This window comes from Aquarana catesbeiana, linkage group LG01 (genome assembly GCF_042186555.1).
Source record: "Aquarana catesbeiana isolate 2022-GZ linkage group LG01, ASM4218655v1, whole genome shotgun sequence".
Classification (NCBI taxonomy): domain Eukaryota; kingdom Metazoa; phylum Chordata; class Amphibia; order Anura; family Ranidae; genus Aquarana; species Aquarana catesbeiana.
This window is the reverse complement of record NC_133324.1, coordinates 976,600,510-976,744,688: the sequence shown is the minus strand read 5'-3', so window position 1 is coordinate 976,744,688 and position 144,179 is coordinate 976,600,510. Positions and strand designations below refer to the sequence as shown.

Genomic DNA, 144,179 nt, shown 5'->3' with positions numbered 1-144,179 from the left:
GCGTGTTCGAGCGAACTTTTTTCCTGTTCGCATGTTCTGGTGCGAACCGAACAGGGGGGTGTTCGGCTCATCCCTACTCCCTGGAGTCTTTTCAGCCACTGGAGAGAAGACAGGGTGACTGGGCTCACTCCGTCATGCTTTTGGGGAATTGGGGTGACCGCCCAGCATCCCTGGGGTGTACAAGTGGAAACTGAAGTCCCATCCACTGATATCATCTCAAGCTGCAGTTGTGAGGTGCAGATTGCATTCTCTCCTTGGTTCTTGATCTGCTGCTCGGGAGTGACCACCCCCTCCTCACCCTGGGCTCCAGAACTGCCGCAGGTGGGGGGCAGAGGTCTTGGACCCTCTGTCCGGTGGCCATCGCTTCATCTGGGGAAGTCTCTGGTAACAGATACTGCTGTTGGTGCTGGGCAGAGCACACTGAAGTTTGGCCCCAATACCAGCTCTTCTGCTGGAGGCTCACCAGGTTGTTCTTCTTCAGCAGAACAGTCTATCAAATCCCCTGTCTCTATAACTGGTGTCTGGGGGTAGAAGTTCACAATCTCATGTCCATGGAACCCAGAAGATGCTATCAGTGCTGGGCAGAGGTTAGCAGAACTCTGCCCTGTTGTCAGCACTTCAGCTTTGGGGATGGCAATCTCCAGTTTTTCCACTGCCGATTCTTCAGCCAGGTTTTCGGAGTTGTCAACTGGTATTTCCTGATAGTCCCAGGCAAAGGGTGCCCCACCCTGCTGCTGCGCAGAGTCTAGTAGCTGTCTGTAGGCGATCTCCAGCTCCCATTCCTGAACGGCCAGAAACTCCAAATCTTCCTGTGCCCAGTGCCCTTACGAGACATTCAGTCTTCGCTCTCTGTGCTCCATTATTTCCTCCAAATGCCACTCCCGGTCATTTACAAAGTCAGGGTCCCTGGACAGCCTTCAGTACAACAATCCCAGGCCATCATAGTCAAAGCCTTCCATGGGGCTGTCATCTGCTGACCACGGGCAATCTTGGGCTACATACCACTGGAGGGCTCTGTAGCTCTCGTCCAACCGCATCTCTGCCCGGATCAGCCTGCTTAACTCAGCTGTCCACTCCTTCTTCGGTTGTTCCCCCAATAACAACATTCATACTTCATACTGCGACCAGTACCTTACATGGATGGGGGGGAGAACTTTTCCCTGGTGTCGCTGCTCACGAGCTAGCGCTTCCTTCCAGAGTTTGCATCGGATAGAATCAGACCATCCCAGCAGGACCTGCTCTGATACTGGTCCTCTATGCTGTATCTCCATCTTTCGCAACCTCCTTCTGAATTCCTCTTCCATGGCGGCTGGTATCTGTACCTCTCCTCTTCTTTCAGTTGGTGCTGCTGTGACTTCTTCTGTTGCAGCACCTCTTTGCTGTAGCCAATCTGCATCCACAGCCACTATAACTAGGTCTATGATCTCCACTGTAGGGTTAGGACCATAATTTGCCAGTCTTATTTTAACAACCCAATCAAACCATGCCTCTTTGGTTGTCCTGTCTGTTATGCTGGGCCTTTCAGTTATGTTGGGTCTTTCAGCTCTATCCATTTCCACTAGTTCTGCCATGATGTCCCTCTTCTTACGGTTATTGGCCGGTAGGCCCCGGTTCTCCAGTAAGTCCTTGAGGGAAGAGAGCTTTAGCCGTTCATATTGTGCTTCCATTGGCCTGTGTCCTCTTGTAGCTGTCCTTCTGGGCTGTGGGAATGATACCGCTGTTTGCTACCAGTTGTAAAAACACCCCGAGTATGAAAGGGGTTAAAGTCATTTAGGACATTCCATACCCAAACACAAAGACAGCAACCGAACACTTCCATCAGCCGAACAGGAACCCATACAAATAATTCTCCGCCCCAAATACGAGACAAGATGCTCTGTCTTGAGGTTCAAGCAGGAATCAACTCATTTATTATCACACATGGATACAACAGATAAAATAACTCAGAAACTCTTTCCCCCCACCCTTGGAAAACAGGGCGGGTTAGACTGTCCAATGACAATGGACAAACAGGTCAGGTGTGTTCAAACTTTTCCTCAGTAAACAGGGGGCTGCTGGAGGAATCCCCCCTCCCTCCATAGAGAGAAACATCCCATAATATCCAGAGCAGACACAATAGAACATTGGAATACAGCCACACCCTAACCTAGCACAGCAAATAGTACACAATAGCATGAGACAACACACAATATATACACACAACATTGTGAAGCAGTCACTATCTATAATATGGCACATACGGGGTTCCCAGAGTTCTGTGTTTAGGGGGGGCATAGACTTGAATCCAAAGTAACATTACTTCCAGGGTCCCCCGGCATACAGCTCACAATGAGCACCATTCCCCCAAATGCCAGGGCCCATAATCGGTCGGCAAGAGGCTTGCATTCAGTCTCATCCAAAAGCCTCTGTTCCGGCTAGGTCTGTCATATGTATATATATATATATATATATCAAATACACTGCCACTAACTAACTAACCTGCATGCCTAATCTAGCTCAATCTCTCTATCTCCGTCCACTATAACACACTATACGGGCACCGTGTAAGCAGCCTTATATAGTGTGGGGTGTGGACTTAGTCCCCCAGAGCCATGATTGGCCAAAGGAACCCTGCCTTTAGCCAGTTATGGCTCTGGCTTAGGAGCGTGCTGTGATTGGCCAAAGCATGCAGGTCAGGTGTATTCTTTGGCAATCATCATACAGCAATGCACTGCGCTCTTGCAGTGGATTATGGGGTGCTCAAATTTGCTGCGAACGCAACATAAAATTCACTGTTCAGCGAACAGTTAAACACCCCATGTTCGAGTCGAACTGGATGCTCATCCCTACTCATGACCTCTCTTCTTAAGTGTGTGATGTGTATTCTGCTTCAGAGGACATATGAATGTAAGATCCTCTGGATGATAATAACATATAATTATTGTTAAAAGAACCGAGTAATCTGTATGGAAAATTCTAAATAAAAAGATAAAGTATAATAAGTAAAGCTGCCGGCACCAGAAGTCCTAAATACAAAACTCAAATCAGTGAAAAACATGGGATGGGTGCAGCGCTAAATGTGTTAAACCAAAAGTGAAAAAACAAAAAACGGAATAAAATTATATTTCAAATATTCAGTAGTGGTGAAAATGTGAAATTGTGAATGGGAAACTAAGGTCCCTATATCTCAAAATAGGGAAGCTACAAAAGCAGTGAAATAAATCAAATCATGTGGAAAAATAAAAAGTGGTATGAGTAAAAATACAAAAGAACCAAATAATATAAGTGACAATAGTGAACTGTATGAATCACAAATATTATAATGAGGTGTCACAAACTTTGAGGCATTACACACCAAAAAGTGATCCCAAAATTTGTACAAAGAATCACTCATATGAATTGTTCAGTTGCAAAAACAAAGAAATCTTAAAATAAAATGTTCTACGATTAGTCCCAAATTAATGTGACAGTGAATGAAGAGTATCCATGCAGGTGTAAAGACACAATATAAACACGATGCCGTGAAGAAAAAAGTAAGGGCCCTTCCTCCAAACAGGCTTTGCATCCAGAGTGAGTATGTAGTCTCCTTACCCGCAGAAATTACCGCAATAGTGGTCTCACCAAGCTCAGGGAATTCGGTCTCCCAAAAACCTATGTGGATGTCCCAATCTGCTGGATCCTTGTCACTCAAAAACAGACACCGAGAAGGGTCTCCTTCCTCCCTCCAGCCATGTGATAAGGGCATAGAGGAGAGGAAGAACGGGCAGCCTTCCCTCACTGCACAGCGCGGCTCTCTATTGCCTCCTGCAGGCTGGAGCCTCAAAGTTTGTGACATCTCTTTATAATAGAAAAAGCAAGTGAACAAATATCTGCGCTAAAAAACTAAAAAAGAGCAATAACAGCAGCCAACATAGTTTGTAGATTTCATCAAACACAAATGTATAAAGTCAAAATGCAGCGCTTAAGTGAAACGAATATACAAATAAATGTGATAGTCCATAAAAATCCCTTCCAGCTGTCCCTGCCATTCTTACCTTCTCTCGCGCCATCAGATCCTCACGATCGGCCACGACATAAGATGATGGGACAAGTTTCACCAGCACACATGAACCTCTTGCCTTAGGGGAATTACCTTATAAGCTGTAGATCCATATTAATACCAAACTACAGTTGAAAAACACTTGTGGGCTACCTAGTTATCTCGATACCAAAGCTGGCAAGATCCAGAGCTATTGTTAAAATTATAATTAATTTTACCCTCTAGAAATGTTCTGTTAAGTTATATTGACAGGTGCCTGTTTGGATTTTACTAGTCTGCCAAAACTCCTTACACCAATATGAACGTCACATATAGCATGTACCGCCGTCATCGCTGGGGCACTAATACCCGACCATGTGTCCTGTTCTCTTTCTTAGCTAGTTGGGATGCTTTTCATCGTTACCTCTGCTAAAATTTAATAAACAAAAAATATAAATTAACGAAGATACTCCTCTACTCTTTGTGATTGATCCGCTTCTTGCAGTGGCTGGCGTGGTCTCATCCCTCAAGCTTCTTTACAATGACGCAGTCACCTGGTTGGAAAGAATGTAAACTGGTTATTGTGTCAGGGTCCAGGATGGACTCGTGAACCCTGTGGTGGACCTTTTGAAGTTCATGGTACAGTGATTGCACCTACCCCATCAGCTGAGAATGTAGGTGACAGCTAATGAGGAAAGTACAATTCTGTTTTTGGTTGACATCCAAACAAACCTCATATGAAAATAACCCAGACATCGGGACTGTGGTCACTGCATAACCTGTGTGTGGCTTACCATCTGGGGTGTAATACCTGGAACCAGTGACAAAAAGGTTCTTAGTATCTGGGATGGGAGCCTACTTCACCAGACTGCTGCTTGCTGATTCAAATTCTATCAAAGAAAGACAGTCTTGGCACAAACTTGGTTAGAATTAGAGCGGTTAGTATTGTTGGTTTGAAAATGTGTCATTCTCACCACTATCATCCCCCCTTTTCTTCCTCCTCATTACAAACTGGAGGAAGACATGCAAGGTTTAGAATGGTGCAGAATAAAACAGTGAAATAGCCTATGATACTTTTACCTTCTTATACACCTGTACACACACTTTCAGAAACTCTTTGGACCTGAAAAGATACTTATAAACAAAAGTTATTACTCTATCCTTCAAAGAATGGTAAACAATACAACATTCATGTACATTGGTAAATTGTCACTGGCATTCCTCAAAACCGATAATAACTAAACCCTTTGTAAGTCTTACTTTCACGTTTTTACTTAAAATACAACAGCCGCGACACGCAAGAGGGCTGTCGCAGTAGGTTCAAACATGTTACTACATACAAACATTGAAAAGAGACAAACATTTGGATACAAATGTGGGGGAGATATTTCATAGTTCCCAAAAAACGAAAATGAAAAAAAATTAAAACGACCAGATGGAATGCTGCCTTCACTCTTTTAGCGATAGAAAAAGAATACAAATTGAAAAGCACGAGAGCATTTGGAAATCTTTGCATGGACCAGCCACACAAAGTTCAAAAACAGGCCTGTGTATTTTTAATTGCACAAACGTGTACTACGCATCCATCAACTCACTCAACATTACAGATTTCTGAAGCCGCAGTCGCGCTACATCAACTCCAGAGGGATACCCAAAATAGTATCCTTGGACCACCTATGTCAATCTTTCTGGGGTTTAATGGCCTTTTCCTCAGAACTAGACTCCATGCTCTTGTGCATCCGTCTGACTGTGGAAAGTCTTGCATTCCTATCCTTGCACGGACTGCCATTGCCATGGCAATTCAAATTGGCTTATCATCTTACCCCTGCGTCCAGGGAAAACACTTGCACCCATTTCGGAGACCACCGCCCGATGTCTTCTTACACAGTGGATTGACGAACTACAACCACTATTAGTCACTCAACTAGAAACACTAAAACGAGGCATCAACTCTATGGCTTGTTGTCCCAACACTTTTGGCACAGAACTACAGAGTACCACTCTTTTAACAACCAACTATTAACTATGCCAAATGATTCCCCAACAACCATAGATCACCCCCCGAATTATGTCTCTACCCCTCACAGTGTATGCATACACAAGTGCATTGCGCTGTACGACCGTACACTGCATCGTCAGACGAATCTACACAGAGCACTTTTGCCTGCTTCTTTTACTAAACACTGTGGCTTCTCTCTGTACCTAGATATTACACCAATAACGTGGATGCCTCCTGTTTGCTGTCTACCCAAAACTGTATTACAGTATAAAACTAAAAAGACAGCTGGGAGATATTTAAAACACTTTCAAACGCCAGTATTTTCCCATTGTCCTTCCAAGCACAAATCTCATTTGCTTGTGTGATACTCCAAGCCCCCCCAACTTCCTGTGGGTACATAAAATGCTGAGAAGAACTTCCTGTTGCATGCCCAGCTCTAAAACCCCTCAAACTGGTTTATTTACATATCAATGTACAGGAAAAGGGAGGGGAGGGTAAGCCTAGTATCATATATTGCAGGCTATACAATACAACCCTCAGCTAAAGACACAAAAACGCAAAACAAATAAAAATTAAACACAATTCACTTAAAAGGAAAACAAAATGGTGCCTAGAAGCCAGATGGTAGCTTATAGCACATGGCTTTGCACACACAAAGGAGTCTAGAAACAAGATGGCAGCTTATACCACATGGCTTTGCACACACAAAGGAATACAAAATAGAGTCTAGAAACAAGATGGCAGCTTATACCACATGGCTTTGCACACACAAAGGAAAATTGGAGCAGCTTCCCCTGTAGGAAGGCCCACAGGTCTTTAAAATGGCTGCCGATCCACATGGTGACTACAACAAAAGCCAGACCACAACATGGTGCATTTTCCCGCACCAAAAAAAAAATTTCTCCCCACAAAATTACACATTTGAGATACTAAATGAACACTTTGACAAAATTTAAAAAAGTGTAATGCCCCGTACACACGGTCGGATTTTCCGATGGAAAATGTCCGATCGGAGCGTGTTGTTGGACATTCCGACCGTGTGTGGGCTCCATCAGACTGTTTGAAATAGTTTAATACAGCGCACTCTCTTCTTCTTTATAATGTGAGAAGAATGAAGTAGTTTTGCTGCTCATATTCACACAGACTTCTCACAAATTGTGATTCCCTCAATATATTTAGATTTGTCACATCTGACCAATTTTTTTTTTGTTGGTTTTTAAATATTTCTTTTTTTTTTTTGGTCAAGGCATTTTTTTTTTTTGTGTTTGTATTTTTTCCAAGGCTGGTCTTTTCTTTTGTTTGTTTTTTTGTGTTTTACTCCATAATATTTTTGTGTGTGTTTTGTGTATCAATTTACCACAACACCATTGATATCTTGTATTATTTAATCTCAAGGAGGTTGCTTGGTGTTGGTATCTCTTGTTAATTTCACATTGTATATTCAAAATGTACCTGCCTCCTCACAAACTGTCATTTTTGAAGGAAAACACACATAGGCGAGTATAATTGAAACAAAATTTCCTTTATTAAGGGCTCACAACTAAACAAAGAGGGAGGCAACACTGAAGAAACAGCTGAAATTGGTGAAGCCTTTGGCCCCCAGGACAGACATCAACTATTTGCAAGCAAAATTGGTGGCCTGAGGAGTCCATATCTAAGGGAGTGCAGTCTGGTCCAGAAGTCCCAGAGATCATGAAAGCAGCAGATGACATGTATGTCCCTAGGCTGTGGTCATACAAGAGACTGCATCTTTTGTCAGACCAGACTGAACCCAGGTCATCACTCTCTGATCTTCCTTCCACGCTTCCATCCATGCTGTGGCTGTGGTGGTGGAGTTGTGGCAGCAGGAGGAGGAGGAGGAGGAGGGGCCAACTCACTCAGGTGGGTATTGGGTGTTATTTCGCCACTCACCCCCTTACTTAGAACTTTATACAGAAGGTCCTCACACAGCTTGCATTGACCCTCCTGCATGCCCTTCAGTTTGGTGGCAGCCATGCAGGCATAGGCCTCTTCAGGAGTGGGTAAGGCTCTGAGGGACAAAGAAGCCTCCTGAATGAGCCTGAGCGCTGAATCCTGCATATGAGTCCCCTTCCTCGGTCTTTTGTATGGAAGGCAGAGGGGAGGAACCTTGCGATTCTGTCAAGCTGTGACTGGTCCCAGGCTTCTCCTGGCTGCCACTTAGTCCCGCCTCCTCCTGGCTGCCACTAACCCCCCACCTCCTCCTGGCTGCCACATTCCACAGCCTCCTCCTGTGTACCACATTCCACAGCCTCCTCCTCGCTGAGGTCTTCCTGTGTATGAAAAAGGGACATCGTTTTAAGTTTTTTCTTCATCAATCACACACAATTTTCATCTCATGACTGTTGCAAATTGAATGTTATCAAATATAACAGATTATCATTCTGAACCCAGCATTTTTCTTTCTTGTCCAAATTTTTTGTGCCCACTACTGTCTATTGATATGTAAAACACTTTATTAAATCACCAATTAGTAATAAATAATAACATCTAGTAAACATCATTTATTTAGTGACCAGAAATCTGAAGAACAATGCTATACCTGGCTCAAGCTGGGCTCCTCCACTTCTTCCTGGGTGGAAGTCCCAGGTTGGACATCGGAAGCCTCAGCTGGGGTGGAAGATAGAGTGGAAGGAAGAGTAGAGAGGGATTCCCTGACTCCAGTCTGGTCTGACAGAAATCTCTCATAGTACCACAGCCTGGGGACATAAATGTCATCTGCTCCAGCTCCGGATCTCTGGGAATCCGTGACCTTGACCGTGCTCCTCAGGCCACCAATTTTGTTTTTTAAATAGGGGATGGTTGCTGTGGGGACCACCGGCTTCACCAACTCCAGCAGTTTCTCCAGCGCTGCCTGCCTCTTTTGTTTATTGTTGTAATGTGGATGTCTCACCTGCCACAGACAGGGCAGCTCCCTGTATTTGTCTATGAACAGGGGAAGGAAATTGTGGTCATTGAAGCCATCAATTTTCTCTGCAAGACACAACACAAGACAAACACTAATGTCAGGCGAAACTCTCCTAATATAGTTACAATATAGGCCTCAATTTAGAAGCAGTATAGGCCCAAGTTTAGATCTTACCTTCGTTTTCACAATCGGCGCCTCCGATACTCCTTCCTCTGCTCACAGATCATACGTACTACGCACGCGTGTTACACTTTATAGTCACTGAGCATGCGTGTAACTCCGCCCGCCCCTGACTTTCTTTCTAGTCTCTTCTCCACCCCTTCTCATTCTGCGCAGTGGGGAAGAGCACATGGCGGAGTCAGAGCAGGTGCGTGCTAATTACAGCAACGAGGAGGAGGAAAGCCTGGAGCCAGAAATGTCCCGATCCCGAAAGAGACGATTTAAGACATCAAATATGTCCTTTGGGGAGATGTTGGAGATGGTGGACATTCTGAAGAGGGCGACTATGACGGGAAGTATGGACCTTACCCCAACCCCAATGTCTGAAAGGCCAAGATCATGGCGAAAGTAGTCAAGAGTCTGCACCAGAATTTCGGGGTACGACGATCGAAAGATCAGCTCAGGAAGCGGTGGTCGGACCTGAAATTAAGAGAGCATGAGCAGTACAGAAAGATCCGGAGAGTGCTGCAAAAAAGTAAGTAGTTGTGCTGTGTTCCTATTCTTTATGTTTATTATGTTCGTGCTGCTCCATGTGCTTTTCTTAACTGTTATCCAGTTTAAAATGGCAACTTTCATGTTCATGGGCACATTATTCGTTCGTATCATAGTTTGTTTGGCCATATGCATTTGCCAGCATTTTTAGGGCCTACTTGTGTAAAAAGAATTGGGTTGTGTAGATGGGTTTGTTACTAGAATGAAATGCCAACTACATTCTGTGTAAGGAGAGGACAGTCAGCAGCAGTTTACACATCTGAACGCTGGAGCACTAGTGTGGGACACAAAAACACCCTTTTTATTAGGGGGGCCCACACAGGTGCTCCAGTGTCTACTATAAGGGGGTCTCCATCTGTGAAGCTTGTACAAGACAGGTAAGTATTCAAGCTTGACAAAGAACAATAAAAATGCCACATCTTGGAACTCTGCCAAAACAGACAATTGTACCCCACTTCCAAACAATGTTTCATGTTCCTATTTCTGCCATCAAATATCTGTGTGCTAAGTATACTTATTTTTTGGTACATAGGGGATAAAAGACTCGGAGGACACCCCTCATCCGAGGAGACCACAGACCCCCCACCTCTGGAAGAAGGGGAAATCCACCGAAGACCAGCAGAGCAGGAGGAGGAAGACGTGGTGGAAATTGTCACCAAAACAGGTGAGTGTCTACGACCACAGGCTCAGGTAAGAGATGGATGCCGCCATATTTATAATACATGGTGTTTTTTTGTTTCTATCTTTTTAGGAGATCGTGATGTTGTGGATCCAGATCCTTTCACCAGTGAAAGTGCACAGATCCTGATCGGGAGATCATGGGGCGTAATAGGGACTTGGAAAACATTGTGAAAAGCATCAATGATGTTCAGCAAAAAATTAAGAACATCATTGATGTTTAGGGAGAGTTTAAAACCCCTCAAAATGCCTTGGGTTTTTGTTGTGCCAAATTTTTTTGTATTTTTTATGTCAATTTGTAGCAAAGCCAAATTTGGAAGAGGCACACAGTGTGTCAACATGTGCTATCTGCCATCACGGGAGATCAATGGACGCATTTTGGGGGTGCAACCCCTTCCTCAATAATAAAGTAGCTGTGAGGAAGGGGTTGCACCCCCAAAACACGTCCCTTGATCCCCCGGGATGGCAGCTAGCACATGTTGACATTGGAAATTTGTGTGCATCTTCCAAATTTGGGTTTTCTAGTGGTGACTTCACCCCACCTGAATGCAATATCAAAAACAGTTTGTAAATACTCATGTCTGATATTGCCTTCAAGTTCTAACAAATGTGAACTTTGTAAATTCTAAATTTGTGTCTTTCTTGTGGGTTTTACACATGCCTGTTTTATCTTAAATGGACATTTCTACTTTTTCTAATGTGACCCCAAAAATTGTTAAACAACAAACATGTTGGTTTGTTTTGAAAACCTTTTAGAAATGCACATGTTATTGTGCTGTTATTAAAAAGATTGTTAATCAAGATTGTGTGGATTATTGTCTCAACACTCCAACACTTTTGTGGTGCTCTAATTGGTGTTTTCTGTGACAATGGGAGTTATTTCCTAAGGGAAAATACACTTTGCACTACAAGTGCAGTTTCAGTGCAGTTTCAAGTGCACTTGTAGTGCAAAGTGCCTTTGCCTTTAGTAAATAACAGCCAACAGTGCTTTGTAATGTTACACAATCACGCCATTTTCAGGACTCAGCACATTTCTGTCAGGGTCAGCTAAAAAAAACACAAGCAGTAAATGTCACCAAAGATTTGAGGTCTTTTTTTTTTAATTTTAAAAAGGTTTTACACATTGTCTGGCATGTTCATAGCCCCCCTACCTGCAAAGAATTCAAGGTATCTTAGCCGGACATCACGGGCACTCAGGGGGGGCAAGCCAGGACGGCCACTTTCAAGAGCCATCAGGGTTGATTCATGTTGAATTCCGGCCTCAGGCCCAACTGAGCCAGCATAGTTGGCAGAATGTTGCCGTAAAAAGTTGTGTAGAACACAGCACGCCAGGATGATGTGATTCAGTTTGTACTCTGCCATATGTATGAGTGTAAGAAATAGGCAGAACCGGCTGGCCATGATTCCAAACGTGTTCTCCACCACTCTTCTGGCTCTGGCCAGCTGGTAATTAAAAACCCTCTGGTCCAGGGTGAGGGTCCTCATCGGGAATGGCCGCATAAGATGGTCCCCCAGCGCAAAAGCTTCATCCGCAACAAAGACAAATGGGAGTCCTTCCACATTGTCTTCTGGAGGTGGCAAGTCCAAGCTGCCATTCTGGAGATGCCTGTAGAACTCGGTCTGGGCGATGACTCCACCATCGGACATCCGGCCATTCTTCCCCACGTCCACATACAGAAATTCATAAGTAGCCGACACCACCGCCAACATCACAATACTATTGAACCCCTTATAATTATAATAGTACGACCCCGAGTTGGGTGGTGGGACGATGTGGACGTGTTTCCCATCAATTTCCCCTCCGCAGTTAGGAAAGTCCCACCGCTGGGCAAAGTGGGAGGCCACGGTCTGCCATTCCTGTGGCAAGGAAGGAAACTGTGGAGTCAAAACCAACAAAAAAAATTAGTCTTTGTGCACAAAAACAGGAAAAGCAGATTAGACACAAACATTGTTGGCCAACATCAAGATAACATCTATTAGAGGAAATTTTTAAAAACCAAAGTATAAGGTCCAACTATCAGATTCCCCCTCCCCTCTCTCCTGGGGCATTTTTAACATTATAGGTGGGGGGGCCTCTGGGACAGGTAACCCTCTCCACTTCATTGAGAGATGAATGCCTAAATAATGGGTATTACTTTGGCCAGCCCCTCCTTAGTTACACTATTGACAGCCCACTGGACAGGTAAGAAGTGTCATAATACAAAGATATAAATACACACTGTACACATTTTAGCACATTTGGACATTCTGCTATTACCTATCAAGATAATAATAGTATACAGAAACTTGAAATAGTACCATTTGAAAGTATACAGGCAGGCCCTTGCACTACATGCTTTGGGGAATTCATCCATAAATCTGACCACTAAAGAGATGGGTATAGTGTGTATGGGTTTGGCAAAGTCAGCAGATAGATGATTGAGGATAGATAAAGAATTGGTATCAGCTGACTTAGCAGTTGGGGGGAGGGAGGGTTCCAAATGATTTGGGGACCCCCCAAAAAAAGACTCTGGAACTCTGCATGAATTTTAAGCACCAATCACATTTCCTAAAATTTTAGGGGGTGTTTGGGGTAAAGCACTACTATGGAGCTGATAAAATACATTGTTAAGTGACTACATGAGGTGAATATAGGGGCAGGAGACCATGCTGGGGAGGTAAGTGAAGGCAAATATGTATGAAGGAGCAAAAAAATAATTACATAAAAATCCAGCATGCATGAGGACAAAGGGGACATTCACAGCATATTCCAATCATGGTAATTAGGGAATGAGGAAAGAAATACAATATATTATCAAACATTATATACAATAAAATGTGATGTTAAAGGATAAAAAAACTTACATTAATATACTCCTTCTGCAGGACCTGGATGATGGCAGAACAGGTCTCTGGGATAATAATCCCCAGAGCCTGGGGGGAGATGCCTGTCGAGAACTTGAGGTCCTGCAGGCTTCTCCCCGTCGCCAAGTACCACAGGGTTGCGACGAGCCTCTGCTCCGGAGTGATGGCTTGCCTCATGCAGGTATCCTGCCTGCTGATATAGGGGGTCAGCAAAGCCAACAAACAGTGAAATACGGGGTCCGTCATCCGGAGAAAGTTCCTGAAATCATCAGGATTATTCTCACGGATCTCACGGAGCAAAGGCATAGGAGAGAACTGGTCACGCTGAAGCAACCAATTCTTGGTCCATGAACTCCTCCCCACCCTGTTCATGGACTGGACTCGTGTCAAGGTCAGGACCCCAACACCAAGCCCCCGCACAGCACAAACTCTACGAGGAGTATGTATACGCAACATGGCTAGAAAACGGTCGGCTGCTCAGAACGAAGTAACAGAACGCACTGAAGAACAGCAAGGCCTGTGAAGAGCGACCTGAAAAACAGTAACGAACGAACAAGAACACAATGACAAGTCAATGGTACTCACTGCACACACTGAAGAGCAGATACAAACCCACAAGCACAAACTGAACAGCAGAAAATGATCTGAAAACCACAAGTCTGAAAAAGCATGAATCGTCTCTCACCAAACTTTTACTAACACGAGATTAGCAAAAGGAGCCCAAAGGGTGCCGCGCTTGGTTCTGAACTGGCCTTTTTTAGTCTCATCGTACGTGGTGTACGTCACCGCGTTCTTGGCGAGCGGAAATTCCGACAACTTTGTGCGACCCTGTGTACACAAAACAAGTTTGAGCCAACATCCGTCGGAAAAAATCCATGGATTTTGTTGTCGGAATGTCCGATCAATGTCCGATCGTGTGTACGGGGCATTAGAGTTATGAAAAAGCACAACTTAGGAACACATGCTATCCAATGAAACAACCAAGCCACATAACCCACAATTACATGGCTGAAACATACCCTCTCTTCTCAAAATCAGTTCACATCAGCTTTCACAGGAACAAGACATTGAGAAATACAGACTGTGAATGCTTGCATGTTCTTTTCATCTCAAAACAAAACCTTTATATTGTCCACAGGGAGCAGCCAACATTTCACCATTGTAAAATGCTTGGCCGCCCCTCCCCCCAGGCCGCATGCCTACTTGAAAATGCAGCAGCCATCTTCAACAAAGTCTGTGTCTTGAGACAATTAAACACTCTACAAAAGTCACGAAATCTACTTGTCCCATACATAAGTAATAATTACAATTCATCCATTTCTCACATGCATTACTTGTTACACAGCATTAGTCTCCTTACACAAATATTTAAGATACAAATCACACACACACACACGCAGGCACACACCAGATATACGATCAAACTTCCAGCATTATTTCAAAAGACGAAAAATTAGTTCTTTTTGCGAAGCAGACCCTCCCCAACAAATCTTAATGATCCGATTGTGAAGGAGGTTCTGTTCACTCCTAAGAAACTGGCTCGCCATTCTGTTATCGAAATTTGGCTGCACACAGAGCACACAGCCAAATCTCCTGTTTCTAATAATAATAAAAATTTCGTCTAATGATATAAATGCATCTCACCCTCTGATCGTATGCCATCCTCTGGTGTAGCCCTCCTCTGGTGTGTGCCCCTTCCCCACAAACAGACATCAACACATCCTTACGTTCTCAGCTCCAGCATCCCACTGCCCGTGAGACACCCCTCCCAAGCAATCTCCTGGCTCTTTATTAACATAACAGGAAGTCCCAAAACTCGAGGGTTGGGCTTCCAACAGCTAAACACCTCTTTCAAAGCTTGTGACCTCACAGGAAATGAACACAGGATGTGAATGACCATATAAGGATTTAACAACACAACCAAATACAACCAAATGATGATGACTAGAGTTCCTCGTGCATGGGAGATTATCTGCAGGTGTACGTCATGGCACCCCAAATATGTTGATCAGGCATACCGGGGTGACACAAGCAAACAACCGCAAAAACGATAATGTCTTTGCAGAGCGAACACACCCCCACCAGACGATCGTTCTGTGCATTGCACAGGGGCCCTTTGCTGGCGGACATGTCTTCTCTCCGCAAACACCTCTCTCCAAACACCAGGAGGTTTTCCACTACCTAACAGGTCTCAACCAGCGTCAGTCTGCCCCAGTCAGCTCTTTAGAGCGGCTGCGAGAGAACAGACACTGGGAGACTCTTATGACAATACATTAATATAACATTTTCCACAACAAAGGGCAATTGAGCAGCTTTCTTAGCTTCTCTCTCTGCTAATGCATTGCCAAGAGCTGCAGGATCATCAGAAGTGGTATGTGCCTTACATTTGATAACAAAACCTTGGCTCATGTATTGCTTCCAAAAGATCAGTGATTAGTGATGCATGAGATATGGCCTTTCCATCTGCAGCAACGAAGCCTCGTCTCTGCCAAATGCTTGCAAAATCATGTATTGCACCATGTGAGTATTTTGAATCAGTGTAAATGTTGACATCTTGTCCTTTAAAAATGTGACATGCAACATCTGGTAAGTGCAACAAGCTCCGCAACCTGGGCTGAATTAAATTGTAGGGGCTTAGCCTCAATTACTATGTCTGGGAGCTGAACAATGGCATGCCCTGACAAGTATGTTTTATCACTTGGCCTTGAGCAGCAACCATCAACAAAAATGTCCACAAAACCTGGCTGTGGATCCTGCATCATGTCTGCTCTCGGTGTTCTGCTCTGGTACACACGGTCCTGTTTCCGGCCGACCGACACTACTACGCCGCTCCACTCAGCAAGATGTTCCCTGGCCCTCAGGTGGAGGTGGCTCTGACAGGCTTCTCTGGTTCCTTCCCAGCTCTACCTCACCGTCTGTCCAGCTCACTGAGTTGCAGCAGGATCGCTGATCAGGTCGCTTCGCAAGGGGTGTAGGCCGTGCTCCCCTGGAGACCTCCACACAGATCCTCACAGGCAGGCCATGCTTTCCCAAGAGACCCAAGATGGCCGTGCCGAGTTGTTTTATAGAATTCCCAGAATGCAGTTCAGTCTCTTGATGCTCATGGGAGGTCACTAAGCATTGTGGGTAGGTCAAGTTAATGTCCAGAGTAAAAAAACAAATCACTTCTTGTCATCTTCTTCAATAAAGAAATAAAATGCAGTTCATTCTATATTTTGACCGCTAGATGGTGCTATATACTAAGCTATAACACTGCTCATAGGATAACATAGCATTAGATTATGGAGCAAAATTGTGGCCGCTACACTTGTATCTCAAGGGCGTTTCCAGATGAATAGCATTGATAGTCAGACTGTTTTAGAACAAAGTGTGAGTTTATTGTCACCCAGTTGGCATCATAAATGCAATGTAAAAAGTATAATAGTTCAGTTTAGTGTGGGTAAAAATATATGAAATAGAATAAATAGTTATAAAACTGTAATAAGATTATGAAAGCATGTGTGCTTCATGGCTGCTGCCTTCTGTCTTCCATGCTGTCTTGTGTAACCAAGAAGAAGCAGGAAATGATGTTATGAGACTTCTGGGAGCATTCAGCTGTTCCCACTTGTCAAAGTGTCTTTTTGTAAATATGTCTGTGTCATCTCTCTTAGTGGGTGTGTGTGTCTGTCCGCCCTTCAATATGAAAGCTTTGGACTTATAGGTTACATGTGAACGTCATAACCTCACAAAAACTTAGAACCTTGTATGGCACACATTCATTTCTGCTAACTTCAGCAATGTGCTATACAAAAGGAGATACTAACTCAGAGAGTCATATCAAGCTTGATTGATAAGCCCACATGTAACACTCCATACTTGAAGTAATGTGCTGATCATGTAATGTCATATAAACAAACTTCTACTAACATGAACACATATTACCAAACTTTAACTACATTAAGTAACTATATACTAATACCTATTAACATGACTGAGACTGCACTAAACTAACTTAACAGGATATAAACAAATACCGTATGTATTATTCTTCTGGCTACGTAGATACGTGTCTATTTTTGTCTTCTCATGACATTCTATACCAAGATATGTCATACTCATACACCAGAAACTTCTAGCAATACTCAGCTTTAGATGATGAATCATATCAAATCAATTAATCAAGGTCATTCACACATACTATATTTATTATGTTTAATCATAAAACCAAATATGTTTTGCAAGCTTGCCATGAATATAATATAACACCTATATGTGCCAAATTATGAATTTGGAATAATATTCTAACAATCCCCCTGAATTATGATTAATCATATTACGTTTAATTTAATACATTCAAAATCATTCATATCACATATACACATCTTTGTATCAAATGATCGGACACAACATTCCTCAGAACTGAAGCAGCTAGAAATAACTCTCCTTCTAATTGCTTTTCTCTTTACTTTAACTCCCCTTAGAACTATCTATTCAAAATCTTTAATGGTGTAGAATTGAAAAATGTATAACATAATGATGACTAATATCAATAATTATTAATAATAATGAATATATTAATAATAATAATAATAATAATAATAATAATAATAATAATAATAATAATAATAATAATAATAATAATAATTATTATTATTATTATTATTATTATTATTATTATTATAATGAGAAAAAGGATGTAATAATATATTTCCATATTTGTGCTCAAATAATATTTTAGCTCTTTGGAAATATACTTTACACTCTAAAACTTGTCATAATGTTCCATTGTTCTTTCAAGAGTGATATGTTTCTTCATTTATGAACAAAATATGTTCTAATAACTAGAATGATTGTGCAGTTGTAAACTAAAACTATTCAATATATGAATAAAGAAAAATAAAGAAAAATAATAATGATAATCCTAACTTAATACGAACATTAATATCAGAATAATTGGTTAATCAAAAAACGTATATGTGGACAAATGTTTCAGTCCTAAATTATTTATCTATGGTAGATAGATAAAGTTTCTTCTGATTCACTTTTTTCTTCAAGAAATGTCTTTAAAATGCCTTCTTTAAGTTCTGTTAGGTTAGAAAAACCTTGTTGAATAAGATAAAACAGTCATAAAAATGAAGTATAAATCTTTTGTCCAATATTCTTCCCTAGAGGATTCCTTCTTTAACCTTGAATTTCCTGATATTCTCTTTGCTCTTCATAGGAGTTTGTTATCCTCCATATTTATTTGATTTTAGATGCCAGATCCGTGAAAGAGATGCAGTATCATTAACCACTTCATTACCGGCGTATTGTAAAATGACATCCACAGATGGGATCTCCCATCCAGGGTGGACGTCATATGACAGCCTGGGCTTCCCGGCCGTCTAGGGGGCGCCGCATTGCTCGGGACCCGGTGCGTGTGCCCGGCGGCCGCAATGTCGGCCGGGCACCCGCGATTGCCGGTTAACCGGGCAGGACCGTGGATCTGTGTGTGTAAACACACAGATCTACGTCCTGTCATTTGACAGGAGACCGATCTGTGTTCCCAGTACAGAGGAACACCGATCGGTCTCCTCCCCTTGTGCATCCCCTGCCCCTACAGTTAGAATCACTCCCCTAGGAAACATTTAACCCCTCGTCTCCCCCTAGTGGTTAACCCCTTCCCTGCCTGTCACATTTATACAGTAATCAATGCAATTTTATAGCATTGATCGCTGTATAAATGTGAATGGTGCCAAAAATGTGTCAAAAGTGTCCGATGTGTCCGCCATAATGTCGCAGTCACGAAAAAAAATCGCGATCGCCGCTATTACTAGTAAAAAAAAAAAATAATAATTTTTTTTTAAAAATGCCATAAATCTATCCCGTATTTTGTAGACGCTATAATTTTTGCGCAAACCAATCAATATACGCTTATTGCGATTTTTTTACCAAAAATATGTAGTAGAATATGTATCGGCTGAAACTGAGGAAAAAAATTTTTTTTTTTTTTTTTAAATTGGGATATTTATTATAGCAAAAAGTAAAAAATATTGTGTTTTTTTTAAATTGTCGCTCTTCTTTTGTTTATAGCGCAACAAATAAAAACCGCAGAGGCGATCAAATACTACCAAAAGAAAGCTCTATTTGTTGGGAAAAAAGGACGTCAATTTTGTTTGGGTACAACGTCGCACGACCGCGCAATTGTTGTTTAAAGTGCGACAGCGCTGAAAACTAAAAATTGGTCTGGGAAGGAAGGGGGTAAAAATGCCCTGTATTGAAGCAGTTAATTAGGCAGAAAATATTTACATTAAATTTGTGTAACTTTTTTTACAATAAATGTTAAAACATTATGTGACAATAACTTTGTGAATTTGTAAAACATATGTATTATGAAGTTTAGGTATGACAGGACGCAACACCTCTTTTTGGTCATGATACAAATCCTTGTTTTCACAAACAAAGACAGGTTTTAAATTACCCAGAGATGAAAATGGACTATGCCTTAATCTCTAAGACCCCTTTCACACTGCCAGCATTTTTCAGGCGCTACAGCGCTAAAAAAATACGCCTGTATAGCGCCTGAAAAAAGCGTCTCCATTCACTCCAGTGGCTCCGAGGGCTTTCACACTGGATCGGTGCACTGGCAGAGCGTCACAAAAAGTCCTGCCAGCAGCTTCTTTAGAGCAGTGAAGGAGAGGTGAACTCACCGCTTCTCTACCGCTGCTCCCCATTGAAATCAATGGGGCAGCGCTGCGATACCACCGGCAAAATGCCGCTCCGGCGGCGTTTTGTGGGAGGATTTAACCCCTTTTCGGCCACTAGCGGGGGGTTAAAACCAACCCACTAGCGGCTGAATAGCACCGCTAAAATGCTGGTAAAGCGGTGCTAAAATAGCACCGCTTTACCGCTGATGCCACCAGCGGCTCAGTGAGAAAGCCGTGTAAAAGATTAGAAATATGTGTAACTGTATTCTGTGTTGAAGCTCTTATTCTAGTGTTAGACTGTTCTGCAGTAACAAGTACTGGTTCAATGTCTTTCTCAGTTCTTATGCTGGAAACCTGAGATAAAGACTTCTCAGATACAGCTGTATAAACATGAGCTGGAGTACATTCCTGAAGATGTCTTCCTTTTACATCTATCTGAATGTGTTTGGATGATAAAGCTCTGAACCATAGAGGATATGTTTTCCGACATTCTCTAAAACTATCTTTCTCAAAAATACCTTTTAATGAGCAGTCAGGTGTCTGTACAATGATTTTGTTTGATTTCACTATGCTCTCTGTAGCTTTAATTGCATAGTAAACACTTAACAGTTGCTTTACACCTGACTCAAAAGTTTTTTCCAAAAATGATAAAACTGTGGAGAAATAGGCAATTATTTTCTCCTTACCTTTTTGTAATTGAGACAACGTTACAGAGATGGCATTCTCAAATACATGAGTTGTGAAAACAAAAGATGCTTCAGAACAAACCTCTATAGTATTTAATGCTGGAGCATTCTGCACATTTTTTTAACACTTCACAAGCATTTTTTTCATTTGGACCCCTTTGGTCAACTATATTACCTTTATTCCTCAAAAAGATTATATAGTGGATTAACTTTTTCTGCGAAACAGTGTACAAACTCTTTGCAATGATTTATGTTATGCAAAAATTGATGCAATGCCTTATGAGTTGTTGGAGTTGGGATTGCAGTGATATCTCTAACTGTTTCTTTTGCAACAATTGTCTCTTTCCTTGACTAATTAGCATGTGAAAGTATTCACCTGACTTTTCACCAGCTGAACCTTCGCTGTGTTTAATTTTAGACCTTCAGCTTGTAACATCATAAACAACTCAGACAAAAGAGCCATATGTTCATCAATATTCTGAATACACAGCAAAATCGTATCCACATGCTGACAAATGCAGTCTGGCCTAGAAAATTTTGAAAGTATTTTTGCTATAGTTTCATGAACTACACCATCACCAATACCTAGGCCAGGTATTAATCGAGTGAACGTATAAGTCTCTTTTCTGTAATGTGAATGTGAGATTGTACTGACAACTTTTCGTTAAAGAGATGGAAAAATGACTATTAGCGATTTCTAGTACAGAGAACACTTTGTCCTCGGCATTCAGATTTAGCTTTATGTTAGATTTATCAGGAAGAACTGGGTTATTTGTGATGTGTTTATTCAATGTTTTTGATAGGCCAAATACAGTTATTTACCACTGATTTAGCTTTTTTTACAATTCCAAGTTGTACAAACTCTTGAATAATGGGAGAAAGTGGACCAATTGATTCTATTGGTAACTCATACTGACTAATTCCCTGTACACACGACCGGTTTTCCCATTGGAATAAACTCTGAAGGTTTTTCTGACGGAAATCCGCTCAAGCTGTCTTGCATACACACGGTCACACTAAATTCTGACTGTACAGAGCGCAGTGACGTACAACACGTATGACGGCACTATAAAAAGGAAGTTAAATAGCCAGTACACCACCCTTTGGGCTCCTTCTGCTAATTTCGTGTTTATCTCGTGTTAGTAGAAGTTTGGTGAGAGACAATTCATGCTTTTCAGACTTGTGCTTTTCAGATCGTTTTACTGTTGTTTAGTTTGTAATTGTGGGGTTTGTATCTGTTCTTCAGTGCGTGTAGTCAGTTCGTATCTGTTTTCCAGTGCGTTCTTGTCCGCACGTTTCTGATTTTCAGCTCGCTCTTCACAGGCCTTGCTGTTCTTCAGTGCGTTCTGTTAGTTCGTTCTGAGCAGCCGACCGTTTTGAAACCATGTTGCGGGTACGTATTCTTCGTAGAGTTCATGCTGTGTGGGGGCTTGGTGTTGGGGTTTTTACTTGGACCCAAGCCCAGTCCATGAACAGGGTGGGGAGGAGTTTATGGACCAAGAATTGGTTACTCCAGCGTGACTAATTCTCTCATATGCCTTTGCTGCGTGAGATCCAGGAGAATAACCCTGATGATTTCAGGAACTTTCTCCGGATGATGGACCCCGTTTTTGACCATCTGTTGGCTTTGCTGTCCTCTTCTATTATGAAGTAGGACAGATGCATGAGGCAAGCCATCACTCCCGAACAAAAGCTATTCGCCACGTTGCGGTACTTGGCGACAGGGAGAAGTCTACAGGACCTCAAGTTCTCTAGAGGCATCTACCCCCAGGCTTTGGGGATCATTATTCCAGCGACCTGTTCTGCCATCATTCAGGTCCTGCAGAAGGACTATATTAGGATAAGTTTTCTCCTTTAACATCACATTCTATGTATTTAATGTATGCTAATGTATTGTATTTCTTTTATCATTCCCTAATTACCATGATTGTAATAGGTTGTGAATGTCCCCTTTGTTCTCATGCATGCTGGAAGCTTTTATAATGCTCCTTTTTTGTCCTTCATGCATATTTCCCTTCACTAACCTCCCCAGCATGCTATCCTGGGCCCATATACACCTATAGCCTAGTCACTTAACAATGTATTTTGTCAGCTCCATTGTAGTGCTTTACCCTAAACACCCCCTAAAATGTGTCCAAATGTTATCATTGTCCTTAAATTCAGGCAGTGTGCCAGAGGCTTTTTTTTTTTTGGGTCCCAAACTCAGCTCAAGCCCCCCCTAAAATTTTTACAATGGGCCATCAGAGTGGGTGAGGAATCTGATAAGTGGGCCTCATATATTTGTCTTTAAATACTCCTTAAAATAAATGTTATACTGATGTTGGGCAAGAATGTTTTTGTGTAATCTGCTTGCAATGTTATGTGCAAAAGTACTAATATTTTTTTTCTGGTTTGACTCCACAGTTTCCTTCAACGCCACAGGAATGGCAGACTGTGGCCTCCCATTTTGCCGACCGTTGGGACTTTCCCAACTGTGGAGGGGCTATAGATGGGAAGCACGTCTACATCGTGCCACCACCCCTTTCGGGGTCTTACTATTACAATTATAAGGGTTTTAATAGTATAGTGGTGGTATCGGCACAACATGAGTTCCTCTATGTGGACATGGGGAAGAATGGCCAGATGTCAGATGGAGGAGTCTTCGCCCAGATGGAGTTTTCCCGATGTCTCCAGACTGGTGGCCTGGCATTGCCACCTGCTGTGGACAACGTTGAAGAACTCCTATTTGTCTTTATTGCTGATGAAGCATTCGGTCTGGGCAAGCACCTGATGAGGCCATTCCCCCAGAAGACCCTTACTCCTGAGAGGAGGGTTTTTAACTACCGGCTGGCCAAAGCCTGAGAAGTCGTTGAGAATGCCTTTGGTATAATGGCCAGTCAGTTCCGCCTGTTTCTGACAGCAATATATATGACGGACTACAAAATTAACCACATCATATTATCCTGCTGCATATTGCACAATTTTTTATGGAAAAATGCCCAAAATTATCTTGCCTCAGTTGGGCCTGAGGCCAGACTTTCTGCTAATCCCCTGATGGGCCTGGATACTGGCCGTCCTGGCTTGGCAACCCAAAGCACCCGTGAAGTTCGCCAGAAATATGTCAATTATTTTATGGGTAGGGGGGCCATTGCTATGCCAGACAATGCCTAAATTATTTTTTAATAAAAAAAAAAATTATCTGATAAAATCTTGAATTTTCTTTATTGTTTATGTTTCTTTTTAGCTGTCTCCTAGGTTCTCCTAGTGCACTTGTAGTGCCAAGTGGATTTTCCTTTAGTAAATAAGCCCCATTGTCACTGTAAATACAAAATTACTTCCAAAACTGGTGTTGAGCATTGAAAGAAGAAGCCACACGTTGTTGATTAGCAAACTTTTTACTCTGTGCACATTCCTATGGGTGTTCTAAAATTTTTGTGTAAAATAAAACATGGTTATTTTTTCTCAAGTTTTTTACAATATTTTTTTTTTTTGTATAAACAGACATGTTTCAAAACATAACATACACAACTCTGGAACTTACAAAGTTCAACGTAGAAAAACTGAAGGCAATATCAGACATTATAGTATGTCCAAAATGTGTTGATCTTGCCTTCATCAGATGGGGTGTCCATCTGATGAAGGCCAAATTTTGAAGATGCACACAATTTGGGAGTCAAAATGGGTATTTCCCTCCTTATCCCATGCCTAATGTCAACATGTGCTATCTCCCATCATGGGGGATCAATGGATGTGTTTTGGGGGTGCAACCCCTTCCTCTCACCTACTTGAGTTACGAGGAAGGGGTTGTACCCACAAAATGCGTACATTGATATCCCCTGATGGCAGATAGCACATGTTGACACATCGTGTGCATCTTCAACATTTGGCTTTTAAAATGTACAAAAAATATTTTCGTTTACTCCAAAAAAAGTTAAAATGGTAGCATTTTGAAGATATGTAGATTCTCCTCAACACATCAATCATCTTCTTCATTTGTTGTTCAAGAACATTGAGTTTATTCCTTATGATGTCTATTTCACGATTCCACATCATAATGTCCTGGATTAGGATTTGTGCACTTGCACTTGTGAAATGTTGAGCTTGCTCTTCCACAACCAGCACATCACCTAAAAATTTTTGTAAAAACATATATTATAAATATGCAAGCATACATATATTACCTGAAGCTGGGGTGTCAGACACTGACCTGTTGTGGTGACAATTTTGCCCACTTCCTCCACCTCCCCTTCCTCCAGATCCTCGGGGTGTGGTGTTGTGCTGAGTTCCCCTTCTTTCTGAGGTGTGGGGTTCCTAGTGCCCTCTGATTGGTGTCCTTCGAGTCTTTTCTCTCCTATGAGAATGAAGCAAAAGGTATACTTAGCACACAGATATTTGAGTCCAGAAAAAGGAATATGACACATTGCTGGGAAGTGGGGTACAATTGTCTGTTTTGGCAGAGTTCCAAGCCGAAGACATGATTTTGTTACTTTACCAAAGCTGGAATGCTTATCTTTTTGTGACAATTTTCACACATGGAGACACACCAAGTATCCACTGGAGTACCTGTGTGGGACATCCTAAAAAGTTTCTTCTGGTGTCCCACACTAGTGCTCCTGAGTCCAGATGTGTAAACAGCTGCTGAGTGTCCTCTCCTTACATTACACTGAATGAAGCTTGCATTTCATTCTAGTTACAAACACATCTAGACAGCAATGTACAAAACTTCTTTTTAGACAAATAGGCATGACCAAATGTATTTAACCTATATCTGCCCAAAACATTGTATTTAATGAGCGAACAATGTTTACTACGACCGATTACTGTGCCCACGAACATGAAAGTCGCCATTTTAAACTGTACAAGAGTAAAGAAAAGCACATGGCGCAGCATGCAAGTAATAATAAGAACGTCAGAGGCGGGCGACGTGGGCGGAGTTTCACGCATGCTCAGTGTATATCAAGCTAACACGCATGTGTCGTACCTACATTCTGTGTGCGGAGGAAGGAGGAACAGAAGTGGCGAGCATCCTAAACGAAGGTAAAATTTTAACTTGGGGCATCAGTGGCCTATACTGCTTCAAGATTGAGGCCCATATTGGGATAAGATTATGAGAGTTTAGGCTGACATTAGTGTTTTTGTCTTGTGTATTGTCTTACAGCAAATATGAATCACTTTAAGGACCCAGTATTCATGGCCAGTTTCATAGACAGGTACAGGGAGATGAGGAATTTGTGGGAGGTGAAACACAGCTTATATTATAATAAACAAGCTAGGAAGTCAACGCTGGAGAAACTTCTGGAATTTGTGAAGACTCGGGTCCCCGATGCAACCATCGTGTTCTTGGAAAAGAAAATTGGGATCTTGAAGAACATGTATGAGAAGGAGCATAATAAGATCCAGAAATCACTCAGATCAGGAGCAGCAGCAGCGCAAGTGTATGTGCCCAAGCTGTGATACTTCAACAAACTGTGGTTTCTGGATGACCAGCTTGAAGCCAGGGAATCACTTTCTACCCTTCCCTGCAGCCTTCCCTCCACCATAGCAGAGGCTGACGAGGAACAACCTGGGCATTACATCCTGGAAGAAGTGGATGTGCCCAGCTGGAGCCAGGTATATTATTTTTATACATATTTATTGTCCTAATATTAATGATGTTAACTAGATGTTATAATTGATAACAAATTATTGATTTAAAAAAAGTGATTTACATATCAATAGACAGTAGTGCCCAAAATTGTTTGGGACAAGAATGTAAAATGCTGGGGTCATAATGATAGTCTTTTCTATTTATTAACATTCAATTTGCAAGTCATGAGCTGTAAATTGTGTGCGATTGATGAACCAAAAGCTAAAACTATGTCCCTTTTTTATATACAGTATGAGCTCAGCCAGGAGGAGGGTCTGGAAAGTGGCAGGCAGGAGGATGCCATGCCCAGTGTCAGCCAGGAGGAGGGCAGGCCCGGTGTCAGCCAGGAGGTGGGCGAGCCCACTGGCCTCACCCAATCACAAGTGCCTCCCCTCCGCCTTACAACAAAAAGGCCCAGGAAGAGGATGATCACGGAGGAGGCAGCACTGGCCCTCGTTAGGGGAGCAAGTGATGTCCTCAGAAGCCCCCCGATGCTGAAGAGGCCTATGGCTGCTATCTAACCACTAGATTGCAGAAATTGGAGGAGGGCCAACTCCTCCTCTGTGAGGGAATTTTAGCTTAGGCCTTTCAGAAGGGGTTGAGGGGCCAGCTGACTGAGAACAGCCATGTATGTGAGCTTGCCCATCCTCCTCCTGCCACAAGTCCACCACCAAGGAAGTCCAAGGAAGGCTGCAGGGAAGCGTGGAGGGAAGGCTGCAGTGAAGAGAAGAAAGTGATGGCCTGGGTTCAGTCTGGTCTGACAGAAGACACAGGCTGGTGTAGTACCACATCCTGGGGACATAGATATCATCGGGTGCTGGTCCTGATCTCTGGGAGTCCTGGACCAGATTGGGCTCCAAATTATATGGACTCCTCAAGCTAACAATTTTATTTTCCACAGACTTGATGTGTGCCCTGGAGGCCAAAAGGCTTCGCAAATTCAAAAAGTTTCTCCAGCATTGCCTTCTTTATTTTGTTATCCAGAATAAATGGATAAATAAATGGATAAATAAATAGATATTTTATTTTCTGAAAATACTTGACTTGACTACAAAAAGGACAGTTTGTTTGTAAGTAGGCAGGTACATTTCAAAAAGACAATGTCAAATTAACAAGGGACACCAACCATCCTCCTTGAGGTTAAAAAATACAGCCCTGGGTGGGCTGGGCGGAACTATACAGCGTCATTGCATCACTTCAGGTTTCGAGTCGTGGATCGCAGATCGCTCCGGTTTCCTGTTTTCAAACACTGTTTATGCTTTTAATGATTTTTATTAAATGTGAGTACCCATCAGTATTATTAATAAATGTTTGTATATTTGTACGGTATCACCCTATGGAGTCTTTTTCCTCTCTACATGTGGGCAACATCTAAGAGGTTAACAGTGAGGAGACCACTTACATCGCAGACAAGGAGGCACTTGGAGAACACAGGACAGGATGTTTCCTCCCACTTCACAGGCTGCACAGTGGCTCATACTGTGAAGGTGAAATACCTCCTTGTAGGGTGAATAATAGCGGTGAGGGCGTTTCTTATGGGGCACTGTTTTCCAAGAATCATAGAACAGTTTGAAGGAGCACATTGTCACTTTATTGGACTTTTTTTGATACACCAGGGTTTAAGGACCATATATGCATATTTCTGAACCCTGTTTCACAGCAATAATACACACCAGTCATATATGTTGGATTTTTTTGCACAGAAATGTCACTTTGAATTGCAGGTTTTGCACAGGATTGTGTTTATTTTATTTTCGTTTGAACATAACAATATGCATTATACATAAGCGGTTAGGAAGTTTACACAGTAGGATTTTTTTGTGGATTTTTGTGAATATACAAATATTTATTTTCTGCACTTTTATTGTCACTATTTGTATTAAATGCACCCGTGACACACACCCCTCAAGTATTTAGAGGTTGTAGGTCACCTCTTAATAAGAGCAGCGCCTATCCCCTCTTTTTCACATTTCTTCAAAATAGAGGCAGCAGCTTCTCATTTTTCATTTTCACCATAAGCGCGGGGGTCTAATCTTTTCACTATGGCCTGGACCTGGTGATCGCTCCTGACGAATGATATCCTTCCCCTGTATGTGTAACTGTAAACACTGACAGGGGAAGTGATGTCATCTCTCCTCATGTCGGGCTTTTCGTTCCAGATCGAGAGGAGAGAGCATCAAACAGTGAGTTGCACCAACACTACACTGACACCAGGTCATGTTGGCACACAATTCACCCCCCGATCACACCCCCAGTTAACCCCTTCACCACCTGTCACTGTGTCATCCAGTACAGCGTTCAGATTTTTTTTTGATCGCTGTACTAATTTCATTAGTGACACTAATCCGTGTTAGGCTAAGATAGGTATAGGGACCCCCTAACCCCCCAATAAAGGTTTAACCTCTTGATTACCCCGTCACCTGAGATCACAGTATAAGTGAAAACAAGTGTGAACAAATATCTGCGCTAACTAGAAAGGAAGGTTAGCAACCAGCATAGTTTGTTGATTCATCAAATGCATATAAAAATCAAAATGCAGCGCTAAATAAAAACCAAATAATCAAATGATTATAATAGTCCATTGAAACTATTTTGAAGAGTAGAAATGATGTGAAGCCTCCACCAAACTTCAGTGTGCATAAAGAAAGCACACCACACCCACGTGCTGCCAATCTGCTTACCAGAAAAAAATGAAAAGCATGCGATGTAATCATATGATGCCAAGGCTCAACTGAGACTCCGAATGACACACTCCATCACAGAAGGCCAGAAAATGGGAGACGCCAGGTAGTCACATAACATCAGGACATCAAGGTTCACATGGGAAGATGGATGGATTATGCAGTCCTGAGCAGGATAACCCAGTAAGAAGAGAGCAATAATAATGAAACCCGTATAGGTAAAAAAAATAGGCATTTATTGTAGTCTACTTACAAGTATATGGTATACATCATCACAGAAAGAAAAAGGTCCGCGGCTCACAGCGTGCTTGCATCGGCCAGCCTGACATGTTTCATCCTATGTGGATATCATCAGAGGCGGTACAGTATAAGTGTCACGGGTGATGCAGTTTAGCTAGATTTTTTTATAGTGTCATTTTACCCAATAAAGGTTTAACTCCCTGATTACCTGGTGGGCGATCAAAGTTAGGTTTTAGCATCAGATAGGGTCTGCGTTGCCCCAGGCAGCGTCAGATTAGTGCAGTACCGCTAACACCCAGGCATGCACCATATGCCTCCCTTTTTAGTATAGTGTCTGAACGGATCAATATGTAATCTGATCAGATCTATACTAGCGTCCCCAACAGTTTAGGGTTCCCAAAAATGCAGTGTTAGTGGGATAAGCCCACATACCTGCTAGCACCTGCGTTTAGCCCCTCAGTCCAGCCCAGCCCACCCAAGTGCAGCATAAATCGATCACTGTCACTTACAAAACACTACACATATAACTGCAGCGTTCGCAGAGTCAGGCCTGATCCCTGCGATCGCTAACAGTTTTTTTGGTAGCGCTTGAATCAGTCGCTAACAGTCAGGAGCTTCTTTTTTACCTGCGAGTCTCACTACTGTACCAGTAAATTTAGAGACCTAAATGTCAAATCGAAGGTACAGCAGTGAAGAGGCCTACACGTTTCTGAGCATGACAGATAAAGAGTGAAGAGGAAGTCACTCATCTCTCAGATTCAGGCTCAGAATACCAACCTGTAGACAGCAGTGGCACCCTGACAGATAGCTCTGATGATGGAGTTGTGGTCCCTGCCAAGGTCAGGCATACCAGACCCCGATCTTCTTCTGCTGTTGTTGAGGTGCAAGAACCGCAGGGCTCTCGTATGGCGCAGAGCCAGTACTAGTGCCGCTATTCCTTCTGGTGAACTGGCAAGTACCAGCGGCCTAGTACATCCTAGACATACATCCAGCACTGCAGTAACACTTGGTGACGTGGCGAGTCCCATAAGTGCAGTTCAAGCTGGCGAGGTGGCAAGCACAAGTAGTGTCCCGCTGCCACCAAGAAGACAGACAGGCCCATTGAGCCCATAGTGCCCTTCCTGCTGCATTCGCCAATCCTAATTGGGAACCCACCACTTCGGCAGCATCGTACTTCCCCCATTCACTGGCCAACCCGGATTTCAGGTGGAAAGTTGATTTTACATCACTTGATTTTTATTCACTGTTTTTCACTGAAGATCTCTATAGATCTATTGTGGACCAAAGCAATTTATATAAACACTGTGTTACAAATGAGCTATAAATAGACTAAATTGTCACACTAGACAGCGCTAATGTTGAGCAGTTACCAACTAAAACATGCGGCCAACAACACATGCATAGGAAAATCCTGTAAAAGAAAGTCCCTTAGGAGAAAGTCCCTTGTAAAGAACTGTGATGTAAAGTTCAGGGTGTAGTTCAAAAATATTAATCAGGTGATCATGAAAACATTCCTCAGCGTGCACCTTCCACCGATCACTACAAATTCCACCCAGTGCGATCACTCTCCCCCTAGGGGGTTAAACTCACCAGAATTGGGAAGTAATAGAGCATTCAGAATATTAATCCTTGCCAGCAACTTGTTGTTAACATCACTCATGAAGGGTCACGGATTTTCAGGGCTCATAATAAGTCAAAAAGCAGAAAGAGAAGTGCACATGGCATGATCCTGTTTATTGACTGTATACCCTTCCACATATAAAAACAGCAACCCCCCTTCAATAAATACACGTACATCAATTATCTTAAAAACGAGCAATCAATCAAGCAAGCAGGTAGTGAGAGTGTGTAAACTTCACCATAAGATGCCAGCGCCGCTACACAGGAGACGTTGATCACTTCCTGGTTGTGCAGTTGGCTCAGGTGGAGCGCACACGTCACTTCCTACGTCGCGTAAGCCACGCCCTGACGCATTTCATCATATCCTGACTTCGACAGAGGGCGTGGCTACACAACGCACTATTCGGCTTAAATATCCCTTGCAATTGGATCCTTTAAAGGATTTCCAACAAGTAATAGACTTTAACACTCGTATTAAGAAAAAGCTTGAAAAGATTGACAGAGATACACAGAAGAAGGAGGCCAAGAAGTTTCATAGGGACCTGAATGATTTTAGGTCCAGTTCTGTGTATCTCTGGCAACAATCTAAAATACCCGCCAATGTGGCAGGCAACTCTGCTGGGACATCTGCAGATGGCCCATGCAATCGTGTAAATAAAGCTTCTAGTATGGGTATTCACGCTGGCGTTAACAAGAGAGATGAGAGGCCTAACCGCCCTGCTGATATCTGTATCACCCCTAGTGGGGGAAATGCTGGTTATGGAAGGAACAATGATGGGAGGAATGGATCTAATCAACCATATTGCTATACACCTTCCACTAACCATTATCAGGTCCCTATCTATAATAGATTTGACCCTTTGAGAGGGAATGGAGAGAGAACTGGCTACCAATCTCCCCGTCCTTTTTTAGGGAGGGGGAGAGGCTGGCAGAAACGGGGTCGGGGAAATTCTCACCGAAGGGGGAGACCTCCTGGACAGGGACTGCCGAGACAGGATTACCATGAATCACAGTGGAGGGAACAGCCGCGGCGAGAGGGAGCACCCCTATTACCCCAACCAGTGGAGAGAAGAGACGTCACGTATGACGAAACATGTAGGGCGTGGCCTCGCAGTGCTAGCCATCACGTGTTCGAATAATTTGTTTGCACGGGCGTTCTGCCTTTGAATATGCCGGCTTTTTTAATGAATTTTTTACTTGAGTTTTACATGATCTCTTGTGGTATGTTTTAACCAATAAATACCTTAAAAACGATATCACACTATTGGAGTATTTTCTCCGTTTTGCCCCCCTCTCCTGTTCATGGACTTTTGGCATTCCTGAGTCCCCCCTTTGAGGTTCGAATAGTTGGATCATCCCGGCCATACGGAAGTCGGCGGCACACGCTGCCAGGACCAGGAGATTAACAACTTGTCCCTGCAGAGGGTGAAATCTGCAAGCTCATAAGACCTTGCCACAGGGGAGGTCCAACACTTGGGGTAAGCGCACATCTACTACTTCTCTTATCGTTGTCACTGTATACCTGAACAGAAGTATTTTGGCTTAGCAATCCTTGGCTTGTGATGATGAAACACATGGAGCGGACTTTTTAGCTTGATTTCATGAGATTCACATTATTATGGACTGATCACAGACGGCCTCTGCCTATGATTATTGACTGTATTTTGGGATAAGATGTTTATGCACTCACTGTCATCACATGTATGGTGTTTTCTTAGCACTTTATTTAATTGTTTTCATTTTTGCTAGCGCAATTAAGTTTATTTTTATAGTGGAGAGAAGAGCAAGGGGGTGTAGAGCAGGAAGAAGGGCCCAAAAAAAGAAGGAGAGGGCAGGATTAGGAGGCATTTTTAATTTAAGTAATGTGATTTTATCTCATAAAGAAACTAACATCTTACATCTAGGTCTGAAATGTGGCCTGAAAAGGCCCATCAACAAGTTTGATGTTTTTATTGATGTACATAAGTACATGAGGAAAGTAAATATTAAGAAGTATTTTCTAAACAAGGATCCTCGACCGACCGCTATGAACATCTCAGGGCCTGTGGATAGTGGACTTAGGAATAAGTCCCTCTTTAACCCCCTCAACAGCGCTAACCAACACATTGAGGTGTTTAAAGGGTTAGTGATGCGCGATTTAGAGCAGCTTGTGCCAAAAAAGAATGTTAATCCCCAGCATATTATGGATGGGATCTCCTTGCTAGAAAAAAGGAAGGAGATAGTCATCAGGCCGGCTGACAAGGGGGGGGGGTAGTTATTTTGAATAAAGACTTCTATTTGAACCAGCTTACTGAGATGTTAAATGATGATGAAACATATGTGAAATTATCAAAGGACCCTACTGTACAATATGAAAAGGATCTTAGGAATTTAGTTGAAATGGGTTATTCAATGGGGGTTTTGTCTAACAGAGAAAGAAGGTATCTTGTGCAGAGTGATAGCAGAATCCCCACGATTTACACCTTGCCTAAGATACACAAGGATCTGAACAAACCTCCAGGGAGACCGATAGTCAATGGGATTGGTTCCATCACGTCTCGGATGGGCCAATACCTTGACCGCTTTCTTCAGGAAAGTGTTGTACATACCATGGCGTATCTGAGGGATACTAAGAGTCTCCTACAGATCCTACAACAGGTGAATTTAACAGGGAAGCAAGAATTGTATTTGGTAACAGCGGATGTGGTGTCTCTCTATTCAATCATACAACATGATGATGCCCTCCTAGCCCTTAACTGGGCTTTCTGCCAGCGGGATGATCTGCCACATAACCAAAAAGTTTTTATCAGAAATGCGCTAGACTTCTGTCTGAGCCATAATTTTTTTTGGTTTTATGGTCAATTTTTCTCCCAGCTTAGAGGCGTTGCTATGGGGGCAAAATTTGCCCCAAGTATAGCAAATTTGTTTATGGGGGAATGGGAGGATAAAACAATATTTTCTACCGCCCGTACCCAACTTTTGCTATACAAGAGATATATCAATGACCTGTTTTTCATTTGGGAAGGGTCTAGTGATAGCTTACAGGAATTCTTGAACGAACTTAATTCCAACAACAATAACATCAGATTGACCAGCGATTTCAGTCAGAGCGACATTCATTTTTTGGATGTGAACATTTTCAGACAAGGGGATAGACTGGGGACTAAAGTTCACTTCAAGCCCACAGACTCTAACAGCTACCTACCTATTAACAGTGGGCATCACCCTAAGTGGTTAAAAAACATACCCAAGGGACAATTCACTAGGGTGAAAAGGAATTGTTCAGAGGATGTTGATTTTTTGATGCAGGTCCAAATTGTTAAAAAAAAGTTTGTGGAAAAGGGATATGTGGAGGAGGTATTGGACTCCACTATTCAGGAGTTGGCTATGCGACCCAGAGATTCCTTTTTAGAAGATCCACCAAGGGTCCAAAACACTGATAACTATGAGTGGAGCTTTATTTCGGGTTTTCACTCCCAGTATAGGGAGGTGGAAGACATCTTTAATGCCCATTGGCATGTATTTTGTATGGATAAAACACTGTGCCCAGTCTTACCTTGTAGGCCCAAATTTATTTACAGAAGATCCCACAGCTTTGCGGACAGGATAGTGCAGAAAGTGTTGGACCCCCCGTCCAGACCATTGACCTTCTGGGACAAAAAAGGGTTCTTCAGCTGCAGGAGATGCCGTGCATGCAGGGAAGTGGACAGACCAATGAGGGCTTTGGAAAGCTTTACGTCCACTTCAAATGGTAGAGAATTCTCCATTAATGAATTCATTACGTGTAACACGGCCTTCGTTGTTTACGCTATGCAATGTCCCTGCGGCCTTATTTATATAGGACGCACTAAAAGGCTGTTGAGGGTCAGAATCGCAGAACACATAGCAAACATAAAAATTGGTTTCAAAGACCACAATGTATCACTCCATTTCAAGTTAAAACATAACCAAGACCCATCGGGTCTCAAATTTTGGGGTGTGGATCATTTGAAGCCAAAAAGGAGGGGTTCTAACTTGGTTCGAGATCTGTCTAGAAGAGAGACCCAGTGGATCTTCTTGGCGGATACTTTATCGCCAAGGGGATTAAATGTTGATCTCGATATCAACTGCTTCATAAGCGATTACTAATATCTGCGATTAAGGGTCTGTCTCATTTGTTCATTACCAGCTGCTCTTTTTGTAGTCTGATGTCACTCCTTTGATTTTATTTTTTATTTTACGTTTGGCATTTATGCCTCTACCACATCCTTGTTTTCCTTGTAGTAGTGCCTTTTGTATCTTTTTAATTGACCTTATCATATCAATTGGATATGGATAAATCTGGTTTTTATATCTATATGCAATTTTTTCAGTCCCCTTCGTTTTTTCTTTTAATTATATCTTTTGTTTAAAGTTGAGGTATTGAGATTAGCATTTAGTTGCGTGGCCTCAATATTTTTTGTGAGAGGATACTATGCAGCAGTGATAATGTGATGTGCATCAGTGCTCTCCTCTTTTATTTATTGAGATATCTCACTGTTTTTTAACTATGTGCATGTGTGCAGCAGTGCAGCATTTTTGTGAGTACAAATGTTTGTCTACGGCTTAGTACTTATATCAATAAGAACGTGATGAGCAATGGTATCCTTAAACTGTACACATTAATTTGAAGTAAGTTCTTTTTTAGATCTGCTAGCATAATGGTAAAGCGCGCCAGGCTAGAATGTAACCCATGGTGCGTTTTACGGGTAGTATCTATTGCTGTGTAGCGACAGCGTATAGTGATGTGTATATGTTAGGATTGGCTCATGTGACTGACAGGGATGTAAATTCACTTATTCCAAGTTTGTTTATATCGAATGTATTTTCCATTTAATTTTATGCCTGTATAATATGTGCAGAGTCTTTTTGTCCCTTCTCCCCTCCTGTTACAAGCCGTCAGTGTGGACTGGGGCTGGTGACGTGCACCTGCCGGCACCCGTGTTGCGCTGTGATTGGCTAGGCGGGCTGTAAAGGGATATTTAAGCCGAATAGTGCGTTGTGCGTTGTGTAGCCACGCCCTCTGTCGAAGTCAGGATATGACGAAACGCGTCAGAGCGTGGCTTACGCGACGTAGGAAGTGACGTGTGCGCTCCACCTGAGCCAACTGCACAGGCAGGAAGTGATCAACATCTCCTGTGTAGCGGCGCTGGCATCTTATGGTGAAGTTTACACACTCTCACTATCTGCTTGCTTGCTTGATTGCTCGTTTTTAAGATAATTGATGTACGTGTATTTATTGAAGGGGGGTTGCTGTTTTTATATGTGGAAGGGTATACAGTCAATAAACAGGATCACGCTATGTGCACTTCTCTTTCTGCTTTTTGACTTATTATGAGCCCTGAAAATCCGTGACCCTTCATGAGTGATGTTAACAACAAGTTGCTGGCAAGGATTAATATTCTGAATGCTCTATTACTTCCCAATTCTGGTGAGTTTAATCCCCTAGGGGGAGAGTGATCGCACTGGGTGGAATTCGTAGTGATCGGTGGAAGGTGCATGCTGAGGAATGTTTTCATGATCACCTGATTAATATTTTTGAACTACACCCTGAACTTTACATCACAGTTCTTTACAAGGGACTTTCTCCTAAGGGACTTTCTTTTACAGGATTTTCCTATGCATGTGTTGTTGGCCGCATGTTTTAGTTGATAACTGCTCAACATTAGCGCTGTCTAGTGTGACAATTTAGTCTATTTATAGCTCATTTGTAACACAGTGTTCATATTTATGTATTTTGTTTGAGACGGCTGCTTCTTTCCCTGACTTCCTCTCTGCATAGCTGCAAAGTGGATTCTATTCATATATATGCATTTATGAACGTTCATGAGTATCTGCATAGTTGCAAAGTGATGTTTATTCATATATATGCATTTATGAATGTTCATTAGTATCTGTTTATACTTATCTGCATTTGGGATCAGCATAGTGACCTGGCGCTGAGTGGTGTTTCTGCAGGCCTGGTGAAACACCTTTAGTTTTATAAAGCAATTTATATGGTGGTGAATTCATCGCCGCTAATCCCCAGCTGACCCTTGCCAGAGTATGGAGACCAATTACGGTCTCGGAATTTAAGACCTTCCTGGGCCTATCCCTCCTCATGGGCAGACCTAAAAAGAGTGAGTTGAGGTCATATCGGTCCACTGACCCAATTCACCATATGCCCGTGTTCTCTGCCTCCATGCCCAGGACAAAACACGAGCAGACCTTGCTGTTCATGCATTTCAATGATAATGAACTCTGTAGTCCTAGGGGTGACCCTGAATTTGATCAGCTCTACAAAATTTGGCCCCTCACAAACCACTTCAACCAATGTTTTGCAGACTTGTTTACTCCCCATCAAGTTGTCTGCGTTGATGAGTCCCTGATTAAGTTTTCTGGCCGCTTGTTATTCAAACATTATCTTCCCAGCAAGCGTGCCAGATACGGGGTCAAAATGTATAAGCTCTGTGACAGGGCCACAGGCTATACATGTAGTTTTATGGTTTACGAGGGAAGAGATAGTTACAACTGCCCTGACTACATAGGGAGTGCGGAAAGATTGTGTGGGACTTGGCGTCACCCCTATTCGGAAAGGGGTACCACTTGTATGTGGACAACACGAGCATGCCACTTTTTAGTCACTTGTTTGATCATCAAATTAGCACATGTGGCAGTGCGATCTAATCGCCGGGGCTTACCCTAGCGGCTTGTAGATTCCGGTCTTAGGCTGGGGTAGAGAGCCTGCTTGAGATGTAATAACTTGCTCACTGTGAAGTGGAGGGATAATAAGGTTTTCTTTCTGTCCTCCCTTGATGCAGACACAGAGGTCCAAATTTCTACGTCGACTGTTGTTGTGGAGAAACCCCTCTGTGTCCATGAATATAACCTTAACATGGGAAGGGTGGACCTCAACGACCAGCTGTTGGCGCCGTACCCAATTGCTCATAAGGCCAGACGCTGGTACAAAAAAAAGTGTCTGTATATTTATTACAAGTGGCTCTGCTGAATACTTTCGTGTTATACAGAGCTTCAGGACAAACTGGATCCTTCCTTAAATTCCAGGAAGAGATCAGAGCCCTTCTGTTTCCAGACGGTGTGGTGGCCCAACTTCCCAGTCCAAATGCAGTAAGCCGGCTGCATGAGAGGCATTTTCCGCATGTCCTCTCTGGTACCCCTACCCAAAGAAACCCATAAAGAAGATGTCGTCTCTGTAGAAAGCACCCGCTTTTATTGTCCTGACCAACCTTGTCTTTGCATTGGTGATTGTTTTGAATGCTACCACACACTACTTGAGTATTAGCAGGAGGGTACAGCACCACACAGTCCTAGGCACACTAACACAGGGTCTCAAAAGATATGATGGCCATCACATTTTAAGAGACCCTAATCTGCAACATTCAGTTTACAGTTTTTATGAAAGTCGAAAAAAAAATTAAAAGAAACCCACAAACAAAAAATAAAAAATTTCAAAATATTTGTGGCTGTACTTTTCTTCTCTCTCTATTGTTCTCTTTATGTTCACACTCTACTGTCCGCTCACTATTGTTCTATATCCATCGTTCTGTTTTATTTTTACGATGTTTTATTGTATTTGCTTTGCAGGTATGGTAAGTTATACTGTAATGTTTATTTCATTGTTAACCATCATTTGCTTAGCAGGTACACCATTCAGCTGCAGCACAGGTTTATTTATTCTGACAGCAACAGCGTTTGCTCCCACGATAGATAAAGCCGTGACTCCAGTGCTGTTGGAAGCGATTTCACCACCACAGTAAAAAAAAAAAAGTGCATGTATGCCCATCATTAGAAGTGGGTGGATGAAGGACAGTATTCTAATGGTGGGCATACCCACCAATAAATCTTTTTTTCCCCCATTCAGCCCACAGGCTGCATGAAAAAAAAAAAACAAAAAAAAAGAAGAACATTACAATGTATGCCCAACAACGTATGTTGCTGAACTTTGAGTGGTTATAGCAGAATGATTCCTGCGGGTTTAGGCATCACCTTCCTTGGTATCATTCATTTCACCCAGCAGTCGGCTTTCATGTAAAAACAATCCTAGTGGTTAGCCTCTAGACTGCTTTTCTATGCAGTGGGAGGGAATGCCCCACCCCCCACCATCTTCCATGGCTTTCCTCGGGCTCTCCTGTCCCAACAGGGAACCCGAGTGTGCAGCCAGTGGTTCCGCCAGCTGATCAGAGACCAGAATGGCTCCAATCATCTCTATGGCCTAAGAAACCAGAAGCTACGAGCATTTCATGACTTGACTGGTTTTGCCAGATATAAACAGCACCATTGGGAAATTGGCAAAGCATTTTATCACACCGATCTTGGTGTGGTCAGATGCTTTGAGGGCAGAGGAGAGATCTAGGGTCTAATAGACCAATTTTTTTTTCTTACCTGTCACTACCTATTGCTATCATAGGGGATATTTACATTCCCTGAGATAAAAAAAAAAAAAAAAAAAAAAAAAAAGTACAAAAGGCAAACGCAAGCGTCGGTCTGGTGTCATATGTAAATAGCAATTGCACCATGCATGTGAGGTATCACCGTGAAGGTCAGATCGAGGGCAGTAATTTTTGCAGCAGACCTTCTCTGCAAGTCTAAAAAATGGTAACCTGTAAAGGCTTTTAAAAATGTATGTAGTTTGTCGCCGCTGCACATTTGTGCGCAATTTTAAAGCATGTCATGTTTGGTATCCATGTACTCTGCATAAGATCATATTTTTTATTTCAAACATTTGGGCAATATAGTGTGTTTTAGTGCATATAAAAACGAAAAAAACAAAAAAAGTGTGTTTTTTCAAAAAAATTGCATTTGAAAAATCACTGCGCAAATACTGTGTGAAAAAAAAATGCAACACCCACCATTTTAATCTGTAGGGCCTTTGCTTTAAAAAATATATAATGTTTGGGGGTTCAAAGTAATTTTCTTACAAAAAAATGTTTCATGTAAACAAAAAAAGTGTCAGAAAGGGCTTTGTCTTCAAGTGGTTAGAAGAGTTGGTGATGTGTGACATAAGCTTCTAAATGTTGTGCATAAAATTCCAGGACAGTTCAAAACCCTCCCAAATGATCCTTTTTGGAAAGTAGACACCCCAAGCTATTTGCTGAGAGGCATGTCGAGTCCATAGAATATTTTATATTTTATCACAAGTTTTGGGAAAATTACACTTTTTTTGCTGCACAAAGTTGTCACTAAATATTGTTCAAACATGGCATGGTTATATGTGGGATTACACCCCAACATACATTCAGCTGCTTCTCCTGAGTACGGGGATACCACATGTGTGGGACTTTTTGGGAGCCTAGCCACGTACGGGACCCCGAAAACCAATCACCGCCTCCAGGATTTCTAAGGGTGAAAATGTTTGATTTCACTTCTTACTACCCATCACCGTTTTGAAGGCCATAAAATGCCAAGATAGCACAACCCTCCCTCAAATGACATGTTGGAAAGTAGACACCCCAAGCTATTTGCTGAGAGGCATGTTGAGTCCATGGAATATTTTATATTTTGCCACAAGTTGCGGGAAAATTACACTTTTTTTTTTTCCACAAAGTTGTCACTAAGTGATATATTGTTCAAACATGGCATAGTTATATGTGGAATTACACCCCACAATACATTCCGTTGCTTCTCCCGAGTATGAGGATACCACATGTGGGACTTTTGGGGTGCCGTACGCAGCTAGGCTCCCAAAAATCCAATCACTGCCTTCAGGATTTCTAAAAGCCGTAAAATTTTGATTTTACTCCTTACTACCACCACCCCCCAAGGTATTTGCTAAGAGTCACGGTGAGTATTTTGCAGATCACATTTATTTTTGAAAATTAAGAAGGAAAAGAAAAATGTATTTTGTTTTTTTTCAAAACTTTGTGACAAAAAGTGAGATCTGCAAAATACTAAACATGCCTCTCAGCAGATAACTTGGGGTGACTACTTTCCAAAATGGGATAATTGGGGGAGGGGGTTGGGGAGTTGTGCTATCTTGGCATTTCATGGCCTCTGAAACCGATAGGCAGAGAGGAGTGAAATCAAAAATGTACACCCTTAGAAAGCCTTAAGGCTGTGATTGGTTCTCGGGGTCCCGTACGTGGTTAGACTGCCAAAAAGTCTCACACATGAGGTACTCAGGAGCAGCATCAGAAAGCATTTTGGGCTGTAATTCCACATATAACCATGGCATGTGTGAGCAATATATCATTTAGTGACAATTGAATTGACAATTTTGTCACAAGTGATTGAAAAATGACAAAATTATACACAATGGGCTCAACACGCCTCAGCAATTTCCTTGGGGTGTCTACTTTCCAAAATGGGGTCATTTGGGGGGGGGGGGGTTTGTACTGCCCTGCCATTTTAGCACCTCAAGAAATGATAGGTAGTCAAACTAAAAGCTGCGTAAATTCCAGAAAATGTACCCTATCGCAGAGGCAATCAAATACCATCAAAAGAAAGCTCTATTTGTGGGGAAAAAAAGGACACAAATTTAGTTTGAGTACAATATTGCATGACAGCAATTACCAGTTAAAGCAGCGCTGTGCCAAATTGTAAAAAGTGCTCTGGTCCTTGAGCTGCCAAATCCTCCTAAAATTAACATTTTCGTTTTTAAGCTGTGTGTCAAGCTCATAACACAAATACAGCCAAGGTTTTTTTTTTTTTTTTTTTTCTTTTTTTTTTTTTTCCATCTAGTCCCAAAAGATGCATTCTAGGGCACCAAAACTATTGGCACAGTTAAAGTTTTTGAGGCTGTTGCAAAACCCTTTCAGTTCAAACAAAAAAGGCATTCACAGCCAAACATTACTATAACAGCACTCACTCTCAATAGGAATTCCTATCCAGTTCACAAAGGCAAACACTGAATTTGATCAAAGGTGTACATTTTATTACCAGATAAAATGTGTGATTTTGAGATATAAAAAAATATGTTTAGATAACAAATATTGGAACCCTTTACCAAAGACTCTTTCGCAGTAAAAGATTAAAATAGGTGGATATGCATGATAACCCCCAACCACCAGAGTCAGAACCCAAGATGTCCATCTTACAATTACATACAGAAAATATATATTATAGTGGTAGTTGCTCACATTCAAACATTCATACAAACTTTGCAGATTTTTATTTATTTATTTTAGCTCTCATAGTCAATATCCTCATATTTTTAAAGGAGGATTCCATTGCTGAATCTCTTTGAGAATGCCTTTAGTTTAGCTTCAAAAACAGCGCTTGGAAAGTAAGGTAAAAGCTGCGGTTACAAGTGAGGTACACCAATACAGAAAAGAAATATAGAAAAACCGTGCTAAAACAGGATATTCAAAATGAATGAAAATATACAGTCTTATACAAAGGAATGTCCAACCATCACATGGTGAATAGCGTGAATATTCATATGTTAGGTGAAAATGCAAACAGAACAGATCTATGTGGTGAAATGCTTACCAGAAAGTAAGCCAAACAGGCGAGTGGCTTAAAACCCAGCCTGGGCCTTTAAGAAAAACGATCCCAATGGAACAGGATGGGTCACACTCGTACCGTGTATTCAGATCCGCGAAGGGATTACCCAAAAAAAAAAAAAAAAAAAAAAAAAAAAAAAAATTTAAAAAACAGCGCAATACTGACAAAAATGTGAAATCAAAAAAAAAAAAAAAAAAAGGAAAAATGTGCAACACTCAACAAAAACAAAATCATATATACTCAAACATCCAGTGATGAGAACACACATAGGATCGTTAAGTGAGTGACATGCAATAAGGTGTAGTTTAGGTTAACAGTCCTCTATAAACATTTGAGCCAAGTTTCCGGCATTTTCATTCGTCCTTGCCCGTTAAGTCTGTGACATCTCCCTCTTGTTACTCCTCCAAACACATTGTTGTATTTTGACTTTGATCTGGTCCAGGTTGCTCTCCACATTTTTCTTTGCAATGTCTAGCAATTCATTCATCATAGAGCTGTCATAGTGATGAACACGTGTGGCATACTTCTTGCTTAGGGTCCCTATTTTTTCAGCATCTGAAAGAAACATGTGCATCAATTTGTAATATAAAAAAAAAAAAAAAAAAAAAAAAAAAAAAAAAAAACCACCTGTCTGGAGCTACTCTGTTACTTTGTTTGCATTAATAAGCATGATTAACCACTGTTCAGTCTCATTTGTAAAACTACCTATGCTTTACTTACAACTTCTTTCTCAGTTCTGGATTCATTTACTCCAGTCGGAACATCCGACATGCTGTAACAACTGCATTTTCCTCTTTATTAAAATTTTCAGTAAAATTAACAAAGTATTATTGAAATAAAAAAAAAAAAAAACCCACACAACACCGAATCAATGAGATTTTTATAAAATTACTTCTCCGGTATCTTTCAAACAGGCCTGCGTGTAGTTTGACTTTTTTTACAAAATATTTATAGTTTATTCTCAAATCAAAAATGTCTGTGCTTTAGTTCAGGTCAAAAGACAACAAAAATTGTTATGTTGCACTAGTAACCATGATGGCAATGCGTTTCAGGAGCATGCCCTCCTTTTATCAAGACTTGAAAAAGGGGGCTATGCCCAGAAACACGTTGTCATGGTTTCCTATAAGACCCCAAGCTGTTCTCTGTGGCGGCCGGCAGCTTTTTGTTTGTTCCGTCGTAGCCACATGCTAGCTGCAAGCTGCGTATGCGCTCTGATTGAGCTTAAGCCGGTCATACATCTCCTGCCCATGTACAGAGGAGACCATTCTGTGCACTCGGTTATCCAGATGGAGAGCCTGCAGTGACAGGTATGGGAGTGCAGGCTGTTCTATCCTGGATTGTTGTTGATGACTGGCACGTGGAATGCCAACTTGTACACAAAAGGACTTCCATACTTCAAAAATGTATAACTTCCGAATAGAGCCCAGGTAAAATCCTCCTGTATTTTTTTCCTGTTTCTTTCTACTCACAGAGGGCTCAGGCAGTGTTGGGGTGAGTGACACGTCATACCCTTACTATCCTCAGATACACACAGCAGCTGGCAGTTCACCTCTTTTGCAGCAGAGTAGGGAGGAAGACCATGGCAGCACCCTATACCCAGTACCAGCAATAAAAAAAAAAAAAAAAAATCACCCCTAGTGTTTTGGCACACCATGTTCCACCTCTGATAGCCTCCACAGAAAGGTCTGGAAATTGTTCTCGATTCACAGGAAAGGTGGCATAGACCCTTGTATGACAGCATAGGGGCACCAATGTCTAAGGTAGCAAAGCCCAGATTTAGGGATGGAATCTTAAGGGCCAAGTGGGTACCCCATTATGAAAGCAGCAATTTCAGCCCTGGCTGCCTGTGTTGACCCTGGGGACTGATATCAGGGAGAGAACCTGGGTGTCACAATCTCAAGATCTGAGCAGAGAGAGACCTCAAATGTAGCTTCAGATATCTGAGTGATGAAAATTTTTTCTAACAATTTACGGTCATGGAACTGGAGGGGGGGGGGGGTCTTGTCAGTTAAAGGTGCTGCTACCTGGTGCCTGTCTACTTACTGGAGTTCATAAAAGATTTTAACAAGTAAAACCATTAAGGTTGGATCACGTGGAAGTGTTAAAAGGAAGGTCTCCCCCCTCCTCTCATAGGACCATACCTACACCAATGAATGCATCCTGGCTGGTGAAAATCTTATGTTGGACAGCCAGTGTCTGCACAATAAAATTTTGTAGACTTGAATGTGACTTACCTGTAGAGCAAGAACAGGGTCCCATTCAAGTTCATTAGTAAGTGCTGACAGCCCAATATAACATTTTTTCTGGTTGAGATGCAGACATCAATAGTAGTGGCAACCATTGGAGTAGGCAAGTACAGATCTACGGGGGGGGGAATCTAGCTATGTGTGTGGGGAGGGGTTACATTTTCTACTAGCCTGATTGGAGAGGCCACTGCCCCAATCGGGGAATGCTTTGCATTCATTGCAAGAATGCCTCTGAAATGGTGAATGTGCCAAGTGGCCAATCTTGATTTCACAATGCAAAGGGCGGCCTCTCGGCACAGGGCCCAGAAGCTAGTGGCAACATAATAGCAGCGGTGTCTACTACAGTGGCTTCCAGTTTCTAGGAGGGACCCCACAGGTATACAGATTTACATTGGTCCAAGCTGGAACTAAGTAGGAATATCCATACCTGGAATGCAGCCTATAGCACCCACCAAGCTCATAATACAGAGAGTGAGACAACTCAACGAACACACAAGACGCATTACGGGACTTCTCTGTAAACTCACCTCCACAAGTCTGGGTGTTGAAGAGAGGAAAGTGCATCACATCGGGCGTCTCATTTCCATCTCCGAAGATGTAGCAGCTTTTAGTTGGAGGGCACTCATAACTTTCTTCAGTGTTCTTTGGGAAAGGAATCCAGTGAGCCTTGCAGTATTCGGCTGTTTTTTTCACCGTCTAGTTAAAGAGAAAAAAAAATAAAAAATATATGTTAAAAGTGTGCCCATTGTTCTCCAATAGTGAGAATAGAACAAGCCCGGGTTCAGTTTGTTAACGTTAATCAAATCATGCTCACGATTCAGTAAACCCCAAATTTTGAGATGAATCATATTGATCTCCTATTGATTGGCCATCAGCTCTGACCAGATGTTAAAATTGGTTTCAAGGATGCCCACAGTAAAGTTCTGCTGTGGCACAGTGTATTTGAATGTCATTTAACCACTTGCTGATAGCATGACGACATCGTACGGCGGCAGAGTGGCCCTCCAGGGCCGGATCACCTACCTAGTATGTGATCCATCAGTTCTGGGTAGAGGGGCACGCTCATACTGGCTGCGATTAGGAACAGCACAATCTGATCATCGGGTGCTGGGGCCAATGGATGTCTGCCGGCATCCGCTAATCGGCAAGGAGAAGCACAGGGCGGAGCGCTGCCTATGTAAACAGTGCCGAGCTCCGTCCTGTCAGCAGGGATGTGATGGATTTCATTTCCCTGCAAAGCACATCCCTTAGTGAAAGCAGCATATTGTACACAAACACTGGATAGGCACACATTTAACCCTTTGATCGCCCAGAGGTTTAACCCCTTCCCAGCAGTGTCATTAGTATACGGTTTTAGTGTCACTGATCCCCACAAAGTGTCAGATTGTCCACTGCAATATCCTAGTCTCGCTATAAGTCGTTGGATCACCGCCATTACTAGTTAAAAAAAAAAAAAAAAAAAAAAAACACCACACACACTATATACTGTATCGCATAGTTTGTAGATGCTAGAACGTAAACCAATATATGCAAATTTTTTTTTTTTTTACCAAAAATATATAACTGAATACATATTGACTTAAATTTATGAAGAAATGTGATTTTTTATTGGATGTTTTATAACAAATTAAATAATTGTTTTTCCAAATTTTTGGTAATTTTTCGTTCTATTAGCGCAAAAATAAAAAAACCCAGTGGTGATCTAATACCACCAAAAGAAAGCTCTATTTGTGGGAAAAAGTATATGAAATTATATTTGGGTACAGCGTTACACGGCCGCGCAATTGTCAGTTAAAGTAATGCAGTGCTGTATCGCAAAACATGGACTGGGCATGAAAGGGAGGGGGGTAAACCTTCCGGAGGGTAAGTGATTAAAGAAAAAAAAAAAAAAAAAAAAAAAAAAAAAAAAAAAAAAAAAAGATTTGAGCTCTTTTTAATAGGTCGCTGCACTTTTCAATAAGCCAACAATGAAATTTCATTTCCTGAAAATTTTACTTTTTTTCCTTTGTAATGTGCGGAAAGTGCTGCAGCAGCTCTGACCTTTTACAGAGACAGACCCCTTCATTAGGCAGGATTAGGATACCCTTCCAGGCATGTTATGTAAAGAAAATTACACATTTTAAAGTCTAACTTTAAGCATAAAAAAAAAACAAAATAACTGAATGGATTTTTTAAAAATAGTTTTTGCATTGGTACATGAAACATGTGCCCACCGCCCAATACTAGTTATGTGACACTCCCTTGCCCATTAACCCATAAAATTGGCACTTTTAGCTTTGCTCCCATCGATTTCAGTGGGGTTTGGGTTCGGCATTCAAATGTCTTTGAAGTTCTCTGAACACTTGAACCAAACCCAGGGCAGCTCAGCACTAATCATTTCATGACTTGTGTTTTTTTTCAAATCAGTTCTATATCTGATGTTGGTGAGTTGCAGCAAATGACTGAAATGTTGTTACCTCGAATGGATCTCCTTGACTGAAGTCAAAAGACAAAATCAGATCTACTTTGCGATAAGGAGGTAACACCAACGGGTACGGAGCATTGATTTCCAATCCAGCATCCACCAGACTGATTTGCTTTTTACGAAAGAGGGGGCAGTTTTCTGGGATTTTAGCTGGGAAATAAATCAAAGAAAATATTAACCCGCAAAATAAAAAAAAAAAAACAAAAAAAAAAAAAAAGTCAAAAACTTTGTGAGCATGCTGTTAATTTAGACACACACACACACACACACACACACACACACACACTTTCAGAAAAAAAAATATTTGAAATTTATTTTAGAGTACATTCAGAGGTCTGTCCATTTTTTGTTAACTGGCAATGAATTTGTCACTTTCTAGAGCAAGGATGGAAAAAAAATAAATTGCAGAGTCACCCAAATATGCATACCAGACCCTTTGAGTCTGGTATGGATTTTAAGGGGTACCTTGTGCCAAAACAAAAAAAATTAAAGGAGAGAATGACAACCTCAGCTTGGGCTCCCACAAGGCCAACCATGCAGCCTGGCTTTTTAGTGAAGCAGGGGAACAAGTGTGTGCCCCTCCTGCATACCAGGCCATCTCCCCCCACCCTAAAAAAGGCCCTCATTTGAAAATCCATCAATCACTATGCCTGCCAAATTACCAAAATTAACATGGTGCACCAAGACAAATCCTGATGGTACCATTTGCCAAATGACACCAACCCAAGCTCTCAGCTATATAAAGGAACACTCAGGGATAGTGGTGGCATTGGCTATATTTGGGCAATTATATCACAGCTATCCCCATCCCTTTACTTACATGGTCGGAAATTCCTGGCCATGCAAGTCAATGGTGCCCATGGTGACATCAGCTGTTGCTAGGAATGCTTCCTTAGCAACCATTGACAGTCAAACTGTAAAATATGCAATTGGTAGAAATATTTCTATAAAACGATGATCAGCTTTTGCCAAACTGTTGGCCAATGGGTAAATGTTTAGGTGTTTATCAATCACTGAAAAGCCCATTTGGTCCGACCTGTTGGTTCATCCCTAGTCTCTAGATATGATGAGTGGGCAGGACAGGATCCCGACAATGTGATCACAGTAACAGCCAATTACAGTGCTGAGGTTATCAAGACGTTCATCTGGCCCTCCCCTTGACTTAAGACCTAGTTAGTTAAAGGACAGGGTGGGTAGGAAGGTGTAAACAATGTAATGTTCTGGAGGTGCAATAACTCCCCTTATTTTCCTGGAAAATGTCTCGATAATACTTTTTCCCGAAGCCAACATGGCAGCATACATATTATTGCGCACCACCCTTATCGCCTCCCACAGGACTGGTATAAATCTATAAAAAAGACCCACCACATTCTTTTTTGTCCTCAAGGTCTACATCTTCAGACCATTATACTTGTCAGAATGAGTCTAGTCCCTTACCTGCCAATGATAGACGGTGTCCACCTGGGTTCAGCCTCTTCCATGAAGAGTCGCACATCTTAGGTTGCTAAATGTACCAACATAGGAGCCCCTTCTGGTGGCGTTTTGGGGCTGATGAGTTTTTTTCAACTAAAAATGCTATGCCTCAGGTAGCGCTCCTCGTGGTCATGATTTGGTGTTAAGAGCGGTCTACATTTTTCTTTCCCTGTTAATTTTTCCTTTTTTCCCCCCCACACATAATTTCTTTACATTCCTTAAAGTGCTTGTAAAGGTTCAGTTTAAAAAAAAAAAAAAAAAAAAAACACACAACAAATGTCATACTTGCCTCCACTGTGCAGTTGGTTTTGCACAGAGTGGCGCTGATCCTCTTCTGGGGTCCCTCAGCTGCGCTCCCGGCTTCTCCAGTGGACACCCATGCAGGTATGCTCCCCTGTCCTGCTTCTATTCACACAAAAAGTAGGACTCGGCCCCGCCCTCCGTGTCATTGGATTTGGATAGATTGATAGCAGCACAGCCATTGGCTCCTGCTGCTGTCAATCAGGACACGAGACACCGTCTGGAGCTGGTGTTCTCGTTCCAGTCATGGGAATTACGGGGCTTGGGTAAGTATGAGGGCTCTGCTGCAGAACATGCAGTTTTTCACCTTAATGCATAGAATGCATTAAGGTGAAAAGCTGAGGGTTCACAGCCCCTTTAAGGCTTCCTATTATCTAAGATGATTATTTTTAATCTCTGATGATGGGCATATGCACGCTTGCTAATGTAATGGACTGTTTGGTGCGCTGTAGCATCTGGGAAAGATTTGCACATGTGCAGTACCCAGGGATCATCTGGCTTCTGTCTTGGAAGTAGTTGCTGATGATTCATACCATGTTTAGTGCATGAATTCCCTTCAGCTGCCTTCTAAGTATGAGAAAAGATGCCCTGAAGGAGAGTAGTAACTCTCGAGGATATATTTATTTCATGCATCCTTGGCAGGGGGTCTCTTGGGTAGGAGGATTTGGTTCTATTGGGTTCTTGCATTTTTCCTGTTTCCTAGTATTTTTTTTTGGAACTCTATACTTCTTGCTCTTAGCAAACAGGTTTATAGCCTTTGCAGAGGGAAGGAACTTCAGTCCACTAAACTCAGAATTTGCTCAGTTAATATCCTTTCTGCAAATGAGAGCAGAGTTGGGTTTTTATCTCAATTCTTTGAAGGTGCAGGTTTCCATCATCCAGCCCTTACTAAAAGATGGGCATGCAATCTGCTAGTTGAATGATTTATGAAGACCGTCCTTAACCTGCGCCCTTCAAGATGAACAGTGCCTCCCCAATGGAATTTCACACTGGTGCTGAAGTTCCTGTTACATGCTCCGTTTGCTTTAACAGAAGATATTTTTTTAAGGGGCATTACTATTAAAAAAGTTTTTTTTTTAGTCGACATCACTTTGGGAGGTAGGGTCTCAAAGTTACAAGAACTTGGGGCAATGGCGCTACGCATTCTATTCTTTCCAGATGGTGGTGCTCAATCCTCTACAACAACAGGTGTCTTAATGCTTTCTCCTAATTATTGGAAGCTATGGCAGAACCAATTTGACACAGAGCCTTCTCTGCATGGGCTTGGTGTGTCTAGGGTTCTAAAAATCTACCTGCAAACCAAATCCTCTTCTAGTGTTTCAGAAACTCTGTTTTGCCATTTTGCAGGTTTAAAAAAGGAAAGGAAGCCCCACCAAGGACTTTATCACCCTGGTTTGTCATCCAGAAAGCAAATATAGTGGCTGGGCATGAGCCTCATTCAACCAGATCCATCTTGAAATTCTGCATAGTGCAGGCAAGGGTGTCCATGTCTATGCAGGGTGACAAATTGGTCATTGTAGCACACCTTTCCAAAGCAGTTAGGGTGGATCCAGAGGCTCTCACAGAGGTAGACTTCAGCCGGAAGATCATACGGACTTCTGTGTCCAATGTTAAAAAAAAAAAAAAAAAAGTATCATTGAACATATTCCTTCTCCCTCTTCAGCTCCTTATCAAATGTATACTGCAATGTTGGTACCAGGAAAATGAATGCTTACCATAATTTTCCTTTCCTGGCACCAATCCATGGCAGCATACAAACCCTCCCATAAATCTTGTTATTCCAGGGAACATGGTGGGTCGTCTTTTTATAGACTTGTTCTGCTCCTGTGGGTGGAGATAGGGGCAGACCTTTTATATGTATGAAAGGTCCATGGACTAACGCCAAGAAAGGAAATTTACAGCAAGTATTTAATACACTTTTCCATTTTGTTTGTTTTGGGTAGAGAAGGGTTTTCTCTTGCCGGTTGTGTCTCTTAATTTTCCGTTTTAGAGAGACAACAGTAAGTCAAGAAAAATTACCTTCTAGGCCACTGTGCCCATTGGCAAATGTCCCCTTCTGTGTTGGGGACAACTATAAAATTTTGGGATTTTGATCACTTCCTCTTCTAGCAAGAATGGTTGACAGAATAGCAAGTGAATCTCCCCAGTGATTACACAGATGTCAATAAAAACCTAAGCAGTATGAATACATCCTTACTCTTTCCCCAGCTAGAGAGAACATTTGGGCTAAAAAGTATGAAAGCATTCAAAGTGACTGTCAGCCATCAAATTTCTGTAATAGACAATTTCATAGATGTTGGCAGGTTATTCTTTTATTACAGGTTTTTATTATAGCGCTGACACCTTACACAGCAACTTTTCATATAGTACAAGCACATCAGCCCCCTCCATCAAGGAGCTTTCAATCCAAGACCTCTAACTCACACTATGGCCCATTTAGACAGGAGCCAATTAATCTGCCAGTGTGTTTTTGGAGTGTGAGGAAACCAACAGGGAGAACATGCAAACTTCATGCAGTTAGTGCCATTGTTGGGATTCAAACCAACAACACTGTGCTGATCTTAGCCACTGTGTTTATACCTAGCCACTATGCTGTCCTCTGACCTTGCTGCAGTTGGATACTGAAAGGTTGGGGGGGGGGTGGGTATATACCATATAGAATTATATCTGGTTATCAGTCCAAGTAATAACAAAATGCTGATTAAGGCTGGCCAGACATGGTTGGAATCTTGGACGGTGCAGCAGGAACCGGACGAGATTCCAAACGTTAATGGGCAGGCTGAATGTACCAAATTGACCGACCAACCAACTTTGGTACAACTGGGCTAGCCTGCCAGATTCTCTTACGATTATTGCTAGCAGCTGCTTTAATTGTTAGCAACAACCGTCTTCTCCCAATGTGGCTTCCCCGCCCGCACCAGGAGAAGAATAGTTCTGCAGAAGGGATTCCTGTTGTCAGCAGCATTTCTGATGGGGGAATCATGCAAAATTTCTTTCCTGCAAACCGTGGTTGCAGGAAAGAAATTTGCACCATGTATGGCCAGCCTTTGAGAACGTTTCTTTGTTGCAATGTCATACATATGCTCACCTTTGCATTTGTAGAGGAAATTGTTTGTCGTTCCCCATTTCCACTCCGCAAAGCAAGATGTGAGGTTCTTCACCACTTTGCCATGATTATAGACTTCTAGAGAAGAGAAATATGTTTTTTTTTTTCCTGGAAGCAACCCGTGACCAGGCAAGACTAAACGTGTATGGTATTAACTTTGTGCAAATGACACATGCTCCACATGTATATGTATCCCTCAAATACTTTACTGGGTAACGCCATCTTTCCCCACATTTGTAAAATGGAGAGAATGTCCAATATTTAATGAAAAATGGAAAAATAGTGCATGTACTTTAATCTTAAAGTATTGGTGTTGATAAATATAATCTGATTACCAGGCAGGAGGCATTTACACCCCAGAGATGCCCCCAGTCTCATTGGTTTGTAATGTAACAAAAATAGAAATTGAAGGGTCACATCACTGCCAAGAGGTCCAGGTAGACTTTTATTGACTAAAGTCCTGAGTGACAATCCAAAGAGTAGCCAATGCATTTTGGAGGTCCAAAAAATGCCATAAGGGACATTTCCATATCAATTCAATATCCCCTCTTCAGGCATTTCAGGGGCCAAAAAAAGATTTTCTGCTGCATTATCAATGGTTTAACCTGGCCCCCTGAAAATGTTCCAAACAGTAAATCACAGATCTATTTTGTATCAGCTTAGAGTCCAAACTCCTAAGCCCCAATTAAGGGGGATGCATTTGTCCCCTGAATTGCATTGGATTTGTTCTGCTATCAATTGCAACATTAAATACATCAGACTCTTGGACTTGATGTATTTCCATTTTAACACACAATTTTGAAGTTTGGCTTGGTGAGTCAATGGTGTTCTGGTATATTACAGACTTAATCATACATTCTAGGAGGAATACAGCTGGGGGAGTCAATGGCGGAGAAGAACCTGAGTGTTCTGGTAGATCAAACTTAATAGCATGCAATGCCAGGCTGCAGTTTCAAAAACTAGCAAAATCCTCTTGTTTAAAAAAGGTATAGACTGGAAAGAGCGCGCCAGACATCTGTACAAATCATTAGCAAGACCTCAATTGGAATATGACATTTAGTTTTGGGATATAAGAGAACTGGAGAAAGTGCAAAGAGCAACCAAACTGATAAGAGGTATGGAGGAGAGATTTGGGGAACTGAATTTATTCTCTCTCTCAAGAAGGAGGTTAAGATCACCATGTATAAATACATAAGGGGAATATGATCTCCATGTATAAATACATAAGGGGGAATATGATCTCCATGTATAAATACATAAGGGGGGAATAGGATCTCCATCTATAAATACATAAGGGGGGATAGGATCTCCATCTATAAATACATAAGGGGGTATATGATCTCCATGTATAAATACATAAGGGGAATATGATCTCCATGTATAAATACATAAGGGGGAATATGATCTCCATGTATAAATACATAAGGGGAATATGATCTCCATGTATAAATACATAAGGGGGAATATGATCTCCATCTATAAATACATAAGGGGGGATAGGATCTCCATCTATAAATACATAAGGGGGGATAGGATCTCCATCTATAAATACATAAGGGGGGATAGGATCTCCATCTATAAATACATAAGGGGGGATAGGATCTCCATCTATAAATACATAAGGGGGGATAGGATCTCCATCTATAAATACATAAGGGGGGATAGGATCTCCATCTATAAATACATAAGGGGGGATAGGATCTCCATCTATAAATACATAAGGGGGGATAGGATCTCCATGTATAAATACATAAGGGGGGATAGGATCTCCATCTATAAATACATAAGGGGGGATAGGATCTCCATGTATAAATACATAAGGGGGGATAGGATCTCCATGTATAAATACATAAGGGGGGATAGGATCGCCATCTATAAATACATAAGGGGGGATAGGATCTCCATCTATAAATACATAAGGGGGGATATGATCTCCATGTATAAATACATAAGGGGGATATGATCTCCATCTATAAATACATAAGGGGGGATATGATCTCCATGAATAAATACATAAGGGGGACATGATCACCATGAATATAAACTCCATTTCGATTTTTCTCACTCCTTTTAGATTGGAAGCTGTACTAAATGTTTTTAGCACATTTTCATGTCAAAAGTACAGATGTTAAACATGTTTGAGAAAAATCCATCCAGTAGCAAACCATGTCATAAGCATACTATAGTACACAGTATATACTGATTACATAGATATACTGTAGGGTGTGATATTGGAGATGTGGGTTATATATGTGATCCATGGTATTACATTTGATGTATACACCTGAACCGGGAATTTAGGAATCTGCTGTGTTATTTCTGGATAGAACAAGATGACATCAGTATCACCATATCTTATAAATCGGACCCCCCACATTACATAGCTTGCTTATATTCAGACCAGGAATTTTTTACGATCGCTATGATAAAAGTAAAACAAGATGTCATTATCATCACCCCAAACATAAGTACAGAAGAAAATCACTTTATGTAAAATATTTGGAGGGGGTGGGGGCAGCAATCAAGCCACTGCCACACCCCCCCGGGTCGGTTGGTCACCAGCCCCGCACTTACCCCATCTGGGTTGCAGGCTCTCTGGGCAGCGGCTTCACCCTGTGTCTCTTCCCTCTTCCTCATCGGCCAATAGGATCGCTTCTCCTCTTGGCCAATCATGTCTCAGGATCCCCTTCCTGAGTTGGGATTGGCCGGGGTGGAGATTCAGAAAGACAATAGCAAATATTAATTCACTATTGTCACACAACTGGATGGGCTTACCCTTTTTTTGAAGCCAATTAGAGCCTCAAGCTCTAATCATGTGCTGCCAAAAAACAAAAAACACCCATTGGAATCAATGCATCCAGCATGTAGATTAGGCACCGGGTTCATGGATTAAGGGGGTGGCACCCATGTGCCCTGTATGGATGGGCCGCCATTGCTTGAATGGCCACCTAAAACTGGAGCGCCATCTGGGATCAGCGCTCTCTAGTATCCTCCAAGCCTTTAGAGACCCTTTCACTCAGCGGTACTACAGGCAGCAGTGATAAATTGGCACAACCACCCGCCACCAACCCGGTCCTGTACAACCCAAATGGCCTGACAGATTTCTCCCCTGGCTCCAGTAGGGAAGATGCACAAGATGGTGGGGAGGACACCACATGAATCCCTGGAAGGACTTCTTGTCCTTAGGATGTTTCTGTACATCGGACAGGAGCGTGGATATCATGGCCATGGCTGCAGCTGCCGTCATGATCCCGATAGCTTTTATTTTTCTACAGTTGACAATTCTGTGTAAAGTAAACGTGATTAAGTGGCTATACAGCCACCCCATCACTTCTACAGGTGGCAAAAAAAAGGGGGTCCTTCACCACCCACCCATCGCCCGCTAATGTGAATGGTCGCATTGGATGCACTAGACAGAGGAACTTTCACTTTTCTTCCCCCGACATCAGAAACTGGAAGCAATAAAGGATTTATCTACTTCCATTTTTAAGTTGTAAAGCAGCTGATGGAATTGATTGTTATTTGATCTGATGCTTTGGAGGGCAGAGGAGAGACAATTAAAGTTTCAGCCTCTTTTTTTTAATATCAGCCGGGGTAGGAAGTAAACATGTGCAATTTGTTTCAAATTCGTTTAACGAATTGCAACAAATTTTGTTAATTCGGAAATATAACGAAAACCCGTTTTCCGAATATTCATGAATTTAAATATGATAGAAAATTAAAAAGTTTGTAAATTTTTAAATGCAAAAATCTGAACTAATAAAAACGTAACCATTACTGGGTGCGCATGCGCGAGAGCTCCGATATGGCTGCTTGAGCCGTGAGCTCCGCACCACCCCGGACCGACGAGCTGCACAATTAGCGCTACAGCCCATGGGGAAGCATACCACCTGCCTGAACGGGTTTGGGAACCTTGGGGAAGCACTCCGAGATATCCGGTCCCTCAGCACGACGGGACCTTGGCCCGCAATTCAACTCGGCGGGGGAGGACGGGTGTACCAAGATGGCCGCCAACACTGAATCTATCCAGCCTCATGCGGCCTTACAAGCCAGGGCACCAGAAAACCGGCCAGTACTTACCCCAGCTAATCTGACTTCCACCCAAGCGGCCCAGATCACCCCCAGCATGTCCCAGGCAGCCCCTCAGCCTCCACAAGCCCCAGGCCCCCTCCCCGGCATCCACGGAGTCCTTGATCGGCATGCACATGGAGGAATATGCACTATCCCCGTCCGTGCCTTCTCAACTACACCCTTCTGCTAATCTGTCCCCTGGCTTTTCAGTCAGGATCACCACCACACTACAGGAAGACATTTTTGCTAAATTCTCTTTTAGAGAGAGGACTGGCCAACACAGCAACAAAAATCACCAACACTATTAAGTCGGATCACTGTAGCTTGGGATCCAGAATAGAGGCCATGGAGGACAAAACTGAGAGTACAGTCTGCAGAACCAACCAGAATGCAGACCATCCAGGAACAACGACCTTGAAAATAGGTCCAGAAGGTACAAATTTTAGAATTAGAGGCCTTCCGGAATCCTTCACCGATATCCCCCTCATGGTATGGGACATTATCTCAGAGCTCATCCCAAATATCCCGCCGCACCGTCTAGAACTAGACAGAGCGCATAGGGATCTAGGACCCCCCCAGAAAAGATGGAACTCCCAGAGATATAGTAAAACCACACTTTTTTGCTGTTGAGGAGGTCATGCGCCAATGCCTGAAGCCTAAACTACAGCACTAGGGGCACCAGATGCAGATTTTCACAGATTTGGCTCCATCCACCATCCACAGAAGATCTCTCAAACCACTAGCTTAATGGGACATTAAGGACCGCTGTACCTTTGCTGTGAAGTTCACAATTCATGGGAAAACTCACTCCTTTTCCAACCTTCCTGAAGGTGAAAGACTGTTCTTGTCCCTGAAATTTATCTCTCAGGAGGCACCCATGGACTTCTACACATCGGGGTCATCCAAACGTCCCCCTCCTGCCAGTCCCGTCTCCCCCCTTTGGAACAAGGGTCCCTCTAAGAAGTGCAAGGACGGAAGACCATCGTCAGAGGTTGTCTAGATCTCACGCCAATGCCCTCTCACGGGCACCTCCTTTTGGGACAGTAGTCCCTTCTGTTGATGGAGCTGGAGCTCCAACCCCAAATTTTGGAGAGGTTCGGTCGCCAGTTTCGTGACATACTTTGTTTCTAATGGTCCCTCTATCACAAGTTCCCACTGTCCAGAGAGGAGAGACTTCAGTGACTTCCTGCCCAACTGCACTCCAGACATTTCAGAAGCATGATTTCGGTACCCTCTCCCTTCCAGTCGAGGTTTCGGATCCGAAGGGAACTGTTACACCTGGGAGACGAGGGTTCTTCCCCCTCAAGGACTGTTCTATGGAAATTGGACCAGATAGGTCCAAATCTCTAGGGGGCCTATTTCCTTCATTTTATCAAAGAACCCTTACTCCCACATCATATTGTTAGGGCCTAGTCCTTTTCCCCTTGTCACCCCTGGCCTCTCCGACCTCCCTCCCCTGCTAGGTGGGGAGGGGGGAGGTTGGATGGGACATGGGGGCGCCGGGTGAGTTGGCTTCTATAATGGACACACCATGGTCGGACCACTCTTTGGTCCTCCTCTCCCTGAGATATACACTTACTTGGAAACTGGGTTCATACTGGCGACTGAATGAGTCGCTACTCAGTGACCCAATCCATACCAAGGTGATAGACGCCAAAGAATATTTTCGTTTAAATGACGTAGACAACATCTCCCCCGAGACCCTTTGGGCAGCCCACAAGGCTTCCATCCGAGGTGATAGACATCCAAAAATCGGAAAAATCCCTTGTAGCCTTAAAAGCCGAACACAAAAAACAGCCATCTAAGGTTTCAACAAACCGTCTAGACGCGATTAGACTGGAGCTCAATCTAGCATTAACAGCTAAAGCAGAGAAACATCTGCTGGAGCGGTGACAAACATTACTGCCAAAAAGAAAATAGGACCGATGTTAGCTGCCAAGCCAACTCCCAAATACCACTCTCATACTTTCCCCAAACTTTGTATAGCAGGACAGCCTCCAACAGCCAACCCAAACAAAATCATGACTGCCTTCCACAAATTTTTCCTCTAAACTTTACAATTCTACCCAAACAGAGAGGCCCCTTGACCAACTCTTTCTTTTAGAACCTCCAGTTGCCCTCCATTTCCCTGGAACACAAAGACTTAATGTAAGAAGCCTTCTCAGCGGAGGAGATGAGGGAGGTTATCAAAGGTCTTAAGACTGGCTCAGCTCCAGGTCCTGACGGTCTATCAGTCCCCTATTACAAGACATTCGGAGAAATTTTGGCCCCCCACATGGCAAAATGATTTAATTCAAAAAGCTTAGGCTCCCCTCAAGATCCACACTTGAACACTGCGTTCATCTCAGTAATCCCCAAACCAAACAAAAACTATGAGGAAGTTGAAAAATTCAGACCCATCTCCCTAATACTGACCTGAAAATTTTGACCAAAATTCTCGCCGTCTAGCATCCTTTATTAAATTTTATATTCACAAAGACCAGGTGGGTTTTATTCCGGGCAGGCAAGGGCCAGACCAAATTAGGAGAGCGGTCGACATAGTCTCCCTTCTCCAATCCAATTGGGAAGGGGGCCCCCAAACAAGAAGGAATGATCCTATCACTGGACTTACATAAGGCCTTTGATTCAATCGAATGGCCTTCTCCATTTTCCCTACTGGAGAAGTGGGGTTTTGGGACCAGATTTTTGGAGGTCCTTAGATCCCTTTACTCCACCTCGAAGGCGGTGATCCGCCTACAAGGCCAGTATTCCAACCCCTAAATATAGCGAGAGGCACTAGACAGGGCTGTCCTCTCTCCCCTCTAATTTTTGCCATGGTGATCAAAACACTGGCAATAGCAATACGTTCCAATCCCAGTCCACAAACGCAGTCTATTTGCGGACGATATGTTCCCTTTCATCACGTCCCTGATCACCTCCCTCCCAAACCTTTGCAAACTCCTGAAGGAGTTCTCAACTATATCAGGGTTACAGGTCAACTACTCTAAGTCCTATGCCCTAAACATCTCCCTCAAGACATAGTAGTAGCACTTCAAAGTGCCTTTGACTTTAAGTGGAGTGACTACTCCATTGATCACCTAGGGATTAAACTCACAGCTAAAATTGAACAATTATACACTGCTAACTTCCCTCACACATACCGTAAGCTTGAAGCCGACTTGGGAAACTGGACAAAGGGGGAGGTATCCTGGCTTGGGAGAATCCACGCTATAAAAATGACACTACCACCAAGACTCCTCTACCTCTTCAAGGCCCTTCCAATAAACATTAAGGATCACTTGACTTCATTCCAAAGAAAAGTCACCAAATTCATATGGGGGGGGGGGGGTAGAGGACATAGAATCCAGCAAAGATCCCTGTTCCTACCCAGACCACAGGGGTGTCTGGGGCTCCCCCAGCTATTCTGGTATTTTCAAGCTGCCAGGTTGTCCCAGCTCTCCTCAGTCTACTCCAGGGCTGAGAAACCAGACTGGATTCAAATAGAAAGGCAGGTTGCTCCATCCTACACCCTAGACTTCCTACTATGGGTTCCCCTAAGAAATCGTCCCCCAATCCTATCCCCTACTCTGTCAATGAAAATCTGGGACACTAAGAAACAACCCTGCATTAACTTCGAGCACCTGCCCCCTAGCGCACATTTTCAATAACTCTGACTTTACTCCGGGCCTAGACATTAAAGCTTTTAAATGGTGGTTGGACGAGGGGCTGTATCGAATCGGACACTTCTTCACATCCAAGGGCCCCATTTCCCTGGAATTGTGTGAATCAACTAGAGATCCAGAATTCAGAACGTTATAGATTTTACCAATTAAGCCACTTCCTTCACCATATTTGGGTGGGGAAGACCTCACCCCCCAGATTCACACTGTACGAATTATGGTGTTGGCAGTCCACAGAACAGAGGGGTGGAATCTCCATTATCTATCAGTCACTGTCCCACCAATCCTTAAAGACCCCATACATGCTCGCTTGGGGGAGCGAACTATCCCTCAACTGGGAGAAATGGAGGGTCTCCTTTAATAGATTCTTCAAGGGCATTAAGCATGTCTCCCTAATTGAATCCAGCCTCAAGGTCATTACTAGATGGTACCTTACCCCAAACAGACTGGCCAAAATGTTCCCTTCAGCAGACCCCCCGTGCTTCGAGGGTGTCAACTATCAGGCTCCATAGCCCACATATGGTGGGAATGCCCTAGATTAAGGCCCTACTGGAGCAAGATTTTCTCCCTGATTCGAAAAGTTAGAAAAGTTCAGATCCCGAAAACCCCAGCTATAGCCCTCCTTAATGCAAATTTACCCAAAACACACGCGCAAATTAATACACTTCATCCTCCTTGGTGCCAAGCTCACCATTGCCAAAGCTTGGAAACAATCCAAGGTTTCCTTCAAGGCTGCTACACATAAAATATCTTGGATCATGTCCTAAGAGAAACTCCCCAGCATTCTCCACAACACCAAAACGCAATTTGAAGCTACCTGGGAACCATGGGCCCAGTATATGGGCATTTCCCTAATACCAAGAGTTCAACCGTAAAGTTCTTCGGTTCACCGGGGGACGCGTGGTCCTCTCCCATTGATAGGTTCTCTATTCTTTCCCTCTCTCCTCCACCACCACCTCTTTTTCTCATCTCTTCCCTCTGTACACCCCCCTTGGTACACGGCGAGTCCCTCCGACATCAGTGCAATAAGTCCTGCATTGGAGGGACTTACCCTTTGGGGCTAGTAAATCAGGTCATAGCAACCTTATTATTTATGCTAGATTCCAGGCCTGTCTGGCGAAGTTTTGAAACTGGGGGCTCGTAGAGATTCGGCCGGGCACAACATGATCCCTTTTGGGGTGCTGGCGGAACCTCTCCTTGCCCCTTCCCATTTTTGTCCTCAGGCCGGGCAGATACTATACAATTGGAAGAGTTTTATTGGCTTCTAAGGCACCTGTCAATCTGTTAGATGTTTGCCCGATACATGCTTTTGGCATATTTTGCACCCCCCACAGGGGACTGTAATGTAATGTTTTGCTTTACTTTATCTTATATTGTTTTATATTTTTGGAAATCCAATAAAATATTTTGAAAAAAAAAAAAAAAAAAAAAAAAAAAAACTTAAACCATTACTATTAAATTTATAGGTATTGGAATTTCCTTTCAAATTTAGCCATTAGTGAGCATAACGAATATGAATTTATCCAAAGTTACGAATTATCCAAAATAACGACTGCTGTATCTAAACAAATGGAATGGAATGGAATGGAATGAATAATAAATAAGACCAATTTAATTATCGAAAAAAGTCTGAGAGGTGCCACATCCACATATCTAAATCAAAAAGAAGAAGAATCCCCTAACTGGACTTTAAAGGCATTAGGATTCCATAATAAGTAGAAAGTTATAAGTAAAACAAAAAATTACTGCACAAGATACAGAATGTTAGCAACAATGCATACATGTTCTGATAGTCACCATATCAATTGACAATATTGCTGTGTAGTTCACCCTACGCATTGCAGAGTTTTTAAAATCTCCTTCAGGGGTACGTGAAAGTCAATCATATGTCTAATATATTAACAGTTTAGGCATATGATCTTGATAGCCATAAGTTTAAATAACGAAATACAATGTTGTTAATGAGTACAGATGACATATGTATTTACATACATTTCTAAAACTGTCATATGCATGAACATTCCAAGATTAACCGCTTCCCGACCGGCCGCCGCAGCTATACTGGGGCAGGTTGGCTCCCCTGCGTGAGCCATTGTAGCTATACGTCGGGCCGGGATAACAGGTGCGCGCCCACTGCACAGCAGGGGGGGGCCAATGCTCATGGCCTACGGTCGCGATGACCGCCTGCCAAGAGCGATCGTGAGCAGGAGACACAGAACAGGGATGAGTATGTAAACACACACTTTCCTGTTTGAGAAGTGACAGATCGTGTGTTCCTACTAGCTAGGAGCCACGATCCGTCACTTCCTCTAGTCAGTCCCCTTCCCTTTCACTTAGAAACACCTCCCAGGGAACACAGTTAACCCCTCCACTGCCATTTTTTACAGTAATCAATGAATTTGTATAGCATTGATCGCTGTATTAATGCCAATGGTCCCAAAAACGTGTCAAAAATTGTCTGTGTCCTCCATAATGTCGCAGTCATGATTTAAAAAAAAAAAAAAAAAAATTATATATATAGGGGATATATATTATAGCAAAAAGTACAAAATATCGTGTTTTCAAAATTGTTACATTTTTTTGTTTATAGCACAAAAAAAAACAAAAAACTCAGAGATGATCAAATACCACCAAATGAAAGCTCTATTTGTGGGGAAAAAAAAAGGACGTCAATTTTGTTTGGGTGCAACGTCGCACGACCGCGCAATTGTCAGTGAAAGCGACGCAGTGCTGTATCGCAAAAAGTACTCTGGTCAGGAAGGGGTAAATTCTTCCTGGGGCTGAAGTGGTTAAAAACAGCTCAATTTTCCGGTTTTTAATATTCTCAGAATGTTCATGCATATGACAGTTTCAGAAATGTAAGTACATATGTCATCTGTACTCATTACCAACATTGTATTTCGTTATTTATCCTTATGGCTATCAAGATTATATGCCTAAACTGTTTATAGATTATGGACATATGATTGACTCTCACGTACCCCTGAAGAAGGCGATTGAAAACTCCGTAACATGTAGGGTGAACTACAAAGCAATATTGTCAATTGATATGGTGACTATTAGAACGTATATGCATTGTTGCTAACGTTCTGCATTTTTATTCTGCATCTTATGCAGTAATTTTGTTGTTAACCACTTAAGCCCCAGACCATTTGGCTGACAAAAGACCAGAGCACTTTGAGATTCGGCACTGCGTCGCTTTAACTGACAAATGCGGTCGTGCAACGTCGACGTGGCTCCCAAACAAAATTGATGTCTTTTTCCCCATAGAGCTTTCTTTTGGTGGTATTTGATCACCTCTGCGGTTTATTTTTTGCGCTATAAACAAAAAAAATAAATAAAATAGTGACAATTTTGAAAAAACTATTTTTCTATAATAAATATCCCCAAAAAATATATTAAAAAAAGTTTTCCTCGGTTTAGACCAATATGTATTCTACATATGTTTGGAAAAAAAAATTGCAATAAGCGTTTGATTGGTTTGCACAAAAGTTATAGAGTCTACAAAATAGGAGATAGCTTTATTGGCATTTTTATTAATTTTTTAGTAATAGTAATGCCAGGGATCAGCGATTTTTATCGTGACTGCGACATTATGGCAGACAGATTGGACACTTTTGGCACTATTTTGGGACCATTCATATTTTGACAGCGATCAGTGCGATTAAAAATGCATTGATTACTGTGTAAATGTGACCGGCAGTGAAGGGGTTAACCACTAGGGGGCATTGAAGGGGTTAAGTGTGTCCTAGGGAGTGATTCCAACTGTGGGCCCATGGGACCCGCGATCACACTCACGGAGCTCGCTGCGGGCACAAGCCGTTTCTTAAAGGGCATCGTACAGGTACATTAATCTGCCTGTACGTGCCCTTCTGCCGACGTATTGTACCGGTTGGCAAGCTGTCAATAAAATGTATACTTTACTTATTAAGGAATCCTAGTGCCTTTAAAGTCCAGTTAGGGGATTATTCTTCTTTCGATTTAATAAATAAAAAAAAAAAAAACTTTATTTGTTCCATTCTGTTAGATGAGGCATCCCTTATTTAGGATAATTTGTAACTTTGAATAAATTTGTATTTGTTACGTTCAATAACAGCCAAACTTGAAAGGGAATTCCAATACCTATAAATTTAATAGTTTAGTTATTCTTTTGAATTTTGGCATTTTTCGTATTGCGGACACACAGACAGACACAGATCATCTGTACAAATCATTAGCAAGACCTCATTTGGAAAATGACATTTAGTTTTGGGATATCAGAGAACTGGAGAAAGTGCAAAGAAGGACAACCAAACTGATAAGAGGTATGGAGGAGAGATTTGAGGAACTGAATTTATTCTCTCTCAAGGAGAATAAGGGGGATATGATCTACATGTATAAATACATAAGGGGGGATATGATCACCATGTATAATACATAAGGGGGGGGGGATATGATCACCATGAATTTCGCTCTCCTTTTTAGATTGGAAGCTGGACCTGCCTAACCCTCTTATAATGAATTGTATTGAAACAATGTGGTTTCCCTTTACTGTACATTGTCTGCAGCTTGTGCAAGGCTTTACAATCAATCTTTTATAGTAACATGAATATGAATAGCTGAGGGGTTTTAGTAGATTTTCATGCCAAAAGTAGAGATGTTAAACATGTTTGAGAAAAAATTAATCCAGTAGCAAAACCATGTCATAAGCATACTATAGTACACAGTATATACTGATTACATAGATATACTGTAGGGTGTGATATTGGAGATGTGGGTTATATATGTGATCCATGGTATTACATTTGATGTATACACCTGAACCGGGAATTTAGGAATCTGCTGTGTTATTTCTGGATAGAACAAGATGACACCTATCACCATATCTTATAAATCGGACCCCCCACATTACATACCTTGTATATAGTCAGACCAGGATTTTTTTGCGATCGCTGTGATAAAGTAAAACAAGATGTCATTATTATCACCTCAAACATAAAACAGAAGAAAATCACTTTTGCAGAAGTGCATTTCTGTATTGCTGGAACACTTATTAAATTTCACATGAAGAATGATGCAATTTTGGGGGCGTGACTTGAATGCAGTGACGGATGCCGTAAATTTTTTTTTGGAGGGGGGGTGGGGCGGCAATCAAGCCATCCCCGCAACCCCCCCGGGTCGGTTTGGTCACCAGCCCCACACTTACCCCATCTAGGTCGCAGGCTCACTCTGGGTGTTGGCTTCACCCTGTGTCTCCTTCGTCCAAGCCTTTAGAGACCCTTTCACTCAGCGGTACTCTGACTACAGGCAGCAGTGATGATAAATTGGCACAACCACCCGCCACCAACCCGGTCCTGTACAACCCAAGTGGCCTGACAGATACCTCCCCTGGCTCCAGCAGGGAAGATGCACAAGATGGTGGGGAGAACATTGTGGACGACATCCCTCCTTTCTCTGCACCTTCCAACTCCAATTTGGACCCACAAAGGGAAGCCCCATAATAGAAGGGACCTACAACCTCTTCTACAAAAGACACACACACACCTTAAGGACAAGAAGTCCTTCCGTGTATCGGTACATCAAACGGGAGCGTGGATATCATGGCCATGGCTGCAGCTGCCGTCCCAATCCCGATAGCTTTTTTTATTTTTTTTTCTACAGTTGACAATTCTGTGTGAAGTAAACATGATTAAGTGGCTATACAGTCACCTTCAGGCCCCCCCCAACCACTCCCCACTAATGTGACCAGTCGCATTGGATGCACTAGACAGACTTCCATTTTTCCTCCCCCTCTGTGACATCAGAAACTGGAAGCAATAAAGGATTTAGTTACTTCCATTTTTAGGTTGTAAAGCAGCTGATGGAATTGATCGTTATTTAATCTGCTGCTTTGGAGGGCAGAGGAGAGACAATTAAAGTTTCAGCCTCTTTTATATCAATCAGCCGGGGTAGGAGGTAGACATGTGCAATTTGTTTCAAATTCGTTTAACTAATTGCAACAAATTTGTTAATTCGGAAATGTAACGAAAACCAGTTTTCCGAATATTAGCAAATTTGAATATTTTAGAAAATGCAAAAGTTCATAAAATTTAAAAAAAAATTCAAAAACCTGAAAATTCAAAAATCTGAATAAAAACTTAATTAGCAACTATTAAATGTATAGGTATTGGAATTTTCTTTCAAATTTAGCTGTTAAGTGAGCATAACGAATACGAATTTATCTACAGTTAAGAATTATCCAAAATAATGAATGCTGTATCTAAACAAATGGAACGGAATGAATAATAAATTAGACTTTCCGATAATTAAATTTGTCTGAGAGGTGCCACATCCACATATCTAAATCGAAATAATAATAATCCCCTAACTGAACTTTATAGGCTCTAGGATGCCATAAGTAGAAAAGTATAAATAAAACAAAATTACTGCATAAGATACAGAATAAAAATGCAGAATGTTAGCAACAATGCATATATGATCTGATAGTCACCGTATCGATTGACAATATTGCTGTGTAGTTCACCCTACACATTGCGGAGTTTTCAAAATCTCCTTCTTCAGGGGTACGTTGAAGAGTCAATCATATATCTATAATATATTATTAACAGTTTAGGCATATGATCTTGATAGCCATAAGTTTAAATAACGAAATACAGTGTTGGTAATGAGTACAGATTACATACGTACATATATTTCTAAAACTGTCATATGCATGAACATTCCGAGAATATTAACCGCTTCCCGACCAGCCGCTGCAGTTATACTGCGGTAGGTTGGCTCCCCTGCTCGAGCCATCGTAGCTATGCGTCGTGCCCGGATAATAGGTGCATGCCTGCTGCACAGCAGGGGGGGGTTAATGCTCATGACCACTGGCCACGATGGATCGTGAGCAGGAGACACAGAACAGGGATGAGTGTATGTAAACAAACACTTCCCTGTTCTGAGAGGAGTGACAAATTGTGTGTTCCTACTAGCTAGGAACCACGATCTGCAACTTCCTCTAGTCCAGGGATGTCCAAACTACGGCACTCCAGCTGTTGCGGAACTACACTTCCCATGAGGCATTGTAAAACTCTGACATTCACAGACATGACTAGGCATGATGGGGGTTGTAGTTCCTTAACAACTGGAGGGCCATAGTTTGGACACCACTACTCTAGTCAGTCCCCTTCCCTTTCAGTTAGAATCACTTCCCAAGGAACACAGTTAACCCCTTCACTGCCAGTGACATATTTACAGTAATAAATGAATTTGTATAGCATTGATGGCTGTATTCATGCCAATGGCCCCAAAAGCGTGTCAAAAATTGTCCGATGTGTCCTCCATAATATTGCAGTCATGGAAAAAAATAAATAAATAAAATTTGCAGATTACTGCCATTACTAGTAAAAAAGAAAAAGAAAGAAAGAAAGCTATAAATCTATCCCCTATTTTGTAGACACTATAACTTTTGCGCAAACCAATCAATGTAAGCTTATTGCGATTTTTTTTTTTTTTACCAAAAATATGAATACATATCGGCCTAAACTGAGAAAAAAAATTGACTTAAAAAAAAAAAAAAAAAAAAGCGATATATTATAGCAAAAAGGTACAAAATAGTGTTTTTTCCCCAAAATTGTCGCTCTTTTTTTGTTTATAGTGCAAAAAATAAAAAAACCGCAGAGGTGATCAAATACCACCAAATGAAAGCTCTATTTGTGGGAAAAAGGACGTCAATTTTGTTTGGGTGCAACGTCGCACGACCGCGCAATTGTCAGTTAAAGCGACGCAGTGCCGTATCGCAAAAAGTACTCTGGTCAGCAAGGGTTTAAATTCTTCCAGGGCTGAAGTGGTTAAAAACAGCTCAATTTTCTTTTTAATATTCTCGGAATGTTCATGCATATGACAGTTTCAGAAATATATGTAAGTACATATGTCATCTGTACTCATTACCAACATTGTATTTCGTTATTTATCCTTATGGCTATCAAGATTATATGCCTAACCTGTTTGTTAATATATTATGGACATATGATTGACTCTCATGTACCCCTGAAGAAGGCAATTGAAAACTCCGTAATGCGTAGGGTGAACTACACAGTAATATTGTCAATTGATATGGTGACTATCAGAACATATATGCATTGTTGCCAACGTTCCACATTTTTATTCTACATCTTATGCAGTAATTTTGTTATCAACCACTTAAGCTCCGGACCATTTGGCTGGCAAAAGACCAGAGCACTTTGAAATTCGGCACTGCGTCACTTTAACTGACAATTGCGTGGTCGTGCAATGTCAACGTGGCTCCCAAACAAAATTGATGTCTTTTTTTCCCCACAAATAGAGCTTTCTTTTGGTGGTATTTGATCACCTCTGCGGCTATTTTTTGCGCTATAAACAAAAAAAAGCGACAATTTTGAAAAAACGCAATTTTAATTTTTTTCTACAATATCCCCAAAAAAAAAATATATATAAAAAAATGTTTTCCTCGGTTTAGGCCCATATGTATTCTTCTACATATGTTTGGAAAAAATAAATAAAACCGCAATAAGCATTTGGTTTGCACAAAAGTTATAGCGTCTACAAAATAGGGGATAGTTTTATGGCATTTTTTAGTAATGATTTTTTTTTTTTTTTTTTACTAGTAATGAAGGGGGATCAGTGATTTTTATCATGACAGACATTATAGAGGACAGATCGGACACTTTTGGCGCTATTTTGGGACCACTCACATTTATAGAGTGATCAGTGCGATTAAAAATGCATTGATTACTGTGTAAATGTGACTGGCAGTGAAGAAGTTAACCACTAGGAGGCAGTGAAGGGGTTAAGTGTGTCCTAGGGAGTGATTCTAATTGTGGGGGGAGGGGCTATGTGTGACACGACACTGATCTCCGCTCCCAATTACTGGGAGCTGTGATCAGTGTCCTCTCACTCAGCAGAACAGGGAAATGCTTGTTTATATCAGCATTTCCCCGTTCTTCCTCTCCGTGAGACGATTGCAGGTATCCCCACGGACATCAAGCCCGAGGGACCCGCGATCACACTCACGGAGCTCGCTGCAGGCGAAAGCCGCTTCTTAAAGGGCAACATACAGGTAAGTGCCGACGTATATCGCCATGAGCCGGTTGGCAAGCGGATAATAAAATTTATACTTTTCTACTTATTATGGAATCATAGTGCCTTTAAAGTCCAGTTAGGGGATTATTCTTCTTTCGAATAAATAAAAAAGTATTATTAATTAGTTCCATTCGTTTAGATGAAGCATTCCTTATTTAGTATAATTTGTAACTTTGAATAAATTTGTATTCGTTACGTTCAATAACAGCCAAACTTGAAAGGGAATTCCAATACCTACAAATTTAATAGTTTAGTTCTTTTGAATTTTCGGATTTTTTTCTTATTTTCAGATTTTACAAATCGCGATCATAATGTAGGACCCAAAAAAATAAAATCAAAACATGTCTAGTGGGAGGGACCAGGAAAAGGCAAAACTATAGGCAGATTAAACGATCCTCAAGCCACATATAGCTTATCCACTGAAGGACCGTCCTAAAGCATATTTACGGCTACAGGACGGCCCTCCTGTGCAGAATCATGTATATGTATGCGATTCTGCACTCCACAGCAGAAGCTGATCTGCGGATGCCGGGGATTGGATGTCTGCCGATCGTCAGACAGACACAGAACAGATTTCTGCCCATGTAAACAAACAGCGCTCTGTTCTGATAGGGGGAATTATGGATTTTATTTCCCTGCAAAACAGAAGAAAATCCATCACTTTTCTTAGTAAAAGCAGCACATTGTACACAAAAACACTGATTAGGCACACAGTTAACCCTTTGATCGTCCCTGATGTTTAACCCCTTCCCAGGCAGTGTCAGTGCATATTTTTTAGCACTGATCCCTGTATTAGTGTTATGAAATTATACTCAGGGGGAGGAATACATTTATTATGGATAATCAGAATATATTAAATGTTAATGAGGTTAAACAATTGTTATTTGAAAAGAAAAAAAAAAAAAATAGTTTTATCATCACTTGTGAAGTTGCTTCAACTGACTATGTGCAGATGTAAAATGACTCCTCTGTCCAGTTGTGAACACTGAGCATGCTACACACATCTAATAAAACATCAAAGTGCAAACTCTCCCATCCCCCCTTACATCATCTGGCAATTCCTAAAGCTGGCTACACACATTGTACAACTTTTCTTTACCAAAACCAGACAATATGGAGGTCAAACAAACACTTTCAAATTGTATGCAATCAGGCAGGACTTTGCACTAAAATAGATAAATCTAATGTTAAAAAAAAAAAAAAAAAAAATACATACACACACATATACACGAGTTGCTGTGTAAATACAAAAGCTGTAGAAGATATGGTTGTCAAAAACACCTTCACAGCATTTATAAACCTTGCTCATACATGATCCATAGATACAAAGTAACATTGTTTATATACATACTTTGTATCTCTATAGTGTGCAAACATTGTCTATCAATATTGCTCAAACAGGAGAGAGACGACGATACAGAGTAACAGTTTGCAAACATTGTTTAGGCGGGAGCTAAAGATTCAAAATGACAAGGTTGATGAAGATTGATCACACGGGAGATAGAGAGATACAAAGTAATACTATTTATAAATGTTACTTTATATCTCTCCATCTCCGGTCTGATCAATGTTTATAAACAACGTTACTTTGTATCTCTCTATCTCCTGTCTGAACAGAATTAGTAACCAGTTTTTTTTTTTTTTTTTTTTTTAAACAGAAGTAACCTCTAGAGCAGCTGTATTTACACAGCAAGTCTGGCTTTGATGAATCATATCTGAGAATTGCTGTGGAGTAGAAGGGGGAATGTAGCAGAAGGACTGAACATTCTACAAGCATCCTGTGCACTAGGATGTGTTTTTGGGGAATGTGTGTAGGAAGTCCTAAACTAAAACTAAGCTAGAAGTGCATATATTCACATTGGTTTGCTTACTATAAAACATAGTCCAGGTACATTTAAATTAACCAAACAAAAAGCCTCCTATGTGCTAAGAAATTTGTGTGAAAAAAAAAAAAAAAAAAAAAAAAAAAAACACAAAATAGCAAAATGTTACTAAAATTGTTCCAGGGATAATACCCTTTAATACATCACAAGAGTATATTTGGTGTAGCCTTATCTGATTGCCATTTATTGATGATCTAGAATTACATTCCATCCCCCATATCACTGCCCCGGGTTAGCACTGTGCTGAGATCTCTCTGCGATAGGTCTCTATATTCATAAGCTGCAATAGATCTACACACCTCCATTCCCACTAATGGCCCCATTATTTTAAATTCCATCCACAGAGTCACCCCCCACCATTACATACCCAAGTCACCCCCCCACCATTACATACCCAAGTCACCCCCCCACCATTACATACCCAAGTCACCCCCCCCCCCACCATTACATACCTGGTTTTGGCAATATCGGGACATATGGCACTTCTGTAAAGTGAAACACAGATAACATTTACAGAATGAAGGACTACACAAGCACACAACATAAAATTGCAGTTACTGAAGATTACTATTTAGTTAGTGATCAATCCATTGTATCCATCCATCTAGCAAAGTTAATGGTAACCAAGCATGGTATACAAGTTCCTATCAATCAACAAACATTCCAAGTCAAAAGTTCCCACTTATTTATTTCCTTGGAACACAATTGGGTTTTCAATCCCAGGATTTCCTTGCCTCCTAATATTCTTACAAGCTGAACTCTGCTAAAACAAAGACAACTCCCCTTTCAGTGAAGGATGCCCTGAGGATACTACTACCCACACCCAACCATTAGCATCCATTGCATTACCAATGCAAAGTTACCCGAATGTCTGAAGGCCATCAGATGATAAAATTATTAAAAAGACAGTCTCAAGGGTAGTCACTATACTCTATTTGAGGTAAGGGCCCTGGGTGCTCTCCCACAAAAGATATCCATACACATCTAAAAGATAAATAAAGTCAGGAAATAGTCTAAACTACATTCTTCTAGTAATAGTTTCTACTACACCTTGAGACTGAGCTACCTCAAAATGTACCAATAAAAAAAAAAATGTTCTTGTGGCTTATCTCTGCTGCAGGGCTTACGAGCAGGGCAGGACTTAGGGTGGTGGGGGCCCCTGGGCTTGAGTCACTTTCGGGCCCCACCTTCTATACATATGCACAGCTCTATAAAACAGAAATAGAAGGGGGCGTGGCCTAACTCTGGACCAAGATGGATGCTTAGACCGGGCTCTCCAGCACACAGGAGCAGCTAAAATAAGCATCTGGATCCCACAGCGCATACCTAACCATGGTAAAGGGTGACCGGAGCTCCCCATCTACCCGGGAACCGCAGGACGCAAACCAGCAACAGGTTAGCAACATCCCAGCGATGTTCCGAACGGCGCAGGGTGAAGGCCTCAAAGCCGCGGCCTCGCCTAAACATCCAGTCCTGCTCGGCGGCTCCAGCCCTGCCGCGGACGGCGCGATCGGCCCCTACAACCCTGAAATACAACCGGGTCCCCCAGCACAACATCAACCTCAAGCCCTATGCCTAGCAGACTTACAAGCAGTGGCCCTGGACATAAAAGCAACTCTAGCAGCAGCAGTCACAGACCTAAAGACTGAAATACAGTCTGTAGCAGCAAGAATGGGTTCAGTAGAGCAGGCCACAGCACGCCATGCAGAAGCTATCAAACAAGTACAGAAAAATTCAGACATGCATCTTTCTCATATCATTGAGATTCACCGTCACTTGGAGGACCTCGATAACAGGGGAAGAAGACATAAAACATTAGAATAAGAGGAGTCCCAGAATTAGCAGATCAAAACCCAATAGAACAGACTGCTGCAGCAATCTTTAATGATCTGCTAGACAGACCCCCTGACTCTCCCATTGATTTTGAAAGAATTCACAGAGCCCTCAGACCAAGAGGAAGAGACACTGATCCTCCAAGAGATATTATTTGCTGCTTGGTAAACTTCCCTCTGAAAGAAGCTATTCTAAAAAAAGCAAGGGAAAAAAACAGAGTCCTATTCAATGGAAATGAAATCAAGCTATTCCAAGACCTGTCAAATATTACACTACAGCAACGCAGAGCTTTGCGGCCAATTCTTGATCAATTACGTACCAGAGGAATACCGTATAGATGGAAATTTCCATTCTGTCTATCAGCATCATGGAGAGGGGACACAGCACTACTGCGCACACCCGACGATCTTCAATCCTTCTGTGACACATTAAATATCCCTTCAATCGATGTCCCAGAATGGTACAATTCATTCATGATAAACGACTCTTGGATTGAAGTAACCAACAACCATACTCCCAGAGCCCAAAGGAACCGAGATCACCGTCGCAGATCGCCATCAGCTCAACATAACAGAAGAAGACTAAACCAAGGAAGCCCTGGAATTTCACCACCCAGACGCAGGGACCGCATGGATCATCAGGATCATATGGACACCTGAACTTTATCTGTCTATAGACGTGATGTCTATTACCCTCTGCCCAAATAGGCATCTTCAACTAAGCTATAATAATATGGGGATACAACCCCCAGAGGAAACAGAAACAAGAAGATTAACAGACTTGTATCCAAACACAGAGATCCAAGTTTTCAGTTAAGAGAAAAAAAAAAAAAGGGAAAAAAAGAGAAAAGAAAAAAGGTTGACTGTTAACTTTTATTTATCCCCAGTTTTTTCTTTTTCTCCTACCCATTTACATTTATGATACATACCTAAGTCAAGGCAAGTATACCATCCTCTAAAAATACTCGAAAATGTAAAACTACTTTGGGGAAAAACATTATTTTGATGGTATGTTCAATAAGATATGATCTATGGAAAATGATAGTAAATATTGTAATTTATGCTACCACTCTGATACTCGGGTAATCTGAGATGAAGGGAAAATATATAAATAAATGAATAAATAAATAAAAAAATAAATAAATAAAAAAAAAAATAAAATAAAATAAAACAAATAAACAATCAATACTCACCAACTCGGTTGCCCAGTATCAGACATTTTAGATACTCCAAAATTGCAATGTCTACATACACTGGTCACCCCTAATAAACAAAATTCTAAATGAACATAATCAAAGTTTGATTTGAAATACCCTCTATTATAAAAAGAAGGAGAGTTTTTTAGTAGCTTGTGACTTATATTCACAGATCCAAGCTAAAGTTACATCTAGTTTGTTCAAACACAGCTTACGTTAATATTACTTCGTTCCGCTGTTCAATTAAATCTAGTGCAGAGGAAACGTATCACGGTGGATTATATTAAAGGCCTTCAAAAATCCAAGGTCCATGTTATTTAATTCTAAGGCACTCAACCACTGCCCCAAAGAACACATAAGGGAAGGTGCTATATAACTCATTGATAACACCCTCAATCAAGCAGAGGTATCAAACATAATAAAACAACAAGCATCTCATTAAGCCACCGTGGTGCCTTTCATTTGTATCTAATGAAAATAGAAATAAAAAAAAAAAAAAAAAAAAAAAAAAGTTACAGGTATTAGACACACTCAATAGAAGATTTAACAGTTACCTAATTCAGTATGGTATAATTTCTTGATAACCTATGACCTTTATCTAACCCCCCTTTTTCTTCTTAACTTTTTCTTTGTTTTATTTGTACATCTCATTCTCCATTAATAGAATATGCACTGTTCTTCTTGAATTTACAATATGTTATTGAATACAAGGGCTCCCTCTAGCGGCCAAAAGACATAATTGTAACAGCTGATCTCAACAATTTCTGACCTGAAGAATTCTACTCATAATATGGCATAGATTTATGTGTTACCCAATAAACACACAAAAGTTCAACACACCCTAGCCCACAAAGTATATTAAACCTTATTTATCGTAATATAGGTATATTTTATGAAATTTAATAAAATATAGCAGATCCCCGAATTATTAAAACATTATATTATGCTAGCTGCTCCGAAGTGCTTGAAAACAGTAACAAGTAAGAAAGGATTGTTTTATCTCATACTGCATATTAAAAAGAAAAAAAAAAAAAAAGAAAAAGAGAAGCAGTATAAGAATTCATCTTGCCTTACTTAGACCTCGAACCCACACAAAGGGTAAGAAATTTTTCTGCTCTTTGACCTTTCCGGATCCTTTTTTTTTTTTTTTTTTTTTTTTTTTTTTTTTAGGGTAGACTAACTGGTCTAGCCTACCTCCGGAACATATACCCCTTCCATCTATAGTTGGGGCTTTCCCCCCCCTTTTTTTTTTTTTTCTTCCTTTCCCTCCCTTCCCCAAACTTAAATAATCTTTCTAGACTAACGTAAAGACGAACAGATATAATAACCAGATCCTCCATAACATAGATCAGTATCACAATTCCAACATCTTTGAATCCAGTTTTTCGAAAAACTACCTCCAAAATGCCTATCCAAAATCAACAGAAAATTTCTTCAACAATAAAATTACTCTCAATAAATGCGAAAGGACTCAACATACCGGAAAAAAGAACCAAATTTTTTAATGAATTCCATAAACAGAAAGCAAATATCATTTGCATACAAGAAACCCACTTTAAATCTGACAAAATTCCAAAAATACAAGACAAAAGATTTCCAACAGCTTTTCACGCCACCAATCCAGAAGGGAAAACTAAAGGAGTGTCAATTTTGATATCTAAACAAACTCCAATTCAGATCCATGATACAATGCTTGATCCAGGGGGAAGATACATATTTTTGAAGGGTAAGATAGGGCCACATCCCATAACCATAGCAAATGTTTACGCCCCCAACTCAAAACAGGTGGCTTTCTTCCGCAAGATAAAAGACCTGTTAACGACTTTCAAATCAGGCATTCTTATCCTTGGGGGAGATTTCAACACTCCCTTAAACCCCCTCATTGACACTTCAAATGGTACATCGAGCCTTCCCTATAAAGCACTGAAACAAATCAAAATTCAATTTAAGGAACTAATGCTGCACGACGCCTGGAGAACTCTAAACCCTCAAACCAAAGATTTCACCTATTTCTCCTCTGTCCATCAAAAATACTCTAGAATAGACTATTTTTTTCTCTCACAACCTGACCTCGACTTACTGACCCATTCCACAATCGAAACTATGACTCTTTCTGATCATCACCCGATAACTTTGACACTGACCTTTCCGGAAAAAAAGACGATTACTAAAACCTGGAGACTTAACACCACCATACTAAAAGATCCCATAGATGTATTACATTTTAATAATACACTAAAAGAATATTTCTCACAAAATGAAAATGATGAGACTTCTGTAATCACACAATGGGAGGCGCACAAATGCGTAATTAGAGGAGAATTTATCAAAAAACTAGCCAATTTAAAGAAAGAACAACAATCCAAAATAAAATCACTGATAGAACAAATCCACAAATTAGAAATAGCACACAAAAGAACTGTTGCACTCTCAACATTTGAGGAGTTAACAAAAGCACGAACATCACTATCAGAAGAAATTAACATGAAAACCAAAAGACAATATATCCTAAGACATAAGATATATTATGAACAAGGAAATAAGAGTGGGAAATTATTGGCAAAAGCAGTTCAAAATAAGAAAGTTGCTTCCACTATACATCAAATAAGAGATAAACAAGGTACACCACACTCGTCGAATGAGGAGATTGCTAAACAGTTCGAAAATTATTATCAATCCCTATACAACATCCCTTCCAATCCTAGATGCCCACATAACACAGACAAGAGAACAAAACTCATTCAAGACTTCCTAGAGAAATACAGTCCCCCTCAAATAGCAGGAAACATAGCTCAAGAGCTTGAAGCCCCTATATCAGGCCCAGAGTTCGATAGAGCTATAAAGGATATGAAAATAGGCAAAGCCCCAGGACCAGATGGACTACCCCTACAATATTACAAGACATTCACCAATATACTGAAACCAAGATTTCTAAAAACCTTCCAATCACTACATACTGAACAACAGCCCCCAAAACAATTACTAGAAGCTCACATAACTGTAATTCCCAAAGAAGGAAAAGATTCTAATTTAGTCACTAATTACAGACCAATTTCATTGATCAATGTAGACGTAAAAATATATGCTAAAATACTAGCTAACAGACTCTTACCCCTATTAACCTCCCTTATCTCTTTGGATCAGGTGGGATTTATTCCAGGGAGAGAGGGACGCGACAATACAATCAAAGCACTAAACATAAATCATTGGTTAACAACCAATAAGAAACAGGGATTTTTTCTCTCCCTGGATGCTGAAAAGGCGTTCGACAGAGTGGCCTGGGACTTCATTGACGCAGTATTAAAACATATAGGAATTATGCCTCTAATGAGATCATACATTAGAGCATTATACTCAAATCCAACAGCACGAGTTCGTGTCAACGGCCACCTGTCGAACGCCTTCCACTTACGAAATGGTACTAGACAGGGATGCCCTCTATCTCCACTTTTGTTCGTCCTCACACTAGAACCGTTACTAAATAAAATCAGATCAAATCCAGACATTAAGGGAATAGAAATCCAAAATCACACATATAAAGTCGCAGCTTTTGCGGATGATATGCTCCTTTTCCTCTCAGAACCGCACATCTCTATACCCAATCTTATACAAGATCTAGAACACTTTCAACTACTATCAAATCTAAAAATTAATCACTCCAAATCTAATGCCCTCAATATCTCTCTAGCCCCAAGTTCAGTAGAAATTAGCCAAAAAAACTTCTCCTTCTCATGGGCCAAACACAGTATTACATACCTCGGAATTGAAATTCCTACAAATCTAAATAATCTCTTTAAACTTAATTTCACCCCTATCCTAAAAGAAACGCATGATGATTTAAAAAGATGGAACTCACTAAACGTATCGTGGTTTGGACGTGCTTCCCTAATAAAAATGACAATTCTGCCCCGATTTCTATACGTGATGCAAACAATTCCCATTAGACTACCAACGACATTCTTTGAATCCTTTCGCAAAGCCTGTTCTACCTTCATATGGAAAGGCAAGTCTCCCAGAATCAAATTCACTAGATTAAATCTACCCAAAAATAAGGGAGGAATTGCATTACCTGACCTAAAGAAGTATTACCAGGCTGCCCTCTTAGCTCGAATAGTAGATTGGAACATCCATAACACAGTGAAAGACTGGGTATCTCTAGAACAAAAACAATTCTCCCAACAGCTTAAATCTCTTCCATGAATTCATCCAAAAAAAATCACTCAAAAGATATCAAAACTCACCCCCTAATAGGCCCCACATTAGAAACCTTTCGAAACACCTTTAAAAGATTAAACTCCTCTCCTTGGCTTAGCCCCCTCACACCGCTTAGAAATAACCCAGACTTCCCTCCGGGGCTAGAACAAAATTTCCTCGCAAATTCATGGCCGCATAAAGAAATTCTAGTCAGTGACTTTTTTCAAAATAAGAGACTCCTATCTAGAGAAGAAATAAACAAAAACAACAACCCTAACCAAATTTCACAGTGGAACTATTTGCAAATCAGACATTTTTTGACCAGAAATGAGACAGCCCAATCATGGACTAGACAACTCACGAAGTTAGAGGAACTATGCACAAGAAAAACCCCACAAAGACATATTATATCTACTCTCTACAATTCACTTTTTGGGGACAAAACTGAGTTCTCCAGTGCGTCGTGCCAAACATGGGAACAAGAGCTTGATTTATCTCTTTCAGAAGAGGATTGGGAAACAATATACATGCATGCTCATAAAGGATCTCTTAATGTAGCCACCCAGGAGTGCGGCTTCAAAATAATTACCAGGTGGTACAGAACTCCCACCCTACTACACAAAATTTCTCCAAGCATTTCGGACAGATGCTGGAGATGCAAACAAGAAGAAGGCTCTATGCTCCATATCTGGTGGTCATGCCCTCTATTACAAAACTTTTGGAAAATGGTTCATGAAACCATTACCTCACTCACTTCAGAGAACATAAGTTTTAATCCAGCACAATACCTCCTTCACTACAATTCAATCCCCAAAAAACAATATTTAAAATCTTTACCCATGTTCATGATAAATGCAGCAAGACACTGTATCCCATGCCACTGGCGCTCAAACTCTATTCCATCGAAAAAAGAATGGTTCCGGAGAATAAACAATATAGAAAAGATAGAAGAACTTATAAGTATTTCCCAGGAGAAGATTTCTAAATTTACATCAATATGGTACAACTGGATTGAATTCAAAAATTCTCAGTCTTACAAAGCTATTATTAATTAATTAATAAAAGGATTCCTTCACCAAAACAAGACATACATAGAAAAACCAAAGAGAGTACTAGACTACTATAATAAATAAATAGTCTTTATTCACCCCTTCCCCCCCCCCCTTTTTTTTCTTTTTTTTTTTTTTTTATTTATTATTATTTTTCTACTGCCTTTCCATACCTCTCCATACTCATATAATGAGTTAATTCACCTTAATACTCATTAAGCAACTAAGTTTAAATATGTAATATGTATATGCTTTAAATATAGTTATTAATACTGTCCAAATCATCTTGATATTACTATTGATTGTGTAATCCACTTTAACCCAAATGTTACTCAGATGACTATGTGACTTTGCTATACTTCATTTATATGACAAAGTTGTATTACATTTATTTGTTCAATCAATAAAAACTTTATGAAACAAAAAAAACAGAAATAGAAAAGGACAAGGTGCGCCAGACTCAGTGCAGTATTAAAGAACTTCTGTTTAATTGGACAAGACAAAACAGCCAAATGGCTACTCACAAAAGTAGATAATATAAGCATATAAGTGGGGGATACTGTACTGGTATTCGCCCTGGGTCCACGATTAATAAAATAAAAATGGATAAAATGATAATTACCGTATTTATCGGCATATAACACGCACCCCAAGTTTAGGAGGGAATTTTAAAGGGAAAAACATTTAAATGCCCATCAATGCAGCCTTATCAGTGTCCATCTGCAGCCTTGCTCCAGTGTCATTGCAGCCTTTCAGTTTAAAAATGGCGCCGCCGAGATACAGAGTCGGATGTCCTGTGTATCTCGGTGGCTTTCGAAACGGGTGGGGCCCCCTATTGGCCGGGGCCCATGGGCTTGAGCCCAGTCAAGCCCAATGGTAAGTCCGGCCCTGCTTACGAGTGCCCCTCTCTCTCTCCCTTCATAACTCCCACCCTCCCTCCCTAACATTCTGTCCAACCCATCTCCCTCTCTCTCACCTTCTCTCCCTCACCCCCCTCCCTCCTCACCCCTCGGTCCAATCCATCTTCCCCCCTCTCCCTCCTCACCACTCGGTCCAACCCATCTCCCCCTCTCTCCCTCCTCACCTTTCTGTCAAACTCATCTCCCTCCCCCAGTGTAAGGACTTTTGTGAAGACTCCCAGAGCAGTTGGACAACTCTAAAGCTGCAGCTCTTGTGGGATGTTATTCTGTAGAGGTCAGGATCAACCAAAAGTGGTTCAAGGAAGAAACACCAGTGAACTGGCGACAGGGTCATGGGCGGCCAAGACTCATTGATGGAGGGGGAGGGACTGTCGCATTGATTGATGGTGACATTAATTGATGGATGTGGGGAGGGAAGGCTCATTGAGCAGACCAGTCAGGGTGCCCATGATTACCTGTGTTCACAGCCAAAAAAACACCTACAATGGGCACATGAGCATCAGAACTGGACCACAGAGCAAAGAAAGAAGGTGGCCTGGTCTGATGAATTCAAGAATGGTTTGAGGAACAAAGTTCAAAGTGTTGACTTGGCCTCCAAATTCTCCAGATCTCAGTCCAATTGAGCATCTGTGGGATGTGCTGGAAAGAAAAAAAACACAGTCTGCTGCATGGAGGCCTCACCACCCAACTTACAGAAATTAAAAGGATCTACTACTGATGACTTAGTGCCAGACACCATTACATAACTTCAGAGGTCTTGTGGAGTCAATGCCTTGATGCGTTATGGCGGGTGGGTATTAGTTTTGTGGGGTGAATGGTTTGGCCCGAGCATGAGTTGGGGCTGAATATTGGCTGTTAACATTGTTGTGGAAATTTTATGAAGATTTAATATGTATTGTCATAATGTCTCCCAGTGTTAGTTCTCCCGCAGCCCGTTCTAAAGAGCTGACTGGGGCAGACCGACACTGGTTGAAATCAGTTTGGTAGTGGAAAACTCCTTGGGGATGTAGAAGTGTTTGCAGAGTGGTGATATGTCAACCAGCGAAGGGCCCATGTGCAATGCACATAACGATCGTCTTTGAGGATGTGTTCGCTCTGCAAAGACATTATCGGTTCAGCAGATGGGCACTCCTGTCACCCCAGTATGCATGATCAACATATTTGGGGTGGCATGGCTTATACCTGCATATAATCTCCCATCCACATAGACAGTAGTATAGTCCGGGTATGTTTTGTTCTTGGAACAAAGCAGAGGGATTCACAAACTGTAAAAACAGAAGCCTTTGAATTGCTGTGGTCGGGAGAAGCGTTCATGATCTCAGACTTCCTGTGATCATACTGAGGATCGTTTACAGAGACAGGGGGCTGGAGATTGTACACACTTCCCCCGCCCAGACAGACCCATAAGACTCCTAGTCATTATTCATTGGTTGGTGTGGACATTCACATCCTGTGTTGGAAGAGATTGGCTGTTGGGACAGGGCTTCCTGTTTGTGACTTCCTTTGTGTGTGAATAAAAGCAAGAGCCTCAGCCTAAGAGGGAGGAATCGTGCTGAGATGAGGACGTAAGCATGGTCATGTCTTATTGGGGAAATGCGGGAGACATGGGTTAAGTAACATGCATTATACCATTAGACTGAAATGGCGCGTGTTAGCGCAGGTGAGATTGATTAATTATAGCATATAGCCAAATCTCTCCACCACAACATGTTCGGCGAACATCCAAATTGTCACGACGTTCAACCGTTTGTTAGGTCCGCTGAACGCCACACGGTGCATTGGAAGCCCCAATCGGCTGAAGCAATAAAAGTGTTGCCCAATCAGGGCGCAGAGCTCTGTCAGAGCCATGATTTGGCACTGATGACTTTCTCCAATTATGGCTCATTGCTCTTAGTCACACCCAACACTATAAAAAGATCCTTCCTTTCCCAGAGAAATAGAACAGGGCTCTGTTCAGTGCTATTAGAGGGTTAGTGTGCTATTCTGATACTATGGTCAGTGTAGGGTATCAGTTTAGTGTGAATATATAGTGATAGTACAGCGTGAGTAATGCAACCCTTCATTTTTACCAGTTTCAGTTAGTGTCAGTGTAGAATGTCAGGGCAGTGATAATGTAGTGTAGTGAAGTGTGCCAGTGCGTGTTTTACCGCAGGATATTGCAGTGTGTCTGTGTAGCGAGTACTCAAGTTTAGGTGCACCAAACACTTTCCATTGATTAAAGTGCATCTACGTACAGATTTCCACATCTTTTATTACATTTTGTTAATACTCACCCCTCCCCCATCGTGTCTGGGAGGACAGCAAGGAGAAGCAGACTTTCCCTTGGCACTAAAAGGGGGCCAGCAACAAAATGTGTCCACAGGCGAAGGTGGATGTGGTGGTCAGTCCTCAGGCAGGGCATCATTTCCTCTGTTTAGTGATGTTGCTTATGCCATCCTGCCACAGCATGCAGAGGAGATGGTGGACTGGCTTACTAAACCTTCCTCACCCTCCTCATCGTCTGTCACACAAGCAGAGACAAGTATACAGTCCCCTGCAGCTGCCAGAGTGGATAAACCTGCCTCCTTGTCCACATCCATTCCCACCATAACTCCAACATCAGCCATGGAGGAGTCAGCTGAGTTATTTCACCACAGCGTCAGCCACTTGCTCCTTGATGATGCCCAGCCATTACTGGATTCATCAAGATTACCTCCTATAGGGTTACAGTGTGAAGGCACCACCAACACCCAAAGCTCAATTTTTCCACACCTGTTACTTCTATACAAAATCTGTGGAAGAGAGGAAGAGACACCAGACTTTATCCCAAGAAAAAAAATTCTCTAATCTTGTTCCGAGTACACTACATTGTTGCCCCATCTTACAAACTGGCTCCCCAAGCCGTTTATAAAGTAAAGAAACCTTGCAGGGAAAATGTCATTTTTTGCCTTTATAAATGTCGTTATTGCTGCAGAAGGTTCTCTACATGGTACAGATGCGCCACTGTACAGGCAGACCAAGGGGACCCCCTCCCCAAGCACTATAGTTACATAGTAACTATTATGCTATATTTAAAAAGAATTTTTCATTTTCGTTTGGCTGTACCTCTATGGATCACAGGGATGCAGTTAGTTTTGCACACCTGAGATCCGTTTTTAGCAGAGTGGTCTGCAGTCCACTCTGCTGACATTACTGCTGTCAGTCCAGGCTCCACGTCATCACAACCACGGAGTCAGGATCTGCCAGGTCCCTGGACCAGGGGGGGCAGCCCTTCTATCCACACCCCCCCCTATATGGCTAATGGATAGATTCATGCATAGTATGAATTTATCCCCAGCCGCCGTGGTCACCCCCTATTCATGGGTCCAACCCCTTTCAGGATGCCGGGCGCCTGAATTACAGCGGTGGGGGTATTTTTTTGAAGCACCCGATTAGAGTCTATGGCTGCAATAGGCTTCAAAATAGGGTGGACTCAGAGCGCAGAGCATTGTGCCAGGAGCCCACCCAGGTGTGTTAGAAAAGCAAATGAATATTCACTTTTCTAACACTGAATCGCCTCTCTGCCAATCAGCAAGTGCGGGTCTGATATCCATTTCCCGATTGGCTGAAAGGTCAGGTGATCCTATTGGATATCTGTTGGCTGATCAGTATATGGAAGAAGGTGAAGTCTCCTTACCTTCCTTTTCACCAGTAATCCATTTCTTGACTGTTCTCTGGGTTCCTGTATAAAAATAAACCGAAACTCTTAAAAAAAAGGTCATAAATTAAAAAAAATAAATAAAAAAGTCAAGTTAACCACTTGCCGACCAGCTCTAGTGGTCATAATGTTATCTTATCTGTTGGCTGATCAGTATATGGAAGGTGAAGTCTCCTTACCTTCCTTTATACCAGTAATCCATCTCTTGACTGTTCTCTGGGTTCCTGTATAAAAATGAATGAAAACACTCAAAAACGGTCTAAAATATATATATATATATGTATAAAATAAATAAGTCAAGTTAACCACTTGCCGACCAGCTCTAGTGGTCATGTTATCTGTTGGCTGATCAGTATATGGAAGAAGGTGAAGTCTCCTTACCTTCCTTTATACCAGTAATCCAACTCTTGACTCTTCTCGGGGTACCTGTATAAAAATGAACAAAAAAAACTCTTAAAAGGTTATAAATAATAAAAAAAAAAAAAAAAAAAAAAAATATAGTAAAAGTTAAGTTAACCACTTGACGACCGGCTCACACAGATATACTGTGGCAGGTTGGCAGTGCTGCGCGAATCCCTGTACGGCGGCGCCGTAATCCCACTCCGCGCTGCTGGAGCGAGCGACCCGCGATCGCCCGATCGCCTAATACAGAGGCAGAACGGGGATCTTCCAGTGTAAACAAGCGGATCCCCATTCTGACAGGAGACATGACAGATATCTACTGTCCCCAGTGATCGGGAACAGTGATCTCTGTGTTCTCCAAGTCAGACCATCCCCTCTACAGTTAGAACACACCCAGGGAACACCCTTAACCCCTTCCTTACTAGTGACATTTACACATTGTTCAGTGCTATAAAAATGCTCTGATCAATGTAATAATGTCACTGGTCCCCAAAAAGTGTCATTTGAGGTCAGATTTGTCCGCCGCAGTGTTGCAGCCCCAAATTAAAAAAAAAAAAAAAAAAAAAAGTTTTCGCAGATCGCTGCCATTACTAGTAAAAATTAACAAAAAATAAATGAATAAATCTATCCCATAGTTTGTAGACACAATAACTTTTGTGCAAACCAATCACAATCAATATACGCTTATTGCAAATTTTTTTGCCAAAAATATGTAGAAGTCAATTTTGTTTGGGTACAGCATCACACGATCGCACAATTTTCAGTAAAAGCGATGCAGTGCCACATCGCAAAAAATGGCCTGGTCATTAAGGGGGCAAATCCTTCCGGGGCTGAGGTGGTTAATTATTATGCTGTATTTTCATTGAGGTCCATGTATAATAAAAAAAAAAAAAAAAAATTGACAGTTTCAACAAAACTTGTCATTCTGCGTTATAGAACTATTTAATCTGATTATAAAGCACCATCTAGTGGCCATATCTTGATATTTTTTTTTTTTTTTTTTTTTTAATACCTCAAATCAGGAAAAAAGGAATTTTGGCTACTAGATGATGCTTATGACCATAGGAGATAGTTCTATAAAATACAGAATACGGCATATTTCATTGGAGCCGTGCAGATATCACATTCATTGAACCTTTTATACATCCACCCCATCATGTTTACTATGAATGGTATGGTATTTAAATTGCAGTATAGCTGCGGGATGACGTCACTGACAGATCATTGTATCCTTCATTACTATTGCTGAGGATGTTCTGCGTTAATAGTCAGAAAATCTACCCAGTTTTAAAATATACATTTTTTTTTAAATAACTATCTGCTCATTGTGGAAGGTGGGTGCAATGCTGATGAAATTATGTCAGCACCTCTCCACACCTTTACACTGATTGGAGCATGCCATAGTACATGATGGGGGCGGGTACATGATGTCCTGCACTCACAGGATGCCCTCAGTGTCAGATTAAATGATGCTGGGTATACTAACTGGAAGACTGGGGACATCTAGTGGGGAAAGGGTATTACTGCAGGGCAGAGCTCTGCAAAGAAAAAGCATTGCAGTGGGAGCCTTTTTTTGTACCAAATTGGGAGTCCAGCCAAATAAAAAAAAAATAAAAAATAAATAACCTGGAGTTGAGTCTTAAATGTATCTATAGTGAGCAGGGTTTCTTTTATTGGGAATGCAGTTCCAGCACTGAATGTATGAAATGGCAAGGGGTGCTGGAGGGTCTATTGATGCTGGCTGCTGGGGGGGATCTATAGTTGCTGGGGGTGGGTCTTATGTTGCTGTAGGGTCAATCATTGCTAGGGTGAATCTGTTGAGGGGTCTATTGTTGTTGGGGGGTCCATTGTTGCTGGCTGTTGGGAGTCTATTGTAGCTGTGGTAGATCTATTGTTGCTGGGGAGGGGCGGCGGCATTGTTGCTAGCTAAAGGGGATCCACTTTACTTTTTTTTAATCATTAACACAAGTCATACAAATGGATACTTTGTTCTATATTCTCTAAAAAGGGATGGCACTGGGAGGTGGAACCAAGTGACAGTGCTCAGAGGTGGGAAGAGGGCGGAGACAAGTGGTGACTCTTAAATTGGGGGTGGGGTCCTGCACCTACTCTGGGGAAAAAAAAAAAAGCCCTGATAGTGAGAATATAAGATCCAATCTTCACATCATGTTCAATTATTTCCAGCCTCCTCCTCCTATTACTCTGAACCATCTTCACATTGTGAAGACCACACACACATTGGACTTCCTGTAACTGAAACAGAATCACTATGCCCTATGAGCAGGCACTTGTCACACCTTTCAGAGCCTGCCTTCTGAGGGGGAGGAGTTTCAGGAGGTGGAGTCAGCACAGAAATCAAGAGTACCATGGCATATGTAGTCCTTAGAAATGAAGAATCTGAAACGCATGATGAGATACGGCCAGCAGACAGGCAGCACTCAACATGAAAGTCATCTTATATTGGATTGTCAGATAATATATTATTAAGAATATTATAATATTGCTCTTTTTGATATTACAATGCTGATATAGAATGAAAGCAGCACCTGCTCATAGGGCATAGTGACATAGCACCGGCCCCGTCCATGTGTCCAGCCTCCTAATATACATGCAGGGCACCAGATGCATGGATTCCATTCGAAGGGGGGGTGTTTGAAGCAGGTGGTTAGAGCCAGATGCTCTAATAGGCTTCAAAAAAAGGGTGGGCTCCAGGGGGTGGAGTGAAATGTGTTGGGGCATGGCCAGGCTGAGGTTGCCACTTCATTCATTGCAGGACAGCATAGATGTGCAACTTTCAGGGGGTCACCCTTCTTTCCTTGAGGCTTAAAAAAAAAAAAAAAAAAAAAAGTGGGTTCAGGGTGCAGAGCTCTGCGCTCTGAGTCCACCAAGTCATTTGATAATCGCAAACGAATATTCGCTATTGTCACACCGATTCTCCTCCTGGCCAATCAGGGAGCATGTCCTGAGACCCATCACCCGTTTGGCTGAAAGGACAGGCAATATTATTTGAAGCCTAGGAGGAGGAAGAGGGAGGAGACGCACAGCGGAAGCCGCCATGATGCAGAGGGGGGAGCCACTGATTGCCGCGGGTGATCCGATCAACAGCTGGACCATCATGACGTTTGTGAAGATCCCACGCATCTCCTTCCTGGAATTCTGGGATATGGAGTCATCAATGGTGGCTGGAAAAAAAAAACCCACACACCCCACTGATGGTGACTCCGCATCCCAGAATTCCAGGAAGGAGATGTGATGTGTGGGATCTTCACAAACTTCATGATGGTTCAGAGTGATAGGAGGAAGAGGAGGCTGGAGATCATTGGAGGACAATGTGGAGATAAAGATCGGATTTTACATTTTCACAATATATTTAAAGCCCAGGGTACCTTGTTGGCTGTAAGCAATGACTCGTGTACTGACTGTATTGCTCTAATCTACTTATATAAACACAATGTAACCATGTACCACAAGGAAACAATATCCATACCTGGAATTCTTAGAATCAGACTAGTAATGAGTTCTATAAACTTTTTTTTTTCCATAATAATTTGGCAAAAAAAAAGTAAATCAGTAAACATTCACACGATTTAAAAATAAAAAAATCCTTACTGCTGAAGAAGTCCATGGTTTGATCTTTTGCTGTTTGAGAAAATAAAAGATGAGTCAGTGAACGGCATTAAGAACACAAATCTAGATCTACCAAACACACAACTTATGTAGGAGGGAGGAGAACCCTGGGGAGGGAGGAGAACCCTGGGGAGGGAGGAGAACCCTGGGGAGGGAGGAGAACCCTGGGGAGGGAGGAGAACCCTGGGGAGGGAGGAGAACCCTGGGGAGGGAGGAGAACCCTGGGGAGGGAGGAGAACCCTGGGGAGGGAGGAGAACCCTGGGGAGGGAGGAGAACCCTGGGGAGGGAGGAGAACCCTGGGGAGGGAGGAGAACCCAAGGAAATGTTGAAGCAAAGCAGACCAGACATACTAGTAAAATTTAGTTGAAAAGGTTTCATTTTAAGAAAATTCCTTCCTTTTTTTGACCTTAGTGACAAGAAATGTTTGGAGGGGGGGTGGAAACATTTTCTCCAATGAAAATCTAATGCCGCATACACTGACTGGACTTTCCGTCGGAATGAACTCTGACGGTTTTTTTGACGGAGTTCCGCTGAAACAGACTTGCCTACACAAGATCACACCAAAGTCCAATTGTTTAGAACGTGATGGATGGGACTAGAAAAAAGGAAGTTCAATAGCTAGTAGCCACCCTTGCATCGTTCTTGGTCCATCAGACAAGCGGTTTTTAAGATAGGAACTAACTCAGTCGGAAAAATTTGAAACATGTTCTATTTCTAGGACCGTCAGAATTTTCTAAAGAAAGTCTGATGAAGCCCACACACAACCGGAATGTCCGACGGAATGGTTCCGTCGGCCTTTTCTGACGGAAAGTCCGGTCGTGTGTATGCGGCATAAGTTTATGGAGTTTTCCCTCAAGAGATGACATTTAATTTTTAAAACGAAATGTTAAAAAGCCAATGAAATGTGGAAGTTCTCCTGATAAACATTTCTCCAGTCATTGAATGTGCAAAGAATTTTTGTACAAACGTTCATGCAAATACTCATGAGAACATTCCTTCAAAAATCTACTGGTATATATCCAGCTTTAGCATTCGCAGCGTGTCCAGGGGTATATCTACCACAAGGCAAACAAGGACATTTTATCGGGCACCATTTTTCAGGGGGGTGGAACAGGTTTTACATAAATATAACTGATCATTGTAAGCACAAAAAAAAAAAAAAAAAAAAAAAAAAAGTTTGTTTCAACCCTCCAACTGAAACTTTGGCTGCGGGAGCGGCGCAATCTGCACTCTATCCGCATTAATGGAGGGCAGGTGAGACATCAGGGGGTTATAAAGGACTTTGTCCCTTATGTAAAAAAAACAAACAAACAAAACAATTAGCCCCCTACGCAAGGAATTTATCAGGCCTCTCATTTCTCTGTGTTGGAATATCTTCAAATCTTTGTATTTAAAACATTAACAAATCTGGAAGAGCAAGCTTATAAAATGTCATTCCTTAAGATAAAAAACGGTAAGTAATATACAGGTAGGTGATCACAGGAAGTGTGTTTGCCAAGTGGTTGACTCCTTACCTCCAGTCATGGTTCTGATCACTTTTTTGTAGGTTTCTGTAAAATACATTAGTTTACATTATCTTTAACAATATTATTAATATTAGGCAGTCTTTATTTTGTTTTTTGGAGGTGGGCATTTGTTTTCATTTTTTATTTTTCCTGGAAGCCCATTCCTGACATGACCTGCTAGCAATGCCCATAACATACCCCAGGGAGGTTTATAGAGCCTATGTGTAGTCCAGCCAATAGGAAGCGCTCCAGCGTCATCAGGGGCCGGGCTGTCTAAACTTGGAATCCATTTTACATATCTTGTACTGTCACCAGTAGGCATCCCTGATCACCAAATCCGTTACATAATGACGCTGTACTGCACTGGTGACAGTATGGGGGGGGGGGGATGATATTTTTAAAATTTTACTTTACAAAAAAAAAAAAAAAAAAAAAAAAAAAAAAAAGAAGTGTCATTTGGGAGGTATTTGTACTTTCCTGGCATTTGAGAGGAAGAAATTATATAGGCCGTTCATACAGACAAATCGATCAGTTTTCAGATCTATAACAACAGTTTGCGGACTAACTTTCCTACAGACTAAATATACACCAATTTGGGGTTTTTTTTTCACCAAAGAAAAAAAGTAGCAGAATACGTTTTGGGCTAAATTTATGAAGAAAGATTTGCAAATTAAGAAAAAAAAAAAAAGTTTCTTTCCCCTTCAGAATTCAGTTTTTCATTTAATTTAGCAAAAAAAGGAAAAAACCCAGTGGTGGTTAAATACCACCAAGAGAAAATACTATGTGGAAAAAAAAAAAAAAAAAAAAAAAGTAGTGTTTCAGACCATTTATATTGATTTGAGCGTTTAAAGCAATCCAATACACATCTGAGGATGACAACACGTGTGTTGCAAAGCATGGGACCTAATCTGTATAATGGTTCCAGATTAGCCTCTCAACCTTTTTTAGCCCCGAGGAACCCCCAAAACAATTTACAGTCCCTTACTAAAACCACTTAAGGTGATTTTAAAAAGGCTGTTTTTTTTTACCCCTCAATACAGTGGTGTGCATGAGAGATTTGGCTGTCCAGTGTCACTCTCTCCTCATTGGCTGAGAGAACAGTTGAAGGCACCAGTGCCGGGACAAGGTCATCTAGAGACCAGGGTGAACATGCCAAACTGCACCCCCTCTCCCCAAGATGTATGAGCATTATGTGTCAGCAAAACTCCCCCCCCCACAAAAACATTGAGCACTAATCTGCATGTTTACCCCCCCAGCATAAATTCCACCCTCATCACTCCTCCTCGCACTAATTACCCCCCTTTCACTTAAAATTCCCCCTTCCAGAACAATTTCCACCCCCCAAATCTACCCTCTTAGCACAAGCATCCCCACGGACAGATGACTAGTAAAGATAAAGAATGCTGGCATTGCCCGGCAATTGAAAAAAATGTTAAAGCGTAGGGTCCCCCCCAAAATCCATACCAGACCCTTATCCAAGCCCAGCAGGTCAGAAAAGGGGAGGGAATGAGCAAGCACCGCCACCTTCCTGAACTATACCAAGCCACATGCCCTCAACAGGGGGGGGGGGGGTTGCATGTTGATGGGGACAAGGGCCTTTGCCCGACAACCCTGGGCTGTGGTTGTCGGGGTCACGGGCAGGGGCCTTTTGAGATTGTTAAGCCCCCCTTTCACAAGGGGCCCCCAGATCCTTCCCCCCTATATGAATGGGTATCGGGTACATCGTACCCCTATATTCACAAAAAAAAAAAAAAAAAAAAAAAAAAAGTCAAAAAAGTAAACAAAAAGTTTGACAAGTCCTTTTGCTTTAAAAAAAAAAGTTTCCCTTGATGTAATCCATTGTCAATAATGAAGCCTGCCGGACTCGAAAAATAAAAAACGCTCTGCCTTCTGCGAGGCTACCCACCGTCAACCTCCTCTCTGCTTTGAAAGTTCTTATATAGCCAAGGGGGTGGGGCCACCCGGCTATGTCACCCAGGGGCACTGCCCCTTCTGACATAGGTGGGTGGCCCCACCCATTGCCTAAGAACTGTCCTAGTGCAAAGCGGGCATACGGCGGGTAGTCTCCCAGGAGGTTCAACATTTTTATTTTCAGGTTCGGCAGGCGTCAAAAACTGTTTGTGGTTTTTACTTTGACACTTTTTGGTGAATGTACCTGATACCCATTCACATTAGGGGGGCTGGATCTGGGGGCTCGATAAGCCCTCTGGCCGCAGACCCCGACAACCACAGCCCAGGGAAGTCGGGAAGGGGCCCTTGTCCCCATCAACATGCCTCCACCCACCCCACCGGCATGTGGCCTGGTATGGGCGGGGAGGGGGGGGAATTCTTTATCTTTAGTTTTATCAGTCAGTGGAGAAGCCTGCTGACAGGAGTCATGGTTGTTGAGGATGCAGGGGCAGCCATTTCTCCTCACAGAATTTGGATTAGTCTAAAGTTTTTCAACCGTTCCGAATGCGAATCATTCCATAACTAAATGAAATTCGTAACATAGCGAATACATCAGAAACAAAACAAATGTTTCCTTTCTGCAAATGTCTAGTAAGTAGAATGGACACAGATATTTAAGTTTTTTGTTTTTGAATTAGAGAGGGGTTGGTGGTGAGCTTTGTCAAGCTGGGAATCCCTTCTTGCAGAGGAGCTTTAAATCAGTAAACGTTGAATACCTACCTCGAACGAACAACTTCACCCAATCAGCACCAGGTGCACTGCCCCACAATCCTGCAAAAAAAAAAAAAAAAAAAAAAAAAAAAACACACACACACAAGCTAAATTAGCGCTAAATGCAATGATTATGGCAGTTCTGAATTGTAAATGAACTTTGAGCACTTAAATTTGTTATAGTCACTTACATGTTCATATTATTTTAACTACGTGTTTTCTCTCCAACTGTTAAGGACATCCGATAGAACCAAGATATATGTATATAGGCGTGGTGCCTTGCCTTTGGTTCTTTGCAGTTAAACAGCAATTTTTCAAGTCTGGACAGGTCTATCCCTAAGAGCCTGGTGGCTGATTGCTCTTGCCCGCCTCTGGAAGAATGTTCTACTTGTCAGGGCTGGAATAGTGTTGTCAGGGCCTGGAGTAACTTCTTGCTGAGCCACCTGAGATGCTGGACAGCTCCCTGACTGATTGCTTAGACCTTGCCTTGTTTCTGGCGAACCTTGAACTTTTTGCTCTTCCCAAGAACTTCCTGATTTACTTCATGTCTCTGCACTTCCCGTTAGCACAATGTGGCAATCTCCAGCCAACATCTTACACTCGTCGCTCCTGTTGCCATTCAGATCTTCATCACTCATTACTGATTATTGATCTTTGATTTGGTCCTTGACTACGCTTAAGCTTGATCCCAACCTGCAACCACTTTTTACTGACCTTTGGAGAGTTTACTGACTAAGCGTCTGCTTGTTCCCTACCTGCTATATCTGCTACTGGACCCCGGCTTGCTCACCTCCTGGTGGGGTAATCCTGAGGACCGTGACCTGGTACTAACACGCAACAAAACTTATCTCCATCATCAGGAGCTCTGGCGAATACCGGTAGTACTTTGACTCTACACCTTGGGTAAGCCTGCGTCATCTACTAGGGTGACCTGCATATTTATTCAGCTGGTCGGGTGAGCCTCTATCACTATAGCTACTGGTCTCTGAGCCTTAATTATGTAGGAGGGTCAGTCACTGGGTTATGTTTATCTGACCTCAGCCAATCTCTAGGAGGGAGGATTAGGTGGTGTGCTAGGGATATGATAAATGTTTTGGAGAATCTGATCAGAGCGCCCTCTTTGGGCCTCAGCCCCCTGGGAGGCAGCCTGCGTTACTAAAGAGATGTTATCTGGAACACGGAACCTGGACCTAAAGAAACTTTCTGGAGAACACTACCTTAGGCAGCTGGACTGGAGAAGAACCTCTGTAGGCATCTCAGGGATGCTAAGAGTAGGACATAGCAAGTAGGACCTTTTTGCCTGGAGCTCCAGGTGTGTCCGTGCTTTGAGGGTTAGACACCAGAGCTATCCACAAGGACAGTGACTGCTGGCATAGTGTCTCAGACTAGCTTTCTGCACCCCCTCCCTCAAGCAATACTTGGTCGGTACTAAAGGATTTTGCTTGAGAAAAAGGTCTACACATTTTTTGGAGTACCCTCATTCCTCTACTGCCTATGTTTAAGCACCCCCCAAAAAAAAAAAACAAAAAAAAAAAACCCCCCTTCAAAAAAATGATACGCCTAGACTGAGCCTGAATTTTGTCAGTGTGCTCTGGAACTGGTACCTGGGCTGGCAGGCTCTGGACAGTTTAGGAAGATCTTGGTTATTTCTAATCACCCCCTCCAGGGCTGAGCACTATATAGCGTAACTGACCTCAGCAGACCATCTGTACTAATCAGATTTTTTAATTAAAAACTTATAGTAGGGTAAGAATATAAAATTACACATAAAAGGGTAAAGCTATACAGTGCGTGTGCATATGATTAATTAATATTATATCTATACCCATATGTACCTTTGTGCTTGTTGATCATTGTATAAATCATTGAATATTTACCTTGGCTGTCCGTTTGTTAATTTTTCCCATTGCTGTATATATCCATTTGCATTAGGATATTGGCCTTTCATAAAAGGTTATGGCTCTACCCATCCCCTGTCACCTCATCCCATTTATCTGAGACAAAGATTTTCTCCTATGTTGTGTTAAGTTCCGACCAAACTTTGGCTGTTCAGGTGATTGGATGAATGTTTGAACTTATGCCTGTTCACTAGGAGCTGAGCATCATACGGTCCCCAAGCAAGCCATGGGTACTGACACCCGCTACACCCATAGCAACCATCGCAGTCACTGGCACATTGCTTTTATGACTGGGAATCTCCAGCCTTGCAAGTAAAGGCGCAAGAAAAGCAGTGACACCACGGCCCAGAATATGGTCACTGGCCACATTTTGTCAATGTCACTACTATCTCCACCACTTCAATTATATGGCTGATGACAGATCGGGGGAGCTGTCATACCAGTCACATGCACAGGGTTGTTCAGGTTTTTAAATTTGGCAAATCTGTGGGCAGCAGCCATCATGATTTTGGGAGGGACCAGTGACACTTAGCTCATTATGTACAGTATTTCTTTGTATGCTGCTTCTATAAAAATAGAACACAGATTTTGCTTATATAAAACTACACTAACTGAAGCTCATCGGATTTGCTGCAACGATACATTGTACAGGTAAGATTTTTTCCTTCATTAGTTAATGACCACTTGTGATTCGACTCACCTTGAAGGTAAATCAAGTTGTGTTCAGGCAGCTTCTCCAATAAACGTCCTTCTTTAAACCTACATCCCAGATGCTCGGTCTTTACATAGCTTTGGCAAGAAGGAAATCCGGACTTGTGTGGAGTGAACTCAAACCAAGCTTCTGAAATGAGAAGATTTTCCTCCAATTATTGTCAATCCAGACATGTGTCTTCGAAGGCATCGAAGAGTCACCTCTATTTCCTGTTCATTGCAAACAAGAAGTTTCCAAGTTTCAAAGGACAAGAAAAAAAAAAAAAAAAAACAAACAAATTGAGCAACTGTAAAACTGGCCACACACTAGAAGAATTTGGTTTGAAAAACCACAAAACAAAAAACAAAAAACAAAAAAAAAAAACTTAAATTCCTGGCACATGCCAGGAACATAACTGTCACATTGGTTGTGCTCTCAACCCATCCAATGGCTGCTCACATGTGCAGCATCATGGCAGCTTAAACAGAAGCCAAGATGGCAGCTTCTCTGGCTGAAAAGGATAGGAGGGCTTACTTCCACTTTAACCAAGCTGTCAAATATGGCTTTCACTCCATGCTAATGACCTGGGAGTTGATGGCACCGCCTCCCGATCTGACAGCTAATCACAGTGGTCAAGTGATGGCCAATCCTTCCCACTCCCCCAGGCATACAGATCCTATGGAGGGGTTAAGGATTTGTGAAGAGGATGTTTAAATATTGAAACCCCAATTAAACCTGCAGCACCACTCCAAGCTCCACTAGTTCAGTCACCCGGAAATTCAATTCCTGTCGGGGGTAAAAGATCACACCAGGCTCATGTTGTCCAATACTCAGAAGCATACAATGGAGAAATGGAAGCACACACACCAAGAGCCACTCAATTGCAAAATGTAACAGGAAGGGTTCGGCTCCATCCCCTTCCAAACACAGCCTTTAATGCATTTCATCTGTTCATCCGGCTTAGTCGTAGAGTTCATCTCTCCGTGGTATGCTTTTGAGGAGGTTTACCTTGTCTCCTCTGCATTAAAGGGTACAATCTTGTCATTTAAGATGCAAGAACTCCCACTGTCACATACCTGGTGGAGATTGAGCCGTAGATAGGGCTTTTCTTGCACCACTTGTCCAACACTTCTGGTAGTGACAGGAGGTCTGAGGACAGAGTGGCACAAGAGCTGGTATAACAGGCAGCACCAGCTGAGGTTTGCAGGAAGAAGATGACCATGGATCACCAGGCGACTGGAAAACAGTGACGCTTGATCAGCGGGCAGGAGCGTATCCAGGACAAAATCCAAAAGGTTAACAGCCGGGAAGCAAATGTACACAAACATAAGACAGAGTCAAGATATAGGCCAGGGTCGGTATACAGGTGGGCAGTGAGGCACAGAAGCACAAGACAGGAGCAGGGTCAGAGTACAAGCAGAGGTCACAATAGACAGGCAAGAATTCAGAGATCAGTCAAGGGCAAGCCAGGTCTTGCACGGGTAGGCAGATATAGCATGTGAAGGAAAAAAAAAAAAAAAAAAAAAAAAAAAAAAAAGGGATAGTAAAGCTTTTTTTGTTTTTTTTTTTTAAAACGTGTCATACTTGCCTCCACTGTGCAGTTCGTTTTGCACAGAGTGGCCCCGGTCCCCCTCTTCTGGGGTCCCTCAGCAGCTCTCCTGGCTCCTCCCCGCATTGAGTGTCCACGTCGGAGAAGCGCTCTCCTTGGTGGATACACGTGGGCACGCTCCTGAGTCCTGCATCTGTGTCCATTGACAGAATGCAGGACTCAGCTACGCCCCCCGGCGCCGCGTCACTGGATTTGATTGAGTGCGCTACTACCAATCTATCCAATCAGGACATGAGACACCAGCTAGAGCTGGTATGCTTGTTCCCTGCCCGAAGAATGACAGCGTTCAGGTAAGTAAAAGGGGGGGGGGGGCTGAGGGGCTGCAGCATGAGGTTTTTAACCTTAATGCATAGAATGCAACCCATGAGGGTTTACAACCCCTTTAAAACAAGAACTAGCTGAAGACTAGTCATATGCACATTCTGCCTTGTGCACACGCTAATACATTTGCGCATGAGTGCTAATGCCCATTCTGTATTGAGCCTTTGCTTATAATTATTAATATGTGCATGTAATGGACTTATGGTTCCAACCGAGCTTCTCCTACACCCACATCTGCAGGAATGACTTCATCCTGACCTTGCCAATATAAAAATGGCAAAAAAGCGCTCAACTTGGAAGAAGACTAGCCGAAGATGTCAGCAGTGGGTGAGTGAGCTCGTGGACACCACATGGCTGGAGTGGAAGTTAGCATAGTTCCGTCAAACATTTTGAAGTACTTTCATAAGATATTCATCAAAATGGTTGAATGTACTGTTGAGTTTTTTTTTAATGGAAATTCAATGCAATGTTCATTGGAAAATCTACTAGTGTACGGCCAGCTTTAGTGCTCCACTAGCTTGATAGGCAGTTTTATCTACAGCTACAAAAAGGGTCTGATTGGCAGGGCTCAACTGGATGGTATGAGCTTACCAGGGAAGGAGCTTGTAGATTCTGGCTGTAATTAAATGGGCAAAGCAGCGCATGGAGCAGAGGGATAATGACAAGACCAAGCCTGAATTAGTTTTAATTATTCTTCATTGATAGTAAAAAACTTCCTTATGGTGAAGAATTAATAAAAGGCAGTTTTGGTAAAAATCACCTAAATCATTTTCATGGATTTTATCCTGTGCTACAGCAGAGTAGATGGGATACGGGTCTTCACCATCCTCACACATCTTCTGGTGACTGGACAGCTTTTCTTCATTGATCTGGAGAAGCGAGAGGAGTATTACATAAGTAGTTTTGGTGCACCCCTAAAACTTCAGGGATATCAGTGGCACACCCCAAGGTTCATGGTCATTAGTGGTGTACCCCAAGGTTCAGTGGTATCTCCCCAAGGTTCATTGTTATTAGCGATACCTGTATATCCCAAGGTAACTGCCCTGCTTTTACTGGTTGCATCCCAAGCAACTGCTGATGTCACCAGCACATTGCCTTACATGGCCGAGTTTCCAGCCACATAAGCAAAGGGTGGGGATAGCAGCATATTATGGCCACATTTTGGCAATGTTGTAACCCCCATTCCTGCTCTCATTTATATAAAAATGTTCACAACTCTGGGGGATAGAATTTAGCTTGATGGTACCATCAAGACAAGTTCTGTAGGTCGAGTCCCTCAGATATATCCAATTAAATAAACTTGTGCAACATTTGGGCATCTACATTTCTAAGCATTTATAAGTTACTTTTGTGAACCATCAGCAAACCCCCGCAACCACTGTCCAGGGTTGTGGGGAAGTGGCCCTTGTGCTCATTAACAAGGGGACAAGGTGATTTGTTCCAAGTTAACCCCCCCCCCCCCCTTATGTTGAGGGCATGTGGCCTTGTGTGGGTTTCGGGAGGTGCACTTCTTTGAAGTTCACTAAACCCCTGCTGAACCAAGCCCAGGGCAGTTTGGCTCATCCCTAGTCCATACATATGCTTTAAATCGTTGGTACTGATAATTTCTGAGAGCAAGTCAAGTCCCCCTGAGCTAAAGGTTCTCCTGGGTTCCAAACCTTGGAGAGAAGCCGGCTTGTACTTACTCTATTCGTGACAGAGAACACAAATGTATAGGCCCAAAAATCTGTTAGAGAGAAGAAGTCTCCAAGAAATTTCTCTTTTAGCTTCTCCCACGGCTCTGTCCAGTGCCGCTCAGTCTCGGATTTCATTCGCTCACATAACCGAATCTCCAAAGCTTTCATGCGTGAAAAGTCTGACCAGTTACTTTCAGAATAGAGAGAGGACATACACCTGGAAAGTTAAAAGTAGAAGTTGGTCACAGACCGGGTCTAGTGAATTTCCATTGCAACAAGAACCTGCAATAATAATGGGACTTATTCACATACCTTAATATTTCCTGTAAAAAAGCAATTCATAACCGAGATACCGGCAAGTTAGCAACTAGATATTAGACAGACGCCCTCACCCACGTACAGTTAGTTCCCAACAGGGGTAAGTGGGGGGGGATGTGGCAATATACCCGGTATCCCGAAGATACAGTATAGCAGGACTCCACTATATTTCCCCTAGGAGGACCATAAGTCCCCTTACGGTTCTAAGACTTCCTACAGTTTTAAATGTTCTAAATGATTATTATATGCAATATCTTGTTTTGGATTTTTTTTTTTTTCAGCTTTTGCAGTCTCACTGGATGCCAATGATAGCAATGTATTCCAAGACTAATGATGCTCGGTTCCATGTCTCAAGATCTGTAACATGCAAATTTAAAAAAAAATATTAAAAAACAAAAAAAACAAAAAAAAAAGTAGAAGTTGGATGTTCGATAGGAAAGTTAGCAATTCAACATGCTTTGTTGGGATGAAAAGTCCTCTCCATTTGTTGTTTAATCACTTGACATCCTTAGGCCAGGTTAAAAACGTCCAAGACTGAGTGGTTACAGCAAGCTCATGGCTGCAGCTGCATACGTTGTCATTTTTCAGTCGTTTATTAAAAAAGTAATCCAGGAGGCTCTACTGCCTCCTAATCAATTTTACAGTCATGAGAAGGGCAGCCCCACCTTCACTGCTGCCCAAAATGGTTTACGGGCTCTCCCATTCCTCCAGGGAGCCCGAGACCACTGAAAAAAAAATGTCCAAGTAGGAGGAGATTGAATAATATCCATCCCCTGATCCCCTCTGCAAGTGATAAGGATTTCACCATTTCTAATTTTAGAGGTGTAATTTCTCAGCTACTGTAGCTGGGGAAGCAGCTAATCAAGTACGGCAGGGGAGACCTTGAGGATCTACAGTGCTTTGCAAAAGTATTCACCCCCTTGGCTTTTTGCCCATTTTGTCACATTATAGCCTTTAGTTCAATATATTTTGAATCTGAATTATATGTGTAACGAGCCCCTTGCTCGCTCGGTTCCACTCTCGACACTCCTCTGCTGCTATAGAATCAGATTGCAGATCGCAACATCTGATTGTTCAGTCATCCGATGCTCCGGGACTAGAACTACAGCTATGTGCCGTTCTAACCCAGTTGTGTAGCTCAGAACAAACACCAGGCAGAATGTAAGCAAGTTCAACCAGGAATCTTTTACTGAAAAAATACAGGCGCTTTTATACAGTAAAAGAAGTGCATACCTCCTGCTCATATTACTCTGAACATACATCTGTGACCAGAAACCTAATTAACATGGGCTAATTAACTAATCCCTTTAGACAGCTCAGACATGACCTTTAGGCCAGACTGGCCGTCTTGTAGCTCAGAAAACCCAATCAACATTATCACAATAGCAGAGTTAAACACAACCAACAATGGGGATCTAATGACTCTTAGATCCCATACTAGACTTATTTACAATGCACATTCTAGCAGGCAACAGACGGGTGGCTGGAAGCATCTAACAGTATTTGTCCCAGCATTATGAATCAGTCACTATTGCTAATATGGCAAATCCAGGGTCCCCAGAGTCTGTGTCCTGGGGGACCAGAACCGGAACCACAGTAATACCACCTCAAGGGTCCCCAGGCATACAGCTCACAGAGAGCACCGTTCCCCCAAATGCCAGGGCCCACGATTGATCGGCAAGAGGCTAGCATTCAGTCCCCTCCAAAAAAGTCTCTCTCCCAGCTAGGTCTGTCACAATATGTGATGGATCAGAACACAATAGCCCAAGTTTGTGACGTAAACTTAGGGAAAAAAAAAAAAAAAAAAAAAAAAAACCACCACACATAAAAAACTAATTTTTCAGAAAAAAAATAAATAAATAATTAGCATGTGTGCATGGATTCACCCCCTTTGTTATGAAGCCCATAAAAAGCTCTGGTGCAACCAATTACCTTCAGAAGTCGCATAATTAGGGAAATGTCCACCTGTGTGAAAAAAAAAAAAAAAAAAAAAAAAAAAAGTAAAGCCCCCTCCCCCCACTGCACTACTTGAATATGCACATCACATGTGTGAAAGCAGAAATGGTGCCACACGTGAGGCATCACCACTAGTTCTAGGGACAGACTAGGGTTTTTTTTTTTTTTATTTTTCCACATTTTGTCATGTTACAACCAAAAAAAATGTATTTTATTGTGATTTTATGTGATAGACCAAACACAAAAGTGGCACATAATTGTGAAGTGGAAGGAAAAATAAATGGTTTTCAAATTATTTTACAAATAAAAATGTGAAAAGTGTAGGGGGTACATTTGTATGGCGCCCCCCGGAGTCAATACTTTGTAGAAACACCTCTCTGCAATTACAGCTGCAAGTCTTTTTTGGGGATCTCTACCAGCTTTGCACATCTAGAGAGGGACATTTTTGTCCATTCTTCTTTACAAAATATCTCAAGTTCTGTCAGATTGGATGGAGAGTGTCTGAACAGCAATTTTCAAGTCCTGGCACAGATTCTCAATGTGATTTTAGGTCTGGACTGTGACTGGGCCTGTCTAAACATGAATATGCTTTGATCTAAACCATTCCATTGCAGCTCTGGCTGTATGTTTCGGTTCTTTGTCCTGCTGGAAGGTGAACCTCCGCCCCAGTCTCAAGTCTTTTGCAGACTCTAAAAGGTTTTCTTCTAAGATGGCCCTGTATTTGGCTCCATCCATCTTCCCATCAACTCTGACCATCTTCCCTGTCCCTGCTAAAGAAAAGCATCCCTACAACGTGATGCTGCCACCACCATGTTTCACGGTGGGGATGGTGTGTTCAGGGTGATGTGCAGTGTTAGTTTTCCACCACACATAGCGTTTTGCTTTGAGGCCAAAACGTTTAATTTTGGTCTCATCTGACCAGAGCACCTTCTTCCACATGTTTGCTGTGTCCTCCACATGGCTTCTCACAAACTGCAAACAGGACTTCTTATGGCTTTCTTCTTGTCACTCTTCCATAAAGGGCAGATTTGTGGAGAACACGACTAATAGTTGTCCTGTGGACAGATTCTCCCACCTGAGCTGTGGATCTCTGCAGCTCCTCTAGAATTACCATGGACCTCTTGGCTCTTCTCTGATGAATGCTCTCCTTGCGCGGCTGGTCAGTTTAGGTGGACGGCCATGTCTTGGTAGGTTTGCAGTTGTGCCATACTCTTTCCATTTTCCGATGATGGATTGAACAGCACTCCGTGAGATGTTCAAAGCTTGGGAGATTTTTTTTTGTACAACCTAACCCCGCTATATTACTTCACAACTTTATCCCTGACCTGACTGGTGTGTTCCTTGGCCTTCATGATTTTTTGTTCACTAAAGTTCTCCAACAAACCTGAGGGCCTCACAGAACAGCTGTATTTGTACCAAGAAAACATTACACACAGGTGGACTCTATTTACCAATTAGATGACTTCTGAAGGCAATTGGTTCCACTGGATTTTAGTTAGGGTATCAGAATAAAGGCGGCGGAATACAAATGTTCCCCACACTTTTCGCATATTTATAAAAAAATAAATAGATAGGAAACCATTTATCATTTTCCTTCCATTTCACAATTATGTGCCACATTCTGTTGGTCTATCACATAAAAAACATTTACATAATGACAAAATGTGGAAAATTGAGGGGTATTAATACTTTTTCAAGGCACTGTACGGTAGGTGGATTCAGCACCATCCGATGATGCATCTGTCCCCTGGCGCCTCTACACTGAGAACCGATTGATCCAACACCACCGACCGCTCGGTTCCCAGCTCCGTGAGTAGAAAGCTGGTGACTGTCAACCACCACACTCTGCTCTTCCCCCTCTTCGCTCACTGGAGCGCTGGGTTGTGGAGGGGCAGGAGCGGGAGGCTCAGGCTCTCAGAGAGGCTGAGCCAGGTATTGGTCTAGGGATCTGGTGGACCCCAACTCCATGGTCGTGATGATGCCGAGCCTGGACCGACTGACGTCAGCAGAAAGTGAACTTGCACCCACACTCTGCTGAAAATGGGTCACAGGAGTGAAGAACGAACTGCACTCCTGCGATCCACAAAAGTACAGCTAAACGAGCTCAGGCTGTACAGCTCCTTTCACTCCAACCTGTAAAGGCTTTTAAAGCATCAAAATAATGTTAGCTACTGTATTTTTTTTGCCATTTCATTGATGAGTGGAATTTTGACATGTTTGGTATCAATTTACTTGATGCAACCCTATTTTTTTTATAATTTTACCAAAATAAATTTGCATTGGTGTGCAGTAAAATTACATAAAGTACATAAAGTATTTAGACCCCCCTTTACCCCAAAGTGACAAAGTGAAAAACAGAATTTTAGAAATGCCTTTTTAAAACAAAAAGTAAACTGAAATCTTGCATGTACTTAAAGTGGTTGTAAAGGCAGACGGTGCATTCTATGCATTTGGAGTCGCCCCATCTCTGGCCAGCAATGTCTACGAGTGTCTCAACCATCCAGGACTCTGTCTCCCGATTGGCTGAGACTGCAGCGTTGGAGAGGGAGTGGGCCAAACCACAGCTCCATGTCTGAATAGACACACGGAGCCGCAGCTCGGTTTGGGTTCCCCCATAGTAAGCCGCTTGCTGTGGAGACACTCAACATCGGGGAGGGGCCAGGAGCACAGCAGAGGAGGATCTGGGCTGCTTTGTGCAAACCCACTGCAACATAAAAAGTATAACTTTTTTTCTCTATAAAACCCAAACAAGAGTTTACAAATCACTCTCAGTACTCAGACCCTTTATTTAGTATATTGTTGAAACACCTGTGGCAGCAATTACAGTTGAGTCTTTTTGGGGAAGACGCCACAAAATTTGCACACCTTAATTGGGGGATTTTCTGCCATTCTTTGTAAATCCTCTCAAGCTCAGTCATGTTGGATGTGGGTGGACAACCATTTTCAGGTCTTTTCAAATATGTTCGATAGTTTTGGAGTTCGGGTTCCGGATGAGCTGCTCTAGGACATTCACAGAGTTGTCCCTAAGCCACCCCTGTGTTGTCCTGGCTGTGAACTTAAGATCATGGTCCTGTTGGAAGGTGAACCTTCAGCCTAGTCTGAGGACCTGAATGCTGTGGAACAGGTTTTCATTGAAAATATCTCTGTACTTTGCTCCATTTAGCTTTCCTTCAACCCCGACCAGTCTCCCGGTCCCGGCTGCTGAAAAACACCCCCCAGAGCATGGTGCTGCCACCACCTCCACTGTTGGGACAGTATAGGGCAAGCGATGAGCGGTGCCTGGTTTCCTCCAGACATAACATTTTTGAGATGAGGTCAAACAGTTCAATATTTGTTTCATCAGACCAGAGAATTTTGTTCCTTCATACAGTCGGAGCCCTTCAAGTGCATTTTTTTGTGAACTTCAAGCAAGCTTCCATGTGTTTTGCACTGAGGAGAGGCTTCTGTCTAGCCACTCTGCCATAAAGCCCAGATTGGTGGAGGGCTGCAGTGATAGTTGTCCTTATGGAACTTTATCCCATCTCCACACAAGATACCTGAAGCTCAGTCAGAGTGACCTTTGGGTTCTTGGTCATTTCTCTTTCCAAGGACATTCTCTCTCCTGGTTGTGCCAAACTTCTTCCATTTCAGAATTACAGAGGCCATTGTGCTCTCGGGAACCTTCAGTGCAGCAGAAATAGTTTTGTAGCCTTCCCCAGATCTGTGCAATAATCCTGCCCGGGCTCTGCAGGCAATTCCTCTGACCTCATGGCTTTTGCTCTGATACAGTATGGATCGTCAGCTGTGAGGCCTTTTATAGAGGTGTGTGCCTTTCCAAATCACATCCAATCAATTTACATACATTTACCAGGAGGTGGACTTTAAGGTGTAGAAACATGTCAGCAATGATCAAGATAAATTGGAGGCATCTGGGTGGTGTTGCAAAAGGTCTGAATACTTCTGCCAATTTGATATTTGATGTTTTTCCTTTTTCATATATTTGCAAGCATTTCTAAAATTCTAAGTTTAAACTGTAGTATCAGGCTGCAATATAACAAAAACTGAAAAAAAAAAAAAAAAAAAAAAAAAAAAAAAAAAAAGTGAAAGTACTGGAATTTTCTAGAACAAAAAAAAAAAAAAAAAAATTTAAATAAAAACAGGTATGAATTTTTTTTTTTTTTTTTTTTAATTGCCTTGGGCATGAAGGGGTTACACAATAGCTGCTAGATTATAACCAATTATATAGCAAGTTGTTGAATACATAATGTATATACCATGTTGATCCAGATATCCCACCGATGTATGTAACGGCACCTAAAAGGTTGAGTTCAGCCAGTTTAGAAATCGCACCCAGAAAACCAACCATGGCACGAAATCCACCCCCAGATCCCAAGACTGCAATTACAGGAGGGTCGGCATTCTTTTGAAAAAAAATAACAGCAAGATTATTATTAAGACGTATCACTGTTAGACTATAGAATATCTATACATCTATGCTAACAAAATATAACCAAAAAGCAGCAACAGTACATGTGAGAGATAAACAACAAATCAAATGAAAAATAAAAAAAAAGTTGCGCTAAACACTAATGTGAATAAAGTCCAACTGATGTATAAATCCAACAGATCAAGGAAAAACCAGAAGTGCCGTATAAAGTGCAAAAGGAATCCAACGATCTCCTCCACCAAGTGACGTCACCAACAAAGTCAGGATGTGCTCTTACCCCGTTGGCGTTGACCCTCAATTATAGAAGGTCAAGTGCGCTTTGGGATATACCAGCTCCAGGCATCAATACGGAAGTAGTGCAGGCAGTACAAGTCTCTCCAGCCATTCCTCCCACAGCAGAATCAAAACCTCATGTCAGCCAAGCAAGTTCTCCCAGTAGCAAAACCAACAGCATCTCTCCTGCTTCCTTGGCAGACATGAGGTTTTGATTCTGCTGTGGGAGGAATGGCTGGAGAGACGTGTACTGCCTGCACTACTTCCTTTTTGATGCCTGGAGCTGATATATTCCAAACGCACTTTACCTTCCATAATAGAGGGTCCACACCATGGGGTAAGAGCACAACCTGAGTATGTTGGTGACGTCACTTGGTGGAGGATATCGTTGGATTCCTTTTGCACTTTCTACAGCACTTCTGGTTTTTCCTTGATCCATAGATCTGTTGGACTTTATTCACATTGGTGTTTATTTAGCACAATTTTTTTATTTTTCCACTTTAGGATATATAAATGGACAGTTGTAAGAAACCAATAAAAAAATCAAAACTGAATACAAGTATGGGACGAATCATCATCTGTGTGGAGCTCACATAGTACAAGGTTGAAGGGAAAGCTTGCTTATAGGAGGATCACTTTGTCAAAGGAATAGATGAATGAGAGCCGCACTCATCTCTACTGTTGCAAATACTTATTTAAATCAACAGTATAGCTGCAGCTATGATGTCTCCATCCAGAAGCCACCACTTCCTTCCTGCATTTCACCATAAATGGCTTTGGTCACAAGGGTTAGGTTGGAGTTAAGGGTTATGGGTAGCTTTTTGACTAAACAGTTTGAGGTGAAACACGTTAAAGTGGTAGTAGTTTCTGGATGGAGACCTCACGGTTGCAGCTATATCATCACGTACATGCTATAGACTGGAACATTATGGATTTGTCTCTTACAACTCCTGCCCTACGCTCCTGAAAGGAGACAGTGTGAGGACATGAGTATCGGAGTAGCTGGTGGTGTCCGCTCCTTAGGTGGGCAGAGCTGAAACTTGCAGTCCTCAGGACAGGATGCAGAAGCAGCTTGGCACCAGAACAGGAATGATTAATACTACTAATTATTAGTAATTTTGAGAATATTCCATTTTATGTAGTGCCATTAAAGATAGCTTCTCAAAAGCGCTTTACAAAGAAAAAAAAAAAAAAAAAAACAAACACCCACGAACAAAATTACGTGAAAGCTTGTCTAAAGAAAATAGTTTTTAGATTTGATTTGAAAGTTGAGAAGAGGACTCCCTGATTTTATTTGGAAAGTTGTTCCAGAGTTTTGGGGCATAGCAGGAGAAGGCTAGTCTCACATCTGGTGTAGGCAAGTAGGGGACACAAACAGAAGACCAGAATTTGAGGAGCGGAGGTTACAGGGGAGGAGTTAGTTAATAGTTCAGAGAGATAGTGGGGTGCCAAGCCATAAAGAGCCTTGTAGGTGAGCAAAGGGATCTTAAAGTCTATGCAAAACCTGACAGGTAGCCAGTGCAAGGACTCCAGAATAGGGGTAATATGAGGACTACCCGACCTAGTCAAGATTTTGGCTGTACATATTGCAGTCAATCAATAGTGGATTTAGGTACACCAGCGAGTAGAGCATTGCAGCAGTTGAGTCAGGAGAACACAAATGTATGGATCAGCTTTTCAGCTTCAGTGTATGATAGCACAGGATGCAATGTTTCTCAAGTGGAAAAAAGATGTTCTGACATTTTGTACATGTGGGTCAAAAGGTTAAACTAGCATCAAATATCACCCCTAGATTTCTTCATTTAGACTGAAGCTCAAGTACAGTGCCATCTATAGATAAGCCATCAGGCTTGGCCTTACATAATAGACATGGGGGGGTGCCAATAACCTGTTAGCTGGGGCCAGGAAGCAGTGAGCGACAGCCAGGCAGCGAGGGACCGAATTGGCAGGCAGAGCAAGTCCAGGAAGTAATCCAAGGTCAGTAAACAGCTGGAAAAATCAGTACGGAAGCAGCAATAAGAGACAAGTCCAGTCAACAGGCTGACATCAAAGTAAACTAGATAGCAAAGTTGAGGCAGAGGAGAAGTGCAAGGAGAAGTGGGGTCATGCACAAGAAGGCAAATATAGCGGATCAAGTCTCAGGGCACACAGAACAAACTAAAGACCATTTAGCAACTTCTCCCAGTGATGCCCCCCTTTAAATAGGCTGCCTGGCACCATCTGCACACCGAGCCATCACAGCACATCTGGTAGTGTCCTTTTCACCCAGTATAAGCAACAGTGGAATGCGCATGCCCCTGAGAAACTGGTTTACCTTACATATGCTGTTGATTGAAGAAAATAAAATAAATAAAGTGGAGATCAGAGTACGGCTCTCCATCTAGTCCTTATAATGGTGAGGGAAGATGGTCTTCTGAGCCAGCACCCGGTTTGTCCATTGACAGGTGGGAGGAGCAGGTCTAGAGTGGTTCTGCGGGTCTGAGATCACTTGGTCAACTTACACGTCTGTCTTGTAATCTTGACTTTGAACCACCATTAAAGACTTACCTCTCCAACATTCATGCCCAAGGATGAAAGGGTCTTCGTTACTTTTCTCTTTCTGGCCTTGATAGATAAAGTTTCCTCTTCTAATCTGTTAGTGGGGGGGGGGGGGGGGGGGGAAGTTAGAATGCAGTTAAAACTACATCAATACCGGGCACTTCTACCCCCTTCCTGCCCAGGACAATTTTCAGCTTTCAGAGCTGTCACACTTTGAATGACAATTGAGCGGTAATGGTATACTGTACTTTTTAACTAAATAAATGAAAAAAAAAGACTGAAAAATTTGAAAGAAATTTCTTAATTTGTCATTAAATTTTACAAATAAAAGTAATCACGCTGATGAGGCTGCACCGGTGGGAACTGAATTTTCTTTGGTTATAAATTTTGCAAATAAAAGTATTGTTCTTCATAGATTTAGGACAAAATGTATTCTACTACATTTCTTTCGGTGAAGAAAACCCAAATCAGTCTATAGTAGTCTACAAGAAAGTTGTAGACTCCACAAACCAGTGACTGCCCATAATGCAGGGTGCAGGGGCACAACCCCCAATCTATATGCAGGGTGCCGGACGCATGGATTCCACTGGGTTTTTTTTTTTTTGAAGAACATGATGATTAGAGCCTGAGGCACCAATTTGCTGCAAAAAAGGGTGGGCGCAGAGCACTGCACCCCCGAGCCCAACCAGTTGTGTGACAGTAGCAAGTTAAAATTTTCTATGGTCATCCCGATTCTCCTGCCGGCCAATCAGGAAGCAGTTTCTGTGACCCGATTAGCCAGGGAGAGTCTTAGAACTCCCTGGCCAATTGTGTCACATACTTCCCGTTTGCCCAGAAGGAGAATCAACAGCCTGGCTCTTCATTGCCCCCGACCCCGGAAAGGTAATACCCGGATCACTGCTCATCTCCTGCAGGGGGGGGGGGGGGGTTGGCATTATTTTGCCCCCCCCCCCCCCCCCCCATATATTAAGCACCGACCGCCACAAACTATGGCATATGCTTCTGAAAATGCATCAATCCTGATGTGCTGACATCCGATCTCATTTTAACCACTTCAGCCCCGGAAGAATTTACCCCCTTCCTGACCAGAGCACTTTTTGCGAATCGGCACTGCGTCGCTTTAACTGACAATTGCGGTCGTACGACGTGGCTCCCAAACAAAATTGACGTCTTTTTGCCCCACAAAGAGTGCTTTCTTTTGGTGGTATTTGATCATCCCTGCGATTATTTTTTGCGCTATAAACAAAATAATGGCGACAATTTTGAAAAACATGCATTTTTTACTATAATGAACATCCCCAAAAATATAAAATTTTTTCCCCTCAGTTTAGGCCGATACGTATTCTTCTACATATTTTTGGTAAAAAAAAAAAAAAGAAATCGCAATAAGAGTTTGATTGGTTTACGCAAAAGTTATAGCGTTTACAAACTAGGGGATAGTTTTATGGCATTTTTATTCATAATTTTTACTAGTAATGGCGGCAATCAGCAATTTTTATTGTGACTGCGACATTATGGCGGACATTTGACACATATTTGAGACCATTGTCATTTACACAGCAATCAGTGCTATAAAAATGCATTGATTCCTGTGTAAGTGACACTGGCAGTGAAGGGGTTAACCACTAGGGGCAGGGAGGGGTTAAATCAGTACTGGGAGTGACTTCTGTGTGTGTGTGTGTGGGGGGGGGGGGTTGGGCTGTGTGTGACAGTCACTGATCACAGCTCCCGATGACAGGGAGCAGAGATCAGTGACACTGTCACTAGGCAGAATGGGGAGATGCTGTTTACATCAGCATCTCCCCGTTCATGCTCTCCGTGAGACGATCGCGGTTATCCCCGCGGCAATTGAGTCTGCAGGACCGGCGACCCAACTCACGGAGCTCCCGGCAATGGCACGGCAGGAAATTCAAATAGACGTACCTGTACGCTCATTTGCCCAGCCGTGCCATTTTGCCGACATACCTCGGCGTGCTCCGGTCAGGAAGGGGTTAAGCAAAAACACGCCAGGACAGTACAAATACCCACCAAATTACCCTTTTTGGAAAAATAGGACAGTACAAGGTATTTAGTAAGAGGCATGGTGTTTTTTTTTTTTTGAAGCTGTAATTTTTATGGTTAAAAACACTATAAAAAACGAGGAGATGTATATATATTTATTTATATTTTTTTGACCAGTGCAGTACAGTGTCATCATATAACTGGTGTGGTGATGACCAGGGACACTGACTGTATGAAAAAAAAAAAAATTACTATTTTACATTCTGTGACCAGAGCAATACAAATGTTAATATAGTAACATGGTACTACTCTGGGGAAGTGATCAGGGTTTTTTTTTTTTTTTTTTTAAGTAATGAAAGTCAGTTGGTTTTGTTGTGGTTAGCTGCGATTGGCCACAGCTAAACACATGCTACAGATGGTGTGCGATTGACCCGGTCCTTACCACGCAATTACTGTGACCTCACCTAGCAACACAATTGTACACAATGAATGGCATGAAGGGTGGATTTAGGTCAGACTTTGACTGGGCCAAGACTAACACATGAATATTCTTTAAACTAAACCATTCCATTGTAGCTCTGGCTGTATGTTTAGGGGCGTTGTCCTGATGGAAGGTGAACCTCCGCCACAGTCTCAAGGCTTTTGCAGATTCTAACAGGTTTTCTTCTAAGATTGCCCTGTATTTGGCTCCATCCATCTTCCATAGTTACATAGTTACATAGTAGGTGAGGTTTAAAAAAGACACAAGTCCAACCTATGTGTGTGATTATGTGTCAGTATTACATTATATATCCCTGTATGTTGTGGTCATTCAGGTGATTATCTAATAGTTTCTTGAAGCTATCAATGCTCCCCGCTGAGACCACCGCCTGTGGAAGGGAATTCCACATCCTTGCCGCTCTTACAGTAAAAGAACCCTCTACGTAGTTTAAGGTTAAACCTCTTTTCTTCTAATTTTAATGAGTGGCCACGAGTCTTGTTAAACTCTCTTCTGCAAAAAAGTTTTAACCCTATTGTGGGGTCACCAGTCCGGTATTTGTAAATTGAAATCATATCCCCTCTCAAGCGTCTCTTCTCCAGAGAGAATAAGTTCAGTGCTCGCAACCTTTCCTCATAACTAAGATCCTCCAGACCCTTTATTAGCTTTGTTGCCCTTCTTTGTACTCGCTCCATTTCCAGTACATCCTTCCTGAGGACTGGTGCCCAGAACTGGACAGCATACTCCAGGTGCGGCCGGACCAGAGTCTTGTAGAGCGGGAGAATTATCGTTTTATCTCTGGAGTTGATCCCCATTTTAATGCATGCCAATATTCTGTTTGCTTTGTTAGCAGCAGCTTGGCATTGCATGCCATTGCTGAGCCGATCAGCTACTAGGACTCCCAGGTCCTTTTCCATCCTAGATTCCCCCAGAGGTTCTCCCCCCAGTCTATAGATTGCATTCATATTTTTGCCACCCAAATGCATTAATTTTACATTTTTTCTACATTGAACCTCATTTGCCATGTAGTCGCCCACCCCATTAATTTGTTCAGGTCTTTTTGCAAGGTTGCCACGTCCTGCGGAGAAGTTATTGCCCTGCTTAGCTTAGTATCATCTGCAAATACAGAGATTGAACTGTTTATCCCATCCTCCAGATCGTTTATAAACAAATTAAATAGGATTGGTCCCAGCACAGAACCCTGTGGGACCCCACTACCCACCCCTGACCATTCTGAGTACTCCCCATTTATCACCACCCTCTGAACTCGCCCTTGTAGCCAGTTTTCAATCCATGTACTCACCCTATGGTCCATGCCAATGGACCTTATCTTGTACAGTAAACGTTTATGGGGAACTGTGTCAAATGCTTTTGCAAAATCCAGATACACCACGTCTACGGGCCTTCCTTTATCTAGATGGCAACTCACCTCCTCATAGAAGGTTAATAGATTGGTTTGGCAAGAACGATTCTTCATGAATCCATGCTGATTACTGCTAATGATACCGTTCTTATTACTAAAATCTTGTATATAGTCCCTTATCCCCTCCAAGAGTTTACATACTATTGATGTTAGGCTAACTGGTCTGTAATTCCCAGGGATGTATTTTGGGCCCTTTTTAAATATTGGTGCTACATTGGCTTTTCTCCAATCAGCTGGTACCATTCCAGTCAGTAGACTGTTCATAAAAATTAGGAACAACGGTCTGGCAATCACCTGACTGAGTTCCCCAAGTACCCTTGGATGCAAGCCATCTGGTCCCGGTGATTTATTAATGTTAAGTTTCTCAAGTCTAATTTTAATTCCGTCCTCTGTTAACCATGGAGGTGCTTCCTGTGTTGTGTCATGAGGATAAACACTGCAGTTTTGGTTACTGAAGCCCCCTGATTCACTCCTGAAGACTGAGGAGAAGAATAAATTCAATACCTTCACCATCTCCCCATCCTTTGTAACCAGATGTCCTTCCTCATTCTTTATGGGGCCAATATGGTCTGTCCTCCTTTTTTACTGTTTACATACCTAAAGAATTTCTTGGGATTTTTTTTGCTCTCCTCCGCCATGGGTCTTTCATGTTCTATCTTAGCTGTCCTAATTGCACCCTTACATTTCCTGTTGCATTCTTTATAAAGTCTGAATGCTGGAGGATGATCCCTCAACCTTGTATTTTTTGAAGGCCTTCTCCTTTGCTTTTATATGCATTTTTACATTGGAGTTAAGCCATCCAGGACTTTTGTTCGCCCTTTTAAATTTATTACCCAATGGGATACATTGGCTAATGCCCTTATTTAATATGCTCTTAAAGCAAACCCATCTCTCCTCCGTATTCTTTGTTCCTAATATTTTATCCCAGTTTATTCCCATCAACTCTGACCAGCTTTCCTGTCCCTGCTGAATTAAAGCATCCCCACAACATGATGCTGCCACCACCATGTTTCACGGTAGGGATGGTGTGTTCAGGGTTATGTGCAGAGTTTTCCATCACATAGCGTTTTACTTTTAGGGCAAAAAGTTCAATTATGGTCTCATCTGACCAGTGCTTTTTACCACGTTTGGCTTCTCACAAACTGCAAATGGGACTTTTAATGGCTCTTTCAACAATTGCTTTCTTCTGGTTACTCTTTCATAAAGGGCAGATTTGTGGAGTGCACGACTTATGCCGCGTACACGCGACCGGTTTTGCCGTCGGAATAAACTCTGAAGGTTTCTGATGGAATTCCATTCAAGCGGTCTTGCCTACACACGGTCCAACCAAAGTCAGGCCGTCAAGAACGCGGTGACATACAATACTTACGACGGGGCTAGAAAAAAGGAAGTTCAATAGCCAATAGCTTCCATCTCGTGCTTGCTTCAGAGCATGCATAGTTTTTGGTCCGTTGGAACAGCATACAGACAAGCGGTTTTCCCGATAGGAATTGGTTCCATCGGAAATATTTAGAACATGTTTCATCTCTAGGTCCCTCAGAATTTGAGAAAAAAAAAAAAGTCGAGGCCTACACACGATCGGAATAGACGATGAAAAGCTTCCGTCTGACTTTTTCTGTCGGACATTCCGCTCATGTGTACGTGGCTTAATAGTTGTCCTGTGGACAGATTCTCCCACCTGAGCTGTGGATCTCTGCAGCTCCTCCAGAGTTACCATGGACCTCTTGGCTCTTCTCTGACGAATGTTCTCCTTGCCCGGCCGGTCAATTTAGTTGGACGGCCATGTCTTGGTAGGTTTGGTTTTGTCATACTTTAGAAGACACGTGCAATTAATTTTGTTCCGAATTGGTTTTGACTAAATTCAATATATTAGTTAAAATTGGGAAATATTAAAATTAACGGAAAACGCTAAACTAATTTTTCTGAAATTTGAAAATCCGAAGAGAACAAAAATCCAAAAAGAACGAAAATCTGACAATTAGAAAACCCGAAAATGTGAAATAACTAAACTATTAAATTAAATTATAGGTATGGGAATTTCCTTTCAAATTTGTCAATTAGTGAACGTTACAAATACAAAATCTGAAGTTACTAATGGAATGTAACAAATAAAAAAAAAATATATATACTATTTATTATTAATTTGTTACGTTCTATTCGTTTAGATGCGCCATTCGCTATTTTGGATACATTTGTATTTGTTACGTTTGCCAACAGCCAAATTTGAAAGGAAATTTCAATACCTAAAACTTGTTAGTCATTTATACAATTTAAAGGCTGCGCTGCTAGTGCAAATACATGATCATATTAACTGAAAATACCATAATTATGAATGAACACAAGTGAATTGTTTCATAACACAAAAAAAAAAAAAATGCACATAAATCGTATGCAAAAAAAAGAATCGCATGCAAAAAAAATGAGTGGAACATTCAGTAAACAAAAACGATTAAGTAGAGTCCATTTAGTCATAGATTGAAATGAACTGTAGGTCTTGTGGGTGTAGAAAATGGTTGGATAGAGGGAGAAAGACACCCTTCCTTCAAGTGATATAAAGATTATCTCCGTAGGGAGCGTGATGTTAAAATAGAGAGAAGATCCTCCACCTCAAGTAAGGTAAGCCCCTTACCAGATCCAAAGATCTCCTGTCACAGAGATCATGCACACATGTGGCTGTGTCCCCCAGCCACTGGGTCTCTGTCAGTGCGCAGATCGGAAGCCACCTCTCCAGGAAATCAATCCAAACGTGATTTATCCGCTCACAGACCATGGATAAATAGGAAAGAAATGCTCCATAGCGTAATACAGTTAAAATCCACTTTAATTTATAAAAGAAAAGCACTTACAATTTGTGCAGTAAAGATCGCTTATAAAAACATGTAGCGCCGGCCGGCTTCAGCTGCTGCCCGTTTCTTCCGGGTTCAGCGTGGTATGGTGGTGACGTCAGCACGCCGCTCCTCCCTACGCCGTTTCAACAAATCCCAGGAAGACGACAGATTTGTTGAAACGGCGTAGGGAGGAGCGGCGTGCTGACGTCACCACCATACCACGCTGAACCCGGAAGAAACGGGCAGCAGCTGAAGCCGGCCGGCGCTACATGTTTTTATAAGCGATCTTTACTGCACAAATTGTAAGTGCTTTTCTTTTATAAATTAAAGTGGATTTTAACTGTATTACGCTATGGAGCATTTCTTTCCTATTTATCCATGGTCTGTGAGCGGATAAATCACGTTTGGATTGATTTCCTGGAGAGGTGGCTTCCGATCTGCGCACTGACAGAGACCCAGTGGCTGGGGGACACAGCCACATGTGTGCATGATCTCTGTGACAGGAGATCTTTGGATCTGGTAAGGGGCTTACCTTACTTGAGGTGGAGGATCTTCTCTCTATTTTAACATCACGCTCCCTACGGAGATAATCTTTATATCACTTGAAGGAAGGGTGTCTTTCTCCCTCTATCCAACCATTTTCTACACCCACAAGACCTACAGTTCATTTCAATCTATGACTAAATGGACTCTACTTAATCGTTTTTGTTTACTGAATGTTCCACTCATTTTTTTTGCATGCGATTCTTTTTTTTGCATACGATTTATGTGCATTTTTTTTTTTTGTGTTATGAAACAATTCACTTGTGTTCATTCATAATTATGGTATTTTCAGTTAATATGATCATGTATTTGCACTAGCAGCGCAGCCTTTAAATTGTATAGCTAGTAAGGTGGAGGTTGTTTCACATCTAAGGTTGCAGCAGCATTTTACATTTCAATTTTTGGTTTGAGATATTTGTCTTTTCATCACACACATGTGGGGATCATTTCCACTTATGGGATAGCGCAGTATTTTTTACGATATATTGTTAGTCATTTGTCATTATTTCAGATTTTCAAAATTTTGAATTTCCGAATTTGAAATAGCCTATTCAATCATAACGTATGACCTGAAAAAAAAAAAAAAAAAAACAAAAACAAAAGCTAACACTTTTTTTGGCAGTGCACATCCAATCCGCTTTTTCAGATGGATTGAACAGTGCTCCGTGAGATGTTCAAAGCTTGGCATTTTTTTAAATTAACACTTCTCCACAACTTTATCCCTGACCTGTCCAGTGTGTTCCTTGGCCTTCATGATGCTGTTTGTTCACCAAGGTTCTCCAACAAGCCTCTGAGGGCTTCACAGAACAGCTGTATTTATACGGAGATTATAAATTACACAGGTGGGCTCTATTTACTAATTAGGTGACTTCTGAAGGGAATTGGTACCACTAGATTTTAGTTAGAGGTATCAGAGTAAAGGGGCTGAATACAAGCCACACACACACACACACTTTTCACATATTTGTATCATTTATCATTTTCCTTCCACTTCACAATTATGAGCCACTTTGTGTTGGTCTATCACATAAAATACATGTTTTTGGTTGCAACATGACAAAATGTGGGAAATTGAGGGGTATGAATACTTTTTCAAGCACTGTACATGTACGCGATTGTGTTCAGTTATACCATAGCGACTAATTAGGACAATAGGTGAGGGGACCCTTACCGCTGCTCCGATGCTTTTGTGGGCTCTTCAGTCCCACCAGAGAGCCCGGCATCTAATCCGTCGGTTACAGCCCATTGCTGTAGAGGTGATCGGGAACCGGAATGTCCGCGATCATCTCTATGGTCTAGGACAGGGATATGCAATTAGCAGATCTCCAGCTGTTGCAAAACTACAAGTCCATCATGCTCTGCCTCTGGGTGTCATGCTTGTGGCTGTCAGTCTTGCTATGCGCCTCATGGGACTTGTAGTTCTGCAACAGCTGGAGGTCCGCTAGTTGCATATCCCTGGTCTAGGACAATGGTTCTGAGAATTTTTGGGGAATTTATTAGACAAAAATAGCTGTCCAACATACCAAGCCATTGACTCCAATTTAAAGCACCTGTCCTCGCTCGTGCTTTCAAGGGTAGCAGAGATGTGGGGTTTTATAGACCCTAGATGTCTCCATAAAGAGGACCTGTCATGCTATATTGCTATCACAAGGTATTGTTTACATTTCTTGTAACAAAAAATAAATAAAATAATATATAAAAAAAAAAAAAAATTAAAGGGGTAGAGTAAAAATAAAGAACGTAAAAAAAAATAAAAAAATTGGAGATTAAGAATCGCAGTTTGTCGACATTACACAATTTCCGCAAAATTGTTGGGTATTTACTTATGTTTATTTTTTGTACAATATAATTGGGTTAAAACGTAGATTGTGGTTTTTTTCGCATTAAAATGTATTTTTTTTTTATTGCATTTGAAAAACACGCTGCGCAAATACCGTGTGACATAAATTGCAATTGCCATTTTATTCTCTAGGGCCCCCGCTTAAAAAAAAAAAAAAAAAAAAAAAAAAACCCCCACACACCACCTCGGATTTTTACATCTATTAGAGAAATGTGAGAATAGGCCGGGTCTTCAAGTGGTTAAGGTAGGCTACATTTATATTTTTACAGTGACAGTTTTATTATATTTTTTCTTACCATTTAGTTAGACCTTGCTAATTAAATTTTTTTACCAACTTGAGCTCCAGAAGGACCAGGCCATTTTTTGCTATAGAGCACTGCGTTATTTTAACTGGTAATTGCGCAGTCATGCAATGCTGTACCCAAATTATATTTTTAGGACACAAATATAGCTCCCTTTTGGTGGTATTTGACCACCACTTTTTTTCTTTTTGCAATATAAATAGGGATTTTATAACAGCCTACTTGTAAAATCCTTTTCTTGGAGTACATCATGGGACACAGAGCTTAAGTTAATAACTTATTGGGATATAGGCACCTTCAGGTGATAGACACTGGTATACCCAATCAAGGAAATTCACTCCCTATATAACCCCCTCCTCCTATCAGGAGTACCTCAGTGTTTGTAGCAAAGCAATATATTTAAACCCCAAAAGAGGGGAGGGACCTCTGTGTCCCATGATTTACTCCAAGAAAATGATTTTACAGGTAAGCTGTAATAAAAATCCTATTTTCTTTATCGTATATCATGGGACAGAGAGCCCAAGTTAATAACTTAATGGGACGTCCCATAGCAATGCTACTTGAGGGGAGGGAGACACAACCCGGAGGGTACCCCCAGACTTGAGGGCCTATACTGCTGCCTGCAGCACACTGCACCCAAAGTTGAGATCCTCATACCTCCTTACATTCACCAAGTTTTATCACGTGGATGTATTTACTGAAGACCAAGTTGCGGCCCTACAGATCTGAGCCATGGAGGCCTGGTGACGCACTGCCCAAGAAGCACCAACTGCCCTGGTAGAGTGCGCTTTGATTTGAAAAGGGGCAATCTTAACCCTTAAAAGTATAAGTCTGAATTATAACCTGCTGAATCCACTTAGTGACAGTGGATTTTGACGCCGCCTGTCCTCTTAGGACCCTCTGGCAGAATAAATAAAACATCAGACTTTCTAATCCCAGTTGTCTTTAAATAGATTTTCACTGCTCTCACCACATCAAGACAATGTAGTGACTTCTCTTCCCTGGAACATGGTTTTGTAAAAAAAAAAAACAAAAAAAAAAAAAACAAACAATGGCAGGACAATATCTTGGTTCAGGTGAAAACCTGAAACCGCTTTTGGTAAAAAGTCTGGCTGAGGGCATAACACCACTCTGTCCACATGAAAATAATCAAATATGGCTCTTTACATGAAAGAGCAGCCAATTCCAAAACCCTCCTTGCTGAGTATATAGCAACCAAGAACAGCTTCTTGGTCAGAAAGACTAAGGGAATATGTTGTAATCGGTTCAAATAACAGTTTTTGTAACACTGACAAAACCAAGCTCAAGTCCCAAGGGTTCAAAGGAGGTTTGACTGGTGGATTAGGCCACATCACCCTTTGCATAAAACCTTGGACTAAAGAATGTGTAGCAAGCGGTCTTTAAAATAAAACCGATAAAGCTGAGACTTGGCCCTTAATAGTACTCAAGGCCATCTCTACCCCCAATTGTAGAAAGGCAAGAATTCTGCCTATGATACCTCCGAGGGTGCCAACCCTTGGATTCACACCAGGAAACATATGCCCCCCAGACTCTAATATAGTTCTGGAAGCTGTCTTCCTTGCATTAATCAAGGTAGAGATAACTGACCCAGAAAGCCCACGTTTCTTCAGAATGTGGGTTTCAATAGCCAAGCCATTAAATTTAGCATTCCTAAGGTAGGATGGAATATCGCCCCCTGTGAGATTAGGTCTGGCCGTAGCAGGGAGGGACCATGGACCCTCCCACCATCTTTACGATTTCTGCATACCATGACCTTCTGGACCGTGCTGGTGCTACCAGAATTACCGGCTCTTTCCAGCTTGATCTTGCAATGAAGTCGAGGCAGCAACTGAATAGGGGGAAATGCATAGATCAGTGAGAACTGATCCCACAGGGTCACCAACGCATCTGTTCCGCATGCAAGTAGATCCCTTGTCCTGGACACAGTTGACCAACTTCATGTTGAATTGAGCTAGAAGAAGATCTACGTCCAGAGTCCATCTTTGGCAAATGGCCCAAAAAATGTCAGGGTGAAGAGACCATTTCCCCCGCTGGCGACTCAATTAGTCCGCCTGCCAATTCTCTACTCCTGGAATGAAGACTGCCGATAGGCACAGAACATTCCTTTCTGCCCAAGTTAGAATATGGTTCACCTCTCTGTGCCAAGAGACTTTGTGCCCCCTTGGTGATTGATATAGGCCACAGCTGTGCCATTGTCAGATTAGATCCTGAAAGGAAAATCCCGTAACCTGGAAGCCCAGGCCTTCAGACCCAGACGCACTGCCTGAATCGCTGGGATATTGATGGGCAAGGTTCTTTTGGCTCTTGACCACGGTCCTTGGACAGTTGTCTTTTCTAGTACTGCTCCCCAGCCTGAAAGTCTGGAATCTGTCGTTACCACTTTCCAGATACCTGGTCTGAAGGATTTTCTTTTCAGCAGATTCTGGGTTAGTAACCACCAACTGAAGCTTGGGGACAGCAGGATTGGCAAGTCTAAAGTTGAATTGTTTTGTTCCAAGTAGCCAGGATACGGTTTTGCAACAGTCTTGAATGGAACTGGGCACAGGGAACCACTTTGAATGAAGCTACCATCTTTCCTAGCAACCTCATGCAAAAGGTAAATAGAGGGATCGCCTTTTGACGTGACCATTCACACCAGCTCTTATGGTGTTGATCTTTGCCTGAGGCAAGAACACTTTTCTGGGCTGCGTCCATGATCAGATCCAAGTATTCTAGCCTTTTTATCTGTTCTCTAGGTAGAGAATCCAACCCAAACTTTTCAGGTAACCGGTTGTAATGCACATGCTTTTCTCTAAACGAGCCACCTACTGGTCTATTAGCAATACAAAGTCTAAGTATGCCAAGACTGTTACGCCCTGTGCTCTTAACCTGGCTAGAGGTAGGGCCAGGACTTTTGTAAAACACCCAGGGTGCTGTAGCTAGCCAAAAGAGCAAGGCTACAAACTGGAAATGCTGCTGTTCTACCTCAAACAACTTGGGTTAGCGGGAAATCTAGGAACATGCAGATATGCATCCCTGATTTTGATAGATGCCAGAGGTTCTTCTCCTGGTAGGTTAGAAACTACTGACCTGATCATCTCCATGCGAAAGGAGTGGATCTTCAGGAACTGACTTAGATTCTTTAGATCTAGAATGGGTCGGACATCTCCATCTTTGGGAACGTTTGGCCTCAGGAAACGAAATGGTGGAAAGTCCCGAAAATGCCAGCTTGTACCCCAGCATTACTGTGGAGATGACCCATCTGTCCTGAATTTCCTCTTGCCAGACTTCTGAAAACTGCAGAAGTCTTCCCCCCACCCTGGCAAAGGGGGGGGGGGGTGCCTCTTCATGAGGCTTTAGGATTCTGCTTTGCAGGTTTCCAGCCCCAGGACTTCTTTTGAGCCTGGGCCTGACCCTGAGGTTTTCCTCTAGAGTCTGACAGTGGAGGCCATCACCCCTGCCTAGAGGCAGAAGCCCCTGGTGCAGGAGAAGGAGCCCATTTAAATGAAGGACATTTATACTTTCTTTTGACTGGCAAAAGAGTACTTTTCCCACTAAAAATTGTTAGGCTGTATTTGTCCAAATCATCCCCAAATAGCCGATCCCCATAAAAAGGGAACCCAGTCAGGAGCTTTTTACATGGCGCTTCAGCTGACCAATTTTTTTAACCACAGGATTCTACGCATATGTACTAGCATAAGCACAAGGTGGGACGCCTGGTGAATAGAATCTTTAATGGCATCTATGGCAAAGCATAATGCTTTTGGTAGTTCGGCCAATTCCCGGGCTTGTTGTGCAGGAACCTCTTTAAGGGCCTGTCTAAATTAAACATTTGGGAATTGACAGACGCCTATTGCAGCAACTGCAGGCCAACGGCACCTACCAAGGAAAAAGCAGATTTTAAAAGGAATTCCAACCTTTTTTATCTGTTGGATCCTTAAGCATTTCTGCATTGTCTACTGGACAAGTTAGACTTTTATTCACACTGGAAATCGCAGCGTCAACTGCTGGCACCTTCCATTTTTTGGTGAATTTCTTCTCCATGGGATAGAGAACTGAACATTTCTTTGGAGGGAGAAAAATACTTATCCGGGTGATCCCATTCAGCATAAATAAGCTTTTCTAGTAAAGCATGAACAGGAAACACATGCAAAGGCTGAGAAGGTTTTAAGGAACCCAAGGAAGAAACCAAGCTTTCAGCAGACTCCATTAGGGGTAGCATGAAAAGTAGAATGAACCAGCTCCGTAAGAGATTGTATCAGCAATTTCTCAGATTGTGAGGCTGAAAAAGGTTCATCTACCGCTGTTTCCTCCGCAGAGGAATCATCCGTTTGTCTTTCCTCCTGATCGCCTGAGGTTAACACTTCCTCCTGTGCCCACTGTTCCCCTTGCAAAGGTTCTGAAGTAGGGGAGGGGGGGGATCTAGCATGCTTCCAATCCATTTGAATGGAGGATGCGAATAAAAGCGCTAATCTTCCTTCCAGGTCCTGCAGGGTGGAGGAAAAGACATCTTCAGTCACGTATATGGGGGCTGAGATGTGAGAAGCAGTTGCACCATCAATTTGTTTCAATGGTTCACCCTGGCTTTCCACAATTGGTACTTCAGGCAAGGATGACAGCATGGAAATGCAACGCGAGATCCTAACGCCTGGGGGTGAAAACTATTTTTTTTTGGTTTTTGTGGTGTCTTTTGGTTTGCATAGTCCTAAGCACAAAAGCAGAGGCACTATTAAATTGCACTAATTGCAGAACATAGTCATGACAGTGGTGCCACTATCAAGTTCAGCCTAGTGCTGGGAAAAACGTCCTTCCCGTATCAGGAGGTGCCACTTGCAGCCCCTACGTGCCCCACCGCTCCGGTGTCCCAGTGTAGGCTGCTTGCTTCCTCCTCATTATTATTCCCGCACTGGCGGCTTTTGGGTCTGCAACAGGGGGGGGGGGGGGGGCGGCTTAGGCAGAGCCCTTAACATAGGTTTCTTCCCTTACCTCCGTGACAGGATTTGCTGAACAGTCAACCCAACCTTCACCCATCATGGTGGGTTGCGTTTAGCAAACCTTCAAGTACCGGGTCTCTTTATCGGGGTTCCAATCCCTTGGACCTGTAAAAAGCACCCCAGGAAAAGATTTTAGGTAATGTAGCATTACCAAAGCCCTGGGTCCTGGGGGCCAGCCCTGCAAAGAGGCTTTACAGGCAAAACCTCATGCTTCGGATACGAGGCCCGGGTACCATCCAGTTTGGCAACAGTGGCACTTTAGATGGATCCGGTCTGCGGAGACCATTTAAATCCAGCATGGATCCCTCCTGGAGCTCCTCAGAGAACATCTTCACTCGTGACCAACACCTTAGACACTGGCGAAAAAAAAACAAAAAAAAAAAAAAAAACTGGAGGTACTCCTAATAGGAGGAGGGGTTATATAGGGAGTGAACGTCCTGGATTGGGTATACCAGTGTCCATCACCTGAGGTGCCTATATACCCATATAGTTAACTTAAGCTGTGTCTCATTATGTACGAAAAATAAAATATACATACAATTTTTTTTTCATAAACACCCAAAAAAAAAAAAAAAAAAAGTTCAACTTTGTCATGAAACATATCCAATAAAATCAAATATCATAAATGTTGGCCAAAATCTATTCTGCTACATGTCAAAACAAAGTTAGTTAGGGAGAGGCTCACAAAAGTGAGAACACCCCTCACATTTTTGTAAATATTTTCTTCTATCTTTTCATGTGACAACACTGAAGAAATTACACTTTACTACAATGTAAATTAGTGAGTGTACAGCTTGTATAAAACAGTGTAAATTTGCTGTCCCCTCAAATTAACTCACATTAATGTCTAAACCGCTGGCAACAAAAGCGAGTACACCCCTAAGTGAAAATGTCCAAATTGGGTGAAGTTAACCATTTTCCCTCCCTGGTGTCATGTGACTCAGTGTTATAAGGTCTCAGGTGTGAATGGGGAGCAGGTGTGTTATCAAGACCCTGAAACTGAGCTGTAGCACGGTGGCCAAGACCATACAGCGGTATAACAGGACAGGTTCCACTCAGAACAGGCCTCACCATGGTCGACCAAAGAAGTTGAGTGCACATGCTCAGCATCATAGCCAGAGGTTGTCTTTGGGAAATAGATGTATGAGTGCTGCCAGCATTGCTGCAGAGGTTGAAGGGGTGGGGGGGGGGCCCTCATCCAGTCAGTGCTCAGACCATACACTGCATCAAATTTATCTGCATGGCTTTTGTCCCAGAAGGAAGCCTTTTCTGAAGGATGATGCACAAGAAAGCCCGCAAACAGTTTGCTGAAGACAAGCAGACTAAGGACATGGATTACTGGAACCATGTCCTGTGGTCTGATGCGACCAAGATAAACTTATTTGGTGTCAAGCATGTGTGGAGGCAACTAGGTGAGGAGTACAAAGACAAGTGTGTCCTGCCTACAGTCAAGCATGGTGAATGGCAACATGTACTGTGACATACTGAAACAAAGCATGATCCCCTCCCTTCGGAGACTGGGCCACAGGGCAGTATTACAAAATGATAATGACCCCAAACACACCTCCAAGATGACCACTGCCTTGCTAAAGAAGCTGAGGGTAAAGATGGACTGGCCAAGCATGTAAACATCTGTGGGGCATCCTCAAACGGAAGGTGGAGGAGCTCAAGGTCTCTAACATCCACCAGCTCCGTGATGTCGTCATGGAGGTGTGGAAGGATGACCCCAGTGGCAACCTATGAAGCTCTGGTGATCTCCATGCCCAAGAGGGTTAAGGCAGTGCTGGAAAATAATGGTGGCCACACAATATTGACACTTTGGGCCCAATTTGTACATTTTCACTTAGGGGTGTACTCACTTTTGTTACCAGCAGTTTAGACATTAATGGCTGTGTGTTGAGTTATTGTGAGGGGACAGCAAAATTTACACTTACACAAGCTGTACACTCACTACTTTGTTACAATGTAAAGTGTAATTTCTTCAGTGTTGTCACATGAAAAAAATTTAACAAAATGTTTACAAAAATGTGAGGGGTCTACTTGTGAAAGTATAATTTATATACATACACCTTTGAAAGCCTCCTCTGATACTTCATTTCTACACACTTTATAATTCATGTCCTAATCTTTTTGTGCTTGAAGCTTTTTCCTTGTTTTGGGGGTTAATTTGGGATTTATGAGTTATAGATTTGTGGGTTGTGTAACGAGCCCCTGCTCTCTCGGTTCCACTCTCGACACTCCTCTGCTGCTATAGAATCAGATTGCAGATCGCAACGTCTGATGGTTCGGTCATCCGATGCTCTAGGATTAGAACTACAGCTATGTGCCGTTCTAATCCAGTTATGTAGCTCAGAACAAACACCAGGCAGGCTGTATGCAAGTTCAACCAGGAATATTTTATTGAAAAATACAGGCTCTTTTATACGATAAAAGAGATGCGTACCTCTGGCTCATTACTCTGAACTTCCCCTGTGACCAGAAACCTAATTAACATGGGCTAATTAACCAATCCCTTTAGACAGCCTAGATGACTCACATGACCTTTAGGCCAGACTGGCCATCTTGTAGCTCAGAGAACCCAATCAACATTATCACAATAGCAGAGTTAATTAACACAAACAAAGGGGATCTAATGACTCTTAGATCCCATACTAGAGACTTATGTACAATACACATTCTAGCAGGCAACAGACAGGCAGCTGGAATTGACATCAGCATCTCCTAACAGTATTTGTCCCAGCATTATGAATCAGCCACTATTTCTAATATGGCAAATCCAGGGTCCCCAGAGTCTGTGTCCTGGGAGACCAGGACCCGAATCCACAGTAATACCACCTCAAGGGTCCCCAGGCATACAGCTCACAAAGAGCACCATTCCCCCAAATGCCAGGGCCCATGATTGATCGGCAAGAGGCTAGCATTCAGTCCCCTCCAAAAGTCTCTCCCGGCTAGGTCTGTCACAGGTTGTGTTTTTTTTTTTTTTTTTTTTTTTTAAATATAGGACAACACTCAGACTTTTGTAATTAGCTTTTCAATCAACTAGAACACACATACAATCATCTCCAGATTGGAGGGATAATCAATTCCAGTAATAAAACAGAAGCCCTTTTCTTTTATTTCCAGATCTGATCACTTTAAACACATTTTCTGCAAATAATCTGAGATTTTTTTTTTGAGATCCAGGATCAGAGACCCATGTGGCCAACTCCACTCACCCACAGAGGTGCTGTCTGCATAGGTCTACAAATCAAAACAGCAAGAATAGGCCACACACACAATAAAAATAGAAATTACAGTAAGATCAGTAGAAGAGACTTACCCATCTACAACGTCAAAAATTTCCTGTAAGAACACAAAAAGACACATTGTGAGGTTCAGAAGCAATCTGGTGATGTAAATCAATGACAACCCCCTCCCCCCTGGCTTCAGATGTCAATTCTCACAAAATGCTTTGGAAAGATCTAAACTAGATGAAGTCATCATGGCCTCCGAGCAGTGCAGAGTTTAAATCATTTACTATGGTTTTTGTGAGCGTTTAACATTAACCATTATTCCGTAGTTTTTAATCTCAAAGATTAAACTATGCTGGTGTCCCTTGTCAATTTTATTTATTTTTTAATGTACCTGCCTACTCCCAAACTGTCATTTGAAGTAAAACACATAGCCAAGTATTGTTCCACACAATTTTGTTATTGTGGATAAAAAAAAAATAAATAAATATTTAGACGTGCTATCTGCCAATAGAACTTAACCAAAAAGTGCATTCTATGCATCCAAAAATAGAAAAGTATATCAAATTATTATTCAACCAAAATAAATAAAAGCCTCATGCATGTGTCCTGCTTCTTAATATAGGGGATCAGCAATGCCAAAAGTTGGTTAAAGCAGGGGTCCGTCATCCAGAGACAATTCCAAAAATCATCTGGATTATTCTCCTGGAGCTCCCGCAGCAAAGGCATATGACAGAATTGGTCATGAATAATAAAGCAAACAATTTTTGGCCCTAGAAATCCTTTTCCTGGACTGGACTCGGGTCAAAGCAATAACTTCAAGACCATCGATAAACACGTTATCTACTCCGATTCCGCAACATGGCTGGTTGACGAACAGCAGTTCAGAAATGAAATCAAAAGTGCAAACTCAAAAGCGCGAACCAACATTCAAACTTCTACTAACACGGAATTCGCAGAAGCAGCACAAAAAGGTGGCGCCTGACAATTGAACTTCCTCTTTTTCGGCTCATAGTACATCACTACATTCGTGTTTGTTGACCGACAATTGTGTGCAAGACAAAATCCAGGCACACGCCTTCGGACAAAATGCCAAGGTTTTGTCTGCGGAAAATCCAATCGTGTGTACGAGGTTTTATTTTTGACATCAAAATTTCAATTTCGTTTTAGTTATAGTCTGAGACTAAAATTCCATTTTAGTCATCTGAATTGTTTTCTTATTCTTCTAAAGTTAAAATGGATTTAGATTAAAATTTTAATGTATTTAAGCATTTCTTTAGAATTGCCAAACGCATATACTCCAGGAGTTAAAATCGGAACGCATGTTATTTATGATATTAAGGATTGACACAGATTTAGCTGATGTGATATAGAACGTATTTAAAAATTAAACTTTAAGAACAACTTGAAAATATAAAAAATATATTAAGGGAAAATGTTTTGTGCTGTCTAAATACCCCGAATGCCTCACAGAAAAAAAAAAAAAAAAAAAAAAAGTTTTCACCACCGATCCCCTGTTGGGAGGTTGGATAGGTCAAGCTGATCTGCACCTAATGTGAGGAGTAATAAAGCTCACAGATGTGAGACTAGACCTTGATAGTTCTTTGGTTCTGGTAAGGAGACAATTTTGCCTGACCTATCCAAGCACTGGATGTTGCACTTGTTTTAAGGACTTTTGCACTTTATCACTATGGACTTTGTTTTATATGATTATTATATTTGAAAGTTGATTCACACATTTTAGACATCGCCACATGTTTTTCTATAATAAATAAATAGACACACACACACACAGTTATAAACATCTGACTTACAAATGGAGGGAGACAACAGGAAATTTACCTCTAGGAAGGGAAATTCACTCCTGTAAAGCCTTGTACACGATCGGATTTTCAGCAGACAGTGTCAGACTTTTGTCCGAAGAGCGTGTGCCTGGAACTTGTCTTGCATACAGTACTAACGGCACACAATTGTTGGCCAACAAACAGAAACGTAGTTATGTAGTACATTGAGTTTTAGCTCTTGAGTGCCACCCTTTGGGCACCTTCTGCTAATGTTGTGTTTGGTGAGCATTGATTCTGAGCATGCGCATTTGTACTTTGGACTTGTGTACACGAGATGAAAATCTGACAGACTGTTGTCCATCGAAAATTTACTAGTTTGCCATCCAACATTTGTTGGTGCAAAGCTGAACAACAATTGTCTGATGGACCGTACTAACGGTTGGATTTTAGCCAGTCACACAATTCCCTGCCAAAAACTCAATCGTGTGTACGAGGCTTAAGAGTTATGGGGAAAAAAAAAAAAAAAAAAAAAAAAGTGTCTCCGTTGAAGCTTTATCACCAATCCTTGTTTCCACAAAAACCCAAAATTTCCAAAATCCAACTGTCATTGGGACAGAAAGCGAGGTGAAATCTTCTGAACAGGAAGCACAGACAGCAAAACAAATGTTACAGGAGTGTTAACCTTTCCCTATGCTACACATGTTACCTGAATATATTACCAACATTAAATAAGAAAAAAAAAAAAAACAAAAAAAAACACGACTTTCTCTTTTAGGAAATTAGTAGAGGTCCCCTACACATGTGATAGAGCAGTGTTAATTTTGACATCAAATTTCAATTTAGTTTTAGTCAGTCTTTTGACTAAAATGCCATTTTAGTTTTCGTTATCAATTGTTTTAGTTGTATTTAGTCAACGAAAACTCCTTTTCCAGTGGTCTTCCAGGACAGCCCTTGAGAGATAGAGTCCCTCCCATCGCCACAGGAAACACATTGCCACAGTTCAAAAGGCAGCCCCTCAGGTCCTTGGCAAGTCATTTACCAAGAACTGAAAGATATACACCATAACAGGTAATAACATTAATACAGCAACACAATTCAAGGGTGGGATTGTGCTGTCCTGGAAGATCACTGGAAAAAAAGAGTTACCGGTAAGTCCATCTCCGGTTTTCCCCAGTTGTCTTCCAGGACAGCCCTTGAGAGGATCCCCACGTACTCACCAGATTGGGGGGGGGGGGGGGGGGGGGGGAGACCACAGCTTGGAGGACTTTCCTCCCAAAAGCCTGATCCCGACTGGACATTAAGTCTAGTTGATAATGCCTTGTAAAAAGGTGGAGAAGCTTGACCATGTGGCTGCTTTACACATTTGCTCCAGGGTAGCACCAGCTCTTTCTGCCCAGGATGCAGAGAGTGCCCTTGTAGAGTGGGCCTCAACACCCCCCAGGAGGATCTCCATTGTTCTATATCCTTCTGCAATAGCTAGCTTAATCCACCTAGCTATGGTGACCTTAGAAGCCTTTTGTCCCTTAAGTTGTCCAGAAAAAGGATAAAAAGTAAATCTAATTCTAAATGGTTTGGTTACCTTTAGGTACTCTAGGATACACCGCCTCACAACTAGTAAATTAAATTGTTTCTCTTTCTTGTTCGAGGCATTTTGACAGAATGAAGGGAGGACAATATCTTGTGACCTACGAAACCTAGATGCCACCTTTGACAAGAACCCAGGGTCCATCTTTAAGATAACCATCTTCAAGAATCTGAAGGAATGGCTCTCTAATGGAGAGGGCTTGGATTTTACTAACCCTACGAGCTGAAGTGATTGCCACGAGGAGCACGGTCTTAAATGTGATCAGTCTTAGCGAGGCCTCTGAGATGGGGCCTTTCTGGGGCCACCATTTGAACCTGACAATGACCGATCGGTCCCAGGTTGGAGTTGTTAACTCTGACCGGTTTGTGTCTGGAAATTGCCTTACAGAACCTAGCGATGAGGGGGATCTTCCTGTAAACATTTCTCTAGGTACACACTTAAGGCCGCAATCTGAAACTTAATAGTACTAGGAGTTAATCCCTTGTCTATCCCCTCTTGGAGAAACTGTAAGATGTTTGTGGTCTCCTTGTTTACCTCACCTTGGTTATCCAAACAGCTGTTAAACTTCCTCCAGACTTTTCTATAAATAGCTCTGGTGACTGGCTTTCGGCTCTGTAGTAAGGTCTGAACAACTCTGTTAGGCCTTTACTCCTCAGAGACTTTCTTCCTCAGTAACCACACTGAAAGGTTCAGCATGGCTACTTGTGGATGTAAGAGGTCCCTGTGACAGGAGATCTTGTCGGCAGGGAAGCCTCAGGGGAGGTTGGTCTGTTAACTTTAGTAAAGTTGTGAACCATGGCCTCTTGGGCCAAAATGGTGCCACTAGGATTTAACATGTTTCTTCCACTAGAAACTTCGCTAGAACTCTCGGGATGAGGTGAAGAGGTGGAAATGCATAGGCCAAGTTGAAGGTCCAGGTAGTCTGTAAGGCGTTACCACCAAGGGTTGATCTCCTGGGCATAGAGAGCAGAAACTGGGAGCTTCTGTATTCAGTTTGCAAATAGGTCCACTTCTGGCTTCCCCCAGTAAGCTGCTATGTGGTCAAAAACTTCTGGATACAGAGACCACTCGTTTCGAAACTAGTTGTCGACTCAAGAAGTCTGCAGTGCTGTTCTGCTCCCCTTTCAGGTGTATCGCAGAGATGGTTTCTAGATTGAATTCTGCCCACCAGCATTAGTAGAGGACTTCTGGTGCCTCCCTGTTTGTTAATATAGGCTACAGCTGTCATATCGTCTGAGTGAACTTGTAGATGTGACCTTGTATTGTGTCCTGAAAGGCTAGTAGGGCTCTGAGGATAGCTGATAGTTCCTTCCAATTGGAGAAAGGTTTCTCCTCTGGCATCCACATGCCCTGGGCCCAGCATGAGTTGAGATGGGCTCCCCAACCCCAACTGCTCACATTCGTGGTCAGAGTAGATGTGATAAGACCCAGAGTACCCCTTTGTTTAAATTTTCTGTGTCCTTCCACCACCAGAGGGAACGTTTTACTTTGGTGGGGATTGATATGTATTCTTCCAGATCCTTGTCCTTTAATTGTTCCAACACAAAACCCTGAAGGTCTTTGGTGGAACCTGGCCCATTGTACAGCTGGAATTGCTGTGGTCATAAGTCCTAATGCTGACATCACCACTCACTGTACATTTGGTGCTGGTTTGAAAGGACATTCTCTGCTTCAGATTCAATATATTTTCTTCTGGCAAGACTATCCTTTGATCTACGGATAGAATCGTGTAGCCTAAATACAGAATATTCTGTGTCAGGGTTATTTGATTTTTTTCAAACTGATTATCCACCCCAATTGACTCAGGCTGAGTTGGGTTAACTCTAAGTCCTGACAAAGTGGCTTCTCTGAGTGGGCCATGAGGAGCAAGTCTTCTAGATATGGAATGACCGAGACTGACTCAAGTCTCAATGGAACTGGCGCTTCCTTGAGAACCTTGGTAAAAATTCTCGGGGAGGAGGATAGCCCGAAGGGCACTGCTCTGCACTGAAAGTGATACATTTTGGTGTCTATCTGAATCGCCATACATTTCTGGCATTCCTTCCTTATTGGGATATGCAGATAGGCATCCCTTAAATCTAGGGTAGCCATAAACACCTTTTTGGAGAAGATTCCGTATGAAGTAAATGGACTCCATCCGAAATCTTTTGTATTGGTTGGAGATGTTCAGGGGTCGGAGGTTCATGATTAATCTGAACTTCCCTGACGGTTTCTTTGCCACAAAGATGTGCGAGTAAAAACCATCCCCCTGAATAGGGACTGGTGTCAATACTTCTTGATCCACCGTCTCCCCTGTTAGTAATGGTAAGGCCCTGGCCTTTTCTGAATGTCTTGGAAGTTGTGTCACTAGAAATTGAGGGTGGGTTGTTGTGAAATTCCAGTGCAAAACATCTTTTCCCACTGTGGGAGAAAGTTTTTTAATTTTCCTCCCACAGGGACCCTGATGTCACTGGGTATTAGGGTGGTTAAAAGTATACCCCCATTTTCCTTTCTCTTTTTGCCCCATCCAGTGCTTTTTGGGTTTGAAATCCTTCTTCGTTTTGAAAGGGTTCTTTTGAAGGATGAAACAAACAAACACACACACACACACACACACACACACACACACACACACACACACACACACACACCTTCCTTTGAAAAAGTTTAGTGGGAAAAGTTTTTATCCACCATTCTTTCTAAGGCAGAATAGAATTCAGGGCCGAATACTAAATCTCCTGTAAAGGGGACACTGCACCAGCGTGTTTTTTCGACGCCGTGTCTCGGTCTCCCCCCCCCAAGTTGTCATCCAGGCTGACCTTCTGGCTGCAACAGAAAGTGCTGACGCCTTAGCCGCAAATTTTACGGAATCCGTTGAAGTGTCAGAAATGAAACTTGTCGCCTTGAAAAGCATAGGGAAGGTTTTTAGGAGTTCCCCTCTAGGAGTGCCTACCTTTAGGTGTTCTTGTAGTTGTGACAACCAGAACTCTAGATTTCTAGCTACACAAGACGTGGCTAGAACTGGCTTCAGGCCTGCCATTGATGCATCCCAGGCCCTTTTCAAGACTACGTCTGTTTTCCTCTCCATTGGGTCCTTTAAATGACCCATATCCTCAAAAGCAAGGTCAGACTGTTTCAACACTTTGGACAGTGGGGCGTCTATTTTTGGATTTTTATTCCATACCGCCTCTGGGCTCTCATCAAAAGGGGAATCTCCTTTTAAGAGAATTTGGAAAGAAAATGTTGTCCGTAAGGAGTGGGCTGAGGCGGACGAGATCAGAAAGCACGTTATGTATAGGGAATACTTTTGCCTTCTTTTTTCCTAGGGTCTCATACATCTTGTCATGTCTGGACAATAGAACTTCATCAATTTCCAGTGTATCATAAATAGCGCTCAACAGCTTATCCACTTCAAGGGGCAAGCTTGTATTTTGCAGCTTTGTTAGCTACAGCCTGATCCTCATCCTGGTCTGTGTCAGAGTATTCAGTGCTAACTAACACGGTGCTAGGCTCCCTGACTCTACGGGGCTCGCCGGAGCTAGGTGTTGTAAGGCCTGGTGAAGAGGGAATTGCAGCTGCTCTACTGGTGGAAGCAGACGTGTTTGTAGATGTAGACGTTGACGCCATCTCATCTTTAAAGGAGCTAAGGAATTTAGCCAAGGGAGTCTGCCTCTGATTTTAGTAAGCATGCAATACACTGTTCGCATAAAGCTTTGTTAGAGCCCGAGGATAACTGGTTTCCACAATTAGGGCACTTTGCAACCTGACTTGTCTTCCCTTGCAGTCTCCTTAGCCTGAAAATAAAGAATAGATGTTCTCATCAAAAAAATCTTTTACCCTCCTTAAACACCCGTGCTGCAACCACTAAACTGCATAAACGGACAGTGAGACATCCACCATGGAGTACTACAAGTCCCAGCCTTACAACTACACATGAAAAAAACCTCAGTACAGGGCATGCCCAGCAGCCTACCTGGGTTTGGCTGGTGCCTGCATTCGCCGGAGCGTCCTGGGGATTTGCCTCCATGGTTCCCCCCCCCCCCTCAAGCTATGGATCCCACCGCTCGTCCGGTACTGCTGGACACTGGTTGGGAATAGTAGGCCCTGTCTGGGCTTTCCCCTTACACCTCTGGAGACCCGGAACCCTTGGCGCACATAGATGACGCAGTTCCACAGGAAATGACTCAAATGGAGTCTCTGGCCCCCACCACAATTGCAGCAAGGAGCTAGGATGGACAAATCCACCTACACCGCTCCTGGGGGAACCTGCCTCACCCTGCCACACCTCAGCACTGGAAGGGGGGGGGGGGGGCACAATGGGTCTGCTCCCATCATACTGGATGCTACCCAAGCCCAAAAATAATAGGATAAGGACTACACTGGAGCTGATGGATAGGACCCAGTCCCCCTGTGCGGTCACCACTCCCTTAAGGCAGCCCCCGAGAGATGCAGTCCCTCTCCAGGTTCCTAGCAACATGTTCCTCCAATGGAGGAAACACAAATGACTGGCCAGGGACCACCTATTGAACTGTGGTAATGTGTATCCTGTGGCGATAGGGACTATATCTCTCAAGGGCTGTGCTGGAAGACAACTGGGGAAAATATTTTAGTCAACCAAATTAACACTGGATGGGAGCTAGAGAGATACAAATTAACATGTTTTATAAACAGATGGGAGATAGAGATACAAAGTAACATTGGGGTTTATTTACTAAAGCCAAATCCACTTTGCATCTGTACTTTGAAGTGCAGTTGCTTTAGATCTGATGGGAAGCCCTGCCGATCATGTACAAGAAAGGCATAGTTAGAAATACCGTCACTGGTACGTCTAAGAGCCTTTCAGGACAACCTTGGAGCATAGCTCCGCCTTTTTCACAGTAAACACATGCCGCCTTTAAATCCCTCCTCTTCCACCATGGCCTCAGTTTGTGTGGTCTCCGACAAACTGGAAAACAAAGCACAGAAAACCACCAAACCACCATGATACTTAAAATCACTCTTAAGATAAACAAAGGGAGGGAAGTAACGGTTGTCCTGAAAGGCTCTTAGAAATACCGTCACCAGTAAATCTAACTATGCCTTTCTCAAATCGCCTTTCAGGACAACCTTGGAGAGGATAACCGATAAACTTACCCTAGGGTGGGACTACTGCCTGCAATACCTTCCTGCCGAAAGCTTGATCTGCGGCGGACAGTAAATCCAACCGATAGTGGTAGGAGAAATGTCGAATAGCTGGACCAAGTAGCAGCCTTACAGATTTGTTCAGGCATAGCATCGGCCTTCTCAGCCCAGGAAACTGCTGTAGATCTTGTAGAATGAGCAGCAATACCTGAAGGGGGTATTTCTCCTTTAGCTTTATAGGCCTCTGTGATTGCCAATCTAAGCCATCTGCCTAGTGTACTTTTGGAAGATTTCTCTCCCTTGCGCGAGCCTGAGAAAACTACAAAAAGCATTCAATTTTCTGAATTCTTTGGTTACTGTAAGAAAGTGTAACAAACATCTTGTCAGTAACTTGGTAGGAGGCTGAGATGCTGGGAGGGCTCCCCTTGCGGCTGAGCGCAGCACACCACTGAAGGTGGAACAGCAGGTGTGGTGCCCACAAAAGCACGGGTGCCGGGTTGCTGGGGACAGACGTGCTTGAAAGGTCCAGAGACAGAGTCCAGTGGAATAACTGAAAAGCGGAGCCAGGCCAGGGGTCATTCACAGAGAGACAGTCAAGGATCAGAATGACCCAAGATCAGCTGCGTCTTAGTACAGGGAGCAAGATAAGCAGAGTCCAAAAGCCAGGCTGGGGTCAGATGCTGGGAGCAGGCAGGAAAAAGTCAGGTGCAAGCCAGAGGATCAGGAAGAGCAGGTCAAAAACAAGCCGGATCGGTAAACAGATCAATCAGATCAGCAGATAATACAGGGCACAGGAACGCAGGGGGAGCTGAAGACAAACCAGCATTTGCAGACACCAGCAGACTTCCTTATACAGGCCAATGTGACCTGCTGGTAGAGATACTGGGTCCTAAAGTCCTTCTCCTGCCAGAGATGTTGGGTCCTAATGTCCTTCTCCTGCCATAAGTGCTGGTAGAGATGCTGGGTCCTAGAGCCCTTCTGCTGTTAATACCCTGACACATCTCCTTACATCCAGAGTATGAAAAGCTTCTCCTGGATTGGTCAGAGTTGGAGAAAGTGGGCAGGATTATTTCTTGTGATTGGTGAAAGGTAGAAGAAACCTTAGGAAGAAACGCTGGGTCCATTTGAAGGACCACTGTCTGCAAAAACTTTCAGAATAGGTTCTATAACTGCCAGAGCTTGGAGCTCACTGATTCTTCTTGCAGAGGCAATGGCCACCAGAAAAATAGTTTTAAGAACCAAATTCTGCAAGGATGCTTCTTGTAATGGTTCAAACAGAGCTCCCGAGAAACCCTGCAAAACAATAAACAAATCCCAATTGGGAAAATCTTTAAGGGCTACTGGCCTATTTTGTGCGAGTGCCCTGAAAAAAATCTTGAAATGAAAGCTTCTTTGGATAAATTTATTTCAAAACAAAAACAGATAAAGCAGTCAAGGTGCTGGCTGCCAGTCCCTTCTCTATTCCCTCATGGAGAAATTCAAGAACACATACTGAACTCTTAACCTGGGAGGCCTTTAGAAGCACACCAGGAGTTACATTTTTCCAGATCTTCATGTATATGGCCCGAGTGACCTCTATTCTACTTGAAAGAAGGGTCTTTACTACTTTATCAGATAGCCCTTTTGCCTTCAAGAGGTCTTCTTCAGAAACCAAAGCTGTTAACTGAATATAGTCCACTTCCGGATGGTTCACTGACCCTTGCAATAGAAGATCTTTTCTTGACGGTAACTTCCACGGAGGTTCCGTGGCTAGATTTAACAGAGCCGCGAACCAAGGCCTTTTTGGCCAGAAGGGAGTGACCAGGATCAGATGAGCCTTTTCTTCTCTGAACTTTTAGGACCAGTGGTATCAGGAAAGGGGGGGAAAAAAAAAAAAAAAAAAAAAAAAAAAAAGCATAGCACAGCTGGTAATGCTACGGATGGGCGAAAGCATCTATGCCTACTGCTTGATCGTCTCGGTGGAGAGAGAAGAATTTGCGTACTTTTGTTGGCAAACAGATCTATTTGGGTTTGCCCCCAAGCTTTGGAGATCAGGAAGACTTCTTGATTTAGGCTCCATTCCGCTTCCACCAGCTTCCGTCTGCTTAGAAGATCTGCTAGCAGATTCGGAGAACCTTTCAGGTAGACTGCTGATAATGAGGCCACGTTCTGTTCCGTCCAGGTCAGTAATTGACTGGCCAACGCTAGGAGCATTTTGCTCCTGGTTTCCCCTTGTTTCATCATGTGGGCTACTGCAGTTGTATTGTCTGACAGAACGTGATGGCCCTTTACTACATGTTGAAAGGCTAGAAGACCCTGAAAAATCGCTTTCAGTTTCCACCAGTTTGAGGAATTTTGGGCTTCCGACTTGAACCAGACCCCCTGAGAAGTCTGACTGTCCAGGTGGGCTCCCCAGCCCCAGGAACTCACGTCCATCATAGGATGCTTGTCCAGGGGGAAGACCCAAAAAATGCCTTTTGTCAGGTTGGATGGATTTCTCCACCACCCTCTTTACCTTTAAAGGAAAGTTTTATCTGTTTTTCGAATTGTTCCTGGTATGAACAACTGCATAGTATGTTTAACTGGAGGGGCCTTGAATGCAATCTGGCAAACTGAATGGCGGGAGAAGATGCTATAAGAAGACCCAACAGAGCCATAGCTGACCTGGCTGACACTGACAGGTTGTTCTTAACCTGTTTCACCGCTGATTGGATCTTTTCCCTTTTTTCCTGTGGTAGAAAGACTTTTTGAAGCACAGAGTTTATGGTGTAACCCAAAAACTTTGTCTCCTGTGAGGGTTCCAGATTGGATTTTTCCAAATTTAGGAGCCACCCTAAGCTCTTGAGGTGATCCTGGGACGTCTGGAGGTTTGATAAAACTTGTTCTTTGGAATCTGCGAAGAACAGGTTGTCCAGCTAGGGGACAACTGAAATCCCTCTAAACTTCAGAGGTTCCAGAGCTTCTGCCATCATTTTTGTGAAGATCCTGGGGGAGGATGAAAGTCCGAATGGTAGAGCTCTGAATTGGAGGTGCCATACTGAGTTCCCCAGATCCACTGCCAGGCATAGAAACCATTGAGAAGTCAGAACATGGAGATAAGCATCTTAGATCCAGGGATGCCATGAAACAGCAACTTTGTAATTGAAAAGATTGTGTCCATTCTGAAATGCTTGTACCTTATTGATTTGTTCAAGATTTTTAAGTTCAGGATCAAGCAGTACTTCCTTGAAGGCTTCTTTACCAGGAATATGAGAGTAGAAGCCCCTGCCCTCCTGATTTTTTTGGGACCTGGATGATTACTTCTTGCTGAATCAGATCCTGTAGTAGGGTCATCATTGCAGAAGCTTTTTCCCCCCAATCTCTTGGTAGGGCTGTAACATAAAATCTGCTCAGGGGTGGCTCTGAAAATTCCAGCCTGTATCCCTAAATAATGATGCTTTTCACAAACAAACTTGGAGATTGCATGTTCCACTGTAGGTGAAAAGCTGACAATCTTCTCCCTACTGGGGTGAGGGGATCTGAAGAGAACTCCTCCTCTTTACTTACCTCTTTGGGTGCCCCAACTGCTCTTGCGGTCCTGTTCCTTATTCTTATGGGTCTGTTGAACAACATGAAAATTCTTTTTAATTTGGCGGTTTCTTTTTGGATGGGAAAGCCTTTTTCTTGTTAGCTGTCCTATCCAAGACTGTTTTAAGGTCTGGACCAAAAAGAAAAAAAAAAAAAAAAAAAAAAAAAAAAAAACACCTGAAAAAGGTTATCTGCACAGCTTAACCTTAGAAGCTGTGTCACCAGACCAGGTCTTCAGCCAAACCACACGTCTGGCTGAGTTCACCAGGGCTGATGACCTTGCAGCCACCTTGACTGATTCAGCCGATGCATCAGCCATATACTTAACAGCTTTTAATATTAAAGGAAAAGACTGCAACAAGTCTTTACGCGGTGTGCCTGCTTCTCAGCTTCTCCACCCAGCATTCCAGGTTCCTTGCCACAACCTTGGAAACCATAGCAGTTTTGAGACTGACCAATGTAGAATCCCAGGCTTTAAGAAGGGAGTCTGCCTTCTTATCCATCTGATCCTTTAGCACCCCCATGTCCTCAAATGCAAGGTCTGTGCATCTAGAAACCTGCGAGAAAGCAACATCTACCCGCGGTTTCTTATTCCAAACTTCAGAGTCTTTATTTTCAAATGGAAACCTTCTCCTAAGGGTCTTGGAGAAAGAAAGGGCCCTCTCGGGGTCCTTCCATTCTTTCTTGACTGACTGATAGGACCCTATGAACCGGAAACACCGTTTAGTTTCATCCAGACCCTGGTACATTTTGTCATGAACTGACAGTTGTACTTTTTCCTCCTGAATTTCAAGGGTAACGTAGATTGCTCTTAAGAGGTCATCCACCTCCTCCAAAGAGAGCTTGTACCGAGAGGATCTGCTATGGTCTTCCTCCTCATCGGAGTCTTTGAGTAAGAGAAGAGTACTCTCCCCCCCCCATCATCATCACCTGAAAGCTGCTGGGTTCTGTACCAATATGAACCTGACAGAACTCAGCGAGTTCATAAGTTCCTTTACAGAAGAGAACAAGTCCTTGTACTGCTAGGACGTTTCTTCCGCCACCAGGTTCCCAATACAGGATCTGCACATTGCCTTCTGCCACAAATCTCTAAGGGGGTTCTTGCAAGAAGGACATTTCCTTTGACTTGGTGGATTTGCATGTTTAGTTTTTCCTAACACTTTTTCCTGTAATGAGAAACAATTTTAATTAAACCTAGTGTCCCAAAAATGAACAACACTAGTATATAGCAAAGCCAGCACCAAGCCAAGGAAAACAGAAATCCAAGCAGTGTTAATAGTGAGGTACCCAGTCCATGCTGCAGGGTCCGAGAAAATTAACCACGGACTGTGTAGCTACAGGCTCCCTTGGGGAGGAAAAACAAACAAAAACCAACAAAGCCCATAAGGATCAGAAAAAAGGCGCCACTCTTACCTGGGCTTGACCGGTGCCAAGGGCGCCTACATCCGCCGTTGCAGTCTTGCTCTCATCCATTTTCCAGAGAAACCGCAGCAAAAAAAGTGCCAAAAACCCACAGGTTTTTTTTTTTTTTATTTTCCCAGGCCCCACATCAGCGAGGGCCAGAAGCGCCGGTCTATAGACCCGCCCTCTGGTCCCTGCATTCCAGGCACTTGGAACCACTGGTGCCATGCCCCTTCAGGAAGCCATGTCACCGGACATGACGCCCTCGTCGGCCGGGACCCAGAACCAAGATGCTGGACACGCCGCTGACCGGCAGTGGCCCCCGGTCATCCAGAGCCATCTCTTAGGACCCTGAAAAAAAAAAGTGGAGTCCAGGCACCAGATGCCACACCTCCTGAGGGGCCTAATTCCCCTGAGATGATGAGACCGAGAGCTCTGAAACATCCCCCGCCCCTGGAGGGGTGCTGGGATGGTCACTGAAACTAGCAAAAAAGTAAGCCTAACGCCCTTCAAACCCTGGAGAGACCGCAGCTCCCTGGTTCCAGGCACATGCTTCCACCATGGCAGAGGAAACACAATAACTGAGGCCATGGTGGAAGAAGAGGGATTTAAAGGCGGCATGTGTTTCCTGTGAAGAAGGCGGAGCTATGCTCTCTCCAAGGTTGTCCTGAAAGGAGATTTGAGAAAAATGTTTTTTTTTTTTTTTTTATTTTCCTTGCATATCCCCCTCAGATTTACAGTGACTGCACCTCCAAGTGTACTTGTAGTGCAGAAGGGATTTGCCTTTAGTAAATCAACCCCATTGTGTTAGGAACCTCGTGCAGCAAGTGCTCACTCTTGTGAGAATAAAAGCTTAGCAAGGCGTTCAAGAATGTGCGTGTGCAGATGTTCATGAACGCCTTGCTAAGCTTTTATTCTCACAAGAGTGAGCACTTGCTGCACGAGGTTCCTAGCACAATGTTACTTTGTATTTTTCTATATCCCATCTGATCAATGTATATAAAACAATGTCACTTTGTATCTTTCTGTCTCCTGTCTGACCAATGTTTATAAACAAAGTAACATTGTATATTTCTATCTCCCGATCAAAGTAACATTATTTATAAACATTGATATGAAAGGAAATAAAGAAGCAAAATATTCTTTCATGCACATTTTCATTTTTTTGCATGCATTATCAACAATCATTTTCCTGTGCTAACATTTTCCTCCAATGTGAAAAAACATACAACATGCCAATGTGCATTAAAAAAAAAAAAAAAAAAAAAAGTGCACGTTTAAAAAAAGGACCATTTTTAGAAGCATCAGGTATAGGTTAGGGAGAAGGCACCCGCCAGCATTATAGCAACCAATCACTCACCCCTGCCCAGCTCATTCAGCTGTCAGCCTGGCATTTTCAGCTGACAGGTGATTGCAGACAAGGAGCAGGGGGTGTAACACCCCCCCCCCACACAAAAATGTGATGTGGGGAGTTACCCTACAATGCATACTGGGCCCTAGAACAATACCTTCCTCCTGCTGACCCCAGATTCCCCCTTCCAATGCAAATTGCAACATGCCCTGAGTACGCGTGTGCCCCTCTCCTGAACCATACAAAGCAATATGCCCTAGAATTTTGGGTATATTTTGTTTTTCACATGGGACCCCCCCCCTAAAATTCATACCAGGCCCTATGTGAAAAACAAAATATGCCCAAATTCCATGGCATATTGCTTTGTATGGTTCAGGAGAGGGGCACACATTTCTCCCCCCTTGATGGAAAAAAAAAAAAAAAAAAAAAAAAAAAAAAAAGGGGGGTGCCCCTCTCCTGAACCATACCTAGTAACGTGCCCTGGAACTCACTCCATTTTTTATTTTTTTTTGGCAGCGTACACCCAATTAAAACTCATACTGGACTAGAGGAGCCAGATATGGATTTTTTTTTTTTTTTTTACATTCACCTGGTTCTGACTCCATAATAAGCAGCTTCCCTAAAGGATAAATCCATCACTGTATTCCTACCACTGATAAGTGAATTGAGTAGTCTCCTCCCCCCTACAAGAAATGGAGCTGCATGAAAAACGCATCAAACGCACAATGTTGCAGTACAAAAGTTGCACCGGAAAAAAAAAAAAAAAAAAAAAAACCCACACACACACACACAAGGGATGCAGTCTCAGCTGCATAGTGTAAACCTCACTTACGGGTTTATTATGAAGCTTCCATTGACATTTCCGGATTTTGTAGATTTCATAGTTCTACAAGCACACAGGATTTGGAGTCTAGAGAATTGTTTTTTATTAACTCAACACAGCCAATCATGTTGAAGCTTTTTTTCCCCCAGAGAGATTTCTTATTACAGACTCCAGACCAGTTCTGGATGCATTTTGATTGGCTGCTATGAGTCCTTCGCTCGGCTTGTTGCATGGTTTGTAATAAAGGATTGGGTGTCACATTGATAAAACTGAATAGAAAGTCACTCACCTCATTGCCCGCCATTGGAAATGAAGGTGGGTCACCAATAGTGACCTGTAATCTGATAAAACAGAATGCAGGAGTAAGACTTCTGAAGAGGATTAGCTCAGATTTACAGAAGACAGGATGGAGGTACCAGTAATCAGCTGATCAGGGCCGGGACAAGGGGCTGGCTGCCCTGGGCACTGTGGGATCACATGAGGTGGGGGTGCCACAAGGCGATTGGGGTGGGGGAATTTGGGGTCAGGAGGTAGGTATTGTTCTAGAAGGGGACATATTGGAATGGGGGGGGTGGATTACAGAGATGTTTTGGAACTACATTTCCCATGATGCTGCTAATGCACTCTGCGGTGTAGTTGTGCATCATGGGAAATGAAAAAAACCAAAAAAAAAAAAAAACACACACACACACACACACACACACACACACGGGTGCCAAGGCTCACCAGCACTGATCTAGGGCGATTTGTGTAAAGAGTGGGGATGGAGGGGAGAGAAGACATGTACTAGTAAGGGAAATCTTAGGAGTAGAGAATTTGTGCTAGAGGGGTGAATTTGTTTCCGAGGGGGGGGGTTTATGATTAGGGGGCAAGTATTGGTGCCCAGTGTGTGTGTGTGTGTGTGTGTGTGTGTGTGTGTGTGTGTGGATTTTGTGACACATAATGCTCATACATATGGGGGGTGGAAGTGCAGACCACAAGGTAATAAAGATTAAAGTAGCCTATAATACCTTCAAAGCCAAACGATAGGAACAACAAACATAACCTGGGAAAAGGCATATAGACATTCCATTGCTGCAAAAGCCTCATACCACCATGCAAGCTTGGGGCTACCTCCTCATTTCCATGTTGGATTAGTAGAGCTCCTGCTGTACAGACCCCCTTAGATGTAGCTCTGCTGGTCTCATAGACCCCAATACTGAGGTGGTGTCCCTACTTCCCTCTCCTTCACACCAGTCATGGACAACCATGTCCCAGGCTTCATTCTGTGAATGGGGAAGACTTCACCCCCCCAGTTTCCTCTTATCTGTATTATTAGTTTCTCTACACAAGATATGAAACAGTGACCCCACTTTGGTTAAGAAACAAGCCCCTCTACCTGATCAATGTACATTGCAAGGATTGGAGGAAACTTTGTTGCAGTCTTACCTTTTGTTGCTGTGTTGGGTAATGTCAGTGTGCAAAATAAATCAGAAATGGGAGTGACTTTTATTACCAAGCAGCTGATGAACTTGATGGGTTTTAATGAGAAAAATTGCTGAGCCTTTAGATGTGATTAACCCTTTGAGAACATCTCACCATAAATGATATTTCTGTCCCTGGTTGGCTACACTCACTTCTCCCCTGAATCTGTGGAGGCAGCAATGGTGGTCACCTAAGTTGAACTACACGCATCTCCATAGCTCCCAACTGTCCCTGATTTAGAGGGACTGTCCCCGATTTGGAACAAAGTCCCTCTGTCCCTCTTTTCTCCTCATTTGCCCCTCATTTTGGTCTGATCTATAGAGTTGTATATAAAATGCACTTTTTATCTTTCAAAAAGGTGTTTCTCAATCCCAGCGCTAAACCTTTCATCCAATTTCTAAATTGCTGCATTTGTAAATTTTAAAGACCAGTATAAAAGAATAGTGGTGGTAAAAAAAAAACACTTGGGTTTAACAAATTCATTTTTTTTTTGTATAATTCTTCTTTAAGAGGGTGTGGCAGGGGGTGTGTCCTATGCCTACATACTTTTGCTAAAAAAGTTGGGAGGTGAGCATGTCTGCCTGTGTTCATCTCCAGTATAAGGTGATTGATGGGAGTAGTAGTTTATACAGGAAAGATGAAGTTCTTTCCTTGAAGCTCACATTTCTGGTGTCATTTAACAGATATTTTATGGACGTCCTGAAAATGTTTATAAAGCTGAATTCCAGGTTTGGATGTTTTATACATAATTATATTGGATCAATGTAACTATGTATATACCATACCTGTCAGATCCCTCTAGACTGGAAATCACTGAGAGCCTACACCTCTACTACAGCACTACTACTATATCACTACTACACCTCTACTACACTACTACCATACCACTACTACACCTCTACTACAGCACTACTACACTACTACTATACCACTACTACACTACTACTATACCACTACTACACCTCTACTACAGCACTACTACACTGCTACTATACCACTACTACATCTCTACTACAGCACTACTACTATACCTCTACTACACCTCTACTACAGCACTACTACACTACTACTATACCTCTACTACAGCACCACTACACTACTACTATACCACTACTACACCTCTACTACAGCACTACTACACTGCTACTATACCACTACTACACCTCTACTACAGCACTACTACACCGCTTCTCCAGTGATCTCCACTAGCATCCTTGCCCCCTACAGGGTGGCTGACTTGCTACATTGTGAACAGGAGGTTGGCCACTCAGTATGGGCACCATTCATAGAATGATTTCCTTTTTCTGAATGAATGCAAAGCATTCTCTGGTTGGACAAGGAGGGGAGCGTGACATAACCACCCCACCTTCATCACATTTTTTTGGTGGTTTGACCTTTCAGTAGGGATGAGCCAAACCCCCCCTCCAGGCAAAACACAGTTAAAGTCTATTGGGACACGAACATGAATAATCAAAAGTGCTAATTTTAAAGGCTTATATGCAAGTTATTGCCATTAAAAGTGTTTGGGGACCTGGGTCCTGCCCCAGGGGACATGGATAAATGCAATTTTTTTTTTTAAATGGCCATTTTTTCGGTAGCAGTGATTTTTTTTTTTTTTTGCAAATAATTTTTATTATAGATTTTAGTGATACAAAATAAAGGAACATGGACATTCACAAACATTGTACAGTGTATCCATTTGTGGTATTAAACATGTGTTTTATATGGTTTAGCTGGTATTAGTTCCTATGGTAAAACAAGTAAGCAAATATAAACGTACATTCAGTTGCTAAGTTGTTTTCCAGTCTCCTTGACTGGAAATGAACATAAAACACAAAGAAAAAAACAATTTTTGAAAAGAAGAGAAAAAAAAAACAGAGTTATATGATATGGGCGTTGGGAATAGGATAGGAGGGAAGAAAAGAAAGGGGGGAAAAAAGAGGATGAGCCTTCTGGTTGGTTTTATTACTTGGTCATGGTGGGTCCTCCCGGAGGTGCCACAGCTCCCAGACCCTGTTATGTGCCTCCAGCCTGTACTGAATTCTAGCTGTCATTTTCTCCATCAGTTCTACATCTTTAATTCTAGAGTAAAGATCTTCAGCTGAGGGTGGAGTAGTACGTTTCCAGTTTAGGGCTATGAGGCAGCGTGCTGCCGTGAGTATATGTCTTACTAATTTCTTATATGGTCTACAAATTTTTAATGGTGATAAGCCCAGTAGGAAAAATGTTGGAGTCGCTTGGACTTCGACTTAGGAGGTGGGAAAGGAGGTGGCGAACCATCTCCCAGTACTGAGCCAGTAGTGGACAAGTCCAGTATATGTGTATAAGAGTGCCTTTAGCTTC

General features: G+C 42.3%; 1 protein-coding gene across 1 annotated transcript; it reads right to left on the bottom strand.

Annotated features, from left to right (window-relative positions):
• Nucleotides 1-42,395: 42,395 nt before the first annotated feature.
• Nucleotides 42,396-135,474, bottom strand: LOC141128932 (cytosolic phospholipase A2 gamma-like). The gene is made up of 17 exons (XM_073616589.1): nucleotides 135,234-135,474; nucleotides 129,785-129,885; nucleotides 124,872-124,894; nucleotides 107,153-107,237; nucleotides 104,160-104,305; nucleotides 97,642-97,849; nucleotides 96,717-96,825; nucleotides 94,036-94,176; nucleotides 91,447-91,497; nucleotides 88,786-88,821; nucleotides 87,253-87,282; nucleotides 83,221-83,265; nucleotides 64,306-64,377; nucleotides 51,663-51,758; nucleotides 46,794-46,951; nucleotides 44,865-45,033; nucleotides 42,396-42,646 (listed from the first exon to the last, which is right to left on the bottom strand). The coding sequence occupies exons 1-17, from the start codon at nucleotides 135,472-135,474 to the stop codon at nucleotides 42,462-42,464; spliced, it is 1,896 nt and encodes a 631-aa protein (XP_073472690.1). The 3' UTR covers nucleotides 42,396-42,461.
• Between the last annotated feature and the right edge of the window lie 8,705 nt (nucleotides 135,475-144,179).

Excerpts from the sequence above, each read along its gene's own strand:
- LOC141128932 (XM_073616589.1), bottom strand. The coding sequence starts at position 135,474 with ATGATGAAACAAGGGGAAACCAGGAGCAAAATGCTCCTAGCGTTGGCC. Across the intron at positions 96,826-97,641 it reads TGTTCTCTGTCACGAATAGA|ATCAATGAAGAAAAGCTGTC; the intron begins GTAAGTACAAGC and ends TCGCTTCTCCAG. Across the intron at positions 45,034-46,793 it reads GTCAAGGAGATCCATTCGAG|ACGGTGAAAAAAACAGCCGA; the intron begins GTAACAACATTT and ends CTCTTTAACTAG.